The sequence below is a fragment of the Oncorhynchus nerka genome, linkage group LG23 (genome assembly GCF_034236695.1).
Source record: "Oncorhynchus nerka isolate Pitt River linkage group LG23, Oner_Uvic_2.0, whole genome shotgun sequence".
Classification (NCBI taxonomy): domain Eukaryota; kingdom Metazoa; phylum Chordata; class Actinopteri; order Salmoniformes; family Salmonidae; genus Oncorhynchus; species Oncorhynchus nerka.
Window position 1 is genome coordinate 11009241 of NC_088418.1, and position 144179 is coordinate 11153419.

The 144179-nt window shown below is 44.7% G+C and overlaps 2 protein-coding genes across 5 annotated transcripts in view; one reads left to right on the forward strand and one right to left on the reverse strand.

Moving 5' to 3' along the window:
* Positions 1-9571, forward strand: part of LOC115106306 (dual specificity mitogen-activated protein kinase kinase 4-like) — a 14278-nt gene extending 4707 nt beyond the window's left edge. The window contains exons 3-12 of the mRNA XM_029628904.2: positions 1612-1723; positions 2205-2379; positions 2856-2975; positions 7738-7857; positions 7964-8015; positions 8121-8248; positions 8370-8447; positions 8639-8787; positions 8963-9008; positions 9096-9571. Of these exons, the coding sequence (XP_029484764.1) occupies positions 1612-1723; positions 2205-2379; positions 2856-2975; positions 7738-7857; positions 7964-8015; positions 8121-8248; positions 8370-8447; positions 8639-8787; positions 8963-9008; positions 9096-9209 (1094 nt within the window). The 3' untranslated portion in view covers positions 9210-9571. The remainder of the gene's footprint in view (positions 1-1611; positions 1724-2204; positions 2380-2855; positions 2976-7737; positions 7858-7963; positions 8016-8120; positions 8249-8369; positions 8448-8638; positions 8788-8962; positions 9009-9095) is intronic.
* Positions 9572-16014: 6443 nt separating this feature from the next.
* LOC115106303 (myocardin-like) lies at positions 16015-61834 on the reverse strand. 4 transcript variants are annotated; one of them, XM_065007849.1, is made up of 12 exons: positions 61532-61834; positions 50530-50595; positions 29144-29358; positions 24190-24285; positions 23752-24068; positions 23458-23614; positions 22535-23059; positions 21309-21809; positions 20847-20978; positions 19539-19667; positions 19146-19203; positions 16015-18785 (listed from the first exon to the last, which is right to left on the reverse strand). In XM_065007849.1, exons 1-12 carry the CDS (start codon positions 61584-61586, stop codon positions 18247-18249), a joined length of 2790 nt encoding a protein of 929 aa, XP_064863921.1. In that variant the 5' UTR covers positions 61587-61834; the 3' UTR covers positions 16015-18246. The 4 variants fall into 4 exon arrangements, with proteins under 4 accessions (XP_064863921.1, XP_064863920.1, XP_064863922.1 ...); XM_065007848.1 differs by having other exon boundaries at positions 16015-18854; XM_065007850.1 differs by lacking the exon at positions 19539-19667 and having other exon boundaries at positions 16015-18854.
* Positions 61835-144179: the final 82345 nt, after the last annotated feature.

The following is a 144179-nucleotide window of genomic DNA, read 5'->3' on the forward strand; positions in this document are numbered from 1 at the left end:
ACGGAGAAAGTACAGAGATCCTTGATGAAAACCTGCTCCAGAGCGCTCAGGACCTCAGACTGGGGCGAAGGTTCACCTTCCAACAGGACAATGACCCTAAGCACACAGCCAAGACAACACTGCAGTAGCTTCGAGACAAGTCTCTGAATGTCCTTGAGTGGCCCAGCCAGAGCCCGGACTTGAACCCGCTCTAACATCTCTGGAGACACCTGAAAATAACGGAAGCGACACTCCCCATTCAACCTGACAGAGCTTGAGAGGATCTGCAGAGACGAATGGGAGAAACTCCCCAAATACAGGTGTGCCAAGCTTGTAGTGTCATACCCAAGAAGACTCGGCTGTAATCGCTGCCAAAGGTGCTTCAACAAAGTACAGAGTAAAGGGTCTGAATACTTATGTAAATCTGTGTTTGTTTTTTTAATATAAACTTTTTAATACATTTGCAAAAATGTCTAAACTGTTTTTGCTTTGTCATTGTGGTATTGTTTGTCGATTGATGAGGAAAATTAAATTTTTAATCCATTTTAGAATAAGGCCGTAAACTAACAGAATGTGGAAAATGTCAACGGGTCTGAATACTTTCCGAACGATCTGTAGCTATAATAATTATTTCCAGTCTCCCAAAACATCACTGGTACTTTCATTTGCACTGAAACTCAACTTTGTCAGAGACTTCTGGTTACATGACTTAGTGGAGTTTGTGGCTTACTAGTTTTTATTGAAATGGTTCTCAATAGCTAGGTTTCCATCAAGTTAGTGAGAGATTTTCATGTGAATATTCTTAAATCCGCATAAAGAAAATGTGAATTTTCCCACTAGTGGTGGGAACTTGTTGCAGAAAAGAAATCAGTGCGTGAGTTTTCGTGTACTGAATAAACGTTTCCAACACTTTTTCAATTCTACCAATAGTTTTGTCACAAACTGTTACGGTAAATAGCAAATGGTCTTGGCACGTGTGCGTAGGCTAGTCTACATACTGAGATTATTATGGATAAGACTGTCAAGAGGAACTCGAGCGTCGATAATAATGTCACCAGAATCAAACCCTCAATATTTATTGGAGCATCAAGATCACCGTGCGCTTTCATCACCCTGTGCAGTTCATAAGTTAGTTCATCTGTAGCCTAATAAACTGCATGGTTACCTGAGTCGTAGTGGGACGACCACATCATATCATCACGTGATTCCAAGTTTACTTTGATATGATGGTGTTTATATCAATGTTTGTGCATTAAGGAGTTTCCATCGCCATTTCTTACATAACAAATTTTACCGACACAAAATAATACCACCGTGTCAAACGAACAAATTTATTAAATTATACCCGAAACTTCCTGTTTCCATCCCATCTCTCATGATTAAAAAAAAGACTTTTAAGTTTACTCTTGTGAAAACTGTTGATGGAAATATGGTTATTGGTCTCACTTTATGATACAGTCCTGAAAACTATTTCATATTGTGAAATATACTTATTCCATGCTCTTACATCCTATTCGGTTCCATCCCCATAGAATCATAACTATATGTCCCATTCACCAATGTAGCATCACCCGGTTTCCCTTATTCCCTAACCAGCATATGTTGTGTACAAACTGTTTCCCTCTCTGCCAGGTAAACGTAAAGCCCTGAAGCTGAACTTCGCCAACCCTTCAGTGAAGCCAGCTACCAGGTTGCCCCTCAACCCCTCACCTTCAACTGCCCCTTCCTTCCAGAACCCACACATGTAAGTGCTGTGGAGAGAGGATCAGAAATGCCCATTTAGAGACCTGATAGTCCTTAGCTTTCTAACAGGTTATGTATTTCTGTTTGGTTTTATTGTTGTAGAGAAACATCTTAACACGGTCTGTAGGGTACTGCCTGTGTGAAGGAATAGTGTTTAAGACGGCTCTGAGAATACAGCAAAATGGCTGCATGATTAGTTAGTATCTTCAGTCTCTTCTTCAGTGTGCTCTGCTATTGAGGAAGAAACCAAGACGTTATGATTGTAAAGGAACGAGGTGGGTTAGAAATCACTTCCTTGTGCATCATATGATGCTCCCTTCTGCCCCAAAACACTCTCTTCTTCATTCTCTCTGTTTCCTCTTTTTCCTCTCAATTCCTCTTTCCACCTCCTCCCTCTCTCACCCCGTCTTCGTCCTTCCCCACAATCTCTTTCCTCTCTTCTTCATCCCTCCCTGCTCTTCCTCCTCTCCCTCCCCCTACAGAGAGCGTATGAGGACACACAGTATCGAGTCGTCGGGGAAGCTGAAGATTTCTACGGAGAAGGCCTGCGACTTCACGGCCGAGGACCTGAGGGACCTGGGGGAGATTGGCCGCGGGGCCTACGGCTCCGTCAACCAGATGCAGCACAAACCCAGTGGACAGATCATGGCCGTCAAGGTGACCACACCAGCTGCTCTCATCCTCACTGACTGAGACGTTCCAAGTTGAATACTAACATTGATATACTGTAGTCTACGCACCTCGTAAATCAGATTGATCCGGGTTAAGCGGGCGGGTGTTAAGGAGCACGGTTCAGCGGGTCATGTTTCGGGGAAGCATAACACCGACTTTCGCCTCTCCCAATCCCGTTGGGGAGTTGCAGCGATGAGGCAAGATTGTAGTGGATCACAATTGGATATCACGACACTGGGGAGAAAAATGTGTGCATCTCAAGGATGGTGCATAATAAGTACGAGACCTGGTGAAATATTGTCTTGGTTCTTGGTGGATGGTAGACCTAGAGATACAACAGGGTTTTTAATGGTCTTCATCGGGTGACGACTAGGACTATAAAACTGATCTCTGAGCTGTTAATCGTTTCCTCTATTTCTGCTGAACACCTGTTGTCATCTCTGCCCCCCCCTCCTCCTCAGAGGATCCGCTCCACGGTGGATGAGAAGGAGCAGAAGCAGCTGCTGATGGATCTAGACGTGGTGATGAGGAGTAGTGACTGTCTCTACATCGTTCAGTTCTACGGAGCTCTCTTCAGAGAGGTGAGACTTTTCAAATCACATTTGATTTGTCACATGATTGGTAAACGACAGGTATGGACTAACACTAATGCTTACTGATGGGTCCTTTCCCTTGTTAATAAGACAAGGAATAAATACACAATGAGTAACAATAACTTGGCTATATACATGGGTTATCAGTACTGAGTTGATGGTCAGGGGTACGAGGTAATTGAAGTAGATGAGTACATATAGGGAGGGATAAAGTGACTAGGCAGGATAGATTAGCCACAGCGTATGTGATGAGTCTAAAGAGTTCGTGCAAATGGGGTTCAATGCAGATAGTCCGGGTAGCTATTTGAAGCTGTTCCTGGTCCTATTGGTTCCAGACTTGGTGCATCGGTACTGCTTGCTGTGCGGTAGCAGAGAGAACAGTCTAGGACTTGGGTGGCTGAGGTCTTTGACAATTTTTAGGGCCTTCCTCTGACATGTCTGGTACAGAGCTCCTTGAATGCGGGGAGCTCGTACGCACTACCCTCTGTAGCACCTTGTGGTCAGATACCGAACAGTTGCCGTACCAAGTGGGGATGCAGACATTCAAGATTCTCTCAATGGTGCAGCTGTAGTACTTTTTGAGGATCTGAAGGCCTATGCCAAATATTTATTTTGCTTCCTGAGGCATTGTTGTGTCTTCTTCACGACTGTGTTGGTGTTAATTCCTTAGTGATTTGGAGACCGATTAACTTGAAGCTCTCGACCTGCTCCACTACAGCCCCATCAATGTGAATGGGTGCGTGCTCTGCCATCAGTCTCCTGTAGTCCACGTTCAACTCCTTTGTCTTGCTGACGTTGAGGGAAAGGTTGTTGTCCTGGCTAGAGGTCGACCGATTAATCGGAATGTTTTCATAACAATCGGAAATCTGTATTTTTGGACGCCCCCGATATAGCCTATTATTTTTTTTATTTCTTTTACCTTTATTTAACTAGGCAAGTCAGTTAAGAACACATTCTTATTTTCAATGACGGCCTAGGAACAGTGGGTTAACTGCCTTTTTCAGGGGCAGAACGACAGATTTTTACCTTGTCAGCTCAGGGATTCAATCTTGCAACCTTACGGTTACTAGTCCAACGCTCTAACCACCTGCCTCACGAGGAGCATGCATGTTACACAAATGCAGGAAGAAGCCAAGGTAAGTTGCTAGTTGGCATTAAACTTATCTTATAAAAAAACGGAACGGTTCCGTATTTCACTGAAAGAATAAATGTTTGTTTTCGAAATGATAGTTTCCGGATTCAAACATATTAATGACCTAAGGCTCGTATTTCTGTGTGTTATTATGTTATAATTAAGTCTACCATCTGACTGAGCGATGGTAGGCACCAGCAGGCTCGTAAGCATTCATTCAAACAGAACTTTCGTGCGTTTTGCCAGCAGCTCTTCGCTGTGCTTCAAGCATTGCGCTGTTTATGACTTCAAGCCTATCAACTCCCGAGATTAGGCTGGTGTAACCGATGTGAAATGGCTAGCTAGTTAACAGGGTGCGCGCTAATAGCGTTTCAAACGTCACTCGCTCTGAGACTTGGAGTAGTTGTTCCCCTTGCTCTGCATGGGTAAAGCTGCTTCGAGGGTGGCTGTTGTCAATGTGTTCCTGGTTCGAGCCCAGGTAGCGGCGAGGAGAGGGATGGAAGCTGGCAATACTAAAGTGCCTATAAGAACATCCAATAGTCAAAGGTTAATGAAATAAAAATGGTATAGAGGGAAATAGTCCTATAATAATTACAACCTAAAACTTCTTACCTGGGATATTGAAGACTCATGTTCTGAGCAAGGTACTGAAACTTTCTTACATAGCACATATTGCACTTTTACTTTCTTCTTCAAACACTTTGTTTTTGCATTATTTAAACGAGGCTAAATTGATTTTATTTATGTATTATATTTAGTTAAAATAAGTGTTAATTCAGTATTGTTGTAATTGTCATTATTACAAATACATAAAAAAATAAAAAATAAATATATATATATTTTTTTTTAAATCGGCATTGGCTTTTTTGGTCCTCCAATAATCGGTATCGGTGTTGAAAAATCATAATCGTTCGACCTCTAGTCCTGACACCACACAGCCAGATCTCTGACCTCCTCCCTGTAGGCTGTCTCATCGTCGTCAGTGATCAGTCCTACCGCTGTCGGGTCGTCAGCAAACTTAATGATGGTGTTGGAGTCGTGCCTGGTCATGCAGTCATGTGTGAACAGGGAGTACAGGAGAGGACTGAGCACACACCCCTGAGGGGCCCCTGTGTTGATGATCAGCATGGCAGATGTGTTGTTACCTACCCTTACCACCTAGGGGTGGCCCATCAGAAAGTCCAGGATCCAGTTGCAGAGGGAGGTGTTAAGTCCCAAGCTTCGAGTGTACTATGGTGTTGAACGCTGAGCTTGAGTCAATGAACAACATTCACAGGTGTTCCTCTTGTCCAGGTGAGAGAGGGCAATGTGGAGTGTAAGCGAGACTGTGTTATCGGTTAATATAATATCTACAGTACATGTTTCAATACCTACATGACTGTATATTATATATTAGAAGTAGTGACTGTTTCTATACAGAACAAAAACATATATATTAACGCAACATGTAAAGTCTTGGTCCCATGTTTTATGCGCTGAAATAAAAGTTCACAGAAATGTTCTATATGCACAAAATCTTATTTCGCTCAGATTTTGTGCATACATTTGTTTACATCCTTGTTAGTGAGCCTTTGTCCTTTGTCAATATAATCCATCCACCTGACAGGTGTGGTATGTGAAGGAGCTGGTTAAACTGCATGATCTGCACTTTGTGCTGGGGACAATAAAAGGCCACTAAAATGTGCAGTTTTGTCACACAGTGCCACAGATGTCTCAGGTTTTGAGGGAGCGTGCAATTGGCATGCTGACTGCAGGAATGACCACCAGAAATGTTGGCAGAGAATTGAATGTTAATTTCTTACCACAATCAAGTCGTTTATGAAGAATTTGGTAGTACGTCCTACCTGCGTCACAACCGCAGACCACGTTTAACCATGCCAACCCAGGACCTCCACATCTGGTTTCTTCACCTGCGGGCTCATCTGAGACCAGCCACCAGGACATCTGATGAAACTGAGGAGTATTTCTGTCTATGATAAAGCTCTTTTGTGGGGAAAAACTCATTTAGATTGGCCGGGCCTGGCTTCCCAGTGGGTGGGCCTATGCCCCTGCCCAGTCATGTGAAAGCCATAGATTAGGGCCTAATAATTTGATTTGCAGGTGGCAGGTAGCCTAGTGGTTAGAGCGTTGGACTAGTAACCAAACGGTTGGAAGATTGAATCCCCGAGGTGACAAGGTAAAAATCTGTCGTTCTGCACCTGAACAAGGCAGTTAAACCCACTGTTCCCAGGTTGTCATTGAAAATAAGAATTTGTTCTTAACGGACTTGCCTAGTTAAATAAAGGTAAAAAAAGAAAACATTTCAATTGACTGATTTCCTTATATAAACTGTAACTCAGTAAAATCGTTAATTGTTGCATGTTATACACTAATGGACCAAAAGTATGTGGACACCTGCTTGTCGAACATCTCATTCCAAAATCATGGTCATTAATATGGAGTTGGTCCCCCCCCTTTGCTGCTATAACAGCCTCCACTCTTCTGGGACGGCTTTCCACTAGATGTTGGAACATTGCTGCGGGGACTTGCTTCCATTCAGCCACAAGGGCATTAGTGGGGTCAGCGCTCTGTTTAGGCCAGTCAAATTTTTACACACCATTCTTGACAAACCATTTCTGTAATGGACCTCTTTTTGTGCATGGGCACATTGTCATGCTGAAACAGGAAAGGGCCTTCCTCAAACTGTTGCCACAAAGTTGGAAGCGCAGAATCACATAGAATGTCATTGTATGATGTAGCGTTAAGATTTCCCTTCACTGGAACTAAGGGGCTTAGCCCGAACCATGAACTGCCCCAGACCATTATTCCTCCTCCACCATCTTTACAGTGCACTATGCATTTGGCAGGTAAGGTTCTCCTGGCATCTGCCAAACCAGATTTGTCCGTTGGGCTGCCAAATGGTGAAGCTTGGCATTGTGCATTGTGATCTTAGACTTGTGTGTGTGTGGCTGCTTGGCCATGGAATCCCATTTCATGAAGCTCCCGACGAATAGTTGTGTTGACATTGCTTCCAGAGGCAGTTTGGAACTCAGTAGAGGGTGTTGCAACCGAGGACAGATGATTTTTACGTGCCTTAGCATTCGGCGGTCCCATTCTGTGAGCATGTGTGGCCTACCACTTTGCGGCTGAGCCTTTGTTGCTCCTAGATGTTTCCACTTCACAATAACAGCACTTACAGTTGACCAGGGCAGCTCTAGCAGGGCAGAAATTTGACAAACTGACTTGTTGAAAAAGTGGCATCCTATGACGGTGCCACATTGAAAGTCACTGAGCTCTTCAGTATGGGCCATTCTACTGCCAATGTTTGTCTATGGAGTTTGCATGGCTGTTATGCTTGATTTTATACATCTGTCAGCAACGGGTGTGGCTGAAATGGCCTAATCCACTAATTTTAAGGGATGTCCACATACTTTTGTGTATACAGTGCATGTTAGTTCTGTATATAGCATCCAGTTATAGGTGAGAAAGGTGAAAGGTGAGAATAACTAATTAGACAGGTTCAGTTCTGGGGCAGTAGTAATTCTCAAATGTTTGGTCTGGACTGGGTGGTGGCAGGACATGTTGTTTTGTTACAATGTGGAACACTTGTGATCAATAATGACATTTCTTTCTCTTTAGGGTGACTGTTGGATATGTATGGAACTAATGTCTACCTCATTCGACAAATTCTACAAATGTGTATATTGTTCGTTAGATGACGTCATTCCAGAGGAAATATTAGGCAAAATTACATTAGCAGTGAGTGGTTATTTTATTTTCTGTGACTCTAATCTGTTTATAACATATTTATATGAATGCAGTTGTTGGTCACAGATTGTAATGAAATGTGTTTGTTTCTATACAGACCGTTAAAGCGCTGAACCACTTAAAAGAAAACTTGAAAATAATTCACAGAGGTAAGTTGTCAGATACATCTTTTAGAATTTTGGCCATATTTATGCAAATTCCAGCTGTGTGTGATGCATGAAGTCTAAAACGTCAGTATGTTTGTGATCTTACAGACATCAAACCTTCCAACATTCTCATGGACCGTAACGGTAACATCAAGTTATGTGACTTTGGCATCAGCGGTCAGCTGGTGGACTCTATAGCCAAGACCAGAGACGCAGGCTGCAGACCCTACATGGCAGTAAGTCTGTAAAAAAAAAAAAAAAAGCGAAAATCTCACTAAAATGTCAAGCTAGGATTCGGTTCCTGAATTGTCCAGTATATCGTGGAAAAGTTGTGTTTGTTCTTTTCCTGTTGCTCAGCCGGAGAGGATAGATCCCAGTGCATCCAGACAAGGCTACGACGTCCGATCTGACGTGTGGAGTTTGGGGATAACCCTGGTAGTTATTTAATTCAGTTAATTCATACATTGATTTGATGGCCTCCAATGGGGAAAAACAGGTCTACTATGTTATAACCTAGCTGCACTGTTATTGATAACAATTTATACACTAAGAAATACACAATCTAACTATTTCTAAACCCTTGTTGGTGGTAGTCAATGAGTAATTGCATTTCTGCGTGTCTTCAGTATGAGTTGGCCACCGGCAGATTCCCGTACCCCAAGTGGAATAGCGTGTTTGATCAGCTGACCCAGGTGGTGAAGGGCGAGCCGCCGCAGCTCTGCAACTCTGAAGACAGGCAGTTCTCCCCCAAGTTCATCAACTTTGTCAATTTATGGTGAGTATCACCTCTGGTGAAAGCAGTCTACCACTCCCTCCAGTGGACATTGCTATTAGACTCTCACCCTAGAGGATTCACCATTGGTTTTTTCCTCCCTCTCTGGTAGAATGGTGAAAAGGCAACATTGCTCTTTCTGTTGTCTTTGCCAATTGTTTCTTCTCTTGTTCTACAGCCTCACAAAGGATGAGTCAAAACGGCCCAAGTACAAGGAGCTCCTGGTAAGTGTGTGGATTGACTGCTATGCGGTCAACAGCAAAGCTTGACCTAGTTTCTATGTGGCTGAGATAAATGTTTGTCTCCTTCAGAAACACCCGTTCATCCTGATGTACGAGGAGCGGTTTGTGGACGTGGCCAGCTACGTGTGTCGTATCCTGGACCAGATCCCTGCCTCCCCTATCTCCCCTATGTATGTGGACTGACGGGGGGGGGGGGGAGAATCAGTACACCGCGACACACGACGCATGACATCCCGTGCCCTCAGTTACTATAGTAACAAGGTGTTTGTTTCCATGAGAACAATTCCAGATTCCAAACCAATCGCTCTGTGCAATACGATAATACACACATACTTGTCGCCACCCTGTTCAATGTCCATAAAAACATCTAGATTATCCTCCCGTCTTCAGACAGCTAAAGTTGAAGACATTCAATTGGCTCAACGTATATACACAACGGTCATCTTTTTTATGTGCTAGGAAAAAAACGGTTTAGAGTCAATATATGGTGTATACTTGAAAATCGATGTTACCAAATAAACAAACATGTTGGAAAGTGCCGCTCATGACGTTATGAAAAAGAGTCATCTATTTGGATTGTACATTGTGGACTGTATTGTATGTTTGCGTTTGTGTGCTCACCTCTACGTCGTCAGAAGTTTTCTTTTTACAGATGTAATGCAGACAGACTTGTCTGAGCGAGACACTCGAATCTCTCAGTATGCTGTGGGCACCTTAACTCATTGTAAATGAAGGGGTCTGATGATCTAAAAGTTATCGTTCCCTGAAACACAGATCGATGGTGTAAACGTGGCTTTATTTTCTTAATATGCAATTTTACAGTATGACTCCAAATGTTGTTCTCTGCTAACTGTACTGTAGGATTGTAAATCTATACGTGTGTGTACATCTCAAAACAGTCTGCTATTGTTCACCGGTTCTGCTCAGCAGTTAAGACTTGTTAACACGGACGCACTCGACAATGTCTCCTCAAGCAGTTAAGAGTGCACAGTTCTCCACCTGCCACACGTTGCAACCTGGATGAAGTTACAACCAGTCGGCTAGCTATTAAACCTATCACTTTGCAAGACGTCACAAGTTGAACATGTGTCGGATATACATTTCATTGCTTGACCAGGTCAGTGCTGCATCTGTCTGTGTAAAAGGATTGTCTGACCCCCACGACAGTCATGTTATACTACAGCACTGTTCAGCTGCCCAGCCTGCCTGATCTCACACAGAATCATAGATAAAATCGGCATGTGGCTCGGGCCGCTCGCCGTGATACGAGGCTCGCACTGATGGAAGGTTCTGTTTCCCTCGTCCACCCTTAGGCAACATGTAGGGCGCATCTCAATAGTGTCTAGTGAAATCCTCTTCTTGTCCCCTTTTCCTCCACTGATGTGAAAGATCTAGACAGGTGAACATGGAATAGATGTTACTGATAGGCTTTCACCTATCCTGTGTAGTCTGATCTGTGCAGATGGTTGTGTATTTGGGTCTCGAGTGGCCTAAGGGACTGCATTAGAGGCGGTGCTAGAGGCGTCACTGGTTCGTTCCCAGGCTGTGTCACAACCGGCCGTGATTGGGACTCCCATAGGGCGGCGCACAATTGGCCCAGCGTCATCCGGGTTAGGGCCGGGGTAGGACGTCATTGTAAATAAGAACTTGTTCTGAACGGACTTGCCTAGTTAAATAACGGCAAAATAAAAAGATGAATGAGAGGTGAGGAAGTCACTTTCTTTCGCGCTCAGAAATCCACAGCGTCAGTCTTGTCAGGTTCACCCACGTTCAGTGTATAATACTGTAGCGAAGCAAAAAGAAACATGGAACTCCTTAGCTAGTGAACCAAACTGCAGGGGTTCAGCATCGCTATGTTGGAACCTGGGTTGTTTCACTAAGCACAGTCGATGCGTTTGCCAGATAACTTCAATGACCCTTTCAGATGTAACTCCCATATGTGATATTAAGAACTAGAAAAATACACAATTGTTTTTGCATGTTTAGGTTAATGTGGCTGGCTAACATTTCATGAAGTTAAATTGTGCTTCACGAAATGCCCCCTTGGAAAAGCCAGGGGTCAGGGACAAGTGTTTCGTACAGAAATGTCGCGTACATATGCAGTTTATTCAGGAGGAAATTTACAGAATATTCGGATAGAAATGTACTACATAGACCTGACTTGATTCCCTGTTATGTGGAGTACCGAATCCAGTCGTTTCTATTCATTGCGTTTCTGTCTGGATAGTTCTAAACTTTGCATCTGAAGAAGCCTATGCTCTTATAAGCTGAAATGTGGAAAACTTATGGTTACATGGTGAATTGCAATTTATTGGAATGTTCATATTATAGATCATAAAATGTTAAGGGCAATGAGTATGATATTGTATATTGATCAAGGGTAAAAAATAAAAAAAAAAAGTTCACATTGAGAAAATACATAGCGCTGTATTGTGAACCTGGGTCGTAGACAAAGGTACCACACAGAAACAATGAACAATGATTATTTGTGTTTAAAGTTTATTTCTTTCTCTTCTACAGTAATGCACTGCTAGGGAAAGCTGTTCAGTGGCCAAGCAACAGGGAAGCTTTTTGTCAGATGTGAAATTTTGATGAGAAAAGAGAGTCATGCCTCTACATTAGGTGATCAGGATGGAGCACATGACCTGTGTGGCTGTTGTAAATGCCTAATGGCGTGGTGACAAACCTCAACTGATCTTGGGTGAAATCCTATAAACAAGGGTGCGACAGTTTAATTAAGAAGTAACAAGAGGGGAAAAAAGTTGTTTGAGAGAAATATTTGGTCAAAAAATTAATAAATCAAATAACAATGATACTGAACCAAATCTGACTGATAGCCAATCCAAGACAAAGTTAGTGTTTTGAACGTTCTTCTGCATTTCGGTGTACATTGAACAGAGACTGAAGATTCTGGTCGTGTTCCTCTGTTCAGACGTTGCTGACGCATGTCAGATCTTACAACGCCTGGACAGGTATTTTACGTATCAGCTAACCACATGCAGCTAAGCTCTTTTCTTCGAGGCAGAACCTTAAACTCATTCCTTGAAAACAGCTCTAGTTCGTGCTCCTGAAGTGAATCCATATGAGCCAAGCCTGCGCCAATGGTAGAGCAGCGGTCAGATGACCTAAACATCACAATATCTCAGACAATCTCATTGGCACTAAATTACGGAATGGCTTCCCACTGACCTTTTTTCCAGAGCATTAAAGGTCTTGACGCTTCTGGCATTTGCTTGTCCTCTACTAGTAGAGAACAGGCTACTCTGGCGAATGCTGCTCATTTAATAAAGTTATGTCTGCAAAATCACAATGATATGTAGACTACTAACAGAACGGAATATAATGACATATTATAACGTTACTGTGAAACAAAAACCCCACCCGAATATTTCTCTCATGTGGCCAAAACAGATGATGCATGGACGTTTCACCGGTAAAACTTAAAACATTTTTTTTTATCATTCACGATTAACGGTGCGGAATGTGAAGGGAAAGAGACCACACAAATGTGTGCGTAAGGTAAAGAAACACGTGCGCAGAACATGATCCGCACGTGAGCAGAAGCTTGGGGACCTTTAGCGCTCAACAAAAAAAAGGTCAGTGACACATTGGTTCCGACAGCCATGGTTTTAAAATTATCCCCATAGTTACGTTTACATATTCTAACAGTCCCTATTTGTTTAGCTATAGACCACATCATACATGTATTGCAGATGGGTAGTTATTTTGGTATATTTACATCTCAGTAAACTATTTCATTCTACAGATCCTACCCTAAACCTCTGCAGCATAACGGTGGCTATGGAACCAAGTTTATAAAAAGGTCACACGTATTTGACATATTGAACACGGATTATTCTGTGCTAGATTCACAGTTAGTATTGGTAAGAATGGATATTTACTCTGCATATGCAGTACTTTTACATCATATTGTTCTCCATGGAAAACATATTTTTTTGGGAAGAACAATGCAAGATCAAAAAGGCAGAATATGAGTTTATGTTAATCTAATTTTATCATAAAGGAATGTCAAATATAAATATGATAAATGTATAAATAAAAAAATACATGAAAAATAAATAACTAAGAAGTGAGTCTCTCTAAGATATAAATGGGTGAATTTTCCAAAGGTCAAATACAAAACAATAAATAATAATACAAAATAATATAGGATGACATTCAGACAGATTTTATTGCCATACTTCTGACTTACTATGATGGATCCTTGCACTAAAAATGTGATGTGATTTATCAAAGCTGTGTGATAAAGGTAACGCACTGTGCAGTACCATAGCGTTCCACATTCATGTTGTCTTGAATGATTGTGGATGCTTTGTGTGGCCAGAGTAACAGCATTGTTTGGTGTGATGGGATATGGACAGAGTGCTCCATTTGAAATACCAAGAGCGTTCTTGTTGTGAAGTGTTTAAGGCACAATCTTGAGTTAAATATTGCTCTCGTCCTACAATCCATGCATTTCTGCATCTGAAGACACTTTTATCGAAACAGAGACAAAGAGGTTTTCCACACTAAAGGTACATATTTAGTCTTCATATTATTATATTGTAAATAAATCCACTAGTAAAGTGTGAGAAAAAAAAACATACCAAACACTTGCATGGAACTTTCTTTCACTGCAAATACATTCTAGGTTTAAGCAAAGTGTGCCAATAATCTATGCTAATCAAGGTGCAAAATGTGTGATTTTAAATATTTACATAGAAAATATCAAACGACAAACTAAAATGACACATTTGATTATGTGATAGTTTCTAAAGTGTTCTGTCCCACACCACAGACAAATATCCAGACCTCAACTTGTCTCCGTCACGAACAATATAATATTTACAAATGTGGCATTCGATGTCATCTAAATCAGTTTGTAATCTCCTTTTGGTTTCCAGTAATAAAAACAAAGACTCACTGTTCACAAATAACACATTGATTGTCAAAATATGTATCTTCAAGTCTAGGTGGCATATTCATTAAAACTGTACGAAACTACTTGCATATATTCTATAGATTTCTTAAGGCAACGTTGTAATATTTTTTTGGGGCCGTAGTATTCATTTAATGAACATCGTTGTTGGATCTATCCAGAGTCATACTGCTTTTAGAGTTGTGCGCATCATTGTCCAAGAAGACAAAGATCATTTCAAACAGCACCCAGTGACTGCTTATTGTATAGCCCTTTGACGGGCCGCGACCCTGCTTGTGGTTCTTTGGTAAATCCCATTGTAAATTTACCTGGAAGCGGTTTTGGTATCCAGGGCAAATTTGGCGAGATTTATTCAGCTGGTCTTTGGTTGCTGGTCAGTATTTTGTCTCTAGCTATTTTATTTTGCTAACTGGTTTCCTTCGGTGTCTTTTTCTAGGTAACTTGCTAGCTAGACACTATAGTATCTTGTTGTGTTTTCTAGGTAAGGTAAACTCACCCCATTCCGTACAAATGTGCGCAACCGCAACATTCAAACGAGGCTACAAAAAAAACGAATGGGACTGTGGCAACTGTGTTGACTTCAAAATCGTGGGTGTGAACTAGGTTTCTATTCAAGCGTTGATCGACATGGTAATGGCTCTATAATATTGGAGAAAAGTTGAAATAACGGACCCTCCGTTACATCGTGACGTGTCATGCCGTAACGTACAGCACGCATAAAGCAACTATTTCTGTTTTACAATCTCTCTCCACCAGGTGTAGCACGTCTCTCATCCTTTTAAAACAAGAAATGGACAGTGACGGGGGTAAGGGGGGGGGTAAGGGGGAAACCTAATCATTTTTTGCGTCATCATTGCATGCGATCATCATTCTCAAAGCCGCTGTTTACTTCTAAGATCACTTTAGCACCGCCCTAAAAACCCAATTCAAATTCGAAACAAACCTTCAAATAGGTATGTGATGACACGTTATATAAACTCTTTATAGTGTTTTATTGACATTTTAGAGGCGATAAGGTGATAAGTTGGACAGATCGAGTGAAAAAAAGCCATTTTACCACACGACATCTCTCCTTCTCACTATCACGCATTAGTTTCACTTCCCCACCCGCCATTTTTAAAAAGACCAGACGGAGCTCATTGCCTTCTTGAATCATGCAGAAACGGGCAGCGTTTAGGTCATGTAATTTATTCTGTTGGAAAGGGGAGAAATTGTGCTTTACAATGGTATTGACATTACAGTTGATCTGGAAGTATTACGTTTTTGGGTGCTAAAATAGGGGCAATTGTACGGACCAAGGCGATGTACGAGTTTACGTTAGCTAGCTAGTAACTTTAGCTAGACACTAATGTAATCTCACTCACGTTTGTACATCGCCTTGGTCCGTACAATTGACCTTATTTTAGCGCCCCCAAAAATGTAATACTTCCAGATCAACTGTAATGTCAATACCATTGTAAAACACAATTTCTCCCCTTTCCAACACAATCAATGACATGACCTCCATGCTGCCCGTTTCTGCAAGAAGGCAAAGAGCTCCTTCGGGTCTTTGGCGGGTGGGGAAGCTAAACTAATGCGTGATAGTGAGAAGGAGAGATGTCGTGTGAGAAAATGGCTTTTCCCCCAACTCAATCTGTCCAATGTATCACCTTATCGCCTCTAAAATGTCAATAAAACACTATAAAGAGTTTATATAATATGTCATTACATACCTATTTGAAGGTTTGTGTCGAATTTGAATCGGGTTTTTAGGACGGTTTTAAAGTGATCTTAGAGGTAAACAGGTTTTTTTGAGAATTGTGATCGCTTACAGTGACGACGCAAAAAATGACTAGGTATCCCCCCCTTACCCCCGTCCCTGTCTTGTTTTTAAATGATGAGAGAAGTGCTACACCTGGTGGAGAGAGATTGTAAAACATAAATAGTTGCTTTATGCGTGCTGTACGTTACGACATGACACGTCACGATGTAACGGAGGGTCCGTTATTTCAACTTTTCTCCAATATTATAGAGCCATTACCATGTCGATCAACGCTTGAATAGAAACCTAGTTCACACCCCAGATTTTGAAGTCAACACATTCGCTACAGTCCCATTAGTTTTCTTTGCAGCCTCTTTTGAATGTCGCGGTTGCACACATTTGTACGGAATGGGGTGAGTTTACCTTAGTCTCTTGTGTTTTCTAGGTAGCTAGCTAGTAGACACTATAGTATCTTGTTGAGTTTTCTAGGTAGCTAGCTAGTAGCTAGACACTATAGTCTCTTGTTGTATTTAGGTAGCTTAGCTAGCTAGTAGCTAGACACTAGTTTCTTGTTGTGTTTCCTAGGTAGCTAGCTAGTAGACACCATAGTTTCTTGTTGTGTTTTATACGTAGCTAGCTAGTAGACGCTACAGTCTATTGTGTTTTATAGGTAGCTAGCTAGTAGACACTATAGTCTCTTGTTGTGTTTTCTAGGTAGCTAGCTAGTAGACACTATAGTTTCTTGTTGTGTTTTCTAGGTAGCTAGCTAGTAGACAACAGTCTCTTGTGTTTTCTAGGTAGCTAGCTAGTAGACACTATAGTTTCTTGTTGTGTTTTCTAGGTACCTAGTTAGTAGCTAGACACTATAGTCTCTTGTTGTGTTTTCTAGGTAGCTAGCTAGTAGCTAGACACTATAGTCTATTGATGTGTTTTCTAGGTCGCTAGGTAGTAGCTAGACACTATAGTCTCTTGTTGTGTTTTCTAGGTAACTAGCTAGTAGCTAGACACTATAGTCTCTTGTTGTGTTTTCTAGGTAACTAGCTAGTAGCTAGACACTATAGTCTCTTGTTGTGTTTTCTAGGTAACTAGCTAGTGGCTAGACACTATAGTCTCTTGTTGTGTTTTCTAGGTAGCTAGCTAGTAGACACTATAGTCTCTTGTTGTGTTTTCTAGGTAGCTAGCTAGTAGACAGTATAGTATCTTGTTGTGCTTTCTAGGTAACTAGCTAGTAGCTAGACACTATAGTCTATTGTTGTGCTAGCTAGTAGCTAGACACTAGTATCTTGTTGTGTTTTCTAGGTAGCTAGTCACTATAGTTTATTGTTGTGTTTTCTAGGTAGCTAGCTAGTAGACACCATAGTTTATTGTTGTGTTTTATACGTAGCTAGCTAGTAGACACTAGTCTATTGTGTTTTCTGGGTAGCTAGCTAGTAGACACTATAGTTTCCTGTTGTGTTTTCTAGGTAGCTAGCTAGTAGACAACAGTCTCTTGTGTTTTCTAGGTAGCTAGCTAGTAGCTAGACACGAGTCTATTGATGCGTTTTCTAGGTAGCTAGCTAGTAGACACTAGTTTCTTGTTCTGTTTTATAGGTAGCTAGCTAGTAGACACTATAGTTTCTTGTTGTGTTTTCTAGGTAGCTAGCTAGTAGACACTATAGTCTCTTGTTGTGTTTTCTAGGTAGCTAGCTAGTAGACAGTATAGTATCTTGTTGTGCTTTCTAGGTAACTAGCTAGTAGCTAGACACTATAGTCTATTGTTGTGCTAGCTAGTAGCTAGACACTAGTATCTTGTTGTGTTTTCTAGGTAGCTAGTCACTATAGTTTCTTGTTGTGTTTTCTAGGTAGCTAGCTAGTAGACACCATAGTTTATTGTTGTGTTTTATACGTAGCTAGCTAGTAGACACTAGTCTATTGTGTTTTCTGGGTAGCTAGCTAGTAGACACTATAGTTTCCTGTTGTGTTTTCTAGGTAGCTAGCTAGTAGACAACAGTCTCTTGTGTTTTCTAGGTAGCTAGCTAGTAGCTAGACACGAGTCTATTGATGCGTTTTCTAGGTAGCTAGCTAGTAGACACTAGTTTCTTGTTCTGTTTTATAGGTAGCTAGCTAGTAGACACTATAGTTTCTTGTTGTGTTTTCTAGGTAGCTAGCTAATAGACACTATAGTCTCTTGTTGTGTTTTCTAGGTAGCTAGCTAGTAGCTAGACACTATAGTCTAATGTTGTGTTTTCTAGGTAGCTAGCTAGTAGACACTATAGTTAAGTGTTGTGTTTTATAGGTAGCTAGCTAGTAGCTAGACACTATAGTCTTTTGTTGTGTTTTCCAGGTAGCTAACATGTATCCTGCTGTGTTGGGGGCTGGCAGGTAGCCCACCGGTTAAGAGCGTAAGGCCAGTAACCAAAAGGTTGCTGGTTTGAATCCCTGAGCCAACTCGGTGAAAACTCAGAGCAAGGCACCTAATTGCTCCTGTAAGTCACTCTGGAAAAGAGTCTGCTGAATTAATAAAATATTGTTATTTTTGTAGGTTGCTAGTCTCCGGTGTTTCACCAGTGCTCTAGATGAAGGTCCATGGCTGTATTCAGGTTGATGTCTGTAACGTCCAGGAACTCTGTGTTGAAGATGCTTGACCCGGTGGGAGGGACAGAGCTGAATCCCGTAGCCAAGCTCGGGGGCGTCAGGTCCAGCCATTCCATCGTCTCCCACGGCGACTCGCTAAACGTCATGCCGACCATCCCCTGCACCTCGGCCACAGACGTCACTTTGGAGTGGATGGGAGATAGAGGTGTTGGGGTTTCCATCAGGCCCCTGTTGGAGAGCAGTTTGTCCTGGTGGTGGTGGTGGTTCGGACCGGGGTAGCCCTCTAGTCCAATATCCCCCTCCTCTCCCTGCCCTGATTCCTCTGCGACCATCTTGAGAAGGGCGACCTCACCCCCTCGGCCTAGAGGGCTTCCCAGCAGGGTCTCCAGGTGGCTGTCTGCAATGTGATTGGCTGTGTGGTCGTAATTGAGCTGGGAGGGGGACAGGTGTTCATAGTGTCTTCGGTGGAACTTTGGGTCGGCAAGGTCGGTGGTTCCAGGGGACACTGTAATGTGAGGCACAACTTTGGTTACAGAGGACCTCTCCCTCTCTTCTCTGGCGTTAGCTGGTATCTCTTGAAGGAAGAGGATGGGGGAGGGGGAGTCACAGCACAGAGTGTGATTTAATACCCATGTAAGAGGGAAATCTGGAGTTACTTAACTAAGGGGCGAAGGATGGTGCGTAGGCAGGCAAACTGACTAGTACCTTATGAAGGGGGACTAAATTGCTGCAGTTACTAAGCCATTAGTCATTGGTAATCATAGCAACAACATGCACTGACAGCTATATCGCTACCCAATTTCTAAGACTACACAATTGTATACATCACACACATTTGAGACTGATTCTGAGTCAGTTCACCCACCTCCACTCTCTATGAGCACATCCAGAAGCTCATCCATCTGCTGACTTCTGGTCAGTTGCTAAAAAAAAAAAAAGAATACAAATGTTATTAAGACTTGTTACATTTGTGCTTTTATCAATTCTTTAGACCCAGTCCAAAGATTATAATTGTAATATGGATATACTATTGATGTTATTGCTGTCGGCAACCACAACTCTACATAACACAACCACACAGCAGTCAGCTCTGAAGAAACAGTCAAACTTGGTCACGGGTGCAATGTGATGGATGGATAAACAAAGCGAGAGAGAGAGAGAGAGAGAGAGAGAGGACGCCTCGGAGGTTACAACAATGAAACAAAAAGCGTTGGCCAGCCATGATCAGGAGCAGAGTTTGGTGTATCATTTAGTTTACCTGCTTGACTGCATCCTCATAGCAAGGGGGCTGCCTAGAGTCGGATGCAGCTGAATCTGAGCTACAGAAGGCGGGGGACGAGACCGGGCACTTTTGGCCAACGTGCTGGGGACAGGGCAATATAGGTATCTATATGAAAGGCGAAAAAGGTTGTATTACTGATTTGATTTAGTGTAAGAAACTTTAATCTACGAATCCTGATTAAAAAAACAAGATGCTTAAAAAAAGTTGTGGAGTTACTGAGAAAATTAGATCTCTAGCTCAAAAGGATATAGTGGGAGGGAACAGCTGGAACAGCTGGGAACAGCTTCATCTTTCTCAAAAGGATATAGTGGGAGGGAACAGCTGGGAACAGCTGGGAACAGAACAGCTGGGAACAGCTTCATCTTTCTCAAAAGGATATAGTGGGAGGGAACAGCTGGGAACAGCTTCATCTTTCTCAAAAGGATATAGTGGGAGGGAACAGCTGGGAACAGCTTCATCTTTCTCAAAAGGATATAGTGGGAGGGAACAGCTGGGAACAGCTGGGAACAGCTTCATCTTTCTCAAAAGGATATAGTGGGAGGGAACAGCTGGGAACAGCTTCATCTTTCTTAAAAGGATATAGTGGGAGGGAACAGCTGGGAACAGCTTCATCTTTCTCAAAAGGATATAGTGGGAGGGAACAGCTGGGAACAGCTTCATCTTTCTCAAAAGGATATAGTGGGAGGGAACAGCTTCATCTTTCTCAAAAGGATATAGTGGGAGGGAACAGCTGGGAACAGCTTCATCTTTCTCAAAAGGATATAGTGAGAGGGAACAGCTGGGAACAGCTTCATCTTTCTCAAAAGGATATAGTGGGAGGGAACAGCTTCATCTTTCTCAAAAGGATATAGTGGGAGGGAACAGCTGGGAACAGCTTCATCTTTCTCAAAAGGATATAGTGGGAGGGAACAGCTGGGAACAGCTTCATCTTTCTCAAAAGGATATAGTGGGAGGGAACAGCTGGGAACAGCTTCATTTTTCTCAAAAGGATATAGTGGGAGGGAACAGCTGGGAACAGCTTCATTTTTCTCAAAAGGATATAGTGGGAGGGAACAGCTGGGAACAGCTTCATCTTTCTCAAAAGGATATAGTGGGAGGGAACAGCTGGGAACAGCTTCATTTTTCTCAAAAGATTGAGTTGTGAAGAGTATCATGAACTTCATGATGGAAGTTTTAGAGAGAAGCAACACATGAATGGAAGGCAGAAATGTGATGGGTGGATATGTGACACATAACCACGTAAATCCGCCACAGACCAAGTTCAGACAGAATAATAGCTCTCACCTGCTGCATATTTGGGTTCTTGGACTTCAGGTTGACCCTGTGGTTCAGGCTGTTGTCGGCTGAGTTGGGGAGCTCTCTCTGGTCAGAGGGATAGGAGCAGTTTACAGCCTGGCCTTCATTCTTCTGGTGAATCTGTTAGGAGAGCATACATGACTATCATGACCAAGGGCACAGTGGGCGGGGGGCATGTCTCCCCACATTCAGAAATTGAATTCTTGCCCCCCCCCACAGTTTTATCATTGGAATGTGATACAAAAACGAGGCAGCGGTGTGCTTTAGGACCATGCGGACGCCTCCAGGGATTCAGGTAGACTTTTTGAAGTGTTTATCCGACTGGAAAATGTCCCCCTCCCCACTTCTAAAACCAAAGTTGCGCCCCTGATCATGACCCCTGAGAATAGAGTCACAACAAACAATATAAAGGGCGTTTACCTCGTAACAAACGTACTGCCTAAGGCATACCTGCATGTTGCAGGGCCTGGTGCTGGCCTGGTTGAGGGGCTGGCTGCACCTGTCTCTGCCCAGCGGCAGTGACAGCAGGTAGGGGTTGTTGGGGGAGGAAGGCTGGGGGCTGTTGGACTTCTTGGTAATGGGCGAGTCTTCAGGAGAGCACTGGGGACTCAGGAAGGAACACATGCCTGAGGGACTTCCAGAGGAGGGGGTCTGGTCCAGGCATCGTGGCCCATCAGGGCCCCCCATACTGGGCAGGGAGGCACCGCAATGGCCCATCTCCTCCATGCAGCTTCCTGGAGGACTCTTTAGGTGCTTGGGGGAGGAGAAGGGGCAGCTGGAGGAGAGGGACATGGGCTCCTGCTTGACTGTCACCCCAAAGAAGTGCTGCCCCATCAGGGACGGGGATTGCTGGAGGGGAAGGTGGTGGGGCTGGGATGGAGCCAGGACACCCTCCTGTGTGGCGCCATGGCAACGCTTCCTCTTGTGCAGCTGCATCTTGAGCTCCTCCACCTGTTGAACAACAGACTGTTAACAGTAGGTCAGCTGTTGAACAACAGACTGTTAACAGTAGGTCAGCTGTTGAACAACAGACTGTTAACAGTAGGTCAGCTGTTTAACATTTACATTTAACATTTAAGTCATTTAGCAGACGCTCTTATCCAGAGCGACTTACAAATTGGTGCTTTCACCTTATGACATCCACGACAACAGGCTGTTAACAGTAGGTCAGCTGTTGAACAACAGACTGTTAACAGTAGGTCAGCTGTTGAACAACAGACTGTTAACAGTAGGTCAGCTGTTGAACAACAGACTGTTAACAGTAGGTCAGCTGTTGAACAACAGACTGTTAACAGTAGGTCAGCTGTTGAACAACAGACTGTTAACAGTAGGTCAGCTGTTGAACAACAGGCTGTTAACAGTAGGTCAGCAGTTGAACAACAGACTGTTAACAGTAGGTCAGCTGTTGAACAACAGACTGTTAACAGTAGGTCAGCAGTTGAACAACAGACTGTTAACAGTAGGTCAGCTGTTGAACAACAGACTGTTAACAGTAGGTCAGCTGTTGAACAACAGACTGTTAACAGTAGGTCAGCTGTTGAACAACAGGCTGTTAACAGTAGGTCAGCTGTTGAACAACAGACTGTTAACAGTAGGTCAGCTGTTGACCAACAGGCTGTTAACAGTAGGTCAGTTGTTGAACAACAGACTGTTAACAGTAGGTGTAGTTTACCCACCTGTCTCTGTTCCTGGTGCAATTTCCACGTCAGCTCCTCAATCACTTTCTGTTTTTCCACCAAAATCTTATCCTTCTCCCGTTCCATTCCTTCAACCTCCCCTCCCTGCAGTCCTACCCCGCTCAAACCCCCTCCCCCCTGGCCTTCCTCAGCGCTGAGCTGGCCTGGGGACGGCTGGATGCAAAACAGTGGCGAGGAGGACATGGGCATGCCGCTGAAGCTGTCTGGGAGTGAGCCGCTGAGGGAGAGGTCTGAGGAAGCGGGGGATATGGGTGGGGTGGAGGAAGTGCTGGGGTAGGGGTAATACCCGCCCTGGGAGAGGGTGCTGGAGGAGGAGGGGGACTGGTAGGAGGACAGGGACCCCGTGGGGGTGACAGGGAAGGTGATCGTGGTGATGTCATTGGAGCCTGAATGGGAGGGGCTTGAGGTGTGGTCCTTGAAGGGGCAGAGTCTCTCGATGAGGGCCATCTTGGTTCCTGAGACTGGCATGCCCCGGATACGCAGCTGCTGTCTGAGCTCTGACACCTGTTGGATGGAGAGAGAGAGAGAGAGAGAGGGAGAGAGGGAGAGAAGAGAGAGGAGGGATAGAGGAGAGAGAGAGGAGGGATAGAGGAGAAAGAGAGGGAAGGAGGGGGAGAGCGAGAGAGGGATGGAGAGAGAGAGAGAAAAAACAGTATGTGAGTTCTCTTTCCAACTTGTACTAAGGAATATTTCCCTCACTCTACAGAGAGAGAGAGAGAGAAAAAACAGTATGTGAGTTCTCTTTCCAACTTGTACTAAGGAATATTTCCCTCACTCTACAGAGAGAGAGAGAGAGAGAAAAACAGTATGTGAGTTCTCTTTCCAACTTGTACTAAGGAATATTTCCCTCACTCTACGGAGAGAAAGAGAGAGAGAGAGAGAGAGAGAGAGAGAGTACCTACCTTCAGGTCATCCAGGTTAGGTGGGAGAGGAGCAGGTTTGACTGATGAGACATTGGTTTGACCGGAGTATGTGGTCTTCACTGAAGACAAGGAGCTACTGTTGACTGTGTTAGTAGGAACACTCGAGGTACACACCATCAGCTGCTCACTGGATTGTCTACAGATAGGGGAACAGAAGATCTCTGGGAGATAAACACCAAAAAAGGCAACAATATTATGCAACATTTAGTCAATTGAAGGCCAGATCTGAGACATGGGGTTAGGGTTAGACCACTCCCTATCCGAGGTACTCACTTCTGGGCTAGGGCCGGCTGGTGCAGAGGCTGGTAGTTGAAGCTATGCTGGCGTTGCTGTGTGTGTTGGGCATGTCGGGAGTGTGTGTACTGTGAGTGTGTGTGCGAATGTGTGTGTGCATGTTTCTGTTGGCTGAGGATCTGCAGCTGTAGGAAGAGCTGTTGTTGCTGCAGGAGCCTGGTATAGGCCGAGTCCATGGGAGGAGGGGACTTCTCGGCCTTCTGGTCCGGAGGGATGTACTGGTGGTACTTCAGCTTCTTCACCTTAGGCTTCACGTCTTTGGGCTTTTTGTGGCGGTTCTTGTCTGGGGTCTTAGACTGTAGAATCAAATGGGAGAAATAGTGAGGAACATACTATTAAATCCAATACAAGTTGATGTTTTCTCATGGGATGCATCGTCTATAAACAGGTCTATGACAGTATAGGGTCTGTTCCTACGTTGACTACGGCCGGTGGGGCTGCAGACTGCCTATTGTTAGCCACAGACAAGCCATCTTCCTGGCTCTGATCAGACGGGTCTCTGTTCTGACACCCCTGGAACACAAAGACAGCCAGGGAGTCCGTAGAAAGACATTAATGCAGAAAATGCCAGCTACTAGGTAGCTACCTAGAAAACACAACAAGAGACTATAGTGTCTAGCTACTAGCTACCTAAACATAACAATAGACTATAGTAGCTAGCTACCAAGAAAACGACAAGAAACTAGTGTTTACTAGCTAGCTACCTAGAAAACACAACAAGATACTATAGTGTCTACTAGCTATGCCAACTACATTCATTGGTTGTTGACATTTGAAAATAGACATTAATGCAGAAAAGGCAAGACAAGACGAATTCAAAGACAACCCAAATAAATTAAATTATTGAAAAAAATGAACAAAATTGTTGACATTTGAAAATAGGAACTGAGTACTAAGTCCAAGCTGACTTTCGGTTAACACTTAAATAAGCAAACAGTTTATGACAGAAACTTCTAGTGACTGTTGGGAACAATGTCATCATCTCTGTCCACAAAGTGAGAGTGAGGAGAGGGGTGTGGAATGCAGGGAGTCACAGATGATAAAACACAGGAAGCAGTAGCCAGCAACACACTGTGTCTGTGTGAGACAGACTAACTGGCAGGGAGGAATGTGAAATGTGAAAAGAGCAGTCACTCACGTTCCAAAGGTCACTAGAGAACCCTTGGGTAGGATGCTGTAGTTCTCCCAGCCACCACAGGAGGGAAGTATTACCTTTCTAGGGCTGGTGAGGAGGAGGAGGAGGATTACCTGTCTAGGGCTGGTGAGGAGGAGGAGGAGGATTACCTGTCTAGGGCTGGTGAGGAGGAGGAGTATTACTTGTCTAGGGCTGGTGAGGAGGAGGAGGAGGAGGATTACCTGTCTAGGGCTGGTGAGGAGGAGGAGGAGGATTACCTGTCTAGGGCTGGTGAAAAGGAGGAGAAGGATTACCTGTCTAGGGCTGGTGAGGAGGAGGAGAAGGATTACCTGTCTAGGGCTGGTGAGGAGGAGGAGGAGGATTACCTGTCTAGGGCTGGTGAGGAGGAGTATTACTTGTCTAGGGCTGGTGAGGAGGAGGAGGAGGAGGATTACCTGTCTAGGGCTGGTGAGGAGGAGGAGGAGGAGGAGGAGGATTACCTGTCTAGGGCTGGTGAGGAGGAGGAGTATTACCTGTCTAGGGCTGGTGAGGAGGAGGAGGAGGAGGATTACCTGTCTAGGGCTGGTGAGGAGGAGGAGGAGAAGGAGGAGGAGGATTACCTGTCTAGGGCTGGTGAGGAGGAGGAGGAGGAGGAGGAGGAGGAGGAGGTCTAGGGCTTACCTGTCTAGGGCTGGTGAGGAGGAGGAGGATTACCTGTCTAGGGCTGGTGAGGAGGAGGAGGAGGATTACTGTCTAGGGCTGGTGAGGAGGAGGAGGAGGAGGATACCTGTCTAGGGCTGGTGAGGAGGAGGAGGAGGATTACCTGTCTAGGGCTGGTGAGGAGGAGGAGGGATTACCTGTCTAGGGCTGGTGAGGAGGAGGATTACCTGTCTAGGGCTGGGAGGAGGAGGATTACCTGTCTAGGGCTGGTGAGGAGGAGGAGGAGGATTACCTGTCTAGGGCTGGTGAGGAGGAGGAGGAGGATTACCTGTCTAGGGCTGGTGAGGGGAGGAGGAGGATTACTGTCTAGGGCTGGTGAGGAGGAGGAGGATTTACCTGTCTAGGGCTGGTGAGGAGGAGGAGGAGGATTACTGGTGGTGAGGAGGAGGAGGAGGATTACCTGTCTAGGGCTGGTGAGGAGGAGGAGGAGGAGGAGGAGGATTACCTGTCTAGGGCTGGTGAGGAGGAGGAGGATTACCTGTCTAGGGCTGGTGAGGAGGAGGAGGATTACCTGTCTAGGAGGAGGAGGAGGAGGATTACCTGTCTAGGGCTGGTGAGGAGGAGGAGGAGGATTACCTGTCTAGGGCTGGTGAGGAGGAGGAGGAGGATTACCTAGGGCTGGTGTCTAGGGCTGGTGAGGAGGAGGAGGAGGATTACCTGTCTAGGGCTGGTGGAGGAGGAGGAGGAGGAGGATTACCTGTCTTAGGGGCTGGTGAGGAGGAGGAGGATTACCTGTCTAGGGCTGGTGAGGAGGAGGAGGAGGGATTACCTGTCTAGGGCTGGGAGGAGGAGGAGGAGGATTACCTGTCTAGGGCTGGTGAGGAGGAGGAGGAGGATTACCTGTCTAGGGCTGGTGAGGAGGAGGAGGAGGAGGATTACCTGTCTAGGGCTGGTGAGGAGGAGGAGGAGGATTACCTGTCTAGGGCTGGTGAGGAGGAGGAGGAGGATTACCTGTCTAGGGCTGGTGAGGAGGAGGAGGAGGATTACCTGTCTAGGGCTGGTGAGGAGGAGGAGGATTACCTGTCTAGGGCTGGTGAGGAGGAGGAGGAGGAGGATTACCTGTCTAGGGCTGGTGAGGAGGAGGAGGAGGAGGAGGATTACCTGTCTAGGGCTGGTGAGGAGGAGGAGGATTACCTGTCTAGGGCTGGTGAGGAGGAGGAGGAGGATTACCTGTCTAGGGCTGGTGAGGGAGGAGGAGGAGGAGAGGATTACCTGTCTAGGGCTGGTGAGGAGGAGGAGAGGATTACCTGTCTAGGGCTGGTGAGGAGGAGGAGGAGGATTACCTGTCTAGGGCTGGTGAGGAGGAGGAGGAGTATTACCTGTCTAGGGCTGGTGAGGAGGAGGAGGATTACCTGTCTAGGGCTGGTGAGGAGGAGGAGGAGGAGGATTACCTGTCTAGGGCTGGTGAGGAGGAGGAGGAGTATTACCTGTCTAGGGCTGGTGAGAAGGAGGAGGAGGAGGATTACCTGTCTAGGGCTGGTGAGGAGGAGGAGTATTACCTGTCTAGGGCTGGTGAAAAGGAGGAGGAGGATTACCTGTCTAGGGCTGGTAAGGAGGAGGAGGAGGATTACCTGTCTAGGGCTGGTGAGGAGGAGGAGGAGGAAGATTACCTGTCTAGGGCTGGTGAGGAGGAGGAGGAGGATTACCTGTCTAGGGCTGGTGAGGAGGAGGAGGATAATTATCTGTCTAGGGCTGGTGAGGAGGAGGAGGAGAATTATCTGTCTAGGGCTGGTGAGGAGGAGGAGGAGGAGGATTACCTGTCTAGGGCTGGTGAGGAGGAGGAGGATAATTATCTGTCTAGGGCTGGTGAGGAGGAGGAGGAGAATTATCTGTCTAGGGCTGGTGAGGAGGAGGAGGAGGAGGATTACCTGTCTAGGGCTGGTGAGGAGGGGGAGGAGGATTACCTGTCTAGGGCTGGTGAGGAGGAGGAGGATTACCTGTCTAGGGCTGGTGAGGAGGAGGAAGATTACCTGTCTATGGCTGGTGAGGAGGAGGAGGATTACCTGTCTAGGGCTGATGAGGAGGAGGAGGATTACCTTTCTAGGGCTGGTGAGGAGGAGGAGGAGAATTATCTGTCTAGGGCTGGTGAGGAGGAGGAGGAGGATTACCTGTCTAGGGCTGGTAAGGAGGAGGAGGAGGATTACCTGTCTAGGGCTGGTGAGGAGGAGGAGGATTACCTGTCTAGGGCTGGTGAGGAGGAGGCGGAGGAGGAGGATTACCTGTCTAGGGCTGGTGAGGAGGAGGCGGAGGAGGAGGATTACCTGTCTAGGGCTGGTGAGGAGGAGGAGGAGGATTACCTGTCTAGGGCTGGCGAGGAGGAGGATTACCTGTCTAGGGCTGGTGAGGAGGAGGAGGAGGAGGAGGATTACCTGTCTAGGGCTGGTGAGGAGGAGGAGGAGGATTACCTGTCTAGGGCTGGTGAGGAGGAGGATTACCTGTCTAGGGCTGGTGAGGAGGAGGAGGAGGAGGAGGATTACCTGTCTAGGGCTGGTGAGGAGGAGGAGGAGGATTACCTGTCTAGGGCTGGTGAGGAGGAGGAGGAGGATTACCTGTCTAGGGCTGGTGAGGAGGAGGAGGAGGAGGATTACCTGTCTAGGGCTGGTGAGGAGGAGGAGGAGGAGGATTACCTGTCTAGGGCTGGTGAGGAGGAGGCGGAGGATTACCTGTCTAGGGCTGGTGAGGAGGAGGAGGAGGAGGATTACCTGTCTAGGGCTGGTGAGGAGGAGGATTACCTGTCTAGGGCTGGTGAGGAGGAGGAGGAAGATTACCTGTCTAGGGCTGGTGAGGAGGAGGAGGATTACCTGTCTAGGGCTGGTGAGGAGGAGGATTACCTGTCTAGGGCTGGTGAGGAGGAGGAGGAGGAGGATTACCTGTCTAGGGCTGGTGAGGAGGAGGATTACCTGTCTAGGGCTGGTGAGGAGGAGGAGGATTACCTGTCTAGGGCTGGTGAGGAGGAGGAGGATTACCTGTCTAGGGCTGGTGAGGAGGAGGAGGAGGATTACCTGTCTAGCGCTGGTGAGGAGGAGGAGGAGGATTACCTGTCTAGGGCTGGTGAGGAGGAGGAGGAGGATTACCTGTCTAGGGCTGGTGAGGAGGAGGAGGAGTATTACCTGTCTAGGGCTGGTGAGCAGGAGGAGGAGGAGGAGGATTACCTGTCTAGGGCTGGTGAGGAGGAGGAGGATTACCTGTCTATGGCTGGTGAGAAGGGGGAGGAGGAGGATTACCTGTCTAGGGCTGGTGAGGAGGAGGAGGATTACCTGTCTAGGTCTAGTGGGGGCTGGTGATGAGGAGGATTACCTGTCTAGGTCTAGTGAGGGCTGGTGATGAGGAGGATTACCTGTCTAGGTCTAGTGGGGGCTGGTGAGGAGGAGGATTACCTGTCTAGGTCTAGTGAGGGCTGGTGATGAGGAGGATTAACTGTCTAGGTCTAGTGGGGGCTGGTGATGAGGAGGATTACCTGTCTAGGTCTAGTGAGGGCTGGTGATGAGGAGGATTACCTGTCTAGGTCTAGTGAGGGCTGGTGATGTGGAGGATTACCTGTCTAGGTCTAGTGAGGGCTGGTGATGAGGAGGAGGAGGGGGTGCTGCCCATGGCTTCAAAAGAGGGGCATGCGGACCCCTGGGACTCGTCACTGTGGGGTTGCTCTGGAGATAGACTGCTACTGTGGATTTGCTCTGGAGACAGACTGTCACTGCTGCTGTCCTCCTCGAATGCATACGAGTCCTCCTGCTTAGGAAGTGTCCCATGTTTTACTGGAGAGAGGGCGAGAGGAGAGAGAGAAAGAAGGGAGAGGGAGAGACCGAGAGGGAGGAGAGGGGGTGATGAGAAGTTGATGTGGTTCACTACAGAGATAACCACACAGTTAAATCACACACAGGGAAACAGTCGACTGAAACTTGACACATGGTGAGATAATGGCAGAGAGGGCTTAGAATTCAAGGATTTTTAAAACATGAACAAATTCATATCTTTAAATATTTACAGAGGTTAAAACAAAAGCCAAATTATAGGGTTTGTGTGTTAGTGGAAGATATGGTCTGTGTGAATGTACAATATGCTCCTGTCTGTGTACTGCCTGTGTCCCACAACACTGCTCTGTACAACACAGTCCCTATCCCCTCTATTGTTTATCATCAGTATTCACACACTACTCTGTACAACACAGTCCCTATCCCCTCTATTGTTTATCATCAGTATTCACACACTACTCTGTACAACACAGTCCCTATCCCCTCTATTGTTTATCATCAGTATTCACACACTACTCTGTACAACACAGTCCCTATCCCCTCTATTGTTTATCATCAGTATTCACACTCTGCTCTGTACAACACAGTCCCTACCTGCTCTGTTTATCATCAGTATTCACACACTACTCTGTACAACACAGTCCCTATCTGCTCTGTACAACACAGTCCCTACCTGCTCTGTTTATCATCAGTATTCACACTCTGCTCTGTACAACACAGTCCCTACCTGCTCTGTTTATCATCAGTATTCACACACTACTCTGTACAACACAGTCCCTACCTGCTCTGTTTATCATCAGTATTCACACACTACTCTGTACAACACAGTCCCTACCTGCTATTGTTTATCATCAGTATTCACACTCTGCTCTGTACAACACAGTCCCTACCTGCTATTGTTTATCATCAGTATTCACACACTACTCTGTACAACACAGTCCCTACCTGCTATTGTTTATCATCAGTATTCACACTCTGCTCTGTACAACACAGTCCCTACCTGCTATTGTTTATCATCAGTATTCACACTCTGCTCTGTACAACACAGTCCCTACCTGCTCTGTTTATCATCAGTATTCACACACTGCTCTTCTTCACAGTGAACACAGCCCTGATTGGCTGAAGTGATAGTGAACAGAGAGCCTTTATTGGTTTAGCTGAGAGAGACTGTGCTATCTGGAGGTGCAGAGCCTGCGGTTAGCACTGGGGCAGAGCCAGGAGAGGGGAGGAGGGTGTGTGTGTTTCCTTTAGTATGAGAACATGTGACCTGTCAAGAGTCAACCCTGGTTTCAATCACACCATCAGCTCCGCTCTGTGTCCTCCTCTGTGTTTTCACACATGGCCTTGTGCACTCACCTGTTATATCCTGTTAGTTGGATCTCTCTCAAATAGTCAATAAGTCAAATAGTTTTCCACGGTGTACTGTCGACTTAGGGCCAGATAGCACTGCATTTTGCTTTGTGATTGTGTTTCTCAATAGGTCATGTGGTTTTGTTTTGACTGTGTTGTAACTTTGTTTATTCTGATTTATTGGATGTTCTGGTCCTGAGGCTTCAGTGTGTTAGTAGAACAGTTTAGTGAACTCAGGACCAGCTGGATGATGGGACTGAGGCTTCAGTGTGTTAGTAGAACAGGTTTGTGAACTCAGCCCCAGGACCAGCTGGATGAGGGGACTATTTTCTTTTCTCAGCACTTGGCATTGCTGGGCTTGGTAATGATATGCGAGGGGGTCACTATATTTGAGATGTTTCCAAAACTGAATTGCTCCGTTTTTTTAGTTGTTATTATTGGCCAAATTCTGCCCTCCATGCAATCTTCCAGAACTCTGTTATGGGGCGTTTGTCCCATTGGGTGAAACCCTACACCTCACTGCCAAGTGCAATCAGTTCAATGACACATTCAATTAGTTTTAGCAAAATTGTAATAACATAGAATGTCCTGCGTGCTTTCTGTCTCAGTTCTCTCTCTCTATTCAAGAAGTAGAGTTGCCTACTTTAGTCCCAGTCAGGGACAGAACAAGTTACTACTGGGCTATTATCAAATAAAATAACATTTTATTTGTGTAATGATGTACGCTGATAGTCGGGATGCAAGTTCAGGGACTGAATACATTTAATAAATATACGAACAAAACAAGAAACACGAACAGCCCACCGACATGAAACAATAACGCCTGGGGAAGGAACCAAAGGGAGTGACATATATAGGGGAGGAACCAAAGGGAGTGACATATATAGGAGAGGAACCAAAGGGAGTGACATATATAGGGAAGGAACCAAAGGGAGTGACATATATAGGGGAGGAACCAAAGGGAGTGACATATATAGGAGAGGAACCAAAGGGAGTGACATATATAGGGAAGGAACCAAAGGGAGGGACATATATAGGAGAGGAACCAAAGGGAGTGACATATATAGGGGAGGAACCAAAGGGAGTGACATATATAGGGGAGGAACCAAAGGGAGTGACATATATAGGGAAGGAACCAAAGGGAGTGACATATATAGGGAAGGAACCAAAGGGAGTGACATATATAGGGAAGGAACCAAAGGGAGTGACATATATAGGAGAGGAACCAAAGGGAGTGACATATATAGGAGAGGAACCAAAGGGAGTGACATATATAGGGGAGGAACCAAAGGGAGTGACATATATAGGAGAGGAACCAAAGGGAGTGACATATATAGGAGAGGAACCAAAGGGAGTGACATATATAGGAGAGGAACCAAAGGGAGTGACATATATAGGGAAGGAACCAAAGGGAGTGACATATATAGGAGAGGAACCAAAGGGAGTGACATATATAGGGGAGGAACCAAAGGGAGTGACATATCTAGGAGAGGAACCAAAGGGAGTGACATATATAGGAGAGGAACCAAAGGGAGTGACATATATAGGGAAGGAACCAAAGGGAGTGACATATATAGGGAAGGAACCAAAGGGAGTGACATATATAGGGAAGGAACCAAAGGGAGTGATATATATAGGAAAGGAACCAAAGGGAGTGATATATATATAGGGGAGGAACCAAAGGGAGTGACATATATAGGGAAGGAACCAAAGGGAGTGACATATATAGGGAAGGAACCAAAGGGAGTGACATATATAGGGAAGGAACCAAAGGGAGTGACATATATAGGGAAGGAACCAAAGGGAGTGATATATATAGGAAAGGAACCAATGGGAGTGACATATATAGGGAAGGAACCAAAGGGAGTGACATATATAGGGAAGGAACCAAAGGGAGTGACATATATAGGGAAGGAACCAAAGGGAGTGACATATATAGGGAAGGAACCAAAGGGAGTGATATATATAGGAAAGGAACCAAAGGGAGTGACATATATAGGGAAGGAACCAAAGGGAGTGACATATATAGGGAAGGAACCAAAGGGAGTGATATATATAGGAAAGGAACCAAAGGGAGTGACATATATAGGGAAGGAACCAAAGGGAGTGATATATATAGGAAAGGAACCAAAGGGAGTGACATATATAGGAAAGGAACCAAAGGGAGTGACATATATAGGGAAGGAACCAAAGGGAGTGACTTATATAGGGGAGGAACCAAAGGGAGTGACATATATAGGAGAGGAACCAAAGGGAGTGACATATATAGGAAAGGTAATCAGGGGAGTGATGGAGTCCAGGTGAGTGTCATTAAGCACTGGTGCGTGTGACGATGGTGACAGGTGTGCGTAATAATCAGCAGTCTGGCAACCTAGAGGCCAGAGAGGGAGTATACGTGACAATTTGTCACATGCTTCGTAAATGACAGGTGTGGACTAACAGTGAAATGCTAATTTAACGGATCCTTGCCAACAACGCAGAGAGAAAGAACATAGAGAAATAATAGAAAAGTAAAACACGAACCAAATGAGTAAGGGAACTTGGCTATATCAAATCAAATTGTATTCATCACATGCACCAGATATAACCGTGAAATGCTTACCTACGAGCCCTTAAACCAACAATAAAGAGTTTAAAAAAAGTAAGTACTGTATATGCAAGGGGTACCAGTTATAGTCGATATGCAGGGGTACGAGGTAATTGAGGTAGATACTGTATATACAAGGGGCACCAGTTATAGTCTATATGCAGGGGTACGAGGTAGATACTGTATATACAAGGGGTACCAGTTACAGTCGATATGCAGGGAACGAAAGATACTGTATATACAAGGGGTACCAGTTATGAGTCGATATGCAGGGAAGGAACCAAAGTAGATACTGTATATAGGGAAGGGGTACCAGTTACAGTCGATATGCAGGGGAACCAGGTAGATACTGTATATGCAAGGGTACCAGTTATATCGATATGGGGACGAGGTAGATACTGTATATACAGGGGCAAAGGGGTACCAGTTACAGTCGATATGCAGGGGTGAGATACTGTATATACAAGGAACCAGTTACAGTCGATATGCAGGGGTACGAGGTAGATACTGTATATACAAGGGGTACCAGTTACAGTCGATATGCAGGGGTACGAGGTAGATACTGTATATACAAGGGGTACCAGTTACAGTCTATATGCAGGGGTAAGGTAATTGAGGTAGATACTGTATATACAAGGGGTACCAGTTACAGTCGATATGCAGGGGTACGAGGTAATTGAGGTAGATACTGTATATACAAGGGGCACCAGTTATAGTCGATATGCAGGGGGTAAGGTAGATACTGTATATACAAGGGGTACCAGTTACAGTCGATATGCAGGGAACCAAGGTAGATACTGTATATACAAGGGGTACCAGTTACAGTCGATATGCAGGGGGAACGAGGTAGATACTGTATATACAAGGGGTACCAGTTACAGTCGATATGCAGGGAGGTAGATACTGTATATACAAGGGGTACCAGTTACAGTCTATATGCAGGGGTAGGAGGTAATTGAGGTAGATACTGTATATACAAGGGGTACCAGTTACAGTCGATATGCAGGGGTACGAGGTAATTGAGGTAGATACTGTATATACAAGGGGCACCAGTTATAGTCGATATGCAGGGAACGAGGTAGATACTGTATATACAAGGGTACCAGTTACAGTCGATATGCAGGGGTACGAGGTAATTGAGGTAGATACTGTATATACAAGGGGTACCAGTTACAGTCGATATGCAGGGGTAGGAGGTAATTGAGGTAGATACTGTATATACAAGGGGCACCAGTTATAGTCGATATGCAGGGGTACGAGGTAGATACTGTATATACAAGGGGTACCAGTTACAGTCGATATGCAGGGGTACGAGGTAGATACTGTATATACAAGGGGTACCAGTTACAGTCGATATGCAGGGGTACGAGGTAGATACTGTATATACAAGGGGTACCAGTTACAGTCGATATGCAGGGGTACGAGGTAGATACTGTATATACAAGGGGTACCAGTTACAGTCTATATGCAGGGGTAGGAGGTAATTGAGGTAGATACTGTATATACAAGGGGTACCAGTTACAGTCGATATGCAGGGGTACGAGGTAATTGAGGTAGATACTGTATATACAAGGGGCACCAGTTATAGTCGATATGCAGGGGTACGAGGTAGATACTGTATATACAAGGGGTACCAGTTACAGTCGATATGCAGGGGTACGAGGTAATTGAGGTAGATACTGTATATACAAGGGTACCAGTTACAGTCGATATGCAGGGGTAGGAGGTAATTGAGGTAGATACTGTATATACAAGGGGCACCAGTTATAGTCGATATGCAGGGGTACGAGGTAGATACTGTATATACAAGGGGTACCAGTTACAGTCGATATGCAGGGGTACGAGGTAGATACTGTATATACAAGGGGTACCAGTTACAGTCGATATGCAGGGGTACGAGGTAGATACTGTATATACAAGGGGTACCAGTTACAGTCTATATGCAGGGGTAGGAGGTAATTGAGGTAGATACTGTATATACAAGGGGTACCAGTTACAGTCGATATGCAGGGGTACGAGGTAATTGAGGTAGATACTGTATATACAAGGGGCACCAGTTATAGTCGATATGCAGGGGTACGAGGTAGATACTGTATATACAAGGGGTACCAGTTACAGTCGATATGCAGGGGTACGAGGTAATTGAGGTAGATACTGTATATACAAGGGGTACCAGTTACAGTCGATATGCAGGGGTAGGAGGTAATTGAGGTAGATACTGTATATACAAGGGGCACCAGTTATAGTCGATATGCAGGGGTACGAGGTAGATACTGTATATACAAGGGGTACCAGTTACAGTCGATATGCAGGGGTACGAGGTAGATACTGTATATACAAGGGGTACCAGTTACAGTCGATATGCAGGGGTACGAGGTAATTGAGGTAGATACTGTATATACATGGGGCACCAGTTATAGTCGATATGCAGGGGTACGAGGTAGATACTGTATATACAAGGGGTACCAGTTACAGTCGATATGCAGGGGTACGAGGTAATTGAGGTAGATACTGTATATACAAGGGGTACCAGTTACAGTCGATATGCAGGGGTAGGAGGTAATTGAGGTAGATACTGTATATACAAGGGGTACCAGTTACAGTCGATATGCAGGGTTACGAGGTAATTGAGGTAGATACTGTATATACAAGGGGCACCAGTTATAGTCGATATGCAGGGGTACGAGGTAGATACTGTATATACAAGGGGTACCAGTTACAGTCGATATGCAGGGGTACGAGGTAATTGAGGTAGATACTGTATATACAAGGGGTACCAGTTACAGTCGATATGCAGGGGTACGAGGTAATTGAGGTAGATACTGTATATACAAGGGGTACCAGTTACAGTCTATATGCAGGGGTAGGAGGTAATTGAGGTAGATACTGTATATACAAGGGGTACCAGTTACAGTCTATATGCAGGGGTAGGAGGTAATTGAGGTAGATACTGTATATACAAGGGGTACCAGTTACAGTCTATATGCAGGGGTAGGAGGTAATTGAGGTAGATACTGTATATACAAGGGGTACGAGTTACAGTCTATATGCAGGGGTAGGAGGTAATTGAGGTAGATACTGTATGTATAACTAGGAAATACAGTGACTGATAATAAACAGTAGCAGCAGCGTATGTGATCGAGTCAAAAAAGTTAGTGCAAAAAGGGTAAATTCAGATAGTTAAATAGTTAACCAAATAGTTAACCAAATAGTTAACCAAATAGCTACACGGACTAACTATTTAGCAGTCTTATGGCTAGGGTTGCACATTTTTGGGAACATTCAGAGGTGGAAACTTTCTGTGGGAATTAACTGGAATATATGCAAATTAATAGTAATACCATTTAAAATATAGATGTTTTATCATTGGATATATTCATCATATCATATGGAGACAGAAACATAAACCTTATCATAAGTAGACATAATTGCAAATGATTAAATCCAATAGAAAAAAAAATGTTTAGTTACGAATTGAACTTTAATTAAATGAGTTGACTCTTCACATGGGATGATTTCACTGAACAACAAAAGAAAGGGAATATTGAATGATCCCCAATGATCCATCACATCTCCTAAAAAACGTTTTCAACATACATCTGTAAAATGATAGTCTAGAAACTAAAGCTTTGGTTGTCTTCCTGTCAGGCTTCCATGTCTTCTCCCTGGACCTCCTCAATGTCCATTTCTTGAACATCAGACTGAGGCCTCATCTCCACTGTCACTTTCCAACGTTGTTGAGGATGTCTCGTTGTCAGGCTCAAAAAGCGTCAAATTTGCCCAGATGGCCACTGATTTTTCAACCCTTGTATTTGTCAGCCTGTTGCGTGCTGTGGTGTGTGTCTTCCCAAACAAGGACCAGTTGCGCTCTGAGGCGACTGATGTTGGTGGGATTTGGAGGATGATGGAGGCAACACGGGAAAGAGCCTCAGATCCACAAAGTCCCTTCCAGCAGGTGGCTGATGAGATGTTTGGCACGACTGTCATATTGCATCTCCATCCCAAAGCCCTTGCTTAGAAGTGTACTTCACCAGACTGCCAAGAACCTTGCCCTCATCCAGGCCAAAGTGGCGAGACATGGTAGTGATGACACCATAGGCCTTGTTGATTCTGCGCCAGACAGGATGCTCTTGCTAAGATATTTGGGGTCCAACATGTACGCTGCGGCGTGTATGGGCTTCAGGCAGAAGTCTTCACGCTTTTTGATATATTTCAGAACTGCAGTTTCCTCTGCTTGGAGCAACAGTGAAGTGGGCAGGGCATTACGGATTTCTTCTCCTAAATCTGCAAGCAGAGTCTGAACATCAGACAGGATGGCATTGTCTCCCTCTATCCATGGAATGGCTGCTGCTATAGGTTTCAGGATGCTTACCACTCTCTCCCAAAATACATCATCCAGGAGGGTCCTCTTGATGGGTCTTGTCCATATTGTGATATGTAATATGGCCATTTCTTGGAGACTCCTTTCCCACCAGGAGACTGTCAAACATGATGACAACACCACTTACTAATCGCTGCAACTGTACACGGCCCATCTGTAAATAGCCCATCCAACTACCTACCTCATCCCCATATTGTTTTATTAACTTTTTTGCTCTTTTGCACACCAGTATTTCTACTTGCACATCACTCCAGTGTTAACTTGCTCAATTGTAATTACTTCGCTACTATGGCTTATTTATTGCCTTAACTCCTTATGCCATTTGTACACACCTCTATATAGACTTTTCTATTGTGTTATTGACTGTATGTTTGTTTGTTTATCCCATGTGTAATGTGTTGTTTGTGTCACACTGCTTTTGCTTTATCTTGGCCAGGTCACAGTTGTAAATGATAACTAGTTCTCAACTAGCCTACCTGGTTAAATAAAGGTGAAATAAAAAATAAAGTATAATAAATGACACCACTCCAACAGGTGTTGCTGGGAAGCTTCAATGTGGTGCTCTTATTCTTCTCACTTTGCTTGGTGAGGTAGATTGCTGCTACAACTTGATGACCATTTCATACCTAACCATTTCATTGGCTCTCTTGTAGAGTGTATCCATTGTTATCAGTTCCATGATGTCCTTGAGGAGCAGATTCAATGCATGAGCAGCACAGCCAATGGGTGTGATGTGAGGGTAGGACTCCTCCACTTTAGACTAAGCAGCCTTCATGTTCACAGCATTGTCTGTCACCAGTGCAAATACCTTCTGTGGTCCAAGGTCATTGATGACTGCCTTCAGCTCATCTGCAATGTAGAGACCGGTGTGTCTGTTGTCCCTTGTGTCTGTGCTCTTGTAGAATACTGGTGTCTGATTCATCATCTTCACCTCGAATAGAAGTAGAGGGACTGCAATTCCATTGAATTGGGGATAGTTTAAACAAAATATGCCACAAGACCTAGAATTTACTTATGTGTATCCCACAAAAAAAGGTTCACTGTTATAAGCTATCTTTTTTTGATGAATTTGAGCAAAATTCCCCATATTCCAGGGCTTAATTTTCCATGGAATATTACCTGGAAAGTTTCAGACCCTTTGCAACTTACGGCTGTTGGTTCCAGACAAGATGCTCTCAATGGTGCAGGTGTATAACTTTTTGTAGATATGAGGGCCCATGCCAAATCTCTTCAGCCTCCTGAGGGAGAGGAGGTGTTGGCGTGCCCTCTTCATGACTGTGTTGGTGTGTTTGGACCATGATAGATCCTTAGTGATGTGGACAGCGAGGAACTTGAAGCTCTCGACCAACTCCACTACAGCCCCATTGATGTGAATGAGTGCATGTTTCCTGTAGTCCACGATCAGCTCCTTTGTCTTGCTGAAGTTGAGGTAGAGGTTGTTGTCTTGGCACCAGACTGCCAGGTCTCTGACCTCCCCCCCCTATAGACCGTCTCATCGTCGTCGGTGATCATGGCTACTACCGTTGTGTCTTCTGCAAACTTAATGATGGTGTTGGAGTTGTGCTTGGCCACGCAGTCGTGGGTGAACAGGGAGTACAGGAGAGGATCCCATGTTGAGGGTCAGCGTGGCAGATGTGTTGTTGCCTATCATCACCACCTGGGAAGTCCTGGATGCCGTTGCAGAGGGAGTTCTTCAGTCCCAGGTTCATTAGCTTAGTGCCGATTACTGTGGGGATGGCGTCGTCGATGCACTTATTCATGAAGCCAGTGATTGATGTGGTGTACTCCTCAATGCCATCGGATGAGTCCCGAAACATATTCCAGTCTGTGCTAGCAAAACAGTCCTGTAGTTTAGCATCCGTTTCATCTGACCACTTCCACATTTTGCGTGTCACTGGTACTTCCTGTTTGAGGTTTTGCTTGTAAGGAAGGAATCAGGAGGATAGAGGTATGGTCAAATTGGCCAAGTGGAGGGTGAGGGAGAGCTTTTTATGCATCTCTGTGTGTGGAGTAAGATGATCTAGAGGTGGTTCACCTCTAGTTGCACAGGTGACATGCTGGTAGAAATGAGGTAAAATGGATTTCAGTTTTCCTGCTTTAAAATCACCAGCCACTAGGACTTCTTGTTTGTTTATGGCCCTAAACAGCTCATTGAGTTCGGTCTTAGTGCCAGCATCGGTTTGTGGTAAATACGAAAAATATGGATTGAAATGCTCTTGGTAAATAGTATGATCTACAGTTTATCATGAGGTATTCTAACTCAGTAACTATTAGTATTGCTGTGTATGTTGTTGTATTGATGTTATAATCTCTCTATCAGCAGACCTCAACTGTTTTTTTGAAGTGTCAGAGATCTAATATTTTCAAAGATGATAAACAAAATGGAAGAGGTCATCGGCACATTACCGGACAGCTGAACAACAGCCGTCTTCAATCAGATACCTTCGTAGGTGACTCACTGGAGCCACGTAAATCAGACAGTCAAAACAGAGATGTGGGGAGGGACACCCACACACACACACACAAACACACACTCGCCCTTCTCCCCTGGACCCAAATGCAGCTGCTGTTTGTCTCTATAAAGCATGTCCCTGTTCCTAGGGAGGTAGAGTAAACCTCGGTGCTCCAGCCTTTTATTGACCACAATATGTTTACTGAAGAGACAGAGGAAGAGAACATAAAACCAGCGTATACAGAAACCCTGGCTGGTCACATAGAGAGAGAGCAGGACTAACATACTTGGATGTAAGAGAAACTTTTGAATATGTCCCAATCACATACATTGGGTTAAGGGACCCCTTCATTGTTTGCTGAAGTTTTTCTCTCTCCAGCTAGTATACAAAATGGTATGCTTTAATAGTGTTGCTACGGTTACCACATACCTTCTATGGGGAAGCTATGACTGTTGCAAACTATACTACCAAAACTGCATGCTATTCAATGCATTCTTGTGGTTACTTGTGATTCACACTCAATTTTAAAGTTGGACTACTTTTAGTATTTCACTGCAGCTGTATAGCCTCATCTTCACTCCACTGAAGAGTAAAAACACACCATTTTCAAACTCAAAAACAAACTCAAAGCAAAGTCATGTTTATCTGTGAAAAATCACACACAGGTTCATGTGAGTCACACACCTCAAGATGCAGGCAGATAGGTGTTACTCAGTGATACATGTCGTGACGGCTGCCTGTCTGAAGGCAGCAGTCAAGTGGAATGATATTCTTGTGCACCAGCTCCATGGGGCCAGGTCTCAGGGCCAGTTTGTCATTGAGGTCATCTGCCAGACAGGCTTTCTTCAGCCTCAGCTGAGCCTCCACGGAAGAAACGTCCCCGGCCCGGTCAACATGTACCCAGCAAGCAAAACCAAATATTACCTCCCTGGACTGTAATCTCCCTGGACTGTAACCTCCCTGGACTGTTACCTCCCTGGACTGTTACCTCCCTGGACTGTTACCTCCCTGGACTGTTACCTCCCTGGACTGTTACCTCCCTGGACTGTTACCTCCCTGGACTGTTACCTCCCTGGACTGTTACCTCCCTGGACTGTTACCTCCCTGGACTGTTTCCTCCCTGGACTGTTTCCTCCCTGGACTGTTTCCTCCCTGGACTGTTACCTCCCTGGACTGTAACCTCCCTGGACTGTAACCTCCCTGGACTGTAACCTCCCTGGACTGTAACCTCCCTGGACTGTTTCCTCCCTGGACTGTAACCTCCCTGGACTGTAACCTCCCTGGACTGTAACCTCCCTGGACTGTAACCTCCCTGGGCTGTAACCTCCCTGGGCTGTAACCTCCCTGGACTGTAACCTCCCTGGACTGTAACCTCCCTGGAGTGTTAACTATTTTGTATAGGAGTTGATTCACTGCTCATCTGAATCTCCAGTGACATTCACTGATGACGTATAAGTAGTGACGTTACATTTGATACCGGAGCTACGAGGCATTTATCGAAATCGCTAACTTCAAAGCAGCGTGCCGATGCGTGTCTCACTTTATCAGAAATACGTCATCAATGACGTCTGAAGCTTTGTTTGATCACATGCTTTTTTTTTTAAACCGCGTGTTGCAAAATCCCTCTGACTTTGCTGTGGTTCCAGTGCTTTCTTGGATTCCAAGCTGCTTTCAAACACCGATCCCTACTGGACACCATACTTCCAAATATACACGGAACAAAAATATAAAAGCAACATGTAAAGTGTTGGTCCCATGTTTCATGAGCTGAAATAAAATATCCCAGAAATGTTCCATATGAAGAAAAGCTCATTTCTCTACAATTTTGTGCACAAATATGTTCACATCCCTGTTAGTGAGCATTTCTCCTTCGCAAAGATTATGCCTCCACCTGACAGGTGTGGCCTATTAAAAAGCTGATTAAACAGCATGATCATTGCACAGGTGCACCTTGTGCTGGGGACAATAAAAGGCCACTCAAATCGACAGTTTTCTCACACAACACATGAAAAACAATCTCATAATCACACGCTGCTATTTATTGCTGACCAGCAGATGCCACTAATGTGCATTGTGAATAGCTAATGAAGCTCAGAGTAACCCTTTTTTGGCACAATTTGGTGAAAGCGCTGAAGCCTTCAGAAAGCCTTGGTTTCCAATTCCCTATTTGTAAGCTTCCTGGTTCGAGCCAGTTCCAAGCAGTGAGTGATAATTCAAATGTAGGGGAGGCGACTCATTCAAATATTTGGGGATGTGGTTTTCTCACAGCTCTTTTTGTGCAACTGTGAGTTAGAGTATCATTCCAGTTTATCTAATCTGTTGTGTTATATATGACGATGGCCAGTGTCTTGTGAAAGACTCATGTATGGCCTTGTGTCGATTGAGAACGGTTGACGAAATCAGTCAGTGGTTCTCAGTTCTCAGGGAACCCCAGCTGTTCCAGAGGGATTCTAGATTCAATTTGTCAATTAAGAATAACAACACAATAATACAATATAATATGACTGACCAGAATTTTTTAAAAACCTGTATGGTGCTTCAAAAGCATCTACAATCTGTCAGATAAGGTTCTTTATGGAACCATTCTCCATAACGGTTCTATAAAAACACAAAATGTGTTCTACATAGCCCCCCAAAAGGATTGTAGCCATAGCAGAACCCTTTTGGATGCTATAAATAACTTTTTGTAATGGTTCTTTGTAGAACCTTTGGAAAGGGTTCTTTAAAGCAGCACACAGGTTCCATTTAGAACTTTACGAGCAAAGTTCTTCATATATCCTTCAAAAAAGGGTTCCACCCTTACACGGTACTATTTAACCATTCTTTTTTGGTGTGAAGGCAGTTAGACTTCCTCCACTAGATACGTTTTTTGTTGTTGTTGAGCTAATTAAAAGGGGGACTGCGACATGGGTAAGACTGCCTTATGTGCACACACACACTATACAAATAATCCTGGATTAGGTTGGCTCAATATCCGTGCTTCTTTTAGGATGGGTTACCTGCTGGTGTGCTGCAGCCTGAGCTACTTTGATTAATCCCCCGAGAGAAATAGTGATAGCATTTATTTAGTCAAATCTTTAACCCTTTACACTCCTACCTGTATACAGGTTGAAAAGGGTAGATTTGGGCACTGATAAACGCCTAAATTGGAACGCAGTGGCTGTACAGTAACATGCTATACATGACGTCAGAGTTCTGGCTCTGCGCTTCACAGCGCTGTATGGGTTTTGACTGACAGCCGTTCTGAACATGAGCACCTCGCGCCACAAGAAGTTGCCCCCGTCCCTCCCACTAATTGGGCAACTTTTGCAATTGTTTTGTAGTCTGAGGGAAATGCTGTAAATTAAGAGGATTCTATGGATTTTGAAAGATGAGAAGTTGAGGATTATATGATGTCATACAAGCAAGCTAAAACACCTGTGAGTCCAAATGTGCACTTCACATTTCAAAATCATATAAACTCATGTCAAATACGGTGTCAACATTTATAATCAATATGTTTGAATTACAGTTACCAGATAACATGGCGTCTGGGTTGTTCTGAACAGAATGACCCTGTGTTTGTCTATTGGGAAGAACATTTGTGCACCCAAGACTTCTTTCTATGGGCAGTGGCGAACCCGTCATTCAGGGCAGGCCACTTTCTTATTGTTGCCTATTTTGCATGTTGTTTAAGCATTAATACGTGTCACAAATCAGTTTGCAAACAATGTAAAACAAATGAAAAAATAATTGAGTTAATAAAGCCTCCATACAAACATGGTCTCCTTTTTTGCCTTCTTGAGTGAGGCAGCTCCAAAATGCAGGTGTTTCAGCCTCGTGCCTTATGTGTTGGTGGGGAAGCCAGCGGAAAATACGGAGCACTGCACCGTGATTGGCTCAGTCTTCTGTCAATCAAGGGGAAACTACATCACAGTGAAGTCTAAGGGGAGACCTCAAAATTTAGAGCCCTTTGGGTATTAATTATGTGTTGGTGGGGAAGCCAGCGGAAAATACGGAACGTAAAGGGGTCGGTAATGTTCTTTAGTTGCGCCGTGATTGGCTCAGTGTTCTGTCACTCATGGGGACACTACGTCACCGCAAAATCTATGGGGAGAGCTCAAAAATTCAAGCCCCTTTTTGTGCTGTCATAGAGTAGCATTAGAAGTGCCCATCCAAGAAGGCTCAAGGTCATTGGTCACAGATAAAATGACATCAACTCACGTTATATCTACAGTAGCTTTGATTGTCAACATCATACTTTTAAAATCTTAGTTAGGAGTCATCATCAATTAAGTTGACAATCTACGAAGATAAATAATGAAGACAAATTACAGATAAAACGTATCGGTGCTCATCGGACATAAACATTACACAACAAGTTGGAAATTGCAAATTCAACAATGAGTGGTTTCAGTGGAGTGGGTGTGTGGTCCCACTTCTGGGATGAAGGGAATTTTTTCCAAGGTTAAAATGATAAACATTCAACATTGGCCATGCTGTCAATCCAGCATGATTTCTGCCGCGCTCAAAACAACTTAACTCAGAACTGGGGAAATCTGACAATGAATTCAAGACAACTGGGAACTCAGTAAAAAACGAGCTCCGACTGGGAAAAATACGCTTTGAACGGTCATCGGGCCTCTTTCTAGAGCTACGACCTGAAGATCACTGACGTCATCACGATTCAACCTTGCTTTTTTTTCCAGAGTTCCAAGTAGTCTTGAAAGTACCATAAATCCAGAGAATGCCAGACTTTGATGACAAAGTTTGATGACAAAATTTGCCTACGAAGCACCGCCACGCCACCTTCCTGTGCAAGTGAGCACAAGAAGGCGAGTCCAAAAATGTACTGTATGCTGTATGCTGCTGCTTAAATGATGTAATATGCCAGGGAGCCATGTAGCTAAGAAAGTAATAAATACTAAGTGTATGTTGTGTAGTAAACTGTTAGTAGCCCATGTGCCACACCCTAATAATTTGGTCTATTTTCACCTCTTAATTTCACCTACTGTTCTGACCTGGTGGTGCACATGTAGCCTATAACCTTTTTTAGAGAAATGTCATCATTGAATATTGTAAGAACTTTCATTGTCAGTTTATATGGTCCCTTCATTTATCCTACGGTTCTGACTTGGTGTACAGGGAGAACACTGCAAGAGCGGCCCAAGTTCTGAATTATGTCGCTCATTAATGTCTTAATCGAAATGACGGATTTCCTCTTATCATCCCCTTATGCCGTAGTTTGTACATCTCAATTGTCAGTAGAAACCATATTTGTTTATCATATATTGTTTCTGTAGTTGCTCCAAGGCAAAGCTAGCTAAAAAACACCTTATAGTCGAAGACTCTTCTTTGAATCACAAAAGAGGGGCTGGTTTAACCTCTTAAGTCGACCCTCTACTTTTTTGAACACTCTGTTAAAAATCGCGCAACATTTCAGCGCCCTGCTACTCATGCCAGGAATATAGTATATGCATTTGCTTAGTCTGTGTGGATAGAAAACACTCAGACGTTTATAAAACTGGTTAACACTGCTGTGGCTTTACCAGAACGGCATTTACATCGAAAAGCACAGGAAAAACTGATCACTGAAAATGGGAAAATATATCCATGCGCTACTTGAACCCATTGATAAAGGTGAACGACAATTAATTGACTGAGGTTGCAGTACCTACAGCTTCCACACGGTGTCTAGAGTCTTGTCATTTCCCTTCGAGTTTTTTCTTGGTCAAACACATGCAGGGCACCGTATCTCCTCAGGTCTAGGACCGGATATTTTCGTTGAGTTTCTAGCCGGACATTTTTCCAGACGGACAGCTAATGATCTTTACATCGCCTCCTGATGAATTTTATCGCTTATTAACGTTTACTAATACCTAAAGTTGCATTACAAACGTATTTCGAAGTGTTTTGTGAAAGTTTATCGTCGACTTTTTGAATTAAAAAAAATGACGTTACGTTTTGAAACAATGTTTTTTTCGTTTATCACACAGTCTACATATAACGATATCTAGGCTTTATATGGACCGATTTAATCGAAATAAAGACCCAAATAGTGTTTATGGGACATCTAGGAGTGCCAACAAAGAAGATGGTGAAAGGTAATGAATGTTTTCTATTTTATTGTGCGGTTTGTGTAACGCCGAAATGCTAATTATTTTGTTTACGTCCCCTGCAGGTCTTTTGGGGTGTTACATGGTATCAGATAATAGCTTCTCATGCTTTCGCCGAAAAGCATTTTAAAAATCTGACTCGTTGCCTGGATTCACAACGAGTGTAGCTTTAATTCGATACCCTGCATGTGTATTTTAATGAACTTTTGAGTTTTAACTAATACTATTAGCATTTAGCGTAGCGCATTTGCATTTCCAGAGCTCTAGTTGGGACGCAAGCGTCCCGAGTAGAAGCAAGAGGTTAAATGATGAAGACATATTTCGGTTGAATGCATTCACCCATGACTGCGTGGCCATGCACGCCTCCAACTCGATCATGAAGTTTGCAGACGACACAACAGTAGTAAGGCTTGATCACCAACAACAACGACGAGACAGCCTATAGGGAGGAGGGGAGGGCACTCGGAGTGTGGTGTCAGGAAAACAACCTCACACTCAACGTCAACAAAACAAAGGAGATGATTGTGGACTTCAGAAAACAGCAGAGGGAGCACCCCCCTATCCACATAGAAGGGACAGCAGTGGAGAAGGTGGAAAGTTAAGTTCCTCGGCGTTCACATCACGGATAAATTGAAATGGTCCACCCACACAGATAGTGTGGTAAAGAAGGCGCAACAGCGTCAGTGTAGACATGGTTAATATTGTAAATGACTATTGTAGCTGGAAATGGCAGATTTTTTATTAAATATCTAAATAGTTGTACAGAGGCACATTATCAGCAACCATCACTCCTGTGTTCCAATGGCACGTAGTGTTAGCTAATCCAAGTTTATCATTTTAAAAGTCTAATTGATCATTAGAAAACCCTTTTGCAATTATGTTAGTCCAGCTGAAAACAGTTGTGCTGATTAAAGAAGTAATACAACTGGCCTTCTTAAGACTAGCTGAGTATCTGGAGCATCAGGATTTGTGGGTTTGATTACAGGCTCAAAATGGCCAGAAATAACTTTTTTTCTGAAACTCATCAGTCTATTCTTGTTCTGAGAAATGAATGCTATTCCATGCGAGGAATTGCCAAGAAGCTGAAGATCTCGTACAACGCTGTGTACTACTCCCTTCACAGAACAGCGCAAACTGGCACTAACCAGAATAGAAAGAGTGTGAGGCCCCGGTGCGCAACTGAGCAAGAGGACAAGTACATTAGAGTGTCTAGTTTGAGATATGGACTGGGTAGTCCACAGAATGTAATGTAATATAATCAAATAACAAGGGCCCTTTTGCAACCATCGATGGGACTAGATTGTCGCCAGCTGATGTCTCGTTAAACCATTAATATGAACTAAATTCACCAGCACAGCTAATATCAATGATTGGTCACCTCATTACCGCTCCCTAAAAGATGATGTCGGTGTTACCCTTAGTCCTGCTTGCAACCAAAGTCTTTGAAGATATGTTCGCCCTCTGGTTGGTATTGTCACAGGAACAATATAGTTATTTTTGAACAAACTAAGGACAATTTATCAATTTCACAAGCATTCAATATAATAATAATGGCGCAATGTTATGGGCTCCGAACCAATTGTGCTATTTGGAGTATTTTGTGTGTTTTTTCACATTATTTGTATCTTATTTTGTACTTATTGTTTCTGCCACCGTCTTTTATGACCGAAAAGAGCTTCTGGATATCAGAACAGCGATTACTCACCTCGAACAGGGCAAAGATATTTTCTTTAACGAGTTGGATGTGAAGGATTTACTCCAGATGCCCGACATGCCCCAAATCCCCGTCATTCGCATGAAGATGCAGATACAGGGGACGCAGGTCTGAGTGCCTTGAGAGAATTCATCGGCAAGTGGGTAACCCGCCTCTACCATCCGTCCTATTGGCCAACGTGTAATCAATGGAAAATAAACTGGATGAGCTCTGTTCAAGAGTATCCTACCAATTGGACATAAAAATGTAATATCTTATGTTTCACTCAGACGAACCATCAAACAGGCAAAGCGTAAATACAGGACTAAGATTGAATCCTCCTACACCGGCTCCGACGTTCGTCGGATGTGGCATGGCTTGTAACTATTACGGACAACAATGGGAAGCCTTAATATAACCGTACAGAATGGCAAATAACAGAGCTCATTGTCTCTCTGTCACAGGTTTGGCTTTGACTCTCCAGTCCTCTGAAGGATAATATAGTGTGTGAGTGTGTGTGTAACCAGTGATAAGTGTGCGGAGGAACAGAAACCAGAGGCCCGGCATGGCCTATCAGTTTCTGGGAGTCTCCCGGAGATAAAGCAAGCAGCATGGGCAAACGTGATTGGTTGACAGGGCAGATCCTCTTTTAGAAATGTTTTCCGATTGGACGTTTATCTGGTGATAGTAGGCGAGAGGTCGGCGGTACACATGAAAAGGGTTTTGGCATCTATTAACTTTCTCACACACACACACACACACACACACACACACACACACACACACACACACACACACACACACACACACACACACACACACACACACACACACACACACACACACACACACACACACACACACACACACACACACACACACACACCTTTCCCTCTGGATTGCATTCCCTCTGCACACACCATTGTTTATAAATACCCAAGCAAGTGCACTCACACAGAATACAGCTCTGGCCTCTATAGTGGAGATGCCCTTGTTTCTCTAACAAAATGTTGGCCAGTTTATACTTATAGGAGCATTAAATGCAGACGAAAAAGTTCAATTAAACTCACTCTCTCTCTCTAGTAACGCAGTACATGGTGTCCCACTCTCTCTCTCTCTAGTAACGCAGTACATGGTGTCCCACTCTCTCTCTCTCTCTCTCTCTCTCTCTAGTAATGCAGTACATGGTGTCCCACTCTCTCTCTCTAGTAATGCAGTACATGGTTTCCCTCTTTCTCTCTCTAGTAACGCAGTACATGGTGTCCCTCTCTCTCTCTCTCTCTGGTAACGTAGTACATGGTGTCCCTCTTTCTTTCTCTAGTAATGCAGTACATGGTGTCCCACTCTCTCTCTCTCTAGTAACGCAGTACATGGTGTCCCACTCTCTCTCTCTAGTAATGCAGTACATGGTTTCCCTCTTTCTCTCTCTAGTAACGCAGTACATGGTGTCCCTCTCTCTCTCTCTCTCTGGTAACGTAGTACATGGTGTCCCTCTTTCTTTCTCTAGTAATGCAGTACATGGTGTCCCACTCTCTCTCTCCAGTAACGCAGTACATGGTGTCCCACTCTCTCTCTCTGGTAACGCAGTACATGGTGTCCCCCTCGCTCTCTCTCTAGTAACACAGTACATGGTGTCCCACTCACTCTCTCTCTAGTAATGCAGTACATGGTGTCCCACTCTCTCTCTCTCTAGAAATGCAGTACACAGTGTCCCTCTCTCTCTCTCTAGTAATGCAGTACATGGTGTCCCTCTCTCTCTCTCTCTAGTAATGCAGTACATGGTGTCCCTCTCTCTCTCTCTAGTAATGCAGTACATGGTGTCCCTCTCTCTCTCTCTACTAATGCAGTACATGGTGTCCCTCTCTCTCTCTAGTAATGCAGTACATGGTGTCCCTATCTCTCTCTCTCTACTAATGCAGTACATGGTGTCCCTCTCTCTCTCTCTCTAGTAATGCAGTACATGGTGTCCCTCTCTCTCTCTCCAGTAACGCAGTACATGGTGTCCCACTTGCTCTCTCTCTAGTAATGCAGTACATGATGTCCCACTCTTTCTCTCTGGTAACACAGTACATGGTGTCCCACTCTTTCTCTCTGGATACGCAGTACATGGTGTCCCACTCTTTCTTTCTCTAGTAACACAGTACATGATGTCCCACTCTCTCTCTCTTTAGTAACGCAGTACATGGTGTCCCACTCTCTCTCTCTCTCTCTAGTAACGTAGTACATGGTGTCCCTCTCTCTCTCTCTCTCTAGTAACGCAGTACATGGTGCCCCACTCTCTCTTTCTCTGGTAACGCAATACATGGTGTCCCACTCTCTCTCTCTCTGGTAACGCAGTACATGGTGTCCCTCTCTCTCTCTAGTAATGCAGTACATGGTGTCCCACTCTCTCTCTCTCTCAGTACATGGTGTCCCACTCTCGCTCTCTGGTAATGCAGTACATGGTGTTCCACTCTCTCTCTCTAGTAACGCAGTACATGGTGTCCCACTCTCTCTCTCTCTAGTAACGCAGTACATGGTGTCACACACGCTTATGAGACACACTTGTCACGTTGGTGGCTGAGAGGTGTGTGTGTGCACGCACACTTGCACGTGTATGTAAAAGTGTTACTCACGAGGCATGATGCCCTGGTCTGCAAGCTGCTTTCCAGTCCTCCTCTGCTGGAGTCTGAACTGCAGAACTACAGGGGGGAGATGGAGGAGGGAGACAGAGAGATGAGGGATGGAGGGATGGAGTGAGACAGAGAGAGGAGGGAGGGTAGGAAAGGGTGGGGGAAGCAGATACAGAGGGGTTGAGAAACTATTCTAATTTCAGCAGAGAAAGTATTGCTATGGTTGTGTGCCAGTGAGAGAATGGGGTTTGACAAATCATGAACCAAAATCATTGTATGAAAGTTCTCAAAGTTCTGATGCTACATTAACATCCTGAAAAATGCAGCAGCATGCCACCATCTATCCCACTTCTGTCTTGCCTCTGAAGCTAAGCAGGGTTGGTCCTGGTCGGTCCCTGGATGGGAGACCAGATGCTGCTGGAATTGGTGCAGGAGGACCAGTAGGATGCACTCTTTCGTCTGGTCTAAAAAAAAATATATATCCCAATGACCCAGGGTAGTGATTGGGGACATTGCCCTGTGTAAGGTACCGTCTTTCAGATGGGACGTTAAACGGCTGTCGATTCTCTGTGGTCACTAAAGATCCCATGGCACTTATTGTACGGGTGTTAACCCCGGTGTCCTGGCTAAATCCCCAATCTGGCCCTCAAGGCTACCTAATCATCCCCAGCTTCCAATTGGCTCATTCATCCCCTTCCTCTCCCCTATAACCATTTCCCAGGTCATTGCTGTAAATGTGGTAAAATAAGGGTTAAACAAATAAAACACAAGCCTCATGCCAATCTCTGTGTGCATAGAATAGTCGCAGAGACACACAGAGTAAAAAATGATGCTGTGGGTTGACATATTTCTGTGAACAGGATGTAAGGAATGATAAACACAGCTCCCTCCTGGCCTTAGATCTGCTAGGCAGTGTGTGGTCTGTCTGTGTTCTGACACACACACACTGGCCCTCGTCTACCGATCCTCCCTTAGCCTCTATCCAAAGTCCCTCGTGTGTGTGTGTGTGTGGGGGTCGTAGACGCCCGTTAACCCCATGTCAGTGTGCACGTGTGTGTTCTGTGCTCCCCTGCAGAAGAGGTCTCACAACGGAACCCTCCAGCTGAGATGATCAGCCAGGTCACCCGTGATTCAAGTCAATATTCAACGTCAATCCATGTAGGGAGATGATGTGGAAACCGTTCACTAGGGGAAACCTAGTTTGTAGTTTTGCTAGGGCATTGTGGACAGGGATGGCGGATGGGCGTAAGCATTTGCCTCTGATTCCAAAGGTAGCAAGTTTCGAATCCAGTTTTAAGGGTATTCCCAAACCTTAACCCTTACCCATTCAGAGTTAATACCTAACGTTAAGAATTCAGAGATGACGCCAAAACTAAAGCTTAAAACACTTTGAAATCTGATGTTTGTAGCAACATGGATAAACGTCTAACTATGACGTGAGACTGGTTGAGAACTGGTTGAGTGTGACGTGATGATTATCTCTGTTTCTCTCGTCACTCTGGGATGGCTCAGAGTTTATAGTGGACCATTGAATGGACAGAGCTGCTATGTAGTTTCACGGCTCTGTTTCACCAATACGCCACGGGAGCATGTTTGAACAATGTCACACTGTCAACACTGGACACATACCGTGTGATGCTTGAGGTATGTGTGTGTGTGTGTGTGTCGGCTTTATCTCTCCGTCCTCTCATCTACCTCCGTTACATAATTACATCATTCTCTAAACATCTGCTTGAGATTTACAGTTTGGCAGCAGCACAGCCATTCGCTCTGACTAGACGCTGGGACAAAACATGTCACAGTGCAAACTATTTTTCATTATACTAACCTTTCAAATCACTTTTGAATATCTCTCTCTTTCTGTCAATGGATCAAATCCCTACCCCACTGGACCCTAGCCAGGTTGAAATTCAATAGTATTAATACCTCATGAATCTATAAATACAATATCGCATAAATATAATATCTCATAACACAGTCATAACGACCTGTTGTCAAATCAGCTGCCATGCTCCTGGAGAGGTCAAAGGGTTTAGTTCCCTCTAAAGAGGAGTTCCTGTGATTGGACATTCTCACTTAAAGACTCATACATATAGGGCAGGGTAGCCTAGTGGTTAGAGCGTTGGACTAGTAACCGAAGGGTTGCAAGTTCAAATCCCCAAGCTGACATGGTACAAATCTGTCGTTCTGCCCCTGAACAGGCAGTTAACCCACTGTTCCTAGGCTGTCATTGAAAATAAGAATTTGTTCTTAACTGACTTGCCTAGTTAAATAAAGGTAAATAACATTCCCCACGGTATGTGTTAATGTTTATTTATTAAAAAGGGACCTGTTCAGTCATGTTTCATATCCTGCCGTAGTCAACATTTATTCACCATGTAATCTGCTACAGTCAAGTGTGTTAATTGAATCTGTGTGAAAAAAAATGTGTTGAGTCAGGATTGGCTAATGAGATAATTGTAGCCTCTCCCACCAATTTGAGTTGATTGAATTTGTATATGCGTTTGTGGAGAAAGAGGCAGCGTAAGTAGCTGAAGGAAAGGGTAGAGGAGAGCATGTGCAACAGATTTTATGCTCTTATCTTTTGATTCTTGTTTTTATCCTTTCAGCATGATTTTAATAGATTTTATGCTCTCTCCTTTTGATTCTCGTTTTATCCTTTCAGCATGATTTTAATAGATTTTATGCTCTTATCTTTTGATTCTTGTTTTATCCTTTCAGCATGATTTTAACCGTTGGTGTATTTGTCTATTTATTCAAATAAATTCTCCATTTTGGAGTAAAACTGTTCCTGACTTCAAGAAACATTTTCATGTGCACGAGATAATGGACAACTTTGTCACAGTTGCCTAAACAAGACTACGATCTCTAACATCCCACTAACTTGAGATGTTTCTCCCTCTCTCTTTCAGATAAACGTAGATAAACACACCATCAACAGACTGTTTCATTTATGTCACTGGGGCACATCCTCATCAGATCCATCCTCTGTGATTAATTGCTGCTTGTCAGTGTGTAACAGTTGACTCTGAACCCTGCTTTAATATCACCGGGCCCTCTGCAGTCACACAGAGATGGCATTGAAAAAACACCAACGCTACATTACTGTTAACACACAATTCAGGGTGAGAGAAAATACACCTTTAATTATGAAAGCTTGGTATTCCATACAACAAAACAGGTGGAAGCTACTGGAAGCTTAAATCAGGGTTTACAACATAACCTGGCATTTATATGCCATGAACCTCTTCAGAGGCAGAGGACAAATGTGACCCGTTTCAGGAAACTAGGCGTATGTTGCGGGTCACTACTTCACAGGAGAGCCATTTGAAAGTAAACTTAAAAAAAAAAAAAATAGAGGCAGAAATGTCTTCTGGAACATGTGAACTTTCATGTGCCTTACTAACAGTGTCTGCCATCTGTAAATACACATTTTAAAAAACAGCAACCTTCCCGCCATGATCATTGCCTTGATTGGCTGAGATAATGAATGAGCTAGACATGCCGAGAGATGAGTTCGGGTTGGTCTGCCATATAGCACGTTTCTGTCTTTTTGAACTGGCCAGTATGTCTAGGTAAACCTGTCTAACGTGTCTTTAAAAAAAAAATGTATCACGTAGAAGAACTGCACAAGTGCTGCTCTCCACTTTCTGGAGGATCGAGTTTTGAAATCAGTGGAATTAGAGTATGATAGCTAAGGAGATGGATAAAACTTCTTCAAACTAAGGGCAACCATGGCATCTGTGACAGGGAGAGGCATCCATCCATGCTAGCTACATTTCAGATAATACACGTTTCTAATTTTGACAGAAAGTCATTTTCATTTCAAGTTAAAGTGTACTGTTAGCTAGCTAGCTAATGTTAGCTGGTTGGCTAGCTAGCTAAAGTTACGTGTATGAACTTATTATTCGTATCTCAGAGCCATTTGCCAGGCTAGTTATAGCCTAATGTTAGCTAGCTAACATTGAACCTGGTTGGTTAGCTACTTGCAGATTCATGCAGGGTAGTTCTTTGTTTACCTGATTACACCATTCGGTCTTTGCACCGGTTTCATCCATAGGCTAAATTGTAGCAACATCGTGATGGGTATAGGGAAAATTGGAGTATCATGTAGTAGCCTAATCCTATCAATGTTACACTGAACTGGGTGAATGGAATATGAATGACAGGTATGCAATGTGATGTAATAAAAATAAGGCCATGTTCATAAATTGTTTTATTGTCATCCCGTGCTTCTACACCTGCATTGCTTGCTGTTTGGGGTTTTAGGCTGGGTTTCTGTACAGCACTTTGAGATATCAGCTGATGTACGAAGGGCTATATAAATAAATTTGATTTGATTTGATCCCTTCTTGAACGGCACCAACCGCCACTAGCCTTGATATAGTGTTGACATAATATATACTGAACAAAAATATAAATGCAATTTCTAAGATTTTACAGAGTTACAGTTCATAGAAGAAAATCAGTCAATTGAAATAAATTAATTTCACATGAATGGGCAGGGGCGCAGCCATGGGTGGACCTGGGCGGGCATAGGCACACCCACTTGGGAACCAGGCCCAGCCAATCAGAATAAGCCCCCCCCCCCCCGGTTGTGAAGTCGGTTGGACATCCTGCCTAATTCTCTAAAACGAAGTTGGTGGCTTATGGTAGAGAAATTAACATTAAATTCTCAGGCAACGTCTCTGGTGGGCATTCCTGCAATCAGCATGCCAGTTGCACACTCCCTCAAAACGTGAGACATCTGTGGCACTGTATTGTGTGACAAAACCACATTTTAATGGCCTTTTATTGTCCCCAGCACAAGGTGCACCTGTGTAATTCTCATGCCGTTTAATCAGCTTCTTGATATGCCCCCCGGTCAGGTGGATGGATAATCTTGGCAAAGGAGAAATGTTCACTAACAAGGATATAAACACATGTGTGCACACAATTTGAGAGAAATTAGCTTTTTGTGCCAATGGAACATTTCTGGGATCTTTTATTTCAGCTCATGAAACATGGGACCAACACTTTACACATCGTGTTTACATGTTTCTTCAGTGTACAACTTCAACTTCTCTGAGAGTTATGTAATACTAGAGAGAAGGAAACCACACAAACACGTCTCCTGGGACCACTCTGAGACCCTCATCTCTCGCTGTTAAAATACCAGTAGTGGTTCCCATAGCTTACTGTTGTTGGTGTGAGCATGGAGCTGGCAATAGCAGAGTTGTGGGTTTGATCCCTGCATAGGCCACTAAATAAACACGTTAACTGCGTGAATGTATTGTACTCACGACATCAAGCTATCCATTTCCATCGACTGGCCTTCATACTTTAACGTCATACAAATAACATACAGTATATGAAAGGTCTAAGGAAACATCGCAAAAAACCCACGTCACCAACAGTAATAACCTCAGCCAGGCTCAGAGTGATGTGACTCTGTCTCTCTCTGTGACCCAGCATGTAAGACTGAACAGTCTCCCGACATCTGCATGGCATTAATAACCGGCCTATAAGCATAATGTGTGTGTGTCACAGCGAATGCCCCTGTGAAAGTCTCTCCCCCTGGTCATACACTACAATGACTCCAACCCTTCTCTCCCTCTCTCCCTCCCTCCAGAGGTCATTTCCCACTGCGTGGGCGTTGGTTTAAACAACACTGAGGGAAAGCGCAATTTAGCCTGTGATTGCTGGTAAGCAATTACCGTACCGAGCATAGAGATTGCACTGAAGAGCGAGAGAGAAAAAAAGTTGGTAAGAGCATTTTAAGTATTGATGTTCCTTACTCTTTGTTTTCAGTGAAATGAATCACTTGATAAAATGCTGCTTGACTGTAAACTGTGTGTATCAAACAAATAAACTGTGACTGAGCAGGACAGGGAGAAAGACCCAAGCATTAGACTGGCTGTAGCTCTGGCTAACATTAATACCCCCTTCAGAGAGAGAGAGAGAGACAGGGAGAGAGACTTGGCACTATTTTATCCCTGACCTCAACCCAGAGTCTCTTAGAGTGTTCACAGTCAGTCCACTGACACCCCTAACAGATCACAGCAAAATCACACTACATGAACATAGCTATGCTCAATCATGAGGAATCAAGGCCAAAAGAACTGAATAATATTGAGAAATGCTATAGATGGAAGGAAAGTAGTATGAAAATCTACCAAATAACAATTAGGCAACAACAAATTCAATCCCTTCTTGATAATTTCCTGGACAAAAGGTTTCACTGTAATAGTGAAGGTGTAAACCTGTCAGTAGAAAACCTAAACAGTATATTTGACCTCTCAGCTTCCCTATCAAATAAAACAAACAGACAACCTAAGAAAATTAACCAACCCCAAAAGGCCTGTGGGGTTGATGGTATCCTAAATTAAATGATAAAATATACAGACCACAAATTCCAATTGGCTATACTTAAACTCTTTAACATCATCCTCAGCTCTGGCATCTTCCCCAATATTTGGATCCAAGGACTGATCACCGAAGTGGAAACAAATTTGACCCCAATAACCACCGTGGGATATCTGTCAACAGGAACCTTGGGAAAACTCCTCTGCATATTCATTAACCGAGCAAATGCCAAATTGGCTTTATACCAAATTACCGTATGACAGACCACGTATTCACCCTGCACACACTAATTGACAAACAAACAAACCAAAACAAATGCAGTCTCAAAAAAGCTTGAGACTCAATTTGGCATGAGGGTCTGCTATACAAATTGTTGCAAAGTGATGTTGGGGGAAAAGCATACGACATTATAAAATCCAATAAGTGTGCGGTTAAAATTGACAAAAAACATGTATTTCCACAGGGCCTGGAGATGAGACGGGGATGCAGCTTAAGCCCCACCCTCTTCAACATATATATATATCAACTATTGGCGAGGGCACTAGAACAGTCTGCAGCACCCAGCCTACTAGAATCTGAAGTCAAATGCCTACTACCTACTGTTTGCTGATGATCTGGTGCTTCTGTCCACAACAAAGGAGGGCCTACACCTAGATCTTCTGCACAGATCCTGTCAGACCTGGGCACAGACAGAAAATCTCAGTAAGACAAATAATGGTGTTCCGAAAAAAGGTCCAGTTGCCAGGACCACGGATATAAATTCCATCTAGACACCGTTGCCCTAGAGCTCAAAAAAACGATACAAACCTTGGCCTAAACATGAAGCCACACAGGTAACTTCCACAAAGCTGTGAACTATCTAAGAGGCAAGAGTCTTTTATGCCTTCAAAATGAACATAAAATTCAACATACCAATTAGAATTGTAGAATTGAAGCTCTCTTTTCTGGATTTTGATCATTAGCGGGTATCGGCCTAATTCTGCTCTGCATGCATTATTTTGTGTTTTACGTTGTACACTGAGGATATTTTTGCAGAATTCTGCATGCAGAGTCTCAATTTGGTATGTGTCCCATTTTGTGAATTCTTGGTTGGTGAGCGGACCCCAGATCTCACAACCAAAAAGGGCAATGGGTTCTATAACTGATTCAAGTATTTTTAACCAGATACTAATGTCCCAAAATGGGACACATACCAAATTGAGACTCTGCATGCAGAATTCTGCAAAAATATCCTCAGTGTACAACGTAAAACACAAAATAATGCATGCAGAGCAGAATTAGGCCGATACCCGCTAATGATCAAAATCCAGAAAAGAGAGCTTCAATTCTACAACCACCTAAAAGGAAGTGATTCCCAAACCTTCCATAACAAATACATCACATACAGAGATATGAACCTGAAGAAAAGTCCCCTAAGCAAGTTGGTCTTGGGGCTCTGTTCACAAACACACTCCACATATCCCCAGGACAGCAAAACAATTAAACCCAACCAAATCATGACAAAACAAAAAAATAATTACTTCACATTGGAAAGAATTTACAAAAAAAGAGAGAAAACTAGAATGCTATTTGGCCCTAAACAGAGAGTGCACAGTGGCAGAATATCTGACCACTGTGACTGACCCAAAATTAAGAACATCTTTGACTATGTACAGTGAGCATTGCTACTGAGAAGGCTACCGAAGGCAGACCTGGCTCTCAAGAGAAGACAGGCAATGTGCACACTGCCCACAAAAAAGGTGGAAACTGAGCTGCACTTACTAACCTCCTGCCAAATGTATGACCATATTAGAGAGACATAATTCCCTCAGATTACACAGACCCATAAATAATTTGAAAAAAAAATCATCTTATTTTGATGAACTCCCATATCTACTGGGTGAAATTCCACAGTGTGCCATCACAGCAGCAAGATGTGTGACCTGTTGCTACAAGAAAAGGGCAACCAGTGAAGAACAAACAACATTGTAAATACAGCCCATATTGATGTTCATTTATTTTCCCTTTTGTACTTTAATATGATTACAACAGTGTAAATAGACATAATTTGATATTTGAAATGTCTTTATTCTTTTGAAATGTTTGTGAATGTAATGTCTACGGTTCACTTTGTGTTGTTTATTTCACTTGCTTTGGCAATGTAAACACATGTTTTCCATGCCAATAAAAACCTGAAATTTACATTTAAATTCAGAGAGAGAGAAAGAGAAAGAGAGAGCTGTAGTGTGTTAGAGGGATTTAAATCAGTGCTGTAGTCCACACTGTTCTTACACAGGCAGGTTAGGACACACACCGCTCTCATCACAGCCTAATGATGATAACCTTTAACCTATCACTAATCTCTATCAGAATAAACTAAATGTAAATAGGATCGACACCAAACCATACCCACGTGTGTTTGCTTTTACCAGCGTCTCACCAACAAGGCATTGTCACCCATACACCATAGAATCGTTATCATCCATAGCATCCATAGCATCTATTAAATACATAGCATCCATTGCATCTATAGCATCCATAGTACCTATAGCATCCATAGCATCTATTAAATACATAGCATCTATAGCATCCATAGTACCTATAGCATCTATTAGATACATAGCATCTATAGCATCCATAGTACCTATATCATCTATAGCATCCATTAAATACATAGCATCCATAGCATCTATAGCATCCATAGTACCTATAGCATCCATAGCATCTATTAAATACATAGCATCTATTAAATACATAGCATCTATAGCATCCATAGTACCTATAGCATCTATTAGATACATAGCATCCATTGCATCTATAGCATCCATAGTACCTATAGCATCCATAGCATCTATTAAATACATAGCATCTATAGCATCCATAGTACCTATAGCATCTATTAGATACATAGCATCTATAGCATCCATAGTACCTATAGCATCTATTAAATACATAGCATCTATAGCATCCATAGTACCTATAGCATCTATTAAATACATAGCATCCATTGCATCTATAGCATCCATAGTACCTATAGCATCCATAGCATCTATTAAATACATAGCATCTATAGCATCCATAGTACCTATAGCATCTATTAGATACATAGCATCTATAGCATCCATAGTAACTATAGCATCTATTAAATACATAGCATCCATAGCCTCTATTAAATGCATAGCATCCATAGCATCTATTAAATACATAGCATCCATTAAATACATAGCATCCATAGCATCTATTAAATACATAGCATCCATAGCATCTATTAAATACATAGCATCCATTAAATACATAGCATCCATAGCATCTATTAAATACATAGCATCCATAGCATCTATAGCATCCATAGCACCTTCACCCCGCTACCATCCAAACGGCGAGGTTAGTAGAGGTGCATCAAAGCTGGGACTGAGAGACTGAACAACTCAAGGCCATCAGACTGTTAAATGGGCATCACTCGCTGTCCTCCGACCAGTACCCTGCCCTGAAATTGAGTCACTGTTACTAGCCGGCTACCACCCGGTACTCAACCCTGCACCTTAGAGGTTGCTGCCCTATGTACTGTACATAGAAGTGGAACACTGGTCACTTTAATGTTTACATACGGTTTTACCCATTTCATATGTATATACTGTATTCCAGTCAAGGCCTATTCTATTTCATTATTGCTGTACATATACTATTCTTCAGATATACTACATATTCTATACATATCCATATACTGTCCATATTGTCTATACATCCCATCACATATATACACTGAGTGTAGAAAACATTAGGAACACCATCCTAATATGGAGTTGCACCTCTCCCTTTTGCCCTCAGAACAGCCTCAGTTTGTCAGGGCATTGGACTCTACGTTCCAAAGGGATTCTGGCCATTGTTGACTCCAATGCTTCCCACAGTTGTGTCAAGTTGGCTGGATGTCCTTTGGGTGGTGGACCGTTCTGTTGCAGTTCTTGACAAACCGGTGTGCCTGGCACCTACTACCATACCCTGTTCAAAGGCACTTCAATGTTTTGTCTTGCCCATTCACCCTCTGAATGGCACACATACACAATTCATGTCTCAATTGTCTCAATGTTTAAAAATCATTCTTTAACCTGTCTCCTCCCCTTCCTCTACACTGATTGAAGTGGATTTAACAAGTGACATCAACAAGGGATCATAGCTTTCACCTGGATTCACCTGGTCAGTCTGGCAAGGAAAGAGCAGGTGTTCTTAATGTTTTGTACACTCAGTATATACATTTATACTCCGGACTCCGACATTGCTCATCCTACATTTTCTATACATCTTTAATTCAATTATTTTACTTTTTAGATGTGTGTATTGTTAAATATTACTCCACAGTTGGAGCTAGGAACACAAGTATTTCGCTACGCCTGCAATAACATCTGCTAAATATGTGTTTGTGATTAATAACATTTGATTTGATAAGCAATATACAAAAAGCATGTACCTATGTACTACTGTTCACTATAAATAAAATACAAGTACTGACGGTTGATGGACAAATGGCATTGAAAAAATTCAACATTTAATCAATGCAAGTGCAAACATTGTATCATCAGGAGAGGATGTTTATATAGTACATATCAACAAAGTGCCAGTCCAAGGGGTGGAACAAATGCTTCTGATAGGTGAGTGGACATTAACACACACGATAGGATCTTACCTGATCTAAACTTGCTTCGTATCAGTATGGAGCGTTCAGAGCCCAGTAGAGTCATGATGCTAACTGTATGGTTCCAGTGTACAGGAGAGAAAAAGAGAACAGACGCACACACTTTCACTTTAATGCCCCTGGCCCTTCCTGGGACCGGAGACCAGAGTTGTCCAAACGCGCGTCATTAACAACAGTTAACAGCTACTACAAGAAAAGACACACAAAAAAAACAAGTGGTGTCTCTCTTCACTCCTCTCTCTCTCCCTTGGGTAGCTGTGGGAGTCCGATAGTGAGGTAGACAGTCAGGCTTTGGTCTCATGTAGCTCTGAGTCTCCACTCCAGAGGGAGTGGAGTGATATACCTCTGCTGGGAGGAGCTAACCACTGAGGGTTCCTATAGCCCCTCCCAAGGTTCCACTAGCCCCTCCTTTAGTGGGTAATTATGCCGTCAGTGGGGAGGGGCTAGGAGCTAAAGTTTCTGGTAGCTCCTCCTTCCAGGGAGAAGAGGACTGCTGGCTGGAGACTCCCTCTGACCTTCTGGATATGTTATGGCCATGTCCTAATACACACACTTGTGTCATAAATAGTAGGGTGTTTGAGTATGCAAAAAAATTAAATGTAATAGTGTGTGAGTATACTTTAAATGGCCTAAATGTCATACTCATGGTCAATTAGATAGATATCGGGATATTTTCCCGAAATCAACAAATAGCAGGAAACGCAATCGCGTATGACACATTCTCAGTATGCTAAAATATATATAATTTTTTAATAGTACATGAATAAAAAATAAAAAACAAGTATGGTTTAAATGCCAGGAAGTTATACTTTGGATGCCATCTACCGTAGTGCCTTTTGGATGCCATCTACCGTAGTGCCCTTTGGATGCCATCTACCGTAGTGCCCTTTGGATGCCATCTACCGTAGTGCCCTTTGGATGCCATCTACCGTAGTGCCCTTTGGATGCCATCTACCGTAGTGCCCTTTGGATGCCATCTACCGTAGTGCCCTTTGGATGCCATCTACCGTAGTGCCCTTTGGATGCCATCTACCGTAGTGCCCTTTGGATGCCATCTACCGTAGTGCCCTTTGGATGCCCTCTACCGTAGTGCCCTTTGGATGCCATCTACCGTAGTGCCCTTTGGATGCCATCTACCGTAGTGCCCTTTGGATGCCCTCTACCGTAGTGCCCTTTGGATGCCCTCTACCGTAGTGCCCTTTGGATGCCCTCTACCGTAGTGCCCTTTGGATGCCATCTACCGTAGTGCCCTTTGGATGCCATCTACCGTAGTGCCCTTTGGATGCCATCTACCGTAGTGCCCTTTGGATGCCATCTACCGTAGTGCCCTTTGGATGCCATCTACCGTAGTGCCCTTTGGATGCCATCTACCGTAGTGCCCTTTGGATGCCATCTACCGTAGTGCCCTTTGGATGCCATCTACCGTAGTGCCCTTTGGATGCCCTCTACCGTAGTGCCCTTTGGATGCCCTCTACCGTAGTGCCCTTTGGATGCCCTCTACCGTAGTGCCCTTTGGATGCCCTCTACCGTAGTGCCCTTTGGATGCCCTCTACCGTAGTGCCCTTTGGATGCCCTCTACCGTAGTGCCCTTTGGATGCCCTCTACCGTAGTGCCCTTTGGATGCCCTCTACCGTAGTGCCCTTTGGATGCCCTCTACCGTAGTGCCCTTTGGATGCCATCTACCGTAGTGCCCTTTGGATGCCATCTACCGTAGTGCCCTTTGGATGCCATCTACCGTAGTGCCCTTTGGATGCCATCTACCGTAGTGCCCTTTGGATGCCATCTACCGTAGTGCCCTTTGGATGCCATCTACCGTAGTGCCCTTTGGATGCCATCTACCGTAGTGCCCTTCGGATGCCATCTACCGTAGTGCCCTCTACCGTAGTGCCCTTTGGATGCCATCTACCGTAGTGCCCTCTACCGTAGTGCCCTTTGGATGCCATCTACCGTAGTGCCATCTACCGTAGTGCCCTCTACCGTAGTGCCCTCTACCGTAGTGCCCTCTACCGTAGTGCCCTTTGGATGCCATCTACCGTAGTGCCCTTTGGATGCCATCTACCGTAGTGCCCTCTACCGTAGTGCCCTTTGGATGCCATCTACCGTAGTGCCCTTTGGATGCCATCTACCGTGGTGCCCTCTACCGTAGTGCCCTTTGGATGCCATCTACCGTAGTGCCCTCTACCGTAGTGCCATCTACCGTAGTGCCCTCTACCGTAGTGCCATCTACCGTAGTGCCATCTACCGTAGTGCCCTCTACCGTAGTGCCCTCTACCGTAGTGCCATCTACCGTAGTGCCCTCTACCGTAGTGCCATCTACCGTAGTGCCCTCTACCGTAGTGCCATCTACCGTAGTGCCCTCTACCGTAGTGCCCTCTACCGTAGTGCCATCTACCGTAGTGCCCTCTACCGTAGTGCCATCTACCGTAGTGCCCTCTACCGTAGTGCCCTCTACCGTAGTGCCCTCTACAGTGCCCTCTACCGTAGTGCCCTCTACCGTAGTGCCCTTGGTTTTGTTACAGGTGATCGTTTTGATCACTCCACCCTGTATCAAAGGTTTTGCCTTCGCTAAAGACCAGTAGATCTCTATATTACTTCCTTTTTGTTCACAAGGCCCTAGTTTATAAACTTACTGAGTTGCCTAACCCATTCCCAGTATTGGTTCATTCTTGAGGTTCCTAGAGTCTCCACCGAGCTAGGTAAATCTGCTTTTAGTTTGAAGTTCTGGTGCAGTTTGAGCAAATGTAAGTATTGAATGGGGACGTATTGGTGGAGCAATGTATCTGTTTTTCTGGATGATATGGGATGTTTTATTTGTGCTTCCCATGACTGTGTTTTTGATTTTCAATGTGTACAGTTGAAGTCGGAAGTTTACATACACTTACGTTGGAGTCATTAAAACACATTTTTCAACCACTCCACAAATTTCTTGCTGACGAACTATAGTTTTGGCAAGTCGGTTAGGTCATCTACTTTGTGCATGACATAAGTAATTTGTCCAACAATTGTTTACAGACAGGTTATTTCACTTATAATTAACTGTATCACAATTCCAGTGGGCCAGAAGTTTACATACACTAAGTTGACTGTGCCTTTAAACAGTATGGAAAATTCCCCCGAATTATGTCATGGCTTTAGAAGCTTCTGATAAGCTAATTGACATCATTTGTGTCAATTGGAGGTGTACCTGTGGATGTATTTCAAGTCCTACCTTCAAACTCAAGTGCCTCTTTGCTTGACATCATGGGACACCACTGTCCCTGGGTCCTGTTCCCACCACTGTCCCTGGGTCCTGTTCCCACCACTGTCCCTGGGTCCTGTTCCCACCACTGTCCCTGGGTCCTGTTCCCACCACTGTCCCTGGGTCCTGTTCCCACCACTGTCCCTGGGTCCTGTTCCCACCACTCTCCCTGGGTCCTGTTCCCACCACTGTCCCTGGGTCCTGTTCCCACCACTCTCCCTGGGTCCTGTTCCCACCACTGTCCCTGGGTCCTGTTCCCACCACTGTCCCTGGTGGTGAACAAGTTATTGTGCCCCTGATAAGCCTGATTAGCTCTGATAAAAGGATGCATCATTCAGACATAATTTTTGGAGCCTTTGTTTCCTAACTATTTAATTCACAATACTGACGGTACAGGGCAGACATTTAATTTCACATCCAAAAAGAGTCAAGGTAGAAAAAATATCCTGGTAGTCCTTTGTGTAAACCAGCCTGGTAGTCCTTTGTGTAAACCAGCCTGGTAGTCCTTTGTGTAAACCAGCCTGGTAGTCCTTTGTGTAAACCAGCCTGGTAGTCCTTTGTGTAAACCAGCCAGGTAGTCCTGTAGGGTCTTACAGTGTCACCAAGTAAATAACACACAGTCTCCTCGTTCCAGTTTCTATCCTGGCTATCCCCACCATACGCACAACACGGCTTGGGTTTAATGACTAAGAATTCATACACAAGAGTGAAGCACACACACACACATATTTACGGGGACACCCCCACCCACCCACCCAGGGTGCTTAAAGGGAGGGTTGGTGGTTGGGTCTGACACACAGCATGGGAGGGAGATTCCTGTAGAGTTCACCCTGGACTAATGCTACCCGTTAATTGTGTGTCAACGGACACACACAGATAGCCAAAGGTATACTCCAACACTCAGACACTTTACAAATGAAGCATTTGTTTAGTGAGTCCACCAGATCAGAGGCAGTAGATGCCAGGGTTGTTCTCTTGATAAGTGTGTGAATTGGACCATTTTCCTGTCCTGCTAACCATTCAAAAGTACTTTTGGGTGTCAGGGAAAATGTATGGAGTAAAAAGTACATTATTTTCTATAGGACATTTTTCATAAATCAAAATCCAGTTAACCAGATTTGGAGACATGGCGGAGACCAATGGGGTTAGCAGAATAATTAATATCCATTATTCTACAACCCCTGAGAGACGGTTTGGCACACACACACAAACACATAAACACGCACACACACACACACATAAAGACACGTACGCGCGCACACACACAAGGCTGGTTTAAACACACATACCACAAAGGACTACCAGGCAGGTTTTTCCCCACACACACCACTACCAGGCTGGTTTACCCACACAGTACTACCAGGCTGGTTTACCCACACAGGACTACCAGGCTGGTTTACCGACACAGGACTACCAGGCTGGTTTACCCACACAGGACATCCAGGCTGGTTTACCCACACAGGACTACCAGGCTGGTTTACCCACACAGAACTACCAGGCTGGTTTACCCACACACCACTACCAGAGTGGTTTACCCACACAGGACTACCAAGCTGGTTTACTGACACAGGACTACTAGGCTGGATTACCCACACAAAACACAGGACTACCATGCTGGTTCACCCAGAGAGGACTACCAAGCTGGTTTACCAACAAAGGACTACCAGGCGGGTTTACCCACACCCCAAACAGGACTACCAGGCTGGTTTACCCACACCCCAAACAGGACTACCAGGCTGGTTTACCCACACACTATACAGGACTATCAGGCTGGTTTACCCACACATGATACAGGACTACCAAGCTGGTTTACCAACAAAGGACTACCAGGCTGGTTTACCCACACAGGACTACCAGGCTGGTTTACCCACACAGGACTACCAGGCTGGTTTACCCACACAGGACTTCCAGGCTGGTTTACCCACACAGGTCTACCAGGCTGGTTTACCCACACAAAGGACTACCAGGCTGGTTTACCCACACAGGACTACCAGGCTGGTTTACCAACACATGTCTACCGGGCTGGTTTACCCACACAGGTCTACCAGGCTGGTTTACCCACACAAAGGACTACCAGGCTGGTTTACCCACACAAATGACTACCTGGCTGGTTTACCCACACAGGTCTTCCAGGCTGGTTTACCCACACAAAGGACTACCAGGCTGGTTTACCCACACAAAGGACTACCAGGCTGGTTTACCCACACAAATGACTACCAGGCTGGTTAACCCACACAAAGGACTACGAGGCTGATTTACACACACAAAGGACTACCAGGCTGGTTTACCCACACAAAGGACTACGAGGCTGGTTTACCCACACAAAGGACTACCAGGCTGGTTTACCCACACAAAGGACTACGAGGCTGGTTTACCCACACAAAGGACTACCAGGCTGGTTTACACAAAGGACTACCAGGCTGGTTTACCCACACAAAGGACTACCAGGCTGGTTTACCCACACAAAGGACTACCAGGCTGGTTTACACACACAGGACTACCAGGCTGGTTTACCCACACAAAGGACTACCAGGCTGGTTTACCCACACAAAGGACTACGAGGCTGGTTTACCCACACAAAGGACTACCAGGCTGGTTTACCCACACAAAGGACTACCAGGCTGGTTTACCCACACAAAGGACTACCAGGCTGGTTTACCCACACAAAGGACTACCAGGCTGGTTTACACAAAGGTCTACCAGGCTGGTTTACACACACAGGACTACCAGGCTGGTTTACCCACACAAAGGACTACCAGGCTGGTTTACACAAAGGACTACCAGGCTGGTTTACCCACACACTATACAGGACTACCTGGCTGGTTTACCCACACAAAGGACTACCAGGCTGGTTTACACAAAGGACTAACAGGCCGGTTTACCCACACACTATACAGGACTACCAGGCTGGTTTACCCACACAAAGGACTACCAGGCTGGTTTACACAAAGGACTACCAGGCTGGTTTACCCACACACTATACAGAACTACCTGGCTGGCTTCCCCACACAAAGGACTACCAGGCTGGTTTACACAAAGGACTACCAGGATATTATTTGGTTAGACCGGTAGACCTGGTTTACTCACACAGGTCTACCAGGCTGGTTTACCCACAAAGGTCTACCAGGCTGGTTTACCCACACAAAGGACTATCAGGCTGGTTTATCCATACACTATACAGGACTACCTGGCTGGTTTACCCACACAAAGGTCTACCAGGCTGGTTTACACAAAGGACTACCAGGCTGGTTTACCCACACACTATACAGAACTACCTGGCTGGTTTCCCCACACAAAGGACTACCAGGCTGGTTTACACAAAGGACTACCAGGCTGGTTTACACAAAGGACTACCAAGATATTTTTTCTATCGTGACTCTTTTTTTCCCACACATTGGATGTGAAATTAAATGTCTGCCCTGTACCGTCAGTATTGTGAATTAAATAGTTAGGAAACAAAGGCTCCAAAAATTATGCCTGACTGATGCATCCTTTTATCAGAGCTAATCAGGCTTATCAGGGGCACAATAACTTGTTCACCACCAGAGGGGGAAAAATGACATGATTGAGTAAAACAGATACACAGCGATAGTGGAGAAGGTAAGAGGGAAAGACAGAAAGAAGACAGACTGCAAGAAAGAGAGACAGTAAGAGACAGAAAGAGAGACAGTAAGAGAGACAGTAAGAGAGACAGAAAGAAAGAGAAAGGGAGACAGTAAGAGAGAAAGGGAGACAGTAAGAGAGAAAGGGAGACAGTAAGAGAGAAAGGGAGACAGTAAGAGAGGAAAGGAGACAGTAAGAGAGAAAGGGAGACATAAATTGAGAAATTGAGACAGCAATAGAGACAGAAAGAGAGAAAGGGAGACAAGCAAAAGACAGAACGAGAGAAAGGGAGACAGTAAGAGAGAAAGGGAGACAGTAAGTGAGACAGAAAGAGAGACAGAATGAGAGAGAGAGACGGTAAGAGAGACAGTAAGAGAGAAAGGGAGACAGAGAAAAAGGGAAACAGCAAGATAGACAGAAAGAGAGAAAGGGAGACAGTAAGAGAGTAAGATAGACAGAACGAGAGACAGAGAGACGGTAAGAGACAGAAAGAGAAAAAGGAGACAGAGAGAGAGAAAGGGAGACAGCAAGAGAGACAGAGAAAGAGAAAGGGAGACAGTAGGAGAGACAGAAAGAGAAAGGGAGACAGTAAGAGACAGAAAGAGAGAAGGGGAGACAGTGAGAGAAAAAGTGAGCCAGTAAGAGAGACAGTAAGATAGAAAGGTAGACAGTAAGAGAGACATAAGGAGAGGCAGTAAGAGTAAGAGAGGCATTAAGAGAAAGGGAGACAGTAAGAGAGCAAGGGAGACAGTAAGAGAGCAAGGGAGACAGAATGAGAGAATGGGAGGCAGTAAGAGACAGAAAGAGAGAATGGGAGGCAGTAAGAGACAGTGAGAGAGAGACAGTCTCTTACTGTCTCACTTTCTATCTCTCTTACTGTCTCTTTTTCTCTCACTGTCTCCCTTTCTGTAAGAGAAAGAATGTTGGAGACGAGTGTTAAATCCCACTCTGGCGCTGTTCTGTGCCGAGTTCTAATTAAGCATCCAGAGGGGAACACACAGAACCCAAACTAGACGTGGTAGAGAATAGGGCTGGGGCCAACAGACACCCAGGACCACTGTTACTATCTCTCTCTCTCCTTCCATCTCTCACTCCCTCTTTCTCTATAGATGTCTCTTCATCTCCCTCTCTAGCAACATTTCTGATTCACTCTTGCTAAACCCCCCTGTCTCTTTCTTCACTCTGTCAACTTTTCCCCTCAACCTCACAGACCCTGGGATCAGAGGGTTGAACGCACTGTCCCAGGCACAGATTGAAGCCGGATCGCGCGAATGCTGCTTCATTACAGCTTAGGCCTAACTCCTGGTTGATATCGTGGGCTACGGACAGGCTTTGAGAGGTATTCTCCAACATTTCTGTACACTTTAATATCTGAAAATGTCATATCTGACGGTCCACTTTGTTGTTGTTGTGTGTCTATGAATAACAGTTTTCGATAGATGAAAAGCACATAAAAAAAAATAGATATATTTAAAGAGACAATTTTACATTATTGGAAAATGTGATTCCTCAGTATCAGACGGTTATATTTAGAGCTGGTGGATTGTGAGTCAGCACAATGCTTCAAGTCTCTACACTCTTAGGAAAAAAAGGTGCTCTCTAGAACCTAAAATGGTTCTATTCGGCTGTACACATAGGAGATCCCTTTTAGGTTCCATTTAGAACCTCCATTTAGAACCACAGATGGTTCTACAAATATGTGTCTTTCTGTGTCTTCAGAACGAGTCTCACTTCCAAATGGCCTGGCTAAAATGAGCTGTCAAACTGGCACATTCTCTCAGTCATCGAACAGAGACCATGCCCATGTTACTGTTGGAGACAGCTTGAATTAACCCACTAAAGCTCCATCGACCCCCCTCCGCCAGGTCCCACTTCAGTGATAATGCCTGAGAAGCCGGTGTTTGGCGGATATTGGCACGGGTGTTGTTAGGCCCGAGACGAAGTGTGCCAATATATCCTCCAAACTGTGCCAATATATCCTCCAAACACCGGCTTCAAGGGCATTATCACTTTTATACAACGGTTTACCAACATATTCAAATAATGATTGACATATTTGAATTAAAAACGTTATTTTGATTCATTTATTCATACTCTGTCACCCTTCCACGAGATATAGTGCCACAAATCTAGGGTTGCTACCCAAGCCGGCTGGTCGTTCGTTCTATGGGTTCGGTTGCCAGCGACACAGTCGTTCAGTCTTTTTGTTTCCTTGTCTATGGACGCGACGTTCTTATCCCATGCTTGATAGCTAGCCAAATACGGCTAATTTACAGTCACGTCAAACAGTGCAGCCAGAATAACAACAGTAGTTGTATTTGTTTATGCTGTTTTCTAGTGACATTTATTGGGATACATTCATAGCAATGAGCTAACGAGGCGCATTTCACCTGGCATAGAAATTGTGCTCTCACATCAGGACACTTGTTCAGATGAACTAGCCACCTCCAGCCAACAACACAGCTACTGTAACACAATCACTTCAAATTGGAACACGAGAGACTGAAAACTAGCTGCACTTTGTTTCGTTTTACCTTTTTTTCCAATTGATATTTCGTTGTTTATATCCATAAAAATGACGGCAGCTGATTCATGATTTCGATGCCTGCCCGTCTGTCTCGTCCCGACACGTTCATTACTATGGGACGGCTGGAGATCGAATTTGAATATTATAACAACGTTGCAAATGTTGGAGAGACCGAAAACAAGGTTTATACAAATCTCTGCTGTTGTAAAACTAAATGTTAGTCGAAAAGAAAATGTGAGATAATGTATAGATGCTTTTTATAGTGAAGATCAAGTTTATAAATTGCCTGGCTGGGCTGATGAGACAGTGGATTGCTCAGTCAGATGGAACACAGTAAATAGGCATTTTAACGTCATAGATTTAGCTGGTGGTAACTTGCGGAATAGACACCGGCTGGAATGCAGTTTTAACCAATCAGCATTCAGGATTAGACACATCCGTTGTATAAATCAGTATAGACAAGGTAAATGTTTCCCCTAACTACGGATTACGCTAATAGTTAAGGTTTTGATTGACAGTGATGGGAAAATCTGTTCCTAGACCGGTTGCTGACAGAGCAGACTAGTTGAATGCTAAGTCCCTAAGGCACAGATCTAAGATCAGCTTACCTTCCCCAGAGCCAGTAGGCGGATAACAGACAAACAGACTCCAGATCAGCTTACCCTCCCCAGAGCCAGTAGGCGGATAACAGACAAACAGACTCCAGATCAGCTTACCTTCCCTAGAGCCAGTAGGCGGATAACAGACAAACAGACTCCAGATCAGCTTACCCTCCCCAGAGCCAGTAGGCGGATAACAGACAAACAGACTCCAGATCAGCTTACCCTCCCCAGAGCCAGTAGGCGGATAACAGACAAACAGACTCCAGATCAGCTTACCCTCCCCAGAGCCAGTAGGCGGATAACAGACAAAAAGACTCCAGATCAGCTTACCCTCCCCAGAGCCAGTAGGCGGATAACAGACAAACAGACTCCAGATCAGCTTACCCTCCCCAGAGCCAGTAGGCGGATAACAGACAAACAGACTCCAGATCAGCTTACCTTCCCCAGAGCCAGTAGGCGGATAACAGACAAACAGACTCCAGATCAGCTTACCCTCCCCAGAGCCAGTAGGCGGATAACAGACAAACAGACTCCAGATCAGCTTACCCTCCCCAGAGCCAGTAGGCGGATAACAGACAAACAGACTCCAGATCAGCTTACCCTCCCCAGAGCCAGTAGGCGGATAACAGACAAACAGACTCCAGATCAGCTTACCCTCCCCAGAGCCAGTAGGCGGATAACAGACAAACAGACTCCAGATCAGCTTACCCTCCCCAGAGCCAGTAGGCGGATAACAGACAAACAGACTCCAGATCAGCTTACCTTCCCCAGAGCCAGTAGGCGGATAACAGACAAACAGACTCCAGATCAGCTTACCCTCCCCAGAGCCAGTAGGCGGATAACAGACAAACAGACTCCAGATCAGCTTACCCTCCCCAGAGCCAGTAAGCGGATAACAGACAAACAGACTCCAGATCAGCTTACCCTCCCCAGAGCCAGTAGGCGGATAACAGACAAACAGACTCCAGATCAGCTTACCCTCCCCAGAGCCAGTAGGCGGATAACAGACAAACAGACTCCAGATCAGCTTACCCTCCCCAGAGCCAGTAGGCGGATAACAGACAAACAGACTCCAGATCAGCTTACCCTCCCCAGAGCCAGTAGGCGGATAACAGACAAACAGACTCCAGATCAGCTTACCCTCCCCAGAGCCAGTAGGCGGATAACAGACAAACAGACTCCAGATCAGCTTACCCTCCCCAGAGCCAGTAGGCGGATAACAGACAAACAGACTCCAGATCAGCTTACCCTCCCCAGAGCCAGTAGGCGGATAACAGACAAACAGACTCCAGATCAGCTTACCTTCCCCAGAGCCAGTAGGCGGATAACAGACAAACAGACTCCAGATCAGCTTACCCTCCCCAGAGCCAGTAGGCGGATAACAGACAAACAGACTCCAGATCAGCTTACCCTCCCCAGAGCCCAGAGCCAGTAGGCGGATAACAGACAAACAGACTCCAGATCAGCTTACCTTCCCCAGAGCCAGTAGGCGGATAACAGACAAACAGACTCCAGATCAGCTTACCCTCCCCAGAGCCAGTAGGCGGATAACAGACAAACAGACTCCAGATCAGCTTACCCTCCCCAGAGCCAGTAGGCGGATAACAGACAAACAGACTCCAGATCAGCTTACCTTCCCCAGAGCCAGTAGGCGGATAACAGACAAACAGACTCCAGATCAGCTTACCCTCCCCAGAGCCAGTAGGCGGATAACAGACAAACAGACTCCAGATCAGCTTACCCTCCCCAGAGCCAGTAGGCGGATAACAGACAGACAGACTCCAGATCAGCTTACCTTCCCCAGAGCCAGTAGGCGGATAACAGACAAACAGACTCCAGATCAGCTTACCCTCCCCAGAGCCAGTAGGCGGATAACAGACAAACAGACTCCAGATCAGCTTACCCTCCCCAGAGCCAGTAGGCGGATAACAGACAAACAGACTCCAGATCAGCTTACCCTCCCCAGAGCCAGTAGGCGGATAACAGACAAACAGACTCCAGATCAGCTTACCTTCCCCAGAGCCAGTAGGCGGATAACAGACAAACAGACTCCAGATCAGCTTACCTTCCCCAGAGCCAGTAGGCGGATAACAGACAAACAGACTCCAGATCAGCTTACCCTCCCCAGAGCCAGTAGGCGGATAACAGACAAACAGACTCCAGATCAGCTTACCCTCCCCAGAGCCAGTAGGCGGATAACAGACAAACAGACTCCAGATCAGCGTCTAAGGGAGAGGTTTTATCTAAAGCAGTGTTTTGCCAGAGGCAGCCATAGGCCACAGACCGCTCCCTGGGTCTATTACGGTTATCCGTTGGAATGGATTCCACTTGACCCCTCAGGACACAAACACATGCTTATTAATAGGCCTGGAAGTGTGTGTGTGTGTGTGTTATAGTCGAGAGTGTATGGAGGTCATAGACGCCATCGACCCCCAGGTCTGTCTGTGTATGTTTGTATGTATGCATGTGTGTGAGTGTGTGTGTTTTTATCTTCAGACTCAGGCATTCATCAGGAATGGCCGTTTTGGCGTTCAAACCAAAACACACAGATATCTCTGTTCCTGGATAGGTTGAGAGGCTTGACTTATACACGTTGTCAGTGAGAATATTACACTATCGTCACGCTGCCTTTGATAAGGTTTTTATTACCAGGTAACAAACCTCTCTCTCTCCTGATTCCAGAACCTGAAACAACAGAGAACTAACAGCCACAGGATCATGTTTGTTTTGAACACCAAGAGGACCGTCACTGGACTCTGATCAAATGTTGTTTTAGGGTCTGAAAAGAATCAGCTGTTAAGCGTCAATGCACATATGCCCACAAATACACACGCATGACCGAAGGAAGGAATGTGTGCACACACGAACACACACCCAACTTGCATTACCGTGTTGTTTGACAGGTGACTGGATACACTGAAGCTGATTCTGTGTACATCCTATTATGAAACACAGCGTAAATGTTTTGTTTTACCTTCATGGCTATGACAATATCCATGTCCAGGCAGAATTCTGCCTCTGGAACCAGATTCAGGACAAGTTAGAGTTACTATGTAGTTGTTAACATTAAAATGTGTAATTCAACAATTACATGTAGAATAGAGTATTCAGAAATGTCTGAAAAACAGCATTCTACTGTAAAACAGGTTCAAAACAGTTAGGTATACACAAACTGTACTTATGGCTCCATGTCATACAGTAAGCCAAGTACGCAGAGCCAAGCCTGTAACGGTTGCTCTGAGATGAGACATGCTCTAAGGCCTGTGCTCATCTGATCACACACATATTTTCCTTTAGCGCAAGGAATCACGCGCAAGCAGACACCTACACGCCGCGCAGGAACACAGAGACAGCGTACTGTGACACCCTCTGTCCCCCCGCCAGGGAGGAGGATGAAGTCACTGGCTGCCTGTCGGCTAGGCGGTAGACCAGCACCATGACTCCGATCAGGAAGGAGGGAGGAGGATGAAGTCACTGGCTGCCTGTCGGCTAGGCGGTAGACCAGCACCATGACTCCGATCAGGAAGGAGGGAGGAGGATGAAGTCACTGGCTGCCTGTCGGCTAGGCGGTAGACCAGCACCATGACTCCGATCAGGAAGGAGGGAGGAGGATGAAGTCACTGGCTGCCTGTCGGCTAGGCGGTAGACCAGCACCATGACTCCGATCAGGAAGGAGGGAGGAGGATGAAGTCACTGGCTGCCTGTCGGCTAGGCGGTAGACCAGCACCATGACTCCGATCAGGAAGGAGGAAGGAGGATGAAGTCACTGGCTGCCTGTCGGCTAGGCGGTAGACCAGCACCATGACTCCGATCAGGAAGGAGGGAGGAGGATGAAGTCACTGGCTGCCTGTCGGCTAGGCGGTAGACCAGCACCATGACTCCGATCAGGAAGGAGGGAGGAGGATGAAGTCACTGGCTGCCTGTCGGCTAGGCGGTAGACCAGCACCATGACTCCGATCAGGAAGGAGGGAGGAGGATGAAGTCACTGGCTGCCTGTCGGCTAGGCGGTAGACCAGCACCATGACTCCGATCAGGAAGGAGGGAGGAGGATGAAGTCACTGGCTGCCTGTCGGCTAGGCGGTAGACCAGCACCATGATCAGACCACTTACAGACTCCGATCAGGAAGGAGGGCAAAACAACAACCAAAGTTCAGGCTATGGTATAGACAAATGGTGTTCAGGGACAAGCATCAATTAACCCACTAGACAGCCTGAATAGACAGCCTGAATTAACCCACTAGACAGCCTGAATTAACCCACTAGACAGCCTGAATTAACCCACTAGACAGCCTGAATTAACCCACTAGACAGCCTAAATTAACCCACTAGACAGCCTAAATTAACTCACTAGACAGCCTGAATTAACCCACTAGACAGCCTGAATTAACTCACTAGACAGCCTGAATTAACCCATTAGACAGCCTGAATTAACCCACAGACAGCCTGAATTAACCCGCTAGACAGCCTGAATTAACCCACTAGACAGCCTGAATTAACCCACTAGACAGCCTGAATTAACCCACTATACAGCCTGAATTAACCCACTAGACAGCCTGAATTAACCCACTAGACAGCCTGAATAGACAGCCTGAATTAACCCACTAGACAGCCTGAATTAACCCACTAGACAGCCTGAATTAACCCACTAGACAGCCTGAATTAACCCACTAGACAGCCTGAATTAACTCACTAGACAGCCTGAATTAACCCACTAGACAGCCTGAATTAACCCACTAGACAGCCTGAATTAACCCACAGACAGCCTGAATTAACCCACTAGACAGCCTGAATTAACCCACTAGACAGCCTGAATTAACCCACTAGGCAGCCTGAATTAACCCACTAGGCAGCCTGAATTAACCCACTAGGCAGCCTGAATTAACCCACTAGACAGCCTGAATTAACCCACTAGACAGCCTGAATTAACCCACTAGACACCCTGAATTTACCCACTAGACAGCCTGAATTTACCCACTAGACATGATTAAAGGCCCTATAACCCACTAGAGCAGATAGATGATTAAAGTCACTATAACGTCCCAAAAGGCATACGATACAGTAGATCAACCACCCCACTGGTAATCCAATGAATACCACACACAGTAAAACAACCCAACCCCCAAAACACACTCTCTACAGCCCATCTCTGATATGCCGTGCCATGTGTCAGCAGTCTGAGGAGGCTCCTGGGGGAGAGACTCCCCCAATTACCCGTCTGACTGACTGACTGACTGACAGCCATGGTGTTTGTCTCTGGTGGGACAAGGAGGCCATTCACTAACAGCATACTTCACACAGACATGCTACAGTAACTGACCTCTGTTTGTGTTTAGGTGAGAGTGTGTGTATGTTTAGGTGAGAGTGTGTGTGTTTAGGTGAGTGTGTGTGTGTGTTTAGGTGAGTGTGTGTGTGTGTTTAGGTGAGAGTGTGTGTGTGTTTAGGTGAGTGTGTTTAGGTGAGTGTGTGTGTGTGTGTGTGTGTGTGTGTGTGTGTGTGTGTGTGTGTGTGTGTGTTTAGGTGAGTGTGTGTGTGTGTGTCTGTCTGGCCATCTGAAAATTTGACAGACAGTTAAAGAAATGTTTATGTCTCTGTAGACTATCTTGGCTGAGACATCAGTTCACTGCAGATCAACTGATTTGACTTGGAATCAGACAGCAAGTGATTTGTATGAAGAGTAAAATATATGGGTAAATATAAAATATATATTTTTTAATTAATAAATATAAAACACCCTGGGTTCACGCCCAGGCTCTGTCGTAACCGGCCGCGACCGGGAGGTCCGTGGGGCGATGCACAATTGGCCTAGCGTTGTCCAGGTTAGGGAGGGCTTGGTCGGTAGGGGTGTCCTTGTCTCATCGCGCACCAGCGACTCCTGTGGCGGGCCGGGCGCAGTGCACGTTAACCAAGGTTACCAGGTGCACAGTGTTTCCTCCGACACATTGGTGCGCCTGGCTTCCGGGTTGGATGCGCGGTGTGTTAAGAAGCAGTGCGGCTTGGTTGGGTTGTGTATCGGAGGACGCATGACTTTCAACCTTTGTCTCTCCCGAGTCCGTACCGGAGTTGTAGCGATGAGACAAGATAGTAGCTGCTAAAAACAATTGGATACCACGAAATTGGGGAGAAAAAGGGGTAAAAAAAAATACTTAAATAAAATAAAATAAAAACAGTAAAATATATGGTGAATACTGGATTAGTGAGACAGAATCAGAGAAACAATTTGTTATCTGTGTGAGCGTTTTAGTAATGGAACTAACACACCGGTTGCTCTGTGAGAGTGGTGACACCTCTACAGTCTGGAATGGTTTCATCTCTTGACTTCCATGGGAAATCTACATTCTGGGTGCAACAGTCAAACCAGACCCACATCTGTGACAAGAGGCTTTAAACACAAATATTACCATACCATTACCAGGGCCCATTATGAAAAACAGTATTTTTCACTTGCAGGTGAAGAAAAACCATCTCATCACTGTAGGGTTCTGAGTGAACGGTAATGACGATATTGAGAACAAACGACAAATGCTTGAATCCAATTCAAGTCTTTTTTTACATCGCGATGGAAGGATCGTGCTCAGACGAAACACCAAATATACATTAAATCTTGCCATATACTGCCAACTTACACAACATGTACAGTTGAAGTCAGAAGTTTACATACACCTTAGCCAAATACATTTAAACTCAGGTTTTCACAATGCCTGACATTTAATCCTTGTAAAAATTCCCCGTTTTAGGTCTGTTAGGATCACCACTTTATTTTCAGAACGTGAAATTCAGAATAATAGTAGAGAGAATGATTTATTTCAGCTTTTACTTCTTTCATCACATTCCCAGTGGGTCAGAAGTTTACATACACTCAATTAGTATTTGGTAGCATGGCCTTTAAATTGTTTAACTTGGGTCAAACGTTTCAGGTAGCCTTCCACAAGCTTCCCACAATAAGTTGCGTGAATTTTGGCCCATTCCTCCTGACAGAGCTAGAGTAACTGAGTCAGGTTTGTAGGCCTCTTTCTTCACACACGCATTTTCAGTTCTGCTCATACATTTTCTATTGGATTGAGGTCAGCTATTTTGACACAACTTTGGAAGTATGCTTTTGGTCATTGTCCATTTGGAAGACCCATTTGCGACCAAGCTTTAATTAACTTCCTGACTGATGTCTTGAGATGTTGCTTCAATATATACACATAATTTTTCTACCTCATGATGCCATCTATTTTGCAAAGAGCACCAGTCCCTCCTGCAGCAAAGCACCTCCACAACATGATGCTGCCACCCCCGTGCTTCACAGTTGGGAAGATGTTCTTCGCTTGCAAGCCTCCCCCTTTTTCCTCCAAACATAACGATGGTCATTATGGCCAAACAGTTTTATTTTGTTTCAACAGACCAGAGGACATTTCTCCGAAAAGTATGATCTTTGTCCCCATGTTCAGTTGCAAACCGTAGTCTGGCTTTTTTATGGTGGTTTTGGAGCAGTGGCTTCTTCCTTGCTGAGCGACCTTTCAGGTTATGTCGATATAGGACTAATTTTACTGTGGATATAGATACTTTTGTACCTGTTTCCACCAGCATCTTCACAAGGCCCTTTGCTGTTGTTCTGGGATTGATTTGCACTTTTCGCACCAAAGTACGTTCATCTCTAGGAGACAGAACGTCTCTCCTTCCTGAGCGGTATGATGGCTGTGTGGTCTTATGGTGTTTATACTTGCGTACTATTGTTTATACAGATGAACGTGGTACCTTCAGGCGTTTGGAAATTGCTCCCAAGGATGAACCAGACTTGTGGAGGTCTACAATTTATTTTCTGAGGTCTTGGCTGATTTCTTTTGATTTTCCCATGATGTCAAACAACGAGGCACTGAGTTTGAAGGTAGGCCTTGAAATACATCCACACGGCACACCTCCAATTGACTCAAATGATGTCAATCAGCCTATCAGAAGCTTCTAAAGCCATGACATCATTTTCTGGAATTTTCCTTGCTGTTTAAAGGCACAGTCAACTTAGTGTTTGAAAACTGGAATGGTGATACAGTTTCCAGACAGAAATAATCTGTCTGTAAACAATTGTTAGAAAAATGACTTGTGCCATGCACAAAGTAGATGTCCTAACCGACTTGCCAAAACTATAGTTTGTTAACAAGACATTTGTGGAGTGGTTGAAAAATGAGTTTTAATGACTCCAACCTAAGTGTATGTCAACTTCCGACTTCAACTGTACATTGGTCTCGTTCTCATTGGTCAAGTACAGAAACAACTATTCTCATTGGTCAGGTACAGAAACACCTACACATTCTCATTGGTCATTTACAGGAACAATTTGTGAAATGGTCACCATGGCAACATATGACTTCTAGATATTACTGAAGGTTTTGTATGCATTGGTACATCTTATCTTAGTTTTCCACACGATTTCCAAAGAGGCCCATACCATCCTGAGAAGGGTTAACTTGCACACAATGATCCCAATACTCTTTGACATGTCCAGACAGAGAGAGAGGGACAAGCTTGTTTTAGCCATGTAATCAATATACATACAGTAAAACATAGTCAGTTCCCCATCATCATTTTGTCCCAATCTACAAGTACGCCAAAACAAACCTAATTTATTCTTATTACAGATACCGAAGCCAGTTTGCCGTATTCTTGGTAAATATTGAGTTGTGTCCAGCACAGCTATGCATCTAATTAGGACTTGTCACATTTATGAAATCTCATTAAAAAAACATGGATAGATTTTCAGTGGGGGAGATTGTAGTATACACTGAGACAGACAAGTGAGTGTGGTGGTGTGTTGTCTGCGTGTAGTCTCTGTGTGTGTGTGCGCGCACATGTGTGTCGTCTCTGTGTGTGTGTGTGTGACCTTGTGTTGTAGGGCTTGGCTCTGTATTTAGGTGGAACATGAAGCTGCGTGGAGGTTCTTATCTCCCCTGTCTGTTTTGGAGTGGAACACACATCGCCTGCCTGGAGGGATCGCTGCCTGGCCTGGAATGTCCTGCTGGAAACGTCTATAATTGGCTGAACACGACAAATCAGAGGTCACCTGTCAGGATGCTGGTCAAACTCCACGCAGACAGGAAATGATGAGTTCAAAACAACTGGGAACTCAACAAAACAAAAAAACTAGCTCTGACTGGGCAAAATCATTTTGAACGGTCATCCAACTCGGAATTCATTGTCGGTAACTCTGGCCTCTCTAGAGCTCCGACTTCAATATCACTTATGTCATGATTTGACCTCGTTTTTCGAGTTCCCAAGTTGCCTTGAACGCACCATGAGTGGAGATGAGATGGATAATTATCTGTTCAGTAGGTTTCTGGGAGACGTGTGGAGCCCGGAGAGATGAATGGGAAGGAAGATAAGATAAGGAAGACATTTGAAGGATATGAGATGTTCAATTCCTGTGTGACCAACTGGCTTTCAAACCCAGGATGTCCATGCAAATCAAGACTGCGCATTAGCTCTGGCAGAGAACACAAGTCCTCAGGTTTCAGCCAAGTATGGTTCATTGAAATGACTTCACCGCAGTAGGTCTAACATAGTATCTACGTCTGTCAAATATTGCCGTATATGATTGTACTGTGTTGCATGCAGCTGAAAAGTCCATCCACAATCAGTGTCTTTCTCCCTCGAACATCCCTCTTACTCTGGATTTCATTGGACTTTCCACTTGCAATATCACAAGACAGTGGTCCATATAAAACAAAAGCGACCCAAAAACTTCGTCAATTTGAATGAAAATTCCACTCAGGTGTGTTGGACATGATGAACAACGTAAATAATCAACGACATATTATGAAACTACCATACTCCTCCCAAAGATGTAATTACAGAACAGCCAATCTGACCCGTGATGAACAGTCAGCTTCACTGATAGGATCTCCAAAGTTTTGGCTCGGGCTGACCAAAATCTTAATATAGGAGTTGGTATTCTGTTGTTTTTGCTCTAGCCGGCTCCCCTAGTATGTCAGCTAAAACCTTTAAAAAATAGGAGCCTTGCAGCCTCTCTGCCGTGTTTTGTTTGGCCTATGGGATAGGCAGCTTTCAATTGGAGACATCTAAGGCAGCATGTGATGGATTCTCTGCTCTCCACTAATGAAGCCCATGTCCATAATCAGACAAGGAGGAGGTTGACTGGTTGTGTAGGCCTTCCAAAAGATGAGGAGGAAGCTGAGTATTGAGCTGACTGGTTTTGTTGGCCTTCCAACAGATGAGGAGGAAGCTGAGTATTGAGCTGATTGGTTTTGTAGGCCTTCCAACAGATGAGGAAGAAGCTGAGTATTGAGCTGACTGGTTTTGTAGGCCTTCCAACAGATGAGGAGGAAGCTGAGTATTGAGCTGACTGGTTTTGTAGACCTTCCAACAGATGAGGAAGAAGCTGAGTATTGAGCTGACTGGTTTTGTAGGCCTTCCAACAGATGAGGAGGAAGCTGAGTATTGAGCTGACTGGTTTTGTAGGCCTTCCAACAGATGAGGAAGAAGCTGAGTATTGAGCTGACTGGTTGTGTAGGCCTTCCAACAGATGAGGAGGAAGCTGAGTCTATTGGGCTGACTGGTTGTGTAGGCCTTCCACTGGTTCATTCTACTGTATCTGCAGGTGAACCACACATTGGCTCTAGGTAATAGATGGCTTTTCACTCAATTGTCTCCTAAAGCACTTTGTATTGTGTTAGTGGTTTTACAAGTCAAGCACTACATCATGTGCTCTCTCAGAGTCGGCAACTACATCATGTGCTCTCTCGGAGTCTGCAACTACATCATGTGCTCTCTCGGAGTCTGCAACTACATCATGTGCTCTCTCGGAGTCTGCAACTACATCATGTGCTCTCTCAGAGTCTGCAACTACATCATGTGCTCTCTCGAGTCTGTAACTACATCATGTGCTCTCTCGAGTCTGCAACTACATCATATGCTCTCTCGGAGTCTGCAACTACATCATGTGCTCTCTGGGAGTCTGCAACTACATCATGTGCTCTCTCGAGTCTGCAACTACATCATGTGCTCTCTCGAGTCTGCAACTACATCATGTGCTCTCTCAGAGTCTGCAACTACATCATGTGCTCTCTCAGAGTCTGCAACTACATCATGTGCTCTCTCGGAGTCTGCAACTACATCATGTGCTCTCTCGAGTCTGCAACTACATCAAGAGAATAAAGGTGAGGAAGGAAACTGGGAAATATTCCTATTAAACACCATACAGCTTTCACAACTTCATTTTGGAGGAAACAATTCCCATCTAACCACAGTAAGCCTTATTCCGAACACATGTTGAGGTTTGGTTGCCTTAAAATCAAATATAAAACCTTGTTGTAGTTTCCGTCCGCCTCACAGACTATGTTAGGTCCCCAGGACAGGTGAGACAGTTCGGAGCATACAAGCCTTAGCTGGGAGAAAAATAATAAAACACATTATATCACTTTTTTTTTTTTGAATAGAATAATAAAATGCCTTGATGTTGAGAGTGTGTTGATGTCTACCACACAAATCACATTGCTTGAAAAGGAGGCATGTGGGACCTGGCGACGCCACTTTGTGTTTGTGGGCCTGCTTGTTGACACGAGTTCTTTATATCCTATAATTGTTTTGATTTACTCATCGTTGTCCTGGAAACGGGACAGTCTTTGGGCCAGGGTTCTGTGTGCACTCCTATCATCCACGGCATGTCTATAATCACAACCATGTGCTTCCCCATTCAAATGAACATATGGTTCTAACTTCCCCCTCTATTTTGACTAATACATACCTGGGTTTCTGACTAGTAATACCCTAAAATGAATTGTTCTTCTTTTATTTGCAACACATGAGGATGGTTTGGGAGTGGGGAGTGGAGAGGGAGGAATGTTACTGAGAATGATTTCACCTTGCATGCAACCCAGCTCCATCTCTCTTTACCCTTTATTAAATAGTCTCTTATAGTTGGTGCCACCATGATGTCTATATTCTCCTGTTGTTCTATATGTAGCTTCCGTTTTAGCCTCTCTATCATTACACCATCTCTATCATTACACCATCTATCATTACACCATCTCAGGAAAACAGTGAAGAATGGAGCCCCTACATCCAAAACGGATCAAACGATTTAATCAACTTCCTCATACAGCCTTTATCCATTCACTTAAATGCCACAGATATTATCAATAACTGAGAATACAGAATGCGGTCTATATCTTTCTCTCTTATGAGGTCTCTCTCGTTCCTTCCTCCTCTCCTGTGAACTGAATCAAAGCTGCATACTGTTTTCCTTTCTACCAGGAGGATTTTCTGTCCTTGATAAAAAAATCACCATCCAAAGCTCGTCTGATTCTGTCTCGTATCCATAATACAACACCTGGAATAAGAAACTGTCCGTTAACCTCTGCTGCCCTTGGGTTTGAAAGTGCTATGTGTCGTCTTCACCACCACGTGCGAGAGCTGTTTTTGAGCATTTTGTTACACACCTAATAATAGAATACACTGAAATGGATGAGCTCATTGTTCCTGCAGAGCTGAAGGCGAGGGTCTGGGAGAAAGATTTACATTTCTGACAGGTTTTTTATTTTTTTATTCTTCCTGGCGAACAGCTGATGAATGAATAATTCAGTCATGGCTTAGATTAGATCAATGTCATTATTTACGTAACAGAATCATATCGCATCTTACTGATACCTTAGAGACTATACTATAATAGGTCACTTAGAGTGGGTAAAGCTGCCTGCCTGCCTGTGCCTGCCTGCCTGCCTGCCTGCCTGCCTTTAATAGATCTGTCTGTAGTGATTGATGTTTTGTAGGCAACAATCCCTCTTCTAATTCACTTATATTCTTCCATGCTTTCCTACTTTATCAAACCACTAAAGATCAATCCACAGTACTCCCATCTTATTTCTGCTTCCCTGTTGGCAAAGGCATAGAGGAGTAAAAACATTCAATTATGTCTTAATTTTCTCTGAATTTAGGTTCTACATCTGGTCAGAGAGACAATCATTAGTTTAGACATGCATTCATACAGACAAATATACTGTATATCTCCAATATATCTGCTTTGCTGAATTAGAGCATGTGGTATCACATGATACTGTTAATCGTTTGTACTGGATTGATGACTGAAAATATGACAGTTCATCACGGTTTCAGTCCAGCCAATGAGACCATGTTTCAGAAGTACAGTATAGTTGGCCCATCTCTTAGATGTTGGAGACTGAGGGCAGAAGCAGCACCAAATACCAGTGCCATCTCTCTCTCTCTCTCTCTCTCTCTGTCTTTCCCTCTCTCTCTCTCTCTCTCTCTCTCTGTCTTTCCCTCTCTCTCTCTCTCTCTCTCTCTCTCTGTCTTTCCCTCTCTCTCTCTCTCTCTCTCTGTCTTTCCCTCTCTCGCTCGCTCTCTCTCTCTCTCTCTGTCTTTCCCTCTCTCTCTCTCTCTCTGTCTTTCCCTCTCTCTCTCGCTCTGTCTTTCCCTCTCTCTATCTCGCTCTGTCTTTCCCTCTCTCTCTCTCTCCGTCTTTCCCTCTCTCTCTCTCTCCGTCTTTCCCTCTCTCTCTCTCTCTGTCTTTCCCTCTCTCTCTCTCTCTGTCTCTCCCTCTCTCTCTGTCTTTCCCCCTCTCTCTCTCTCCGCCTTTCCCTCTCTCTCTCTCTCTGTCTTTCCCTCTCTCTCTCTGTCTTTCCCTCTCTCTATCTCTCTCTGTCTTTCCCTCTCTCTCTCTCTGTCTTTCCCTCTCTCTATCTCTCTCTATCTCTGTCTTTCCCTCTCTCTATCTCTCTGTCTTTCCCTCTCTCTCTCTCTATCTCTCTCTCTCTCTCTGTCTTTCCCTCTCTCTCTCTCTCTCTCTCTCTCTCTCTCTGTCTTTCCCCTCTCTCTCTCTCTGTCTTTCCCCTCTCTCTCTCTCTCTCTCTCTCTCTGTCTTTTCCTCTCTCTCTCTCTCTGTCTTTCCCTCTCTCTCTCTCTCTCTCTCTCTCTGTCTTTTCCTCTCTCTCTCTCTGTCTTTCCCTCTCTCTCTCTCTCTGTCTTTCCCTCTCTCTATCTCTCTCTCTGTCTTTCCCTCTCTCTCTCTCTCTTTCTCTCTCTGTCTTTTACTCTCTCTCTCTGTCTTTTCCTCTCTCTCTCTCTGTCTTTTCCTCTCTCTCTCTCTGTCTTTCCCTCTCTCTCTCTCTATCTCTCTCTCTCTCTGTCTTTCCCCCTCTCTCTCTCTCTCTGTCTTTTCCTCTCTCTCTCTCTCTGTCTTTTCCTCTCTCTCTCTCTCTGTCTTTCCTCTCTCTCTCTCTCTCTCTCTCTCTCTCTGTCTTTCTCTCTCTCTCTCTCTCTCTCCTTGTCTTTCTCTCTCTCTCTCTCTGTCTTTCCCTCTCTCTCTCTCTCTGTCTGTCTTTCCCTCTCTCTCTCTGTCTGTATTTCCCTCTCTCTCTCTCTCTGTCTTTCCTCTCTCTCTCTCTCTCTCAGCTGCAAACCAGTTTCAACTGTACATTCCAGCAAGGTGAGCATTGGCTTAGCGAAGGGGGAAGCAGAATACTTCCAAACTTACTGCAAAAAGATCAACTATCGATGTCCAGTCAACATGCAGGCAGCACTCTTGGCGTAACACAGATTGTTTTAGCAACAAAGGTAATGATGATTTATTTATGTCAACTAATCCTCCGTCGTCTTCAAGACTTTCTCCGTTCGGAGGTAAGCGGCGGTTCGATGATGAATGAAATTTCACGGTTGAATTAGGAGCTTAAAACAACCGCAAAGGAAACACATTCCACCTGCTGCCTATAAAGAAAATGCCCAGCCCTAGTTGTTAGTGTGTTTTTATTAACTCCTCGCTCTCATAGTCCTGATCAAATCTGAGATATAGCTTTTGGCAATTGTGTAGAGAGCACTTTTGTAAGATGAGAGTGCTTGCCAAGAAGTAAACAAATGCTTAGAACAGAACATTACTATTACCACTGAAGTATTACCCCTGTAACCATGGCGTCTGATCTCTGAGCTGCACACGGTCCTCTAGTAGTTATAGTTACAACGAGTTAAACACATTTGTTTGGAAACGGAGCCAGTCATCAATAGGATGACATCAAGGGGACATCAACGTACATGCTCATACTGACATTTCATTAAATTAGTCCTCTTATCTACAGTCGTGGCCAAAAGTTTTGAGAATGACACAAATACAAATGCGCCGACAGAGATGGCCGCCTCGCTTCGCGTTCCTAGGAAACTATGCAGTTTTTTGTTTTTTTACGTGTTATTTCTTACATTAGTACCCCAGGTCATCTTAGGTTTCATTACATACAGTCGAGAAGAACTACTGAATATAAGATCAGCGTCAACTCACCATCAGTACGACCAAGAATATGTTTTCCGCGACGCGGATCCTATGTTCTGCCTTACAAACAGGACAACGGAATGGATCGCATGCAGCGACCCAAGAAAACGACTCCGAAAAAGAGGGAAACGTAGCGGTCTTCTGGTCAGACTCCGGACAAGGGCACATCGCGCACCACTCCCCAGCATTCTTCTTGCCAATGTCCAGTCTCTTGACAACAAGGTTGATGAAATCCGAGCAAGGGTAGCATTCCAGAGGGACATCAGAGACTGCAATGTTCTCTGCTTCACGGAAACATGGCTTACTGGGAAGACGCTATCCGATGCGGTGCAGCCAACGGGTTTCTCCACGCATCGCGCCGACAGAAACAAACATCTTTCTGGTAAGAAGAGCGGCGGGGGCGTATGCCTCATGACTAACGAGACATGGTGTGATGAAGGAAACATACAGGAACTCAAATCCTTCTGTTCACCTGATTTAGAATTCCTCACAATCAAATGTAGACCGCATTATCTTCCAAGAGAATTCTCTTCGATTATAATCACAGCCGTATATATCCCCCAAGCAGACACATCGATGGCTCTGAACAAACTTTATTTAACTCTTTGCAAACTGGAAACCATTTATCCGGAGGCTGCATTCATTGTAGCTGGGGATTTTAACAAAGCTAATCTGAAAACAAGACTCCTAAATTTGATCAGCATATCGATTGCGCAACCAGGGGTGGTAAAACCTTGGATCATTGTTACTCTAACTTCCGCGACGCATATAAGGCCCTGCCCCGCCCCCTTTCGGAAAAGCTGACCACGACTCCATTTTGTTGATCCCTGCCTACAGGCAGAAACTTAAACAAGAGGCTCCCACGCTGAGGTCTGTCCAACGCTGGTCAGACCAAGCTGACTCCACACTCCAAGACTGCTTCCATCACGTGGACTGGGACATGTTTCGTATTGCGTCAGATGAAAATATTGACGAATACGCTGATTCGATGTGCGAGTTCATTAGAACGTGCGTCGAAGATGTCGTTCCCATAGCAACGATAAAAACATTCCCAAACCAGAAACCGTGGATTGATGGCAGCATTCGCGTGAAACTGAAAGCGCGAACCACTGCTTTTAATCAGGGCAAGGTGTCTGGTAACATGTCCGAATATAAACAATGCAGCTATTCCCTCCGCAAGGCTATTAAACAAGCTAAGCGTCAGTACAGAGACAAAGTGGAATCTCAATTCAATGGCTCAGACACAAGAGGCATGTGGCAGGGTCTACAGTCAATCACGGACTACAAGAAGAAACCCAGCCCAGTCACGGACCAGGATGTCTTGCTCCCAGGCAGACTAAATAACTTTTTGCCCGCTTTGAGGACAATACAGTGCCACTGACACGGCCTGCAACGAAAACATGCGGTCTCTCCTTCACTGCAGCCGAGGTGAGTAAGACATTTAAACGTGTTAACCCTCGCAAGGCTGCAGGCCCAGACGGCATCCCCAGCCGCGCCCTCAGAGCATGCGCAGACCAGCTGGCCGGTGTGTTTACGGACATATTCAATCAATCCCTATACCAGTCTGCTGTTCCCACATGCTTCAAGAGGGCCACCATTGTTCCTGTTCCCAAGAAAGCTAAGGTAACTGAGCTAAACGACTACCGCCCCGTAGCACTCACTTCCGTCATCATGAAGTGCTTTGAGAGACTAGTCAAGGACCATATCACCTCCACCCTACCTGACACCCTAGACCCACTCCAATTTGCTTACCGCCCAAATAGGTCCACAGACGATGCAATCTCAACCACACTGCACACTGCCCTAACCCACCTGGACAAGAGGAATACCTATGTGAGAATGCTGTTCATCGACTACAGCTCGGCATTCAACACCATAGTACCCTCCAAGCTCGTCATCAAGCTCGAGACACTGGGTCTCGACCCCGCCCTGTGCAACTGGGTACTGGACTTCCTGACGGGCCGCCCCAGGTGGTGAGGGTAGGCAACAACATCTCCTCCCCGCTGATCCTCAACACGGGGGCCCCACAAGGGTGCGTTCTGAGCCCTCTCCTGTACTCCCTGTTCACCCACGACTGCGTGGCCACGCACGCCTCCAACTCAATCATCAAGTTTGCGGACGACACAACAGTGGTAGGCTTGATTACCAACAACGACGAGACGGCCTACAGGGAGGAGGTGAGGGCCTTCGGAGTGTGGTGTCAGGAAAATAACCTCACACTCAACGTCAACAAAACTAAGGAGATGATTGTGGACTTCAGGAAACAGCAGAGGGAACACCCCCCTATCCACATCGATGGAACAGTAGTGGAGAGGGTAGCAAGTTTTAAGTTCCTCGGCATACACATCACAGACAAACTGAATTGGTCCACTCACACTGACAGCGTCGTGAAGAAGGCGCAGCAGCGCCTCTTCAACCTCAGGAGGCTGAAGAAATTCGGCTTGTCACCAAAAGCACTCACAAACTTCTACAGATGCACAATCGAGAGCATGCTGGCGGGCTGTATCACCGCCTGGTATGGCAACTGCTCCGCCCTCAACCATAAGGCTCTCCAGAGGGTAGTGAGGTCTGCACAACGCATCACCGGGGGCAAACTACATGCCCTCCAGGACACCTACACCACCCGATGTTACAGGAAGGCCATAAAGATCATCAAGGACATCAACCACCCGAACCACTGCCTGTTCACCCCGCTATCATCCAGAAGGCGAGGTCAGTACAGGTGCATCAAAGCTGGGACTGAGAGACTGAAAAACAGCTTCTATCTCAAGGCTATCAGACTGTTAAACAGCCACCATTGAGTGGCTGCTGCCAACACACTGTCATTGACACTGACCCAACTCCAGCCACTTTAATAATGGGAATTGATGGGAAATGATGTAAATATATCACTAGCCACTTTAAACAATGCTACCTTATATAATGTTACTTACCCTACATTATTCATCTCATATGCATACGTATATACTGTACTCTACATCATCGACTGCATCCTTATGTAATACATGTATCACTAGCCACTTTAACTATGCCACTTTGTTTACTTTGTCTACATACTCATCTCATATGTATATACTGTACTCGATACCATCTACTGTATGCTGCTCTGTACCATCACTCACTCATATATCCTTATGTACATATTCTTTATCCCCTTACACTGTGTATAAGACAGTAGTTTTAGAATTGTTAGTTAGATTACTTGTTGGTTATCACTGCATTGTCGGAACTAGAAGCACAAGCATTTCGCTACACTCGCATTAACATCTGCTAACCATGTGTATGTGACAAATAACATTTGATTTGATTTGATATACATTTTCACAGTCTGCTGCCTCAGTTTGTATGATGGCAATTTGCATATATTCCAGAATGTTATGAAGAGTGATCAGATGAATTGCAATTAATTGCAAAGTCCCTCTTTTCCATGCAAAATGAACTGAATCCCAAAAAAAGCATTTCCACTGCATTTCAGCCCTGCCACAAAAGGACCAGCTGACATCATGTCAGTGATTCTCTCGTTAACACAGGTGTGAGTGCTGACGAGGACAAGGTTGGAGATCACTCTGTCATGCTGATTGAGTTCGAATAACAGACTGGAAGCTTCAAAAGGAGGGTGGTGCTTGGAATCATTGTTCTTCCTCTGTCAACCATGGTTAACTGCAAGGAAACACGTGCCATCATCATTGCTTTGCACAAAAAGGGCTTCACAGGCAAGGATATTGCTGCCAGTAAGATTGCACCTAAATCAACCATTTATCGGATCATCAAGAACTTCAAGGAGAGTGGTTCAATTGTTGTGAAGAAGGCTTCAGGGTAGAGGTCGACCAATTAATCGGAATGGCCGATTAATTAGGGACGATTTCAAGTTTTCATAACAATCGGAAATGCCAATTTTTAAAAATGTTTATACCTTTATTTAACTAGGCAAGTCCGTTAACTTCTTGGAACTACCCATCCCGGGTAGAGGTAAAACCTTGAAATCAGCCCTTGCAGAAAGCCAGTGTAGCACTATCTGTATTTCAATGTAAAGCATCTCTTTAATAATTCTTCCTGTATAATATAAGAATAATAGCCCTCATAACAAATCAAGATAACATTGGATAGATAGATACATGTCCATGTGTAGCATGTGACAATAGCAGGATCAAGGATAGCAGGATGACGATCATTTGAATCAGCTTTTTAGTGATAAGGCAAAAACAACAATGTGCACCCCTTTAAGAACACATTCTTAATTTCAATGACGGCCTAGGAACGGTGGGTTAACTGCCTCGTTCAGGGGCAGAACGACAGATTTTCACCTTGTCAGCTCTGGGGATCCAATCTTGCAACCTTACAGTTAACTAGTCCAATGGAATAACGACCTGGCTCTCTCATTGCACTCCACAAGGAGACTGCCTGTTACGCGAATGCAGTAAGCCAAGGTAAGTTGCTAGCTAGCATTAAACTGATCTTATAAAAAACAATCGATCATAATCACTAGTTAACTACACATGGTTGATGATATTACTAGATATTATCTAGCGTGTTCTGCGTTGCATATAATCTGACTGAGCATACAAGCACCTAAGTATCTTACTGAGCGGTGGTAGGCGCGTAAACATTCATTCAAACAGCACTTTCGTGCGTTTTGCCAGCAGCTCTTTGTTGTGCGTCAAGCATTGCACTGTTTATGACTTCAAGCCTATCAACTCCCGAGATGAGGCTGGTGTAACCGAAGTGAAAAGGCTAGCTAGTTAGCGCGTGCTAATAGCGTTTCAAACGTCACTCGCTCTGAGCCTTTCAGTAGTTGTTCCCCTTGCTCTGCATGGGTAACGCTGCTTCGATGGTGGCTGTTGTCGTTGTGTTGCTGGTTCGAGCCCAGGGAGGAGAGGGATGGAATCTATACTGTTACACTGGCAATACTAAAGTGCCTATAAGAACATCTAATAGTCAAAGGCTAATGAAATACAAATGGTATAGAGAGAAATAGTCCTATAATTCCTATAACAACTACAACCTAAAACTTCTTACCTGGGAATATTGAAGACTCATGTTAAAAGGAACCACCAGCTTTCATATGTTCTCAAGTTCTGAGCAAGGAACTGAAACGTTTGTTTTTGCATTATTTAAACCAAATTGAACATGTTTCATTATTTACTTGAGGCTAAATTGACTTAATGATGTATTATATTAAGTTAAAACAAGTGTTCATTCAGTGTTGTTGTAATTGTCATTATTACAAATAAATAAAAAAGTAAAAAATTGTCAGATTAATCGGTATTGGCTTTTTTGGTCCTCCAATAATCGATATTGGTATCGGCGTTGAAAAATCATAATCGGTCGACCTCTACTTCAGGGCGCCCAAGAAAGTCCAGCAAGCGCCAGGACCGTCTCCTAAATTTGATTCAGCTGCGGTACCGGGGCACCACCAGTACAGAGCTTGCTTAGGAATGGCAGCAGGCAGGTGTGAGTGCATCTGCACGCACAGTGAGGCGAAGACTTTTGGCCTGGTGTCAAGAAGGGCAGCAAAGAAGCCACTTCTCTCCAGGAAAAACATCAGGGACAGACTGATATTCTGCAAAAGGTACAGGGATTGGACTGCTGAGGACTGGTGTAAAGTCCTTTTCTCTGATGAATCCCCTTTCCGATTGTTTGAGGCATTCGGAAAAAAGCTTGTCCGGAGAAGACAAGGTGGGCGCTACCATCAGTCCTGTGTCATGCCAACAGTAAAGCATCCTGAGACCATTCATGTGTCGGGTTGCTTCTCAGCCAAGAGACTGGGCTCACTCACAATTTTGCCTAAGAACACAGCCATGAATAAAGAATGGTACCAACACATCCTCCAAGAGCAACTTCTCCCAACCATCCAGGAACATTTTGGTGATGAACAATACCTTTTCCAGCATGATGGAGCACCTTGCCATACGGCAAAAGTCATAACTATGTGGCTCCGGGAACAAAACATCGATATTTTGGGTCCATGGCCAGGAAACTCCCCAGACCTTAGTCCCATTAAGAACAATCCTCAAGAGGTGGGTGGACAAACAAAAACCCACAACTTCTGACAAACTCCAAGCATTGATTATGCAAAAATGGGCTGCCATCAGTCAGGATGTGGCCCAGAAGTGAATTGACAGCATGCCAGGGCGGATTGCAGAGGTCTTGAAAAAGAAGGGTCAACACTGCAAATATGGACTATTTGCATCAACTTCATGTAATTGTCAATAAAAGCCTTTGACACTTGTGAAAATCTTGTAATTATACTTCATTATTCCATAGTAACATCTGACAAAAATATCTAAAGACACTGAAGCAGCAAACTTTGGGTAAATTCATATTTGTGTCATTCTCAAAACTTTTGTCCACGGCTGTAGTACTGGAGATGTGCATCTTTCCTTTTCAAGACGATATGTATGTAGATACATGGGCTCCGATACAGGAACCATACGTTTTAGTTTGAAATGATTCAGTACGATTTGGTTTGATTAGAGAACGAATCGATGCGATTCGGTTTGATTAGAAAACGAATCGATGCGATTCGGTTTGATTAGAAAACTAATCGATGCGATTCGGTTTGATGCTATACGATGCAATAACATTTGTTGCAAAAACATATTCATTTTCAATTCTAAATTAAAATCGGCTACTGATGGAGCTCACGAGCTGGGCCTCTCTGAGCTGGGTCTGTCTGAGATTACTTCTGTATGTGTGAATTATGTATGTCTATGGTGTATGTACTATGTAGGCACCTAATCTGAGCCATAAGAAAGGCAAGGTATCTACCACCCCACGGCCACTACCAGATTAGGGCCATAAAGGAGACTAGGCATCTACCACCCCACTACCACTAACAGATTAGGGCCATAAAGGAGACTAGGCATCTACCACCGCACTACAACTAGCAGATTAGGACCATAAGGAAGACTAGGTATCTACCGCCCCACTACCACTACCAGATTAGGGCCATAAAGGAGACTAGGCATCTACCACCCCACTACCACTAACAGATTAGGGCCATAAAGGAGACTAGGCATCTACCACCGCACTACAACTAGCAGATTAGGACCATAAGGAAGACTAGGTATCTACCGCCCCACTACCACTACCAGATTAGGGCCATAAAGGAGACTAGGCATCTACCACCCCACTACCACTAACAGATTAGGGCCATAAAGGAGACTAGGCATCTACCACCCCACTACCACTAACAGATTAGGACCATAAGGAAGACTAGGTATCTACCACCCCACTACAACTAGCAGATTAGGACCATAAGGAAGACTAGGTATCTACCACCCCACTACCACTAACAGATTAGGGCCATAAAGGAGACTAGGCATCTACCAACCCACTACAACTAGCAGATTAGGACCATAAGGAAGACTAGGTATCTACCACCCCACTACCACTAACAGATTAGGGCCATAAAGGAGACTAGGCATCTACCACCCCACTACAACTAGCAGATTAGGACCATAAGGAAGACTAGGTATCTACCACCCCACTACCACTAACAGATTAGGGCCATAAAGGAGACTAGGCATCTACCACCCCACTACAACTAGCAGATTAGGACCATAAGGAAGACTAGGTATCTACCGCCCCACTACCACTACCAGATTAGGACCATAAAGAAGACTAGGTATCTACCGCCCCACTACCACTACCAGATTAGGACCATAAGGAAGACTAGGTATCTACCGCCCCACTACCACTAACAGATTAGGACCATAAGGAAGACTAGGTATCTACCACCCCACTACAACTAGCAGATTAGGACCATAAGGAAGACTAGGTATCTACCACCCCACTACAACTAGCAGATTAGGACCATAAGGAAGACTAGGTATCTACCACCCCACTACAACTAGCAGATTAGGACCATAAGGAAGACTAGGTATCTACCGCCCCACTACCACTACCAGATTAGGGGGTCAATGTAGCCTGTTTTCATCCCCCCACCTTGGTTCTGAAATCACCATCACCCTAATTAACTTGTCCTTCATGCAGATTAAGTGTTTGAGCTAGTAATGTATAAATATGTATTGTTTACAAATTTGCTATAACATAGGCAATGAAAATATATATATATCACAATTTTAAATTTCACCCCATCTCAAAATCGAATGATTTTGACCGTTTGGTAGCTATTGAGTGATCTTCACTTTTCCTCTGGCATCGGGCATGCTTCGTAACAGTGACTGCTATATCTGTATATCAAAACATTACCATACACTATTTAATTATTATTAAATTAAATATTATTAAATTGATTATTTAAAGCAAAACTACCAAAACTATTGCTGATGGTGAACCTGAACCATCTAAATAAAATACATTATAAGCCTCGATTAGCAGGTATTACCAGATTAAATTTGCATCTCCGTTAGTTGACTTTTATTCTAGTAAAACACAATTTTCAACTGCGCATTCAACAATAACCTAGCAAATGACATAGTCTGTCAGTCAACTAACAAATCCTAATATCAGGCAAGCCATTTCATCATTAGTATGCTGAAGGTGCCGATCAAATTTCAGGAACAGGCCACCTCTATCTCGCGTTGGTCAGGGCGCAGTTTAACTATGCTACTGATATTGCCCCGGGGTTGTTCGGCCTGAACAAAAATAACTTGCAGATCAATGACTGTAAACACTGTTACAAGCAGTTCGACACTGAAGGAGCAGACGAAATCAGTTGTCACAAAAGATGATAGGTCGCCTATTTTCAGAAGGTAGAAATAATGTAACATGACCCCCTAAAAAAATTGTGAACCGCGATTCACAAGGTTTGAATCGATTTTCTGACCGATGCATGCTACATTTGGATCAGATTGGGGTCCGCAGACCGATTTTAAATCGGGGACCGATGCGTATTGGTGAATCTGTACATTCCTCTCTATATCCATTGACATTTCATCAATCACTCCTCGTTTGTAATTTTGTCTTTTTGTCTTTTCGTCATGATTTGTGTTGTTATGTTTTACCATGGAGGACCACTTTGGAAACAAGCGTGTTAATTAATACGTTTAAGTGATATCCTCTGGGTCCACATTGTACATTTTGTAGTATATATGTCTGTTACCCGAAATAAATTAAAATTCATTAAATTTTTTATCTACTATAGTATTAGAACAGTGGGTGGGTGCACTTAGTTGACCCCAACCCAAGATCCCAATTACCGCAGTGATCAAGTGATCTTCTCCCCTCGCTTTATTGGTCCAGATGGGTGTAATATTCAGTCCGTGGACCAATCATCCTCCTCCAAATCACCATGGAATTCACATGAAAGCAAGGCATTCAGGGAGGTGAACGTGCAGCACGCCAAGGAACAGATTGGAACAATACGGTTCTCCGCTGCAGGTGTCGGGAGAACCTACCCGTGCCAAACAACCTTTTCCCTCCTCCTCATCCTCTCCTTCTCCTCCTCCCTCATTTGGCCAAATGAATGTAGTATTTCCCAGATTTCTATCAGGTAAAGCTGCATGTTTTCACATGAAAACCCTGTGAAGAATTACACTCGGACCGAACCCCCTTACAAATCGGTAACCGGAACGCTACCCAATCAAGATCTTTGATGTGGGGCCAGTGAGACTTGTTTGCAAGGTTATGAGGCTTGTAGTCTGTAAATACGTCTCCTTTATATAAAAGGATATCACTAAGGGACAGTTCAATCTGAATATCAGGAAGTCAGTTCTTGGTTGAAGTGTTTCAAGTCTCAGATGACGGGAGTAATCGATCATTTGAATCAACCTGCTCTTGATTCATATGATGCCATTCAAACAACAACAAAGCCGTTCTTGGTAAACAAACAGCTGTGGAATATTTGGCTGGAGAAATGGCACCTCTCTCAACTTCATAGATAGAGCTATGAATGCAAGGACTGGCTAGCCATGGGTTAAGTCTATTGGAGTAAAACAAGTCTCTATTTTGCTTCTGATGGGGTACAACAGTTGAACTAACACTATGATGTATTTATACGTTATATATATATATATATTTTTTATCTATGGGTATATATCATTAACTTACGTTAAAAAAAATGGATGTAACAATCACAGATAGCCCCTTTAAGTGGTTATAGGAAAAAAGCTGACTTGTATCTCCATACTGTAATCGACTTCATTTCCATCATCTGCATTGATCTGGAAGCAATGCATCTGGACGCATTAGACTCGTTGTCCAGCTATTTTTTGTCAGTGCAGGATTAAGGAAATGAGACAAGGAGAGGAAACCATTTAAGACAATGGAGGTGCACCCATACAGTCCTATGACTGAATCACGTCATCCTATACTAACTAGTGGAGGAGGCAGTTTGCAGTATTCTGTCATTGCAGTGAAAGTTGTCCTATGAGCTACAATGGGAGGGTATAGGCATCTAATGACAAACGTGTGGGAACGATGCCATCCTGTGGACTCCCTCAACACCTTGACAGACTTGACATGAAGAAGGGATCTAGCCCTCTTTTCATGTCTAACTCACCATCTAAACAAGATACAAATGAAAATATTTTTAAGTATAAATGTGTGTAAAAAAGATTCTTCGAAATGAGGAATGTTGCATTTTAAACATCTATGACTTTGTTAGAGGTTTTTTAACAATACAAAAGTCTAGATTAAAAGTCCCCCCTTCACAATATTATTATTATTATTTATTTAACCTTTATTTAAGTAGGCAAGTCAGTTAAGAACAAATTCTTATTTTCAATGACGGCCTAGGAACAGTGGGTGAACTGCCTGTTCAGGGGCAGAACGACAGATTTGTACCTTGTCAGCTAGGGGGTTTGAACTTGCAACCTTCCGGTTACTAGTCCAACGCTCTAACCACTAGAGCCGCCCTGTTTTACTGATTAAAACAAGTTTTTGTCAGGTAATGCTTTTCCACTTAGGGTGGTCATATGTGATGCGCATTGAGGAGTTACAAGGTTAATACAACTACTAGAATCACATGTGAGGATAATTAATTTACTCCACCATCCTGAGAGAGAGAACAGTGCAGTCCTCATGACAACATGCCAACTACGACTCTCTGGATAGGGGCCAAGTCTGAGACGCTGCTGTGTTCATGTTAACACACAGACGCACACAGCAGAATGTTTTTTTGGCCTGCAGACGTTTACAACATCTTTATTTACAACGAGCTTAAGAAATAAGATATGGGGATTCTCGCATCACCATTATATACTTGAGTAAATTAAGAAAGGCTGCTATGACCGAATCAGTCTTATCTTTACATTACATTAGAACTCTGTCATTAGTCCTTGGCAAGAGAACCAGGAGACATGGACAAGATTCTGAAGCATTTTACTGTTTTATTTAGTTCCCTCCGTCTCGGTCTCCCTCTCTATCTATCCCGGGCCTGATATGAAAGAAGAAGGAGAAGGAGAGAGGAGAAGAAGAGAGGAGAATGAGAAGAGAGGAGAAGGAGAACGAGCGAGGAGAAGGAGAAGAGAGGAGAAGGAGAACGAGAAGAACGAGCGAGGAGAAAAAAAAAAATGATTGGCTAAAGTTGAGGAGATTCCAGTTTGTTTGTCCGCCTGTTCCATTAACCTCAGACTACCACCACACATGACATAATGGAAAAGCAGTGAGGAGGAGGAGAGGAGAGGAGAGAGAGGAGCGGAGAGGAGAGGGAGGGCTTCAGGAGGACTGAAGTAGGAAAAGGCTGTATTTCTCTCACCGTCCCGTTCGTTTGTTTCGCAGGGAGTCCAGGGGGATACATCATTCTAAAAATACTTATATCACTGGAATTCATCTTCAGACCCTTGTGATGCCAGTGGCATTTAAACTGGTTTGATTAGGGCTGTGAAGTTAAAAAGCAGAGCGTACAGATATTTCAACACAGATTAATCATCAGGTTTTATCCGGCGCAGGGAGGAACATACTTACCTATTTGCCTGGTACAGTGCCTTCAGAAAGTACTCATACCCCTTGACTTATTTCTGATTTTGTTGTGTTACAGCCTGAATCCAAGTGATCAAATAAAACAAATGTTCTCACCCATCTACACAAAATACCTAAATGAAAAAGTGAAAATATGTTTTAAGAATATTTTTGCAAATTTATTGAAAATAAAATGCAGAAAATATTCACATCCCTGAGTAAATACATTACATTCACCATTGGCAGTGATGACAGCAAGTCTTTCTGGGTATTTAACCCCCAGAGTCAATACGTTTTAGAATCATCTTTGGCAGCGATTACAGCTGTGAGTCTTTCTGGGTAAGTCTCTAAGAGCTTTACACACCTAATTGTACAATATTTGCACATTATTCTTTTAAAAATTCTTCAAGCTCTGTCAAGTTGGTTAGTGATCATTGCTAGACAGCCATTTTTAAGTCTTGCCATAGATGTTCAACAAATTTAAGTCAAAAGGGTAACTGGGCCACTCAGAAACGTTCAATCTCATCTTGGTAAGAAACTCTCCCGTGCATATTTGGCCTTGTGTTTTAGGTTATTGTCCTGCTGAAAGGTGAGTTTGTCTCCCGGTGTCTGTTGGAGAGCAGACTGTAGCAGGTTTTCCTACAGGATTTTGCCTGTGATTACTGTAGATCTATTCCATTTATTTTATCTCAAAAAACTCCACTATGCTTGAAAATATGGAGAGTGGTACTCAGTAATGTGTTGTATTGGATTTGCCCCAAACATAACACTTTGTATTCAGAACATAAAGATAATTTCTTTGCTACATTTTTGGCAGATTTAATGTAGTGCCTTATTGCAAAGGATGCATGTTTTGGAATATTTTATTCTGTACAGGCTTCCTTCTTTTCACTCTGGCATTTAGGTTAGTATTGTGGAGAAACTACAATGTTGATCCCAGTTTTCTCCTATCACAGCCATTTAACTCTTTGCCTGTTTTAAAGTCACCATTCACCTTATGGTGAAATCTCTGAGTGGTTTCTTTCCTCTCCAGCAACTGAGTTAGCAAGGATGCCTGTATGTCCGTAGTGACTGGGTGTATTGATACACCATCCAAAGTGTAATTAAAAACTTCACCATGCTCAAAGGGATATTCAATGTCTGTTTTGTTTTTTTATCCATCTACTATCTACCAATTGGTGCCATTCTTTGCAAGGCTTTGGAAAACCTCCCTGGTCTTTGTGGTTGAATCTGTGTTTAAAATTCACTGCTTGACTGAGGGACCTTACAGATAATTTGTATGTGTGGGGTACAGAGATGGGGTAGTCATTCAAAAATAATGTTTAGCATTCTTATTGCACACAGAGTGAGTCCATGCAACCTATTATGTGACTTGTCAAACACATTTTTACTCCTGAATTTATTTAGACTTGCTATGACAGAGGTGTTAAATACTTATTGACTCAAGACATTTCAGCTTTTCCTTTTTTATTAATTAAAAATATAATTCCACTTTGACATTATGGGATATTGTGTGTAGGCCAGTGACAAAATCAATCTCAATTGAATCCATGGCAGAAATGATTAGTCACTTTCTTTCAGAAGGCCTGTATGGAATTTTGAAGTTGCGGAAGAAAATAAATTAATAAATTATTTTTATTGTTGGATTGACGGGAATCTTCATATGATTTGTTATCACGTGTGATTGATTCAGCCAATCCCATCAATCTGCTGATCATTATCATTAGTATCCTTGACATTGTCAACGTCTAAATTGAATTGGTCTTTAGCCAGCTAAACCTGGCAAATTTAAGATAATACCTAGGATCAGGATTCAAATCAGCGACCTTGTACTATGGCAAGCGTTTTACATAATACTTAGAAAATGTTATTCCTGTTTATATGTTTTCATTTAATTTGAATTATAACTAATAGTGTTAAAACTCACCCTTCTTGCTCACATTGGTTGAGGGCTTCTTCCTGGTTGTGTGGTTGCTGAGGTCCTTCTTGTCTTGGGGGTCCTCATTGTCCTCTTTAGTCTTTAGGTGTCCAGGACTTTGCCTGTTCTCTTTACTGTGGACAGACAGCTCAGTAGTTTTCACTGCATTCATGCTGCACTTCTCTCTGAAGGACTACTTTACTGGGAATCACATCCTGTCAGAGAGAGAGAGGACAAATCCTGTCAAAATCAGTTCCCCTGTGTGAGTGCGTGAGTGAGTGAGTGAGTGAGTGAGTGAGTGAGTGAGTGAGTGAGTGAGTGAGTGAAAGAGAGAGAGAAAGAGAGCGAGAGGACATCCTTTCACGACTTAATTGGCTGATATTATAATATCACAGAGGCCGCCGTGCAGGATATTGTTGCTGCCTCAGCGTCTGTCCACTCCAGGTTAAAAACAACAGCTGGTCAATTAAAATCCAACTGACATCACAAAACGAGAAATATATACGCCACAGACACGTCACACAACGAGAAATCTATGCCTTCACATTTTCAATGACCGTGTGTTTCTACACCCTGTGGTTGTTAATCATTATGTTAGTGTGTGCCGTTCCAACAGTGTTTTGTATTGTCCCCAGGACCTGAGCCCCAGGACTACCTGACATGATGACTCCTTGCTGTCCCCAGTCCACCTGACCGTGCTGCTGCTCCAGTTTCAACTGTTCTGCCTTATTAGTATTTGACCATGCTGGTCATTTATGAACATTTGAACATCTTGGCCATGTTCTGTTATTAATCTCCACCCGGCACAGCCAGAAGAGGACTGGCCACCCCACATAGCCTGGTTCCTCTCTAGGTTTCTTCCAAGGTTTTGGCCTTTCTAGGGAGGTTTTCCTAGCCACCGTGCTTCTACACCTGCATTGCTTGCTGTTTGGGGTTTTAGGCTGGGTTTCTGTACAGCACTTTGAGATATCAGCTGATGTACGAAGGGCTATATAAATACATTTGATTTGATTGTCTTTAGTTTAGAATCCATCTGAGCCTGGAGACGGCACAGCGACCAGCATGCTGCATGCGTCCGTCTGTTTACAGAGCTTAAGGCCGTGGACAAGTCCTGCTTCTCTCGCCATCCGCCCTCCACATCAGCCAACTTCTTCATTTACAGAGTTTACAAAGAGCAGACCTTCTTCCCCCTTCTTCCTTATTCCCAAATAATAAACACTCCATGCTCAGAGGATTCAGTAGCATTGAGAGAAAACCGTCGAGGTGAAAAACGAGGCCCCTCACTCTCGTCCATAGACAAGCCAAGTCTTCTGTTCTGCCCAGGGCCCCGTACATCATCGTCCACTAAGGGGTCTCACAGGGCACCGTGAACTTGCATCACTGTTTTCTTTAATAATCTCTGTTTGGAGAACCATTCGGATGCTTAGAGGACAACCTCATATGTCACGCCTCCTGAAAACAGCTGAGGTATCAAAAAGCTAGGCTACGTCGGCCAGTCTGCCCGGATACAGGGTGTCGGATAAGTAAAGGTCTAAATATTTTATAATGGAAACCTGTTAGTGAATAGATGTATAATGAACACATATTAGTGAGTAGATTTATAATGAAAACGTGTTAAACTAATAGTCCTAATGCAATCCTTCCCAAACCTGTCAACTTATACAAGCCTTTCACGACTAGACAATTTATAGTTAGTTACATTCATAACATGACACATTTGCTTGACACATCGCAGACCATTTTCATTACAAGTCAAGGTTAGCTGCCTTACAAAATGACGCCACAGCCATTCGCCAAGACTTGACCAAACAACCATGAGAGGGAAAGGAGAGCCCATCGGAAATGTACTTATCTGTGTGGTAAGACAGATACAGTATCTCTGTAGTGCATGTTGAGCAGACAAAAAGGGGGCTTGTATACGGCCCATAAACACGAGCTGGGGGGAAACAATAACAAAGCCAAGCATTTACGTCAGAAACAAGACAACACTTGCAGTAAATTACCCTCCATAAAATAGCAGAACAGAAAACATGCCTCTATGCACTCCTCTTTTAATGAGGTCTTAACTGATGGGCCGGAGGTTGAAAGCCCACCCATCGCCAAGGAACGAGGGAGCCCACCCTGGCCATGTTATATCACAGTGACAGCCTAACCAAGGCCAGGGCGGGACAGGACAGATATGGCTGGCATAGTGTGTGGCCTACATTGGCGTTAGCTATAGGATGACAATTACAGGAGAAGAACAAACAAATCCCCTCAATCCATAGATTGTAGGTGCTTCAGTCAATGTGATGAAACATTGGAAAAAGTTCTAGAACGGGTTCTAATGCTATGTTCTGATCTCCACTAGAGATACCTGCCCAGCCCATGTCCAGGGTAAGGTGGGAATGAAGTGCAGAACATGTGGCCCAAAACACCCAACTCTGAAGCTGTAAAAAAAAAAAAAAAACGATCCGCATCTTCAAAACATGTTTATGTTATTTGCCGATGGTATCTGGATGCTTAAGAGTGGGCTATCCCGTAAGACGGAGTGGGGTAAGATGGAGTGGGGTAAGACAGAGTGGGGTAAGACAGAGTGGGGTATCCCGTAAGACGGAGTGGGGTAAGATGGAGTGGGGTAAGACAGAGTGGGGTAAGACAGAGTGGGGTATCCCGTAAGACGGAGTGGGGTAAGACGGAGTGGGGTAAGACGGAGTGGGGTAAGACAGAGTGGGGTAAGACGGAGTGGGGTAAGACAGAGTGGGGTAAGACAGAGTGGGCTATCCCGTAAGACGGAGTGGGGTAAGACGGAGTGGGGTAAGACAGAGTGGGGTAAGACAGAGTGGGGACAGAGTGGGGTAAGACGGAGTGGGGTAAGACGGAGTGGGGTATCCCGTAAGACGGAGTGGGGTAAGACGGAGTGGGGTAAGACGGAGTGGGGTATCCCGTAAGACAGAGTGGGGTAAGACAGAGTGGGCTATCCCGTAAGACGGAGTGGGGTAAGACGGAGTGGGGTAAGACGGTGGGGTGGGGTAAGACAGAGTGGGGTAAGACAGAGGGGGTAAGACGGAGTGGGGTAAGACGGAGTGGGGTATCCCGTAAGACGGAGTGGGGTAAGACTGAGTGGGGTAAGACAGAGTGGGGTAAGACGGAGTGGGGTAAGACGGAGTGGGGTAAGACAGAGTGGGGTAAGACAGAGTGGGGTAAGACGGAGTGGGGTAAGACGGAGTAAAGACGGAGTGGGGTAAGACAGAGTGGGGTAAGACTGAGTGGGGTAAGACGGAGTGGGGTAAGACAGAGTGGGGTAAGACAGAGTGGGGTATCCCGTAAGACAGAGTGGGGTAAGACTGAGTGGGGTAAGACGGAGTGGGTTAAGACGGAGTGGGGTAAGACAGAGTGGGGTAAGACAGAGTGGGCTATCCCGTAAGACAGAGTGGGGTAAGACAGAGTGGGCTATCCCGTAAGACGGAGTGGGGTAAGACAGAGTGGGGTAAGACGGAGTGGGGTAAGACAGAGTGGGGTAAGACGGAGTGGGGTAAGACAGAGTGGGGTAAGACAGAGTGGGGTAAGACGGAGTGGGGTAAGACGGAGTAGGGTAAGACAGAGTGGGGTAAGACAGAGTGGGGTAAGACAGAGTGGGGTAAGACGGAGTGTTGTAAGACAGAGTGGGGTAAGACAGAGTGGGGTAAGACGGAGTGGGGTAAGACAGAGTGGGCTATCCCGTAAGACGGAGTGGGGTAAGACAGAGTGGGGTAAGACGGAGTGGGGTAAGACAGAGTGGGGTAAGACAGAGTGGGGTAAGACGGAGTGGGGTAAGACGGAGTGGGGTAAGACAGAGTGGGGTAAGACAGAGTGGGCTATCCCGTAAGACGGAGTGGGGTAAGACAGAGTGGGCTATCCCGTAAGACGGAGTGGGGTAAGACAGAGTGGGGTAAGACAGAGTGGGGTAAGACGGAGTGGGGTAAGACGGAGTGGGGTAAGACGGAGTGGGGTAAGACGGAGTGGGGTAAGACTGAGTGGGGTAAGAAGGAGTGGGGTAAGACGGAGTGGGGTAAGACAGAGTGGGGTATCCCGTAAGACAGAAGACGGAGTGGGGTAAGACGGAGTGGGGTAAGACGGAGTGGGGTAAGACGGAGTGGACAGAGTGGGGTAAGACAGAGTGGTGTAAGACTGAGTGGGGTAAGACGGAGTGGGGTAAGACGGAGTGGGGTAAGACAGAGTGGGGTAAGACGGAGTGGGGTAAGACGGAGTGGGGTAAGACGGATTGGGGTAAGACAGAGTGGGGTATCCCGTAAGACAGAGTGGGGTAAGACTGAGTGGGGTAAGACGGATTGGGGTAAGACCGAGTGGGGTAAGACAGAGTGGGCTATCCCGTAAGACGGAGTGGGGTAAGACAGAGTGGGGTAAGACGGAGTGGGGTAAGACAGAGTGGGGTAAGACAGAGTGGGGTAAGACGGAGTGTGGTAAGACGGAGTGGGGTAAGACGGAGTGGGGTAAGACGGAGTGGGGTAAGACAGAGTGGGCTATCCCGTAAGACGGAGTGGGGTAAGACAGAGTGGGCTATCCCGTAAGACGTAGTGGGGTAAGACAGAGTGGGCTATCCCGTAAGACGGAGTGGGGTAAGACGGAGTGGGGTAAGACAGAGTGGGGTAAGACGGAGTGGGGTAAGACGGAGTGGGGTAAGATGGAGTGGGGTAACACGGAGTGGGGTAAGACGGAGTGGGGTAAGACTGAGTGGGGTAAGACGGAGTGGGGTAAGACGGAGTGGGGTAAGACAGAGTGGGGTAAGACGGAGTGGGGTAAGACGGAGTGGGGTAAGACTGAGTGGGGTAAGACTGAGTGGGGTAAGACAGAGTGGGGTAAGACTGAGTGGGGTAAGACGGAGTGGGGTAAGAGAGAGTGGGGTAAGAGACGGAGTGGGGTAAGACAGAGTGGGGTAAGACAGAGTGGGGTAAGACAGAGTGGGGTATCCCGTAAGACAGAGTGGGGTAAGACGGAGTGGGGTAAGACAGAGTGGGGTAAGACAGAGTGGGGTAAGACAGAGTGGGGTATCCCGTAAGACAGAGTGGGGTAAGACGGAGTGGGGTAAGACGGAGTGGGGTAAGACAGAGTGGGGTAAGACAGAGTGGGACAGTAAGACAGAGTGGGGTAAGACGGAGTGGGGTAAGACAGAGTGGGGTGAGACAGAGTGGGCTATCCCGTAAGACGGAGTGGGGTAAGACAGAGTAAGACGGAGTGGGGTAAGACGGAGTGGGGGTAAGACGGAGTGGGGTAAGACGGAGTAAGACAGAGTGGGCTATCCCGTAAGACGGAGTGGGGTAAGACAGAGTGGGCTATCCCGTAAGACGGAGTGGGGTAAGACAGAGTGGGGTAAGACGGAGTGGGGTAAGAGAGAGTGGGGTAAGACAGAGTGGGGTAAGACAGAGTGGGCAATCCCGTAAGACAGTAAGACGGAGTGGGGGTAAGACAGAGTGGGTAAGACAGAGTGGGGTAAGACAGAGTGGGCTATCCCGTAAGACGGAGGGGGTAAGACAGAGTGGGGTAAGACGGAGTGGGGTAAGACAGAGTGGGGTAAGACGGAGGGGGTAAGACGGAGTGGGGTAAGACGGAGTGGGGTAAGACAGAGTGGGCTATCCCGTAAGACGGAGTGGGGTAAGACAGAGTGGGCCGTAAGACGGAGTGGGGTAAGACAGAGTGGGCTATCCCGTAAGACGGAGTGGGGTAAGACGGAGTGGGGTAAGACAGAGTGGGGTAAGACGGAGTGGGGTAAGACGGAGTGGGGTAAGACGGAGTGGGGTAAGACAGAGTGGTGTAAGACGGAGTGGGGTAAGACGGAGTGGGGTAAGACAGAGTGGGGTAAGACGGAGTGGGGTATCCCGTAAGACAGAGTGGGGTAAGACTGAGTGGGGTAAGACGGAGTGGGGTAAGACAGAGTGGGGTAAGACAGAGTGGGCTATCCCGTAAGACGGAGTGGGGTAAGACAGAGTGGGGTAAGACGGAGTGGGGTAAGACAGAGTGGGGTAAGACAGAGTGGGGTAAGACAGAGTGGGGTATCCCGTAAGACAGAGTGGGGTAAGACGGAGTGGGGTAAGACGGAGTGGGGTAAGACGGAGTGGGGTAAGACGGAGTGGGGTAAGACAGAGTGGGGTAAGACAGAGTGGGCTATCCCGTAAGACGGAGTGGGGTAAGACAGAGTGGGGTAAGACGGAGTGGGGTAAGACGGAGTGGGGTAAGACGGAGTGGGGTAAGACAGAGTGGGCTATCCCGTAAGACGGAGTGGGGTAAGACAGAGTGGGATATCCCGTAAGACGGAGTGGGGTAAGACAGAGTGGGGTAAGACAGAGTGGGGTAAGACAGAGTGGGGTAAGATGGAGTGGGGTAAGACGGAGTGGGGTAAGACGGAGTGGGGTAAGACGGGTGGGTAAGACTGGGTAAGACAGAGTGGGGTATCCCGTAAGACAGAGTGGGGTAAGACAGAGTGGGGTAAGACAGAGTGGGGTAAGACGGAGTGGGGTAAGACAGAGTGGGGTAAGACAGAGTGGGGTATCCCGTAAGACAGAGTGGGGTAAGACAGAGTGGGGTAAGACGGAGTGGGGTAAGACGGAGGGGGTAAGACGGAGTGGGGTAAGACGGAGTGGTGTAAGACAGAGTGGGGTAAGACGGAGTGGGGTAAGACGGAGTGAGGGGTAAGACGGAGTGGGGTAAGACGGGGTAAGACGGAGTGGGGTAAGACAGAGAGGGGTAAGACAGAGTGGTGTAAGACTGAGTGGGGTAAGACGGAGTGGGGTAAGACGGAGTGGGGTAAGACAGAGTGGGGTAAGACGGAGTGGGGTATCCCGTAAGACAGAGTGGGGTAAGACTGAGTGGGGTAAGACGGAGTGGGGTAAGACGGAGTGGGGTAAGACGGAGTGGGGTAAGACAGAGTGGGGTAAGACAGAGTGGGCTATCCCGTAAAGACGGAGTGGGGTAAGACAGAGTGGGGTAAGACGGAGACAGGGGTAAGACAGAGTGGGGTAAGACAGAGTGGGGTAAGACAGAGTGGTGTAAGACTGAGTGGGGTAAGACGGAGTGGGGTAAGACGGAGTGGGGTAAGACGGAGTGGGGTATCCCGTAAGACAGAGTGGGGTAAGACTGAGTGGGGTAAGACAGAGTGGGGTAAGACAGAGTGGGGTAAGACAGAGTGGGGTAAGACAGAGTGGGCTATCCCGTAAGATGGAGTGGGGTAAGACAGAGTGGGGTAAGACGGAGTGGGGTAAGACAGAGTGGGGTAAGACGGAGTGGGCTAAGACAGAGTGGGGTAAGACAGAGTGGGGTAAGACAGAGTGGGGTAAGACGGAGTGGGGTAAGACAGAGTGGGGTAAGACAGAGTGGGCTATCCCGTAAGACGGAGTGGGGTAAGACAGAGTGGGCTATCCCGTAAGACGTAGTGGGGTAAGACAGAGTGGGCTATCCCGTAAGACGGAGTGGGGTAAGACAGGAAGACGGGGTAAGACGGAGTAAAGACAGAGTGGGGTAAGACGGAGGGGGTAAGACAGAGTGGGGTAAGACAGAGTGGGGTATCCCGTAAGACAGAGACTGAGTGGTGTAGACTGAGTAAGACTGAGTGGGGTAAGACGGAGGGTGGGGTAAGACGGAGTGGGGTAAGACGGAGTGGGGTAAGACAGAGTGGGGTAAGACGGAGTGGGGTAAGACGACAGAGTGGGGTAAGACAGAGTGGGGTAAGACAGAGTGGGCTATCCCGTAAGACGGGTGGGGTAAGACAGAGTGGGGTAAGGCGGAGTGGGGTAAGACAGAGTGGGGTAAGACGGAGTGGGGTAAGACGGAGTGGGGTAAGACAGAGTGGGCTATCCCGTAAGACGGAGTGGGGTAAGACAGAGTGGGGTAAGACGGAGTGGGGTAAGACAGAGTGGGGTAAGACAGAGTGGGGACAGAGTAAGACGGAAGACAGAGTGGGGTAAGACGGAGTGGGGTAAGACAGAGTGGGCTATCCCGTAAGACGGAGTGGGGTAAGACAGAGTGGGCTATCCCGTAAGACGTAGTGGGGTAAGACAGAGTGGGCTATCCTGTAAGACGGAGTGGGGTAAGACGGAGTGGGGTAAGACAGAGTGGGGTAAGACGGAGTGGGGTAAGACAGAGTGGGGTAAGACAGAGTGGGGTATCCCGTAAGACAGAGTGGGGTAAGACTGAGTGGGGTAAGACGGAGTGGGGTAAGACGGAGTGGGGTAAGACAGAGTGGGGTAAGACGGAGTGGGGTAAGACAGAGTGGGGTAAGACAGAGTGGGCTATCCCGTAAGACGGAGTGGGGTAAGACAGAGTGGGGTAAGGCGGAGTGGGGTAAGACAGAGTGGGGTAAGACGGAGTGGGGTAAGACAGAGTGGGGTAAGACGGAGTGGGGTAAGACGGAGTGGGGTAAGACAGAGTGGGCTATCCCGTAAGACGGAGTGGGGTAAGACAGAGTGGGGTAAGACAGAGTGGGGTAAGACAGAGTGGGGTAAGACGGAGTGGGGTAAGACGGAGTGGGGTAAGACAGAGTGGGGTAAGATATTTGGTAGCCATTTAAAATGTCATTAGGTTTCCTATAAAGATGTAGAGAGGACTTCTCCAAGATCTCCTTAATGATTTCCTCAGTATGGCTGAAGACGTGGCACACACTGGTTGAATCAACGTTGTTTCCACGGCATTTCAATGAAATGACGTAGAACCAACGTGGAATAGACGTTGAATTAACGTCTGTGCCGTGGAGAGTAAGTATTATGGAGAGAAAGTCACTGTCTTGTCTTTGAACATGTGGCAATTAGAGTTTCTCCTGACCTTATCGATTCCCTCAGTTTGGAGAAAGAACCCTGGATGTGTCATCATACCCTCTCTCTAATGGTAAACAGACAGAGGAGTAATGTAAGGTAGTAATCTGAGCCACATTTCACTTTCCCGTTGTCGGTGCCTGCATTGGTTTTAGTGGTGATACATGAAGTCTTATAGCATCAGAGACGGCTCCCTGTTTGTTTGTGTGGTCAAAGTCAATGTTTATAGGCCTATATGCTATGTATGACATACATTCATCTTGTTTAGTCAATGGTTTCACTGTGTGGGCTATCCCATAATGGTCTTCAGTTCAACGCAGGTTACAGGTTACAGTTTTAGCTTACAGAGATATCCTCCAAATCTCACTGACAGATTATTATATCCAGGAATGTTGTTCTTTTCTTTAGTTTTTTTCTGTTCCTGTTGGACCACCAGAGCTGAGCTGAATGGCTGGCTGGCTGGCTGGCTGAGGGCTGGCTGGCTGGCTGGCTGGCTGAGGGCTGGCTGGCTGGCTGGCTGGGGCTGGCTGGCTGGCTGAGCTGAGGGCTGAGCTGAGGGCTGGCTGGCTGGCTGGCTGGCTGAGCTGAGGGCTGGCTGGCTGGCTGAGCTGAGGGCTGGCTGGCTGGCTGGCTGGCTGAGCTGAGGGCTGGCTGGCTGGCTGAGCTGAGGGCTGGCTGGCTGGCTGGCTGAGCTGAGGGCTGGCTGGCTGGCTGAGCTGAGGGCTGGCTGGCTGGCTGGCTGGCTGGCTGAGCTGAGGGCTGGCTGGTTGGCTGAGCTGAGGGCTGGCTGGCTGGCTGGCTGAGCTGAGGGCTGGCTGGCTGGCTGGCTGAGCTGAGGGCTGGCTGGCTGGCTGGCTGGCTGAGCTGAGGGCTGGCTGGCTGGCTGAGCTGAGGGCTGGCTGGCTGGCTGGCTGGCTGAGCTGAGGGCTGGCTGGCTGGCCACATTTACGGCTGCATGCTTTCATGACTGGTCTTATTTATGTCAGGGTTAAGCCAAGACTTCCACCACTGGGAATTAATACATTTTCAATTGAAGCTAATTAGGATATTCTAGTCGCTTATGGTATTATATTATAGTCCTGCGATAGTTGCTGGCACACAAACTGTAGTCCTTCTTTAACCATGTCATTTGGAGGCACCTATTGTAGAGGCACCTATTGTAGAGGCACCTATCGTAGAGGCACCTATTGTAGAGGCACCTATCGTAGAGGCACCTATCGTAGAGGCACCTATTGTAGAGGCACCTATCGTAGAGGCACCTATTGTGCTCTAGACAACATGATCTTCTTAAATGACTAAATGTGACAGTTATACCGGCATCTTATCCTGAGCTAATTATTTAACAGCCTCCGTTTTACCACGACTTACTTCGAACACAGAGTTTGGAGAAAAAAAGTTATTTCTGGTCCATGTGTCTTTTCTCTCGTATAAAACAGGCTCCCAGTGGATGTGTAGGGTAAGAAGCAGTATGTAGAGTATTGGCCTCTCTAACTAACATGGTGTCTATTCTCTGAGTATTTTCCTGCGGTCTCACAACGTCTAACATGTCCTAATGCTTCCTGCTGGGCATTCCGTGGAGCAAATGAAGTAGGAGAGGATGGAGGAGCTTGAACCCAGCAACATGATGGGTAATATGAGGATGAAATACGAGCCTGTTTCAAGTGGTGACGCACTGTTTTAAACATAGAAATAGAATCCATGCCTATTCAAGTTCTATGTTATGTTATTCTATGTTATGGCTTACATCATTACTTGGTTCTAACTTCACGCAGGACCCTGGCAAGCCGAAGGCATGCTTTTATCCCAAACTGTAGAATCCTCGTCATAGTCTATGTAATAGACGACTACAACATGAGCCCTTCCACACGCTAGAGAGAGAGATAAAAAAGGATTTGTTTTAAAGTAAATAGACTTTGGACTAATGAATAAGTATCGGTTCTATGTACGCCACGCTTTGCCGCTCTGACAAGTTGTTATTCAATTATTTTTTAACAGAGGATTTAGAACTTTAGCCATTCTATAATAAACAATGGCATGGGCCATATTGAAAATATTTACTTAATTCTCCAAGGTGACTTATGGCAACGTTGGTCACTAAACAGAGTGGGAAGTGTTATGGCGTCAGGTGCCGCTGCCTGTACACTTGTTTATAGGAATAGCCCATCTGGCTTTGGCTAACACAGGCAGCCCTCTCTGGTGACCCCTCGGCTTGTTCGAATGGAAAATATAACAGGAGTGTTTGCTAAGCAGCTACAGCAGTCAGCTTTCAGGTGACAGACAAGACAATGTTGACCACAGACTCCAGATCTGAAAACCCTGGCCCTCTCGGAAACCCTGGCCCTCTCGGAAACCCTGGCCTTCTCGGAAACCCTGGCCCCCTCGGAAACCCTGGCCCCCTCGGAAACCCTGGCCCCCTCGGAAACCCTGGCCCCCTCGGAAACCCTGGCCCCCTCGGAAACCCTGGCCCTCTCGGAAACCCTGGCCCTCTCGGAAACCCTGGCCCTCTCGGAAACCCTTGCCCTCTCGGAAACCCTGGTCCTCTCGGAAACCCTGGCCCCCTCGGAAACCCTGGCCCCCTCGGAAACCCTGGCCCTCTCGGAAACCCTGGCCCTCTCGGAAACCCTGGCCCTCTCGGAAACCCTGGCCCTCTCGGAAACCCTGGCCCTCTCACAACCAGTAAAAGAACTATCCAGGGGAAAAAAACCTTTTTTAATGTTTTTTATTACTCCCATTTGGGGGGAGGGGTTTATAAAACGATGACAGAGTTGCAGAAGCTTAGCAAAATGTTCTAGTAGGTGATGACTGGATGAGTGGACCAAATATATGTCTTCCCTGCCTGTTGCCTTGATATCCACCTATGGTGGGAGAGATCAGACAGATTTTAGGATGTTGGTTTACTGCATGTATCTATTCTAAATTCCATCCATCAACAGTATTGGAAAGGTGACAGTTGGTTGTGATTATTGTTGAATGGTAAATCAAAGACAATACTTCCTGAAATAAATGTGGGTTTTTCTATCCATACTAATTTGATTCAGTTCCTCATTCGGATCTTGGTGACAAGCCGACAGAAACACAATAAAACTGTCTCGATTCTCGTCATCAGTTGTCAGTGATGTGCTATACGCAAATAAAACTGTATAAACAATCTCTGCGTTCAATCCACAACAGCAAATCTTCCAACTCCGCTTGTTCTCATAGATCTCAGACTTATTCGAGGTCATTCAACAAATCATTTTTTAGCTTATTCATTTGGGAAGATATATATTTTAAAAACTTTTTTGAACTTATCCTCTGCAGCAGAGGTTACTGGGTCTTCCTTTCCTGTGGCGGTCCTCATGAGGGCCAGTTTCATCATAGCACTTGATGATTTTTGCGAACGCACTTGAAGAAACTTTCAAAGTTCTTGAAATGTTCCGGATTGACTGACCTTCATGTCTTAAAGTAATGATGGATTGTCATTTCTCTTTGCTTATTTGAGCTGTTCTTGCCATAATGTAGACTTGATATTTTACTAAATAGGGCTATCTTCTGTATACCACCCCTACTTTGTCACAACACAACTGATTGGCTCAGAAGCATTAGGAAGGAAAGAAATTCCACAAATTAACTTTTAAGAAGGCACACCTGTTAATTGAAATGGATTCCAGGTGACTACCTCATGAAGCTGGTTGAGAGAATGTGAAGAGTGTGTGTGCAAAACTTTCATCAAGTCAAAGGGTGGCTCCTTTAATGAATCTTAAATATAAAATATATTTTGATTTGTTGAACACTTTTTTGGTTACTACATGATTCCAAATGTGATATTTCATAGTTGTAATATATTTGTATTCCGGACACCGACATTGCTCGCTCTGATAGTTCTTAATTTTTCTTTTCACTTTTTGGATGATGTGTGTATTGTTTTGTGTTGTTAGGGTATTATTACTGCACTGTTGGAACCTAGAAACACAAGCATTTCACTGCACCTGCGAATAACATCTGAAAATCTGTGTACGTGACCAATAAACCTTGAAATGACTTGGGTAAATGTGGCACGGTAAACATACATTTTGCTACGTTAACTCTGAGGCCAGGCTGCTTTGCCACTATCTACACTCACTTTAAAACAGTGAGGAAAGCGAGGCCATGTTTCGATTGGAGGTGAAATGGGGACAAAACATAGAACGATGCTTTGGAGGATATCTGACAATCAAATCTAAATAAAGTTTTTTTTTTTCAGCATAGTGTGCACACCATTTCAGAACCCGACAGACAATACAATATAACCAACCGTCAAACTCCCCCCACCTGTTTGCAAAGTGGTTGAGTATGTATCTGAGTATGTATCTGTGATGAATATGAGGCAGCTACATACTACCACTGTCCAGTCTGTCTGTTATCTACGGTAACATCGCAGCTGTAGCTTCTGGTATTCTCCTCCTTCAGCACTGTTTAGCTCTATGGATTTCATAGGCATCAATCACCAGAGGAATTGGGCTGGGGTGTTTCATCAACCCTCTACACAGCAAAACAGTGGAATATGTCCCAGGCCAGGACCTCTTAAGTGTAAATTCAACAGAAAAATAACTGGAATACACAGCGCTAAGAGATTGCGTCTCTGTCTGGCAACAAACGCCAAGAAAGATGAATATAAGGGAGAAAAGAGAATTCGCTAATACTTTACAGTTCACCAGATGTAGCCCGGGTGTTATGACAAATATCCTAACCATGAATCCATCAACTCCTCCCCTCCAAAATATATCTAACAACAAAGACTTTAGACGTGTGATATTTAGTAATGAGGGACTTTACAAAAAAACTGATACACCTCAACATTCTGAAATCTACTTCTAAGAATTTCCAAAATCTACTTCTATGTAGTCTACATATTGTGGATCACATGTTCTATATGATGTCATTCTGTGGGATTAGGCCTACATATTGTGTATCACATGTTCTACATGATGTCATTCTGTGGGATTAGGCCTACATATTGTGGATCACATGTTCGATATGATGTCATTCTGTGGGATTAGGCCTACATATTGTGGATCACATGTTCTATATGATGTCATTCTGTGGGATTAGGCCTGTATAGCAGGTCAAAAACAATGCATGACGTCTGAATGTCGCAGATATTCAACCAAGACTTCGGACCAAACCTGTTCTATACCTGGTTTACCCATTGTTGCATTAGTTAGCATTTACTGGTAAATATCATACGTTGAAATTGTCCTATACACCTGTACACCACCTGCTACCGATGTGGTTCCTCCGTGAGCTGCACCGTGCGACAGCCAGTTGACAGCTGAGCACTCCTGCTACAGATGTGTTTCCTCCGTGAGCTGCACCGTGCGACAGCCAGTTGACAGCTGAGCACTCCTGCTACCGATGTGGTTCCTCCGTGAGCTGCACCGTGCGACAGCCAGTTGACAGCTGAACACTCCTGCTACCGATGTGGTTCCTCCGTGAGCTGCACCGTGCGACAGCCAGTTGACAGCTGAGCACTCCTGCTACCGATGTGGTTCCTCCGTGAGCTGCACCTGTGAGCTGCACCGTGCGACAGCCAGTTGACAGCTTAGCACTCCTGCTACCGATGTGGTTCCTCCGTGAGCTGCACCATGCGACAGCCAGTTGACAGCTGAGCACTCCTGCTACCGATGTGGTTCCTCCGTGAGCTGCACCATGCGACAGCCAGTTGACAGCTGAGCACTCCTGCTACCGATGTGGTTCCTCCGTGAGCTGCACCGTGCGACAGCCAGTTGACAGCTGAGCACTCCTGCTACCGATGTGGTTCCTCCGTGAGCTGCACCGTGCGACAGCCAGTTGACAGCTGAGCAATCCTGCTACCGATGTGGTTCCTCCGTGAGCTGCACCTGTGAGCTGCACCGTGCGACAGCCAGTTGACAGCTGAGCACTCCTGCTACCAGATGTGGTTCCTCCGTGAGCTGCACCATGCGACAGCCAGTTGACAGCTGAGCACTCCTGCTACCGATGTGGTTCCTCCGTGAGCTGCACCGTGCGACAGCCAGTTGACAGCTGAGCACTCCTGCTACCGATGTGGTTCCTCCGTGAGCTGCACCATGCGACAGCCAGTTGACAGCTGAGCACTCCTGCTACCGATGTGGTTCCTCCGTGAGCTGCACCTGTGAGCTGCACCGTGCGACAGCCAGTTGACAGCTGAGCACTCCTGCTACCAGATGTGGTTCCTCCGTGAGCTGCACCGTGCGACAGCCAGTTGACAGCTGAGCACTCCTGCTACCGATGTGGGTCCTCCGTGAGCTGCACCGTGCGACAGCCAGTTGACAGCTGAGCACTCCTGCTACCGATGTGGTTCCTCCGTGAGCTGCACCGTGCGACAGCCAGTTGACAGCTGAGCACTCCTGCTACCGATGTGGTTCCTCCGTGAGCTGCACCTGTGAGCTGCACCGTGCGACAGCCAGTTGACAGCTGAGCACTCCTGCTACCAGATGTGGTTCCTCCGTGAGCTGCAACATGCGACAGCCAGTTGACAGCTGAGCACTCCTGCTACCGATGTGGTTCCTCCGTGAGCTGCACCGTGCGACAGCCAGTTGACAGCTGAGCACTCCTAATACCGATGTGGTTCCTCCGAGAGCTGCACCATGCGACAGCCAGTTGACAGCTGAGCACTCCTGCTGCCAGATGATATTTCTGATGATAGATATATTCCCAGTGCACGGGAATATAGTTGTGCAGGCTACTCTGTGCATGATTTCTTTATTGTACTACATTATTTATATGGCGTATACCTCCACTACTTTGATCCGCAATGCCCATTGACAAATCAGTGAGTATATATGGGTATACCCTCCACTACTTCGATCCGCATCAAAGGAAGTGAGTAAAAGGCAATGCCCATTGACAAATCAGTGAGTATACATGGGTATACCCTCCACCCCACCACGTAACGGTGTTACGTCTTACACTTGTCCTGCCCCCATTTATTCTACAAGTCACACGCCACACCACACCACGCCACACCTCGCCACACCACGCCACACCTCGCCACGCCACACCTCGCCACACCTCGCCTCGCCACGCCTCGCCACGCCACACCTCGCCACACCACGCCACACCACGCCTCGCCACACCTCGCCACACATCACCACACCTCGCCACACCACGCCACACCTCGCCACACCACACCGCCACATCACACCTCGCCACATCACATCACTTCACAACACACCTCGCCACACCACACCTCGCCACATCACAACACGCCACACCTCGCCACACCACACCTCGCCACACCACGCCTCACCACACCATACATCACACCTCGCCACATCACATCACAACCACACCTCGCCACATCACACCACACCATGTCACACCTCACCACCGCAGATCAGAGCACACGAGACCACAACCCAGCAGAGCACGCCAAACCACACCGACTAATTTAGGATTTAAATAATTTTACTAAATTAAGGAGGAATGACGTGACCCCACAATTATGGTCTAAACTTGGTCCAAATCTGAGGAACACAAATAACTTTGTAAAAGTTTAGTTTTTTGGGACTGAATGTGAACACGTACAGATGTAGGGTCATAATTTGAACACCTTGTTGCAGGAGAATCTTCCTGCAATGAAGAAAACTAAAACTCGTGGTGTAGTGGTGGAAATGTTCACTTTGAAATGTCAGACTTTATATTGACTTATGAAAAATGTATTAAACCCTTTCAAAAATGTTCATTAATTATAATCCTCATAATAATTCACATTTTCTGTTGCTGCAGGATTATTTTCCTGTTAAAAGCAAACTAGCTCAAATTAAGATCCTACATCTGTATGTACATGTGAGGGAATGAATGCTTCTTGGCGTCGTGACGTCAGTTTTCAAAGGGGAAGAGGTTGATATCTTCGTAACGTTATTGTCTACAGCCACATGGACAGAAACCCTCTTGATAAGATGGTCTGATGTTCCCGTTCCTCAGGTCTCATCAAGGGCAAAGGTTAAGAAAAATGAAATCTGAATAATATTACATCATTATTTTATATACTCCAGTAGATGGCTATCATTGAACAATGTGGTATAAATTGTAGATCTGCTAACACTGTAAATTGTATTCACTCATTTCAACATTTTATAAACAAGATAGTTGGCCTATGTATATAAATATTTCAAAGTCGCTCAGTAAATCAGCATTGTTGTGACAAAGATGTTACACAGAGTAGCTTTAAGCTATAGCGTAGCATGATAGCATCTCTTTCACACAGCTAGCCTATACTCCCCTATCAGCGTATGATTTATTTATTTATGTGACACCACGGCTAAGCCCTGAAGTGCTTAGTGATTGCTTTAGCAACACAGTCAGTGACAGCAGTCAGAGATATGTCTGGCTGATAGCAGCTTGTCCTTGTTGTGTGTGGCTGGGGACTGACATCACCGATAGACGCCTGGGTCCTGGATACACCAACAATTACCCTGGGGATGGAGACCGGGGATGGAGACCGAGGATGGAGACCGAGGATGGAGACCGAGGATGGGGCTGAGGGCTTGGGGCTGGGAGTTGAACAGACTCACTGCTGATGCTGGCACTGTGAGTGTCCTGCATATTTAACTTGTTCAACACAAATAAAATGTGTAATCTAAACACAGGAGGCATTCTAAACACAGGAGGCATTCTAAACACAGGAGGCATTCTAAATACAGGAGGCATTCTAAACACAAGAGGCATTCTAAACACAGGAGGCATTCTAAACACAGGAGGCATTCTAAATACAGGAGGCATTCTAAACACAGGAGGCATTCTAAATACAGGAGGCATTCTAAACACAGGAGGCATTCTAAACACAGGAGGCATTCTAAATACAGGAGGCATTCTAAACACAAGAGGCATTCTAAACACAGGAGGCATTATAAACACAGGAGGTAATTTAAATACAGGAGGTAATCTAATTACATGAGGTAATTTAAATAAATCTTGTGCAGACGGTAGTGTTTGTACGTGCACGCTTAAGTGTGAGCGTCACTGAAACTATGACCGTGTTTGTATGTATGACTGCAATACGTCTTTGACTGGCACTGGCTGTGTTTAAAACTCGCTCCCCGAAAGTTTAAACAGAGTGGTACTTCTGCCTAGCTTTGTGTGACAAGCTTTGATGCAGAATTACCCATCAGCAGCGAAACAACCACTCCCTGGACACACACAACCTTTCCATTCATGCATTTCTATTTTCAAATCAAATCCAATTTGATTTGGCATTCCTCTTGTCCAGATGGGATAGGGGATGTGTTCTCTAGTGTCCAGCTTCCATTGTTCCCAGTCTCAGAAAAGTTCTGTTGACAATTGACATTTGACTCTCAGGCTGAGAGTATTTGTCTTGGGGTTTTTTGTTCTGTCGTGCATCACATTCTAGAATGGATAGAATCAAAAGAAAAACAATGAATTCATGCTTCAAACGTCTGCAGGACTGGTCTTCTGAACTGTACTTCGCATCACACCAAGCCAGCCATGTCAACTATAAGGTCACACTTATTTTGAGAGGGAGAGAGAGGGACAACACACACTACACTTTGTAAGTTTTTCATTCATATGTCTTTTTCTTTCCATCTGTATGTCTTGTATTGTAAATGTTTTGTATGCTTTGGCAATACATACTGCCTGAATGTCTTGGCAATAAAGTAATTTTGAATTTAATTGAAATTGAGAGAGCGAGAGACCGAGAGAGAGATAAAAAGACAGAGAAACAGAGATTCAGGAATATGATATTCTGAGGTATTTGCTGGATAGCAGCTTGTCATGAAGTGCTTTGAGAGACTAGTCATATCACCTCCATCTTACCTGCCACCCTAGACCCACTTCAATTTGCTTATTGCCCCAACAGGTCCAGACAATGCAATCGCCATCACACTGCACAGTGCACTATCCCATCTGGACAAGACGAATACCTAAGAATGCTGTTCATTTTATACAGCTCAGCATTCAACACCATAGCACCCTCCAAGCTCATTATTAAGCTGGAGGCCCTGGGTCTCAACCCCGCTCTGTGCAATTGGGTTCAGGACTTTCTGACGGGCCACCCCCAGGTATGAAGGTAGAAAACAATTTCCACTTTGTTGATCCTCAACACTGGGGCCCCACAAGGGTGCATGCTCAGCCCCCTCCAGTACTCCCTGTTCACCCATGACTGCGTGGCCATGCACGCCTCCAACTCAATCATCAAGTTTGCAGACAACACAACAGTAGTGGGAATTATTACCAACAACGACGAGACAGCCTACAGGGAGGAGGTGACGGCTCTGGGAGAGTGGTGTTAGGAAAACAACCTCTCACTCAACGTCAACAAAACAAAGGAGATGATCCTGGTCTTCAGGAAACAGCAGAGGGAACACCCCCCTATTTCACATCGACGGGACAGTAGAGGAAAAGGTGGAAAGTTTTAAGTTCCTCGGCGTACACATCACGGACAAACTGAAATGGTCCACCCACACAGACCATGTGGTGAAGAAGGCACAACAGCGCCTCTTAAACCTCAGGAGGCTGAAGAAATGTGGCATGTCACCTAAAACCCTCACAAACGTTTACAGATGCACAATTGAGAGCATCTTGTCGGGCTGTATCACCGCCTGGTTCGGCAACTGCAAGGCTCTCCGGAGGGTGGTGCGGTCTGCACAATGCATCACCCGGGGGGGGCAAACTACCTGCACTCCATGACAGCTACAGCAAGAAAGATAATCAAGGACAATAACCACCCGAGCCACTGCATGTTCACCCGCTACCATCCAGAAGGCGAAGTCAGTACAGGTGCATCAAAGCTGGGGCCGAGAGACTGAAAAACAGCTTCTATCTCAAGGACATTGTCGTAGAAATATTTGCTCAATAATATTTCTCAGATACTGTAACTTGTGATTTCAAATAGACAAAGTAACAAGCCGAGCTGGTCCATGGATCAACTGCCTTTCCAGCCTCGGCACATACTTTTTATACAGTTTTCATCCTTACGTCACACATATAGTCACTCCTCTTTATGTTAATGATTTCATCCCCTTGGGTATTTAGCCACCATTATCTTTTTGCCTTGCACTTATTTCAGCTTGGTTTCCATTTTCTTGTTTGGCACGGCCCTTAGGGCATGGATTCTATTGGTGGCGTATCCATAGCAATGATACAAATAATAAACAGACACGCACACTTCTAATGTAGGTGCATGTCTAATCGTGCTTTTAGTAATACAAACCTATGCTTCTAATGCACATCTAATGAACCTTATGGGACTAGGTAATGGCTTCCCTTATCCTAATGACCAATTTATTATTGGTTTCCCTTAGCCTAATGACCCAGACACATATAACTACCCTTAACCTAATGACCTATCGATTAATGGCTTCAGAAACATATGGTCTGTATTGATTCTGCTTACTACTCTAAGATGGATAATGTGCACATATGTACTGGAAAATTCCCAATATCAGCAGACTGTTAAACAGCCATCACTAACACAGAGAGGCTGCTGCCTACATACAGACTCAAATCATTGGCCACTTTAATAAATGGATCACTAGTCACTTCAAATAATGCCACTTTAATAATGTTTACATATCTTACATTACTCATCTCATATGTATATACTGTATTTTATACCATCGATTGCATCTTACCTATGTGGCTCGGCCATCGCTCATCCATATTTTATATGTATATATTCTTATTCCATCCCTTTACGTGTGTGTGTATAAGGTAGTTGTTGGGGAATTGTTAGATTACTTGTTAGATATTACAGCACTGTCGGAACTAGAAGCACAAGCATTTCGCTACACTCGCATTAAACATCTGCATGTGACAAATAACATTTGATTTGATAACATGCCTTGTTTAATTTAAAATCCACACGAACAAACCTCCATAATAATGATAATATTGGAAGCACAACCATTAAAATACACACTGAGTTCACAGGCCAGACGACTTATGAAAACATCCACTTGGAAGCGTGGTTATTCCGTGAACCATGAACAACTGACGCAGGATGATTCATATAAATACAAAAACACCTTAAAAACCCAGACTTAACCAAAGTGTACATCTGCTTCATGTTAGTCTGAGCCTATAGTGTGCTGCGGGAGTTGTGCGCTCAGAGTTCACCAGATCTCGTCTTTGTCACAGACTCTCAGACTTTGTATATTTTCTTTATCGGACTGTTAGTTCAGCTGTGGTTCCAAGGTGTCTGGCAAATGAGCTGATATGACTGTCAATGATCTGTCAGACTTTTCTCGTTGCCGACTAAATCTAATGGCTATTTTCTGCATCCATACTTTGTCTGATCTCTTCGGTTCTCTTTCATTTTCAATTAGCATCACATACAGTGCATTCGGAAAGTATTTAGACCCCTTGACCTTTCCACATTCTGTTACAACCTTGTTCTAAAATGATTTAAATGAAAACATTTTCTTATCAATCTACAATCAATACCCCATAATGACATTTTGTTGCAAATGTATTAAAAATTTTAAAAACAGAAATAGCTTATTTACATAAGTATTCAGACCCTTTGCTATAAGACATTTCCATTGATCAACCCTAAGATTTTGATTGGAGTCCACCTGTGGTAAATTCAATTGATTGAATATGATTTGGAAAGGTGCACACCTGTCTATAAGGTCCCACAGCACAGATCTGGGGAAGGGTACCAACAAATGTCTGCGAGATTGAAGGTCCCAAAAACACAGTGGCCTCCATCATTCTTAAATTGAAGAAGTTCGGAAACCCCAAAACTCTTTCTAGAGCTGGCCGCTCGGCCAAACTGAGCAATCGGGGGAGAAGGGTCTGATGGTCACTCTTACAGACCTCCAGAGTTCCTCTGTGGAGATGGGAGAATTTCCCAGAAGTACAACCATCCCTGCAGCACTCCACCAATCAGGCCGTTACGGTAGAGTGGCCAGGCGAAAGTCACTCCTCAGTAAAAGGCACATGACAGTCCGCTTGGAGTTTGCCAAAAGGCACCTAAAGGACTCAGACCATGAGAAACAAGATGCTCTGGTCTGATGAAACTAAGATTGAACTCTTTTGCCTATATGCCAATTGTCATGTCTGGAGGAAACTTGGCACCATCCCTACGGTGAAGCATGGTGGTGGCAGCATCATGCTGTGGGGATGTTTTTCAGCGGCAGGAACCGGGAGACTAGTCAGGATCAAGGGAATGATGCACGGAGCAAAGTACACAGATCCTTGACGCAGGAATGGCTTCAGGACAAGTCTCTGAATGTTCTTGAGTGGCCTAGTCAGAGCAGGGACTTAAACCCGATCAAATATGTCTGGAGAGACCTGAAAATAGACTCTCCCCATCCAACCTGCCAGAGCTTGATAGGATCTGCAGAGAAGAATGGTTCCCCAAATACAGGTGTGCCAAGCTTGTAGCGTCATACCCAAGAAGACTCGAGGCTGTAACTGCTGCCAAAGGTGCTTCAACAAAGAACTGAGTGAAGGGTCTGAATAGATATGTATTATATGTAATATTAAATATATATATATATGTAAATGTGATATTTTCTAATTTTCTAAAGTTTTCTAATTGTAATACATTTTCTAAGAACCTGTTTTTGCTTTGTCATTATTGGATATTGTGTGCAGATTGATGAGGGGAAAAAACGATTGAATACATTTTAGAATAAGGCTGTAACGTAACAAAATGTGGAAAAAGTCAATGGGTCTGAATGCTTTCCAAATGTACTGTATATGCAACTTTTTGACATTTTCAATGGTGATGTCATCAATCTGAATGTTAAGCCTGTCATGGACACCTCAGGCCTCTTAATGATGATGTAATGTTCTCCTGAAACAGCTCTACTCTAGATTGAAGGAAACAGGAAACAGCAACAGTAATTAAGAGTGACACTGAACATATATATCCCTGACATCCAAGGTCTCATTCAATTAGGACGCTTCAAGAAACCATAGCAAACCTGGCAACCCTACAGTACAATCCCTGACCTGGCAACACCGTAGCAGACCTGGATTGAAATATTGTAAAAAAAAATAAAAAAATTCTAAATACATTAGGTACACTTCATTTGGCTTGCCTGGCAGAATGGAACCAAAATAATATTCCTGAGTGCAAAAACCTACCCAAACAACGTAAGCTCAAGTATTGAAAATGAAAAACCCTTTAAATATGTGGAAATTGGCCTATATGGACAGATTGAAATGTTTCTAACAGAGGAAATATGAGAAACATATACATGGTAGCAAGTGAATAAAAAGAAAACAACTGTAGTAGTTCAGATGTGTTTTTTAGTCTACAAAGGGCCAGGCTAGAGGTCACGTGTTTATGTAAAACTCTTTAGTGGCATACTGTTGTTCAAGTGCAACGTTATAGTTCCCTGCTGTTCAATCTGATACATGGAGACCATGTAAAAAAATAAAAAGAAGTGTGACCAACACAGCCCATCTCTGTTGGGTGACCGGTTTTACGACCCCCAACACTAACTGATTATCAATGTCACTACCTGCCTGCCGATGACGAAGCTTCGACCTTTAGCGCTAACGAGTTCCACTGTAACAACACAGAACAGGGCCCGTCCACTAACACAACCCAGTACATTCCTCCACACAAACAATTTAGTTTGACGCGCCACAGGAACGTCTACACTCTCGGTTCTAAGCGGCTCTGTGAAGCCACTTGACAAGGACCATGTGTGGAAATATTTCTTCAAATGTCTATTTTCCAAGCGGTTATGAATACGTGTGTATCTGGAACTGTAAATGTCAGCTGGGCTGACAGGTCTGAGGGAACTGTGTGTCGGTGAGTGTCGGCTTTATCGGACCCTTTCAAGGTGGAGAAGAGACTATCAAGGTGTTGCTCTTGTTTAATAGGTGTCAAACGGCTGTGAGAAACACACAGCACCATTCCGTGTTCGGATCATTCAGATTAATTAGAATGAACTTTTACTGAAGCGTTCTGTGGATCTTTGATATGCAAGAGTCCTATACCTTGCAGAGTCCAAGACAATATGCTGTAATGGTCTGTGTGTGTGTGTGTGTGTGTGTGTGTGTGTGTGTGTGTGTGTGTGTGTGTGTGTGTGTGTGTGTGTGTGGGGGGAGGGGGAGGCACGTGCCAGAAGGTCTGTGTATGTTTGCGTTTGTAATCTAAACATCACAGAAAAGTAGGGGTGTCAACGTTTAGACATTTAAAAAAAATTGGGATCCTTAATGTTTAGAAAAATCACTAACCGAAAAACAATGTTTTTTTGTTTTAATTCCAACAAAATGTAAATCACAAAACATATCTTCTGTGTTATAGGCTAACTAGACGATCGGCTATAAAGGCCTGAGGAAAGTTGTGTCATTTAAAAGGTAGACTTAGCGATATGACTTAGAAGCAGAAAGTAAACAGTGTCATGACGTTGGCCTGGGGGGTAGGTTTATGACAGTCATAAATACCTCTTCCCCCCTTTTTCCTCTCTACCCTACTGAGGTTACATTTGCAAAACCCTTGGTTAACAAAGAGATTCTGGGAATATCAGTAGTTGGGGGGAAATTAACTATATTCTAGGATTTCCAAACAATTGAACATATGAGGTGGTACTTAAAGAATATGATGTCAGTTCGGTTGTCATCTGAGACATTCTCATCAATGATAAGATGACATAAACTCTACAGTGGAAAGTCTACGGATCAGAGTTATCGGATTCACATGGAATTGTTGTTCAATTTAAATGTTTGAATATGAAATGATTTGTGATGGGATGAAATGTGATTTTAGCTTCTAAAATATGAGATGTGGGTTTTCATAAGATATTGCTGCTCACTCAGTGGCCCGCCCACATGAAGAGACAGAGGTTTTAAACTATGACACACACCCCGTTTCTCCCTTCCTATATAAAGCCTTGACGACAACATAACTTCCTGTTCCGATGAGGTAGGATCGCGGTCCTATTTCAGAATGGTTCAGATAATAACTACAGAACGAAGCCAACATCAGCATGAGCTTTGGATGTGAATGGTATGAACTTTTAAACTCTTATTCACGACAGAAGTGATACCTCCTAGCCGTTTAGTTAGCGATCGCAGCTGCAAACGCAGGTTAGGAAGGAACAGACAGAGTATCCCATCTACCGCACAACAACGTTAGTACAACGTATCCAATTGACCACCAGAGACATTCTTCAAAGGACAAAGGACTCGGTTTAGCAACACGGTCTTCCATCTACCACCAACCTACTGAAGCGCAGCTCAGAGTAAATATTTATTGCATTTTCCTTTTCAAAATGGGCGGAAATTTAGAATGCATAAGATACTGTATTTACGATAGCACAGCTTTCTTCCTTTGTTCCTCAGTCTTCCCGCTCTTTCACTCAACCCAGCCCCTTTTCCTTTGTGTAATAAGCTGTCATATCTGTTCCGCCCGCTAGGGACGTTTTCCTTTATGACGTAATTTGTAATCAAGTTATGATTAATTATGTGTATGTGTAATTCTGTGTGATTAGTTAGGCATTTAGTAAATAAATTATTAAACCCAATTTTGTATTGCTGATTCAAATTGTTAGCCAGGGTTCTTGCAGATAACCAAGAATTTAAAACTTTCAGATTATGAGACTGAAGTAAGATGACGATTGACATTGACTGCTATTGATGTCAAATATTACTAGGTCTTTAAGAGTTTATTCGGAAGATAACAGCTCTGTAAATATTATTTTGTGGTGCCCGACTCTCTAGTTAATTACATTTACATGATTAGCTCAATCAGGTGATATTAATTACGGATAAATTATTTTATAGAATAGCATGTCATCAATTAATCCGGCATAGCCAAAGACACGACAACAGCATAGTGGGTCAATTTTCTCAACAGCTATGAGCGTTAAAGCACTTCTTCTCTCCTGTTTTGGTCCCGTGGCTCCCACACTGCGAACCCGTGCACACAGACTGTGTGAGAGCGAATTGTTGCATCTCGCTCATCTCAACATCCTAGCCTCTTCATTGATAATTGATTTCCCTGTTTTACTGAAGTAGCGAGACATTGCAAGCCAGATAAATGCACGGTTCTGACTCCGACTGCCTGGTGGACGACCTGCCTATACTGTGCTCCTCCCCTTTCTCCCAGTCCCATGCTAGCTCGCAATGAAAGACGTAAGTGTTTGGGCTTATTCAACATTGCAGCAAACAGTGCAGGTGACTGCCTACTGACTGATCTACAAAGAACCTTGCATCATAAATAACTACTAATTATTATTTGTAGTTATGGGGCGGCAGCGTAGCCTAGTGGTTAGAGAGTTGGACTAGTAACCGAAAGGTTGCAAGTTCATATCCCCGAGCTGACAAAGAACAAATCTGTCGTTCTGCCCCTGAACAGGCAGTTAACCCACTGTTCCTAGGCAGTCATTGAAAATAAGAATTTGTTCTTAACTGACTTGCCTAGTTAAATAAAGGTAAAATAAATGAATCAAATCACAATTTACCCATGATACAATACGGGCTCGAACATGGTCTCTCGGTAGTACGGCAACTAATCAGTCTTCCAAAAATAAAGAATCTTAGAAGTCGATTCCTAGTGGAATCGAATCTTGACACTCAGAATTGGGAGTCGACGTGCAAGGAGACGAGAAATCGTGCAAGGAGACGAGTCGACTCTCTACCACTACGTCATCATCGTTAACAGTTGGATAAATGGCAGAGAAAGGCAAGCGAAGTCCTGTATGACAATACTTTGAGAAGTTAAAATGAGGAAATGCAAACTTTGCGATGTGGAATTGAGGTAATGCTTAACCATCGGAAAAGAACGCACCTTTATGGTAATGGTAGAACGCACCGTGAGACCCAAAACCATAGTTGTAAAAGCAGAACAGCTGCATTGTGGAATTTTATGATTTTTTTTTCAATCGTTTGAACAGAAAACTAATAAAACAAATGTTTAAACATTAAGAACATGTTTCAATGTCGGAGCCTGTTGTTTCAAAATTACGTTCATAATATAATAATGAATTCTATTTCAGAGGGACATTTTTTTTTTACATTTCAATTTGAGCGAGCAGACAAAGGATTAATATGGTAATTGTATTGTGTCTAATTGGCACGAGTGATTAGTAAACAGTAGAAAAAATTTGCCTTGTTTTACTCGTTACAAATGTTCCTCTAGCTTGCCAAAATGACTGCTAAATAATCTACAGGTAAGTGCCAAAACAAAGAAAACACTTGAGTACATAATAGAACCTGAACTTCATTTGAAGTTTTCCATTCCAAGATGTTGTTTTCCCTTTGCGCCCACTGAACGCCATGCACACGGGGTCTTTGTGCCCAGTGAACACCATGCACACAGGGTCTTTGATATCAGCTTATAGGGAGCTGCCATTTTCATATACAATAAGTGAGAGGAGTGTGCTGCTCATGATTACCATATGAAGGTGTCTTGTCAGCTACAGTCGAACATACAGAGCTTCCATTACTGCGTTGTCTGAGGAAGCACAGACAAGATTGTATTCCAGGAAGTGTTCACAGCCCTGGACTTTTTCCCCACATCATGTTGTGTTACAGCTTGAATTTAAAATGGATTAAATTGGGATTTTTTTTGTCACTGGCCTACACACACTACCCCATAATGTCAAAGTGGAATTATGTATTTATATAAATGTTCAAATTAATACAAAATAAAAAGCTTAAATGTCTTGAGTCAATAAGTATTTAACACCTCTGTTATAGCAAGTCTAAATACCAGGGAGGTTTTCCAAAGCATCGCAAAGGGCACCTATGATTTTATTTGATTTAAAAACATTAAATATCCCATTAAGCATGGATAAGTTATTAATTACACTTTGGATGGTGTATTAATACACCCAGCCACTACAGAGACACAGGTGTGCTTCCTAACTATGGTGCCGGTAAGGAAGGAAAATGCTCAGGTGTTTCACCATCAGGGCCAATGGTGACCTTAAAACAGATACAGATTTTAATGGCTGTGATAGGAGAAAACTGAGGATGGATCAAAAACATTGTAGTTACTCCACAATACTAACCTAATTGACAGCGTGAAAAGAAGGAAGCCTGTACAGAATAAAAAATTCCAAAACATTCATCCTGTTTGCAAACAAGGCACTAAAGTAATACTGCAAAAGATGTGGCAAACAAATTCACTTTTTCTCCTCAACACAAAGTGGTATGTTTGGGGAAAATCCAATACACACATCACTGAGTACCACTCTCCATATTTTCAAGCATAGTGGCAACTGCATCATGTTATGGGTATGCTTATAATAATTAAGGACTGGGGAGTTTAAGATAAAAAATAAATAAACGGAATGGAGCTAAGTACAGGCAAAATTCCGGAGGAAAATCGGGTTCAGTCTGCTTTCCTTTTTTCAAATCAAATCAAATCAAATTTTATTTGTCACATACACATGGTTAGCAGATGTTAATGCGAGTGTAGCGAAATGCTTGTGCTTCTAGTTCCGACAATGCAGTGATAACCAACAAGTAATCTAACTAACAATTCCAAAACTACTGTCTTATACACAGTGTAAGGGGATAAGGAATATGTACATAAGGATATATGAATGAGTGATGGTACAGAGCAGCATACAGTAGATGGTATCGAGTACAGTATATACATATGAGATGAGTATGTAGACAAAGTAAACAAAGTGGCATAGTTAAAGTGGCTAGTGACATAAGAATGCAGTCGATGATCTAGAGTACAGTATATACATATGCATATGAGATGAATAATGTAGGGTAAGTAACATTATATAAAGGTAGCATTGTTTAAAGTGGCTAGTGATATATTTACATCATTTCCCATTATTAAAGTGGCTGGAGTTGGGTCAGTGTCAATGACAGTGTGTTGGCAACAGCCACTCAATGTTAGTGGTGGCTGTTTAACAGTCTGATGGCCTTGAGATAGAAGCTGTTTTTCAGTCTCTCGGTCCCAGCTTTGATGCACCTGTACTGACCTCGCCTTCTGGATGATAGCGGGGTGAACAGGCAGTGGTTCGGGTGGTTGATGTCCTTGATGATCTTTATGGCCTTCCTGTAACATCGGGTGGTGTAGGTGTCCTGGAGGGCAGGTAGTTTGCCCCCGGTGATGCGTTGTGCAGACCTCACTACCCTCTGGAGAGCCTTACGGTTGAGGGCGGAGCAGTTGCCGTACCAGGCGGTGATACAGCCTGCCAGGATGCTCTCGATTGTGCATCTGTAGAAGTTTGTGAGTGCTTTTGGTGACAAGCCGAATTTCTTCAGCCTCCTGAGGTTGAAGAGGCGCTGCTGCGCCTTCTTCACGACGCTGTCAGTGTGAGTGGACCAATTCAGTTTGTCTGTGATGTGTATGCCGAGGAACTTAAAACTTGCTACCCTCTCCACTACTGATCCATCGATGTGGATAGGGGGTGTTCCCTCTGCTGTTTCCTGAAGTCCACAATCATCTCCTTAGTTTTGTTGACGTTGAGTGTGAGGTTATTTTCCTGACACCACACTCCGAGGGCCCTCACCTCCTCCCTGTAGGCCGTCTCGTCGTTGTTGGTAATCAAGCCTACCACTGTTGTGTCGTCCGCAAACTTGATGATTGAGTTGGAGGCGTGCATGGCCACGCAGTCGTGGGTGAACAGGGAGTACAGGAGAGGGCTCAGAACGCACCCTTGTGGGGCCCCCGTGTTGAGGATCAGCGGGGAGGAGATGTTGTTGCCTACCCTCACCACCTGGGGGCGGCCCGTCAGGAAGTCCAGAACCCAGTTGCACAGGGCGGGGTCGAGACCCAGGGTCTCGAGCTTGATGACGAGCTTGGAGGGTACTATGGTGTTGAATGCCGAGCTGTAGTCGATGAACAGCATTCTCACATAGGTATTCCTCTTGTCCAGGTGGGTTAGGGCAGTGTGCAGTGTGGTTGAGATTGCATCGTCTGTGGACCTATTTGGGCGGTAAGCAAATTGGAGTGGGTCTAGGGTGTCAGGTAGGGTGGAGGTGATATGGTCCTTGACTAGTCTCTCAAAGCACTTCATGATGACGGAAGTGAGTGCTACGGGGCGGTAGTCGTTTAGCTCAGTTACCTTAGCTTTCTTGGGAACAGGAACAATGGTGGCCCTCTTGAAGCATGTGGGAACAGCAGACAATGGGAAAATAATTCACCTTTCAACAGGACAACCTAAAATACAAGGCCAAACCTATACTGAAGCTGCTTACCAACAGTGAATTCTGGAATGAGTAGGTGTGTACAAACATTTGACTGGTAGTGTAGATCTGCTTGAAAATCTATGGCAAGACCTGAAAATGATTGTCTGGCAATGATCAACAACCAATTTGACAGAGCTTGAAGAATTTGAAAATAATAAAATGGGCAAATGTTGCACAATCCAAGTGTGGAATGTTCTTAGAGACGTACCCAGAAAGACTCACAGCTGTAATCACTGCCAAAGGTGATTCTAACATGTATTGACTTAGGGGGTTGAATACTTATCTAAACAATATATTAGTGTTTATTTTTCATGAATATTTCACAAATGTTAAAATGTCTCCTCCAATTTGACCTGGTTAAATAAAGGTGAAATAAATAAAAAAATATGAGTATTTTGTGTTGATCGATGACAAATAAAAAAAGACAATTCAATCCATTTTAATTCCACTTTGTAACAACAACAAAATGTGGGGGGAAAAAAACACTGTATTTGTGGAAGGCGGCACTTTAAATCATAAAACGAGCAAACACACTCGCTCCACAAGCGCACGCACGCACACACACACACACACACACAAACATCCTTCAAAAGTAGTGTTTTACTCACCCAGCACCTTAGGAATACTGGATGTGTGCACATCATTAAGATTTAGCCTTACAGTTTAATGGCCCACAACGTCAACGTGTGGATGTGTGTGTGTGTCATGTGAAACACCTGGGGGCAGCGATCCACAGTGTAACCATGGATACTGGAGAGGGGTCATAGCTCTACAGGACCCCCCCCGCCCCCCAAGGGGGAAACAAACAGTGAGGAGTCACAGTGAGACCTGCACCCACTAATTGGCTGCTAATTAACAAATAGGTCTCTGGTCTCAAACTCTGGTTGTCATTCTGAGAGGGCTGTGTCTAACGAGGGTCAGAAGGTTGGAGAGATAGATATGGAATGAATAGAACAGGTGTCCCCATTCAAGTCAATGATGGCATAATGGGTAGACTGGCGGCCATTGCGAGTGTACCCATAGGAGTAAAGCGCAAAGTAAAAGGCAGGAAGTGTACCCATCAATCTGTGCTGTGATTTGTTGATTCACCTCAACTAACATAACAAATACATTCTAATTGCATGAGCCACATCAGTTAGCATCATTTAAAATTAAGATTCTACATTACCATAGAAATGATTGCATCAAAATACCAGGCAGTCATTGCGAGTGTATCTGTGTGTTTACCAGTCAAATTGCCAGGGTTAGAGGGGCCAAGCCTGTTCTATTCATTTTATTTCTATGGTTGGAGGCCCATCACACATACAGTGAACTCCGGGATACCAAGGTGACAGGTGAATGACAACGGAGGACAGTAAAGCCTGTCTGTGATGTCTTAGCTTGAACTTTTAAAAGGTATTCTCAGGATGACTGCAAGTCAGTGTGTAACTCACAGGATTCCAGAAAAATACCCACATTTCATGATAGACTCCTACTATCTGATGCTCTTGTTGTAGTTTACTGTAAAACAGTAGCTCTTCAGCCTGACCTAAAGACAAAATCCATGCCCCTTAATGTGACCTGATTGATCTGAGCACAACACTCCACCCATATAGTCGGTGACACAAGACCTTTCATCTTCTAAGCGCATTTCAAATAAAAGTACATTTTCGTAAAAAGCAAGTGTCATTTCTGTGCAAAAGTTCAACGGTATGGTTCTGAGAAGTTACACTACGCTACTAGTAAACTGTTTACTTTAAACCTCTGCTGGCTTTTAGTCGGTAAACTTTGTTGTTTGAGTGCAACATACCAATGAGAAACTCTGATTAACTTCAAAATGCCTTTGCGCTTTGAATTACAAGTTGGTCTGTTAATTTAGACAGGTAGCATTTGATTTACCCTTTTCATGCATTTGATTAATTTTGATCATTACAATGAATGTAGACTAGAATGTAGGTCCTGGGGACATGTAGCTAACTACGCTACCGCATGGTAGTGAATGTAGACGACCGCTCATACTGTAAACACAGTCCAGTTCAAAGAGAATGTCACAGATCCATACACGTGTATAACAAAACCAGCACACTGTTAAAGCTCCCAATTCACTAATTTATTGACTTCAGAATGTTGTCAATAAATCGGTGAATTGGGAGCTTTAACAGTGTGCGGGCCTTCTTGTGCTATACTAGTATAGCTATACTAACCCAGCAGTGTGCGGGCCTTCTTGTGCTATACTAGTATAGCTATACTAACCCAGCAGTGTGCGGGCCTTCTTGTGCTATACTAGTATAGCTATACTAACCCAACAGTGTGCGGGCCTTCTTGTGCTATACTAGTATAGCTATACTAACCCAGCAGTGTGCGGGCCTTCTTGTGCTATACTAGTATAGCTATACTAACCCAACAGTGTGCGGGCCTTCTTGTGCTATACTAGTATAGCTATACTAACCCAGCACCTATGTTTTTGAGGATGTTCGTATGACCACAAATCTTTCAATAGACAGATCCATATATGGCAATGGCTATTTGCATATAGGCCTACTGCAGCTCTGATTGGTTATTGCGCACAGGGTCTGTGTAGAGTAAGGGCATGAGTCGTGCCTGTCAATGTAATAGAATCCTACTCCGATGCGTTCTACCTACAAGAAAATCTCTTGGACATTGAAACGTTGATAGTGTTAACTAAACTAACTCTAGAAAGTTGAGTAATGTTCAAACTCATGCATCTCTGCACGGGCTAATATTTCTTCTGCGCGGCAGTCCGCAGGGAAAGGTGTGCAGCTTAGATGGAACATTGGTCATGAGACCATAGCGCTACTGGTAAAAATGCACATGAGGGGGTACTTCAGGGGTATACCGGGCAAAACAAAAGCCTCTTGGTCGTACAGTAACCACCAAAGGTTGGGAACCACTGCCATAGATGTCATGGTAATGATTGTCGGTCCTGGGGACATGAAGCAAAATATGCTACATAGTTGATATCATGGTAATGAATGTAGACATGTTGTCACGTCTGATCAGAACTGAAATTAGAGATTACATTTCCCACTGGCTAATTGGTTGTACACTGAACAAAAATATAAAAACGCAACATGCAACAATTTCAAAGATTTTACAGAGTTATAGTTCATATAAGGAAATCATTCAATTGACAAATTCATGAGGCCCTAATGTATGAATGACACATGGCTGGGAATACAGCTATGCATTTGTTGGTCCCAAATACCTTAAATAAAAGGTAAGGAGGTAGATTAGAAAACCGGTCAGTATCTGATACTGACCGGTTTTCTAATCTTACTCTACACAGACCCTGTGCGCAATAACCAATCAGAGCTGCAGTAGGCCTATATGCAAATAGCCATTGCCATATATGGATCTGTCTATTGAAAGATTTGTGTGGTCACATCTCTTTCGCTTAGAGTTAATCAGGCTGTTGATTGTGAAAATGTCAGGATATTTTATTTCAACTCATGAAACATGGGACCAACACTTTACATGTTGTGTTTATATTTTTGTTACGGATATTTATTCACGTGCCACATTCAAGCAGTTACCAGGTCTGACATTTCAGAGATTCCTAGTTCTGACTAGCATGTGAACGCAGCATAACTATGCTACATACCTGGTAATGGCATGCTGACGTCACCAATGAACACCAATATTCAGACAGTTGTTATGAGTTTAGAGGGTGAGCAAGCTATACAGAGATTATGAATGTCCAGGTAACCATTCTTGTCAGCTCACGGTTCATCTATAAACACCAACGTCAAACAACAGAGAATGTGGATGAGGTGCGTTTCGCCTCCAAAGCGCTTTGAATTTCGGATAGAAAAACACTATATAAATGATATATATTTAATCCAGTCTCGTCTATGGAGACCAATATTATTGCAACAACAACTATACAATGTGATGTAAAACAATAGGAGGATGCTCACCACATTTAGCCGACCGGTCTGGCCATGGGTCTCAGTCAAACAGAGCAAACAGCGGCCTAGGCAGTGAGAAGCAACTGTTTTTTTTCTGGGTAAATGCACCATTACTAGGTTTATTTTCCTCCTTCTGCATAACTAAATAAACAGGATCGTCCCACAGTAGGCCTCGTTCTCTGTTGTGAAAGTGATTGTTTGTCCTTAAATAAATGTGTAATCATAATAGACAGGAGGCTGATCCAGGGTCTGTTACAGATGTCACAAAGAGGTTTAGAATCCACATACCTATCAGTTCACAAATCAGAGCGAGTTGAAACAAAAGTAAAGATGTGGCCTAATGGAATATTCTCGAGGTCTGGAAATAGCCCAGTAACTGCAGGACTGTGGTATTTCAATCTGTTCTAACGAGCCCTTCAAACCTGCCCTCCTACCTGTCAATCACCCAAATGGATTTTCCAAATATGACTAAGAAAATAAATAGAATTGATCACAATAATAATGGCAGGGAATAGTTAATGATTATTGAGTTCCATTGTTTTTGTTACAGGGGTTCTGTTATTTGTTCTGGAATGTTGATAGGGCTCCTGACACTAATTTTGGGAAATATTTGTTTCTAATTGTATACGTCATCGAGACACCAATTAAGTCTAAGGTTTATGTTTTTCTAGTTTGTTAATCAATTCTTGACGAACTAGGTTTCAGTACTGCAGAGCAATGAATGGACCCCTGATTAGTGTTTCATAATACTGGGTTCATGTTCCATGGATAACAACCACCATCATCATCAAAATCAGGTTCTCAATATACTTTAGGCCCAGTCCACTTTCAGAGCCAATATATTTATAAATACATATACACTATATATACAAAAGTCTGTGTACTTAAAATTTGTTGATTCGGCTATTTCAGCCACACCCGTTGCTGAACAAGTGTATAATTTTTGGGGGGACCACACAGCCATGCAATCTCCATAGACAAAAATTGGCAGTAGAATGGCCTTACTGAAGAGCTCATTGACTTTCAACGTGGCACCTTCATAGGATGCCACCTTTTCAACAAGTATGTTCATACAATTTCTGCCCTACTAGAGCTGCCTCAGTCAACTGCAAGTGCTGTTATCGTAAAGTGGAAATGTCTAGGACCAACAACGGTTCACCACAAAGGGATAGGCCCACACAAACTCATAGAACGAGACCACAGAGTGCTGAAGCTCGTAGCACGTAAAAATCATCTGTCCTCGTTTGCAAAACTCACTATTGAGTTCCAAACTGCCTCTGAAAGCAACATCAGCACAAGAACTGTTCATCGGGTGCGTCATGAAATGGGTTTCCGTGGGTTTCCATGGGTTTCCGTTGCCGAGCAGCCAAACACAAGCCTAAGTTCAAGTGAAGGGAAATCTTAACGCTACAGCATAAAATAACATTCTAGACGATTCTGTGCTTCCAAATTTGTGGCAACAGTTTGGGGAAGCCCCTTCCCTGTTTCAGCATGACAATGCCCCGGGCACAAAGAGAAGTCCATATAGAACGGATTTGCCGAGATTGGTGTGGAAGAACTGGCCTGCACAGAGCCCTGAGCTCAACCCCATCGAACATCTTTGGGATGAATAGGAACACCGACTGCGAGCCAGGCCTAATCGCCCAATATCAGTGACCGACCACACTAACACTCTTGTAACTGAATGGAAGCAAGTCCCCGCAGCAATGTTCCAACATCTAGTGGAAAGCCTTCCCAGAAGAGTGGAGGCTGGTCCCCCATTTGCTGTATAGCAGCAAAGGAGGGACCAACTCCATATTAATGGCCATGATTTGATGAGATGTTTCGACGAGCAGGTGTCCATCTAATTTTGGTCATGTAGTGTACCTATTGATTAATATGACAGTATATCATATCATCTAAATGAGCTGGTTTCTCTTTTGATTAAAGATGATATCAAAAGGATCTGATAAGGATTGGACAGAGCAAAAGTCCAAACCAATTCAGAGGAGAAATCCAACGATAAGACTCCAGCATATTACATCTGAATGAGCAGATTAGAGCTTTCTCTTTACTGACATCGCTCTGTGTCCAAAAATGTACGCTTGTGTTTACTTTTTTTTTAAGGCTTTTGAGACTTGGCTCGAAACTCTGTCTTTTCCCCATTGTTTGACATGCAAACATAGTATGAAAAAACACAGTTAAAACCTCAACCTTGATCCCAAGGACAGATAGAAGGAATCAATACAACTCAGAAATACCTCAAAGGAGAGAGCCTTTAGTCCTGTAAATGTATCTAGCTATACTGTAGAATAAATCCATGTACAGTATATTATTATTAGCAGTAGTAGTTTTATTAGTATTATTATGGTTTCATATGGTTTCTGTCCCCTTCACTCCCTCCCATTGTGGCAACGACTGTGTTTTGACTGAGCATTGACGGCTGTTGCCGCAGAACTCCCTGGTTTCCTATAGTGGGAGGTACGGGGCCAGCTGGGGCTTGGCAGAAACCTTGACTAATATCTTTCTTTTCAAATGACCGCTTTGCTAAACGACATCAGGAGGAGGCAGCGAGCGTGAAATTAAATTACGCCGCACACTCTCCACAGGCCCTCGGCCAGAGTTGTCCACTCTAATCCGTACCGTGCCCTGGAGGATTCAACAGACAACAGACCCCCCCCCCCCCTGGTTCGTCTCCTCTTCCCCACAGATTTCCCCCGCTTTTCCCTGGTTTCCTCACCTAGTTCTTGTCCTTATTCTAGTCTAAGGTTGTCTCTCCCTCCAGGCCTTCTTTCCCCCTGTCTCCTTCCCCTCCAGGTTCTCTCAGGTTGTCTCTCCCTCCAGGCCTTCTTTCCCCCTGTTTCCTTCCCCTCCAGGTTCTCTCAGGTTGTCTCTCCCTCCAGGCCTTCTTTCCCCCTGTCTCCTTCCCCTCCAGGTTCGCTCAGGTTGTCTCTCCCTCCAGGCCTTCTTTCCCCCTGTCTCCTTCCCCTCCAGGTTCTCTCAGGTTGTCTCTCCCTCCAGGCCTTCTTTCCCCCTGTTTCCTTCCCCTCCAAGTTCTCTCAGGTTGTCTCTCCCTCCAGGCCTTCTTTCCCCCTGTCTCCTTCCCCTCTGCCCTCCATGTTCTCTCAGGTTGTCTCTCCCTCTAGGCCTTCTTTCCCCCTGTTTCCTTCCCCTCCAGGTTCTCTCAGGTTGTCTCTCCCTCCAGGCCTTCTTTCCCCTGTTTCCTTCCTCCAGGTTCTCTCAGGTTGTCTCTCCCTCCAGGCCTTCTTTCCCCCTGTCTCCTTCCCCTCTGCCCTTCAGGTTCTCTCAGGTTGTCTCTCCCTCCAGGCCTTCTTTCCCCCTGTTTCCTTCCCCTCCAGGTTCTCTCAGGTTGTCTCTCCCTCCAGGCCTTCTTTCCCCCTGTCTCCTTCCCCTCTGCCCTCCATGTTCTCTCAGGTTGTCTCTCCCTCTAGGCCTTCTTTCCCCCTGTTTCCTTCCCCTCCAGGTTCTCTCAGGTTGTCTCTCCCTCCAGGCCTTCTTTCCCCCTGTCTCCTTCCCCTCTGCCCTTCAGGTTCTCTCAGGTTGTCTCTCCCTCTAGGCCTTCTTTCCCCCTGTCTCCTTCCCCTCTGCCCTTCAGGTTCTCTGTCCCATCCTCTATTAGGACTCTCCAGTCCCCTCCCTCAGTTTCCTAGCCATCGCCAGCTAGTGTTATGTCCTTACACCACAACCTCCAGCTAGGTTTGTCATTCTACATTCCTTACCTCAGTGTAAATAATGTAAAGGGTAGTAGGTGCCTTAAGGTAATGTTTCCAGCGATGTGACTAGTCGGGCTTGCATTTCTGTACATTGGACTGTAAACTGTCAACTTGTGTGGGTCTCAAAACATACAGCCAATTGGATACTGATTTGGCCACTGAGGAACTGTACTTTGGCTGCCTAAGAGGAATTCAATACACAGGTACATCAACTGAAGTGTCAAAACCAAGCAAACACAACCAAAGCAGAGACGTTATGAAGGCTAGACGTTATTCGATGTGACCGGATTTGCGGCCGGGTAAACCACCACATTAGGGAATGGAACCTTCTTATAAACGTTGCCTCAATGAAAGTGTAAAATGTGATGAATTTTGACCAGTCAGATACATTCAAAGGTCAGACAATTGTGTTTGATTTAACACCTCGTCTCGTTACAAATGGCCAAAAATGACACGTTTCAACAACGTTCAAAGTAATCCTATGGGTGGCTAGGTAAGTCAGTTGCATAAATAGGGTTTAATCAGGACATTCGGCCAAACAAATAAATGGCTCTGTTTCTGACCTGCATAAGACGCTAGCCTATTGTTTGTGTTTCTGATCTGTATAATTAAAATAGCCTACTGTTTGTGTTTCTGACCTACAAAATAAAAATAGCCTACTGTTTGTGTTTCTGACCTGCATAATTAAATAGCCTACTGTTTGTGTTTCTGACCTGCATAATTAAAATAGCCTACTATTTGTGTTTCTGACCTGCATAATTACATAGCCTATTGTTTGTGTTTCTGACCAACATAATTAAAATAGCCTACTGTTTGTGTTTCTGACCTACATAAGTAAAATAGCCTACTATTTGTGTTTCTGACCTGTATAATTATATAGCCTACTGTTTCTGACCTGCATAATTAGATAGTCAGAGAAAAACAAACAGCAGGCTGAGTTGATGAGCTGATTTGGCCATCAGTTGACAGATGTACGTACTGTAGGTCTACTTTTGAACGATACACTTTCCTCCAGTGTGGATGCTCGCCCAAGTTTTATAGTTAGGATTTGTATAATTTGTCAATATAGTTCTGGTCTTTGGTGTGGATTGAAAGCCTGTATTGTGTGACTTTAATATTTAATTTTGTAAAGCTGTCAGGATGTTTATGTATTTGAGCCTATCCAAAGACGATTTCATTGAGCGGAGACACTTTGTTTTGTAAACGATTAATTCTGCCTTCAACATATAATAAAACAATTGATATAAATAAAAACGGATTTCCTCCCAAAAAAATAAATCTACCCACTACAAATGTCAATTTATTATAAATGCACATAAGTATTCACACAAGATGCGCTGTAGCCTGCACGTAGCATACAGAAGGTTCAATGTAGGTACTGCACGTTTACAAACACCGCTTCCAGCTGCCCCCTGGTGGCCATTCTAAATATTTATTCAGATATTCAAATCCATCACTCAGACTAAACATCACACGAGAATACCACACCACACTCCGTTACAAATGAAAGTTAAGATTGATGAGTAAATTAGATACAATCTCAGCTAGCTTGCAGAATATGACCAATGTTAGGATCTCTCTCTCTCTACCTCTCTCTGCTTGATGAGGGAAAACACTGGTCAGGTCAGGACCCAACGACAAAGACTAGACAAGTTCTCTGAAACAGACCAGCAGATGGGGACCAGAGATGGAGGGGTGCCAGGGAGGTAGGGATGAAGATGAGCTGGATTGGATGGAGGATAGACGGGTGCCAGATATGGAGGGATGAAGGCAGGGAGGATGGAGGATAGAGGGGGGCTTCCATGCCAGACACATGGATCAGCCAGGACGGCCAAGAAATGCAGGGGAGGTTTCCTGCCCGGATCCTGGGTTGGGAACAGTGTATCCCATATCCCAATCCTGTCCAGTCCCCCAGAGCCAGTAGGGCTGGAGCAGAACAGGAGTCAGGGAGCAGTGTGTTCCTGTGTGTGTGTTACGAGCTGGACCTAAGCTCCTCTGGGATTTGCGCTACGTTTTGTTGTGTCACAGAGGCTCTGAAGCTGAACCATTCCAGCTATGGCCTGCAAAACACACACATTTAGACCTAGCTCCGGTTATGAATGTGCTTTAAAATCAATGGATTTATTGTATTGTTAAATGTTCATATTATTTGAATAACAACAGAAACATCTATCATATAACAAGCCTAACAGAGACAATTCACACAAATGAGAAAAAGGGGTAAAGTATCAAGGCTTGGAACGATATAGGCTGATAAAAGGACATTAGTATTCCCTTATCTTATACCATGAATATACAGTTGTTGTATGGGAAATCACATCGTTCAGTTTCCAGAGAGAGAATGTGTCACAGGGGGCTAAGAGGCAGTGGAACCCATGAAAACCACTGTGACAGTCATGGAATTTTGGATGACGGTGATTGGTCAGTCAAATAACCGTACTGCCATAGAAACAGAATCAATAGAACAGGTGTCCCCATTCAAGTCAATGAAGGCATAATGGGTGGACTGGCAGCCATTGCGAGTCTTTAGAGGTCTAAAATTTGGTGACAATTTCAAATTAATAACGGACTGGCAGCCATTGCGAGTCTTTATAGGTCTAAAATTTGGTGACAATTTCAAATTAATAACGGTATAAAAGCAATCACCAGCAATCAAGTCTCATATCAACAATATCTGTAAGGTCTTGAATTGTCTTAGAGCAAGAGAAAACCACAAAACACACTCTTTTGTAATGAAGATCTACAGTAGCCTCAACAGCGCCCTCTAGAGTAGCACCATGGTGTAGCTGGAGGACGGCTATTTTGCGTCCTCCTCTAGGTACCCCGACTTCAATACAAAACCTAGGGGGCTCATGGTTCTCACCCCCTTCCATAGACTTACACAGTAATTATTACTTCTGAAGGATGTCCTCTAACCTATCAGAGCTTTTGCAGCATGAACTGACTTGTTGTCCATCCAATCAAAGGATCAGAGAATGAATCTAATACTGAAAGCATGAGCTATCAACTAGCACTGCAGTACTGCAGTCTGACTCAACTATACTCACAGACAATATTTTTACAGTTTTGGAAACTTTAGAGTGTTTTCTATCCTAAGCTGTCAATTATTTGCATATTCTAGCATCTTGTCCTGACAAAATAGCATGTTTACTTTGGGAACGTTATTTTTCCAAAAATGAAAATAGTGCCCCCTAGTTTCAAGAGGTTAAGACTGCATTTACATAATAAAAATGTGCTGTAGAAAATCTTATGAAAAGCGTTATCTTTACTCTGTAGTCTCAATAAAGAGACAAAGATTTGTTGTTGAACCAGTATAGATTTTTATTTTTTACTTGACTTGGGAAAAAAAAAAAAAATACTCTACTTGCTCTTAGAATGCAGGACTTGAACTTGACTCGAGACTGGACCCGTTCTTCTTCGGACTCGACTTTGTGACTTCCTTAGGACTTTGGTCCCACCTCTGTGAGTAGTTGACTCAAACAGAGAGAAAGAGAATAGTTTAACAATTTTGAAAATAAATCTTTATCAGAGGCAGCAGAGAGAGCGAGCTATATTTCTTAGTATTCCTTTCTTCTTCTTAGTTTACCTTTCACTTACTTAGCTAATGCAGCTAATTTAGCCTACGCAACAACCTGACTCAAACAGAGAGGAATGGCATTTATGTTAAGGTAAACTGTCGGTTTTATTCATTTATTGCCACCGGTGCCCTCCGGTATGACTGCTAAACTGCTTGCTGTACACTGTACTGCATGGTTGTACACATGGATTGTAGGTTTACGCGTTAGCTATTAGAACTATGTAGACATTGACGTTAATTAATATGGTGACAATGTAGGCTGTGTAGCAGTTAGCGTTATGGTACGAAGGTTTGGCTTGGAGATTTTTTTTCTCTCCTGTTGGTCACAGACAAGGGTTGCTGGACTGGACTGGGAGGAAATCCCCTCGACCGACTGTGTGAATGTGTGTGTGTGAGTGTATGCGTGTGGATTTCATCCAGCCAGCCTATAGCTAAGGACCCTGATGAACTCAGCAGCTGCAGAGACAGTGGTAGACCCCGTGTCTGTTTGGGTCTGTTTGAGGAACATCATATGGGAAATAAGGCGGACCAGCATTCTCTGGAGGTCCTGAGGGACACTGAGACCCAGACCGATCCACAGGATGGGGACACCGAGACCCAGACCGATCCACAGGATGGGGACACCGAGACCCAGACCGACCCACAGGATGGGGACACTGAGACCCAGACCAACCCACAGGATGGGGACACAGAGACCCAGACCGACCCACAGGATGGGGACACTGAGACCCAGACTGACCCACAGGATGGGGACAGAGACCCAGACCGATCCACAGGATGGGGACACCGAGACCCAGACCGACCCACAGGATGGGGACACCGAGACCCAGACCAACCCACAGGATGGGGACACAGAGACCCAGACCGACCCACAGGATGGGGACACTGAGACCCAGACCGACCCACAGGATGGGGACACTGAGACCCAGACCGACCCACAGGATGGGGACACCGAGACCCAGACCGACCCACAGGATGGGGACACCGAGACCCAGACCGATCCACAGGATGGGGACACCGAGACCCAGACCGACCCACAGGATGGGGACACCGAGACCCAGACCGATCCACAGGATGGGGACACCGAGACCCAGACCGATCCACAGGATGGGGACAGAGACCCAGACCGATCCACAGGATGGGGACACCGAGACCCAGACCGATCCACAGGATGTGGACACCGAGACCCAGACCGATCCACAGGATGGGGACACCGAGACCCAGACCGATCCACAGGATGGGGACACAGAGACCCAGACCAAACCACAGGATGGGGACAGAGACCCAGACCGATCCACAGGATGGGGACACCGAGACCCAGACCGATCCACAGGATGTGGACACCGAGACCCAGACCGATCCACAGGATGGGGACACCGAGACCCAGACCGATCCACAGGATGGGGACACAGAGACCCAGACCAAACCACAGGATGGAGACACAGAGACCCAGACCGACCCACAGGATGGGGACACAGAGACCCAGACCAAACCACAGGATGGGGACACAGAGACCCAGACCAAACCACAGGATGGGGACACAGAGACCCAGACCGACCCACAGGATGGGGACACAGAGACCCAGACCGACCCACAGGATGGGGACACAGAGACCCAGACCGACCCACAGGATGGGGACACAGAGACCCAGACCGACCCACAGGATGGGGACACAGAGACCCAGACCGAACCACACGATGGGGACACAGAGACCCAGACCGACCCACAGGATGGGGACACAGAGACACAGACAGATCCACAGGATGGGGACACTGCCAAAATGCCAAGGCCTGAATGTCAGGGTGCCATTGATAAAATGTTAGGGCTAGAATGCTTGGGCAAACCAGTCATCACATCCACCCGCTCACGTGGACCAGGGATCCAAGAGCATCAGAAACCTTGACTTTCAATAGTCACTTTACTGTATGTCTTGTAATATATAAGGAGTTCTATGTCAAACCAAGCTTCTCTGTGGGACCGACCTACACAGCTTGATTTTACTCGACTGCAGATCTCAAGCATGATTCATGTAACAGTGCTATATTCTGCAATAGGTTATCAGCGATATGAAAATACATGTTCAGAAACCTAAGATCACCAGCTTTGTATGTACAATGCTGCGACTGCGGGAAATGATCTGATAACACGCCAAAGGCTTGAAGTTATGACAAATTGCCTTCAGTCTATATATTGCTTGTGTACTCCATGTCCCGAGTACATCTGGCAGTGTTGCCATGGTAACAATGTATACAAAAAGTCACTAGTGATTTGATCGTGATCTGATTCCCACAGCCTTTTAGGTCCCCGTCCCACAACGTGTTATTATACAGTACTTACATGTGATGGATGGTACAATATCCTTCATTGTATCATAATAACAATGGAAAAACACAAACTCATGTTCAAATTACAGAGGGGCTGCATTTCAGGAATTCTCTGGAAGCCTCTTCCAGATAGCAAAACATCCTAAGTTTCTGCGCATGTGCAGCTTTTCTACATTTACGCAGTCTGTGCAGTCATTGCTCAAACTTCAAA

Coding starts and splice junctions, on each gene's coding strand:
- LOC115106303 (XM_065007848.1), bottom strand. CDS start 61,586: ATGACTCTACTGGGCTCTGAACGCTCCATACTGATACGAAGCAAGTTT. Junction 23,060..23,457: donor CTAACCTGGATGACCTGAAG/GTAGGTACTCTC, acceptor TCCATCCAACAG/GTGTCAGAGCTCAGACAGCA. Junction 19,204..19,538: donor ATGAGGATGCAGTCAAGCAG/GTAAACTAAATG, acceptor TTTTTTTTTTAG/CAACTGACCAGAAGTCAGCA.